Source organism: Lonchura striata, chromosome 9 (assembly GCF_046129695.1).
Source record: "Lonchura striata isolate bLonStr1 chromosome 9, bLonStr1.mat, whole genome shotgun sequence".
Lineage (NCBI taxonomy): Eukaryota > Metazoa > Chordata > Aves > Passeriformes > Estrildidae > Lonchura > Lonchura striata.
In genome coordinates this window covers 28,642,078-28,786,256 of record NC_134611.1, presented here as the reverse complement: position 1 = coordinate 28,786,256, position 144,179 = coordinate 28,642,078, and the positions used below count along the sequence as shown (strand labels likewise).

General features: G+C 44.0%; 1 protein-coding gene and 1 long non-coding RNA gene across 2 annotated transcripts; both read right to left on the bottom strand.

Annotated features, from left to right (window-relative positions):
• Positions 1-10,700: 10,700 nt before the first annotated feature.
• On the bottom strand, positions 10,701-22,822 carry LOC144246744 (uncharacterized). The gene is made up of 3 exons (XR_013340413.1): positions 22,575-22,822; positions 13,394-13,477; positions 10,701-10,756 (listed from the first exon to the last, which is right to left on the bottom strand). It is a non-coding gene; the product is annotated as an uncharacterized LOC144246744 (long non-coding RNA).
• A 31,931-nt stretch (positions 22,823-54,753) lies between these two features.
• On the bottom strand, positions 54,754-124,895 carry PLA2G4A (phospholipase A2 group IVA). Its single transcript, XM_077785514.1, has 19 exons — positions 124,843-124,895; positions 108,974-109,076; positions 108,676-108,814; positions 102,297-102,378; positions 88,700-88,848; positions 85,824-85,937; positions 83,344-83,381; positions 81,409-81,547; positions 76,445-76,581; positions 72,872-73,094; positions 72,006-72,120; positions 69,515-69,652; positions 69,038-69,130; positions 67,614-67,685; positions 65,648-65,923; positions 60,393-60,577; positions 57,365-57,560; positions 57,005-57,162; positions 54,754-56,208 (listed from the first exon to the last, which is right to left on the bottom strand). Exons 3-19 carry the CDS (start codon positions 108,706-108,708, stop codon positions 56,077-56,079), a joined length of 2,280 nt encoding a protein of 759 aa, XP_077641640.1. The 5' UTR covers positions 108,709-108,814; positions 108,974-109,076; positions 124,843-124,895; the 3' UTR covers positions 54,754-56,076.
• Positions 124,896-144,179: the final 19,284 nt, after the last annotated feature.

The following is a 144,179-nucleotide window of genomic DNA, read 5'->3' as shown; positions in this document are numbered from 1 at the left end:
TTACTGAGGTACCAACTCTCCCTACACCAGGTGCTGGCAGAGCATCCCTGAACATCTGACTCCCTTTGAAATCCAACAGCTGCTTTTCCATTTAATCTCACACTTGTCCTTACTCAGGGAGAAAAAGCAAACTCCAAAACAGCCTGTATTTTGGGTTGTTTGTGATGCATTTTCTAAAGCTTATGAGTGAATTTAAAAATCTATTGAACCAAGGCAAAAATAACTGATCCTGACTGAAGGAAAAAAGCCAGCAGAAATTTCAGGGACGTTTAAGAGCTTTCATACATCAAACTCCTTTCCAAATGTTCTTAGACACCTTGTCCTTTCCATGCAGGGCTGGAGAGCAGGCTCACTGTCTGCAGAAACGCTGTGAAGATTGGGGGAAGAGCGACCTGGGCTGACGTCAGGCAGAGCAGATCCCTTGCTGGCCCAGAGAACATGGATTTGACCTGCCTGGGAAGGAAATGTAATGATGAAGTGTCTGGGCTCAGAGTATTCAGGGTCTGAGCACCCCAGGAGTGCAGGGAAAGCAGCTAAGGCAACATCAAATGTTCAAGGGATCCTGTCCCACACATCAAGGCAAATGTGCTGTTCATCACTGAATAAGCACATTTACAAATAAGGGTAAAAATCCTGAGCAGAGAGCAGCACCAACCTCCTGGACCTGGGACTTGGAAGAAGGGCTGGAGTGACAGGACACAGGGAATGGCTTCCTGGGGTGTTCACATTCTCTGAACAGAGACAGACATGATTCTTTCTCCCAGGATTTTTCCTGGGAAGTTGTGAGGTGCAGTGAGAAAGTTCAGAGAAAGAATAAAACTATTCTTATCTCCATTTGCTGCTCCTGTTGTTTGGCACATGTGGAATGTGTTATGGGAGATTGTTTACTAAAGAGTAAATTTATTAATTGGACACTGGTGATGGTTGTTTGGATTGATTGGCCAATTGGACAAAGCTGTGTTGTGACTGTCTGGAGACAGTCATGGGTTTTTTCCCTGGGTATCTTTTTACTCTGCTATAGTTCTAGTATAGTATAGTATTAATGTAACATAATTTAGCTTAATAAAAGCAATTTATTCAGCCTTCTGCATCATGGAGTCAGAGTGCGTTATTCCCAGTGTGTTATTCCCTGCTTCAATAGCTTCCCACATCCAGAGGCAGCATTAGATGGGATTTTGGGAAGGAATGGTTCCCTGTGAGGGTGGGCAGGCCCTGGCACAGGGTGCCCAGAGAAGCTGTGGCTGCCCCTGGATCCCTGGCAGTGTCTAAGGCCAGGCTGGACAGGGCTTGGAGCACCCTGGGGCAGTGGGAGGTGTCCCTGCCCATGGCAGGGGTGGGATGGGATGAGCTTCAAGCTCCCTTTCACCCAAACAATTCTGTGGTTCTATGACTGCTTAAAAACGTGACAGTTGTCACCTGAAAGTGGCAGGTTTTTTATATTAAAAAAGTGTATGTTCCTTGTAACCCCCTTGTCTACAAAAATCAGGTATTTGGTATGCACTTATCAGGTCCAAAGTACTGATGAAACTTGTATGTGACTTAAAAAGAAATAAGAATGTAATTTTGCATTCTGAATTGTGCTGCTGGTGACAGCAGCCAAATGGCAGATTTTCAAGGGCAGGAGCAGGAATAATCATCTTGGTCAAATTACAGTTTTAATTTAAGAAAAACTTCTTTCCTTACCAAGAATATTACCATGCATATTTTCATTTTATTAGTTTATGTACACAGCCACTAAATTATTTGCATGTTATAGGATTTTATTTTGTACTTAGCAAATGAATGACATCCAAGCAATTTTAGATTTAATTTGATCAATATTTAATGAACTATAATTATCATTACAACTCTGAGTTTTGCACTGCTGTATATTGCTGCATAATGTTTAATCAAGGGGAGAGAGAGACTAAAATATAACTGGAAAACAGCTATAAAGTCTATGTTAAAGAAATGTAGTGGGATTATTAACTAAATTACAGCAGTCTCATTTAATAATTTTCCTAGTTACAGTTTTAAGATTGAATGTCAAGAGCACTTCCCTAATTTATATATTTAGATGCCTGCAATATATATTTTTTAAAAATACATACACAAAGACCAAAATTACTCTGTGATATCAGAGTTTGAAATCTCTGTATGATTGGGAAAAATTCCCAGGTGCAGTAGCTGGGAAAATGGGAATACCAGATAAAAAATATATCAGCTTATATGGACAAAAGTGTCAAAAGATTTGGTTTATACATTGGTAAGGGCCAGGTATGAAAATATTGCAGGAATCAGCAAAACAATTTAATGTATCTGAAAATAATGAAATAGGTCAGGAAAATACATTAAAAAAATGTAATTTTAAAAAAGTTTAAAATTTAACCTCTTTTTCCACAAGATAAATATTTATTTTCCTCAGAAATGCAGGTCAGTGTTTAAATTTAGTCATAGCAATGTGATTCCTCCATTTTGGTAGTTAAGTAAAGCTTGTGGACTCTCTGATACTGCCAGTGAGATAGAAATACATGTGTGGGCAAAACTCATTAGGAAGTTTGGAAAAAGTCAAAAACGTTCTGTTTTATAAAATCTCAGAATTGTTTGGATTAGAAATAACCTTAAAGCCCATCCAGTGCCACCCCTGCCATGGGCAGGGACACCTTCCACTGTCCCAGGTTGCTCCAAGCCCCATCCAGCCTGGCCTTGGACACTGCCAGGGATCCAGGGGCAGCCACAGCTGCTCTGGGCACCCTGTGCCAGGGCCTGTCCACCCTCACAGGGAACAATTCCTTCCCAATATCCCATCTAAACCCTCTTAAATTGGAGTAACCAGCATTATTTCCTCTTGTAATTTCCCAGTTTCAACTGGAGCTATGTGAATGTTTCAGCCATTTTTGAAATTATATTCTAACAGCTGATCTCTGGAGTTTTTCCTTTGGCTCCTGAGACGTGTGAGTGCTCCTGTGGCTTACTCTGCATTATCAAGGGACAAACAATGGCATTCTTGACTGTGGTGGAAGGAAACCCTTTTTCCCAATGAGCCCAGTATTTTCACACCAGAGTTCTTAATCCTAAATTTGGTGTTGCACATGTCGGATGTGTGAGAGCCTGTGCATTTTTCAGTGGCCTTCAACTCTGGTTTTAGAAGGGAATTTTCTGGTGAGCGTGCAATTATCACACTTAATAGACACCAAAATAAAGATACTCTTGGAGTTTTTTGAATATTTTCCACAAGTCTTTATAACTTGTAATTACTTATAAATAAATTTCAGCCAGCAGCAATGCCTTCTACAACTCTACAGCTGTGCATAATGTGAAAACACACTTTTGCAAAGCCATGGCACAAGCACTGCTTTCCTTTGCAGTCATTGATTTGTCAGTGTGAGAAGCTGTGGCAAAGCTCTGTCACTGCACTCCCATGGAACACTGCCAATTCTGTCAGAGGAATTACAAGTCACAAGGGTTTTAGTAGTGTGATAGTGAACTAACACAGTGTGGAAAAGTAGAAATTTGGCACTTTTAGAATGTAGTTTGGGGGTCCAAGATGGAGGAATCTGGGCATGTCCTGGCCTTCTTCTCCTTTGTCTTGGTGTGATGGTGACACTCTTCTATTGGTTCAAGGTACAGATTCACTGTCTAACATGGATTTCAGGAATTGGTAAAGAAATTATAAGCATACACACATAGTTTTGAGTATATAAGGTGGGAGATGCCCGAAGCTCGAGGACAGACTGCCATGGCTTCCTTTCTGGATGGAGCTCGGCAGGTCAGAGAAAGAATGTTATAAATAAGAAGAAATAAACAACCTTGAAAGTGCAATCAGACTCATTCCAGGCTCCTTCTTTGGCTGTGTCAGGCTAGGGGAGCAAAGACTCTTTATGATCTCCAGGTCACCCTGACCTTTTGAACCCCCAGACATCAACGAGTAGGGAGGAAGAGAGCTCCTCATGGTCCTTTGTGTTATTTTCCCAGCTGAGCCATATCTATTAAACTGCTGTCAAGGACTTCATGTAGTGAAAATGAGAGTTCTCCCTTCCTTTTGTCAGAGAACTCTCCAATCTTGCTTCCACTGGATTACAAATCTCTCATCAGCATCCCTGGCACCTGGAATTCTTCTCTGCTTTTATGGAAACTGAAAGTGATCATTACCAAGCGGAACAGGATGGTGTTTTGAAGGAATTGCAGTGGACGCATTTGTTTTGATGGATGAAAAGGAAGTCTCACTTGAGGAGGGAAACAGTAATTTATGCATCACTTTAAAGTAAAAACCAAGAGCTTTGGAGATAAATTTCACAGGAAACTAATCTGGTTGGAAATAGGAGCTAATTCTAATATTATCACAGGACGAAGCTGCAGAAACCTACCTGGAGAGAGAGCAGCAGGGCAGGCTGAGAAGACTGAATTCCTCAGGAAATGCTTTGTGATATGCTAGAATTGCATATGAGACAGCAGCTGAAAGAAAAAACAGAAAAAACAAACAGGTTTTAGTTTTGAAATAACTTTGGGATTTGTGGCTGCAATAAAGAGTAAAGACTTTTCAATTATTTTTTGTTTTAATTGCAGTCTAGGTAAGTCCATCTGAAGCAGTTGAGCCTGGTCAAGCTGTAGATTTTCACTTGGATCCAATTCCAAACTCCAGACCCAAGGCAGGTCCCAAACTGAGTTGAGTTTCACCCATCACAAAGTTAAAGAGAATGTGAAAAAAACCCCACATATCCTAATGAGTCGTGTGAAAACCGCATTATTCCATAGCCTTTGATGAAAATATGGTGAGGCTCAGAGGTGAGATCTCTACAGAGACAGCTGAGAGAGAGATCTATAGAGTTCTGTTAGGATTTCTCTATGAAATTAAATCAGAGGATATAAAGAACAATAAATATGCCTGACACATCTATGTACTGTATGTGAAAATTATCCTGCTCCTGGGGTGGTTGGTTTTGGTTCAATAATTCAGGTTTATTCTTTAGCAGCATGTCCTCAGAAGAAAATCTGTAGTTTAATTTGTGTCTGTGCCTGAGTAATTGGCAGAGAATTTTTGTTGTTACATGGAAAGATTCATTTTTAGGATTTTTTTTCCTTTATTTTCCCCTTATTATTCTCACTCTACTCTCAGGCCTACAAGGTAAGAAGCCACAAACAAACAACACAATTAGGGAAAGAACAGAAATACTCTTTAACATCTGTTCTTGCCCAAACAGGAGAATTTATCTAAGACAAAGGTAAAATAATTATAGTATGTTTCTATTTCCACTTGAGAAAGTGTTTCTGCACTCCCAGTTTCTGCACCTGTTTGGAACTCTCCATATTAGCAAAGAAATCCCTTGCTCTGCATCTCCTTGGAAGTGATTTTTCTATCTCTTACTCTTTGAAACACCCCCCTTACACTAATTTATTTTTAACTCTTATGTTAAAGGCTTTCATGAAATAAGATTTTTCAACTTCATATCATTAATAATTTAAAATACTGGTTGTTACTGAGCTACAACATAACTTGTACATTGATTTTCCTTTCAATACTACTCCAAAATTAAATCCCTGGACTTAGAGATACAAATGTTATTATCAAAGTTCTCAAGCAGAATAATAAGGAGATACCAATAACCATCTAGTCTACAAAGCAGAAAGAATTTTGTTCTGTAGGAATTTCACATATACATAAAACTATTTTGGATTAAATGCTGACTGCTTCACAAGTAAAATTTGCTCACTGGGATTGTGGAAAACAAGGCTGTTCATGGAAACTTATAAGCATGCACACAGAACAAAACACACAAAAAATCAGCTATGGCACTGCTGTAGAAGTCCCCAGTTCAGTGAAAAATCATCCTGCCCACATTTTCCAGTCTGGAAAAAATATATAGGCACTTACTCTGTGCTTTCACATCTTGAAACCCCAGAAGGATTCTAAAATTCTTCAAGATTTTTGCCCTCCCCATCTAAAATAGATTATTTTCAATAAATCGATCATATTAGAACCGGTGCCTTAGAAATTAAAGGGTTTATGGTGCTCTATGAGCTGTCCCTCACTCACAATTGTTCTTCATTATCCCTCAACTCCAGCTGTACTGTGCTTCCCATAAAACCGACTGCGTGCCCACACTGAGAAATGCTCTGGAAATGGCACTCGAGGCTCCCTGAAACGTCTCCCAGAAATGATCTGGAGTCCCTGCAGAAGAGCTTGGGAAGGTTGTTCTCCCCTCAGCTCCTCACATGTCATTATTGGCAAATGCAGCACAAGAATGAATTTTTGGCTCTCAGCCTGCTGTGGGTAAGCTGGCTCCAAGCACGGCAGGTTTGCCACTGCTGCTCCAGGAGGAATGTGGAACACAGCAGCGAGGAAGGAATAAACAGTGGCCAGGAAAGGACAGTGTAATAGATGTGGGGAAATAATGACAGGGCTAAAAATAAGTGTGAATAAGGGTCCTCTGTGATTCTGGAGTTCTGAGGTAAGAAACATTCTGCTTGTGCTTGGAGCAATGCTATACAAGGTGTCAAACACAAATGAGCATTGGGGTGAGTGTAGGGCCTTGACTGATCCTCACTCTGTGACTGTGACACACTACTGAAAATTCTGAGGGGATCAAACTCCCTCCCCACCAAAAAAAAAACCCAGGTCATCTTTTATTGATTTAAAAAGTACAGGAATTTGTTTCACATTCCAACTTTCCATAGAAAACTCTTTCAAAGCCCAGAACAAAAACATGTGGATGGCTGAAGATTGGAAATCATAGAACAACAGAGTGATTTGGGTTAGAAGAGACCTTAAAGCCCATCCAGTCCCACTCCTGCCATGGGCAGGGACACCTTCCACTGTCCCAGGTTGCTCCAACCCTGTCCAACCTGGCCTTGGACACTGCCAGGGATCCAGGGGCAGCCACAGCTTCTCTGGGCACCCTGTGCCAGGGCCTGGTTCCCACCACAGGGAACAATTCTTTCCCAATATCTAACCTAAATTCCCCCTGTTTCAATTTGAACCCATCACTCCTTGTCCTGTCGCTAGAGTTTCTGATGACATTTTGTGGTCAACTAAAAGCTCAGTTCAGACTTCTATACCTACAAAAAGCCTTGCTGAGCTACCAAGATTCCCTGTTCAGGAACCCCAAGAACTGTTTTGTATTCTTTACCCAACTGATGATAAAACAGTAGGGGGTAGGTTGCTATTTGGTAGTTATTTAGATGTTCACTGGCATCATGGAATTATTAAGGTGGGAGAAGACCTTTAAGATCACCAAATCTTCATTCTAGAACCACCCCCATGTTCTCCATTAAACCAATTCCCCAAGTGCCAAACATTGACTCTGTCCCCACCCCTGCAGAATAAGTTCAGTTTTATTTTGGAGGATGTATAAGGAATCAGATCAAGTCATGATCATCCCAGGTTTCCCCTTTGTCAACACCTTTCTACTTGGGGTATTTCCACACCTAAGGACCACAAAAGAAATTAATGTCCCAGTGGCTCCACTGTATAAAAGAGCAAGAATTTGACTTTGTATCATCCTTTTGTTTTAAAAGAAATCTAGCCCAGGAAGCAGTGCAGCACAAAGGACACGCTGTCTTACTTCCCCTAGAATTTACATGGAATATTAACCAATGAAGAATTTTGATAATTTATGTTCTTGACAAAGGTTGTAACAAGAACAAGAAATGAGGGAAACTAATTCTTCATATGGGAAACAGTAAAATTATAATTCACTGTAATCGCTGCCTTGGATTTTAATTTTCTGGTTCCCTTGGGCTCCACAGTAGAAGAAACTGAAGGACCTCACAGAAGAATTAAAAAGGGATTTATATCAGTGAAAAAATTGACTCATAAATAGTTATAGATTATATTGCAAGTTCTCATCAGACCGGTTGAAACCAAAGCAGAGAGCCTAATTTAACTTGTCAGGGGTTTTTAATAATGATCCTTTCAATTAAAAATCCAGTAAATACATAATGGAAAACTTATATTGTTTTCAGTAAAAAAAACTGTGGAGAGAGCTGATGGAAAAACAACATGCCAGATAAAATCTCTCCTTCCCTCCCATCTGCTTTCTCTCAAATTTTACTCAGATTTGAGCTAAAAACCCAAAAAAAAAAAAGCATCAGCACTCCACCATTATCCCAGAGAGTCAGGGAAATGTAGTTCCCTGCCTGCAGACACCACGGACATGGGAATGTGTCCAGCAGCCACAGCACACAAAGCTCAGATATTCTGCCTTTTGTTCCCAAAAGTGTGGGGTTTGGTGCTGGGAAGCTCGTGCAAGGAGATCCTCCTGTCAGGGCAGAACTCCTGTGCTCACACTGCACATCTCACCTGCTCTGCAATCCACTGGCGTGCAAGAAGGGAAGGGGGTGAAAAGAAATCAGTGAGACAACACCCAGAGTGAGACAACAGCGTGGAAATCCTGTATCAAGAAGCCTCAGCTTTGTCAATCTCTTCCCCACAGAAAAAAAAAACCACACAGCTATTACTCAAAAGCTGTTAAGGCTGTTCAAACCCCTTTCTCAAACACAGCCTGCACTTCCCAGTGGAATGAAGCACCACTCCCCTCAAGGAGTGCTCCTGTCACTTGTTCCCTCTTGGAGAGCATCTTGGCAGCATCCCAAGGAAATTCAAAGTAGACACATCTCGCTGTGGGACATTTTCACAAGTGCTCTGCCATGAAATGCTGCTCTGCCCACATTTTAGGGAACTTGGGTTTCACCAGAAAGCAAAAGTAAAAAGTAAGAATACAATAAGGAAGTGATAACTGAGAAAGGACATATTGCTATTTTATTCTTATAAGGAATCCGATTCCTTGGCCTTTTTAGCAAGGAATGAACTTTATTTTAGCAAGTAGCAACTTTATTTTAGTGGAAGTTCATTCCATTTATCTGTTCTTCAGCAAAAGGTGATCAGAGGGATGGAACACCTCTCCTGAGAGAAAAGACTGAGACAACTGGGATTGTTCAGCCTGGAGGAGAGAAGGGTCTGATAAGACTTTATGAGAACTTTGAGTGCCTGAAGAGCTTGAGAGGGACTTGGGACAAGGGCTGGAGGGACAGGACAAGAGGGAATGGCTTTAAGCTGCAGGATGGCAGGGTTAGATGGGATATTGGGAAGGAATTGTTCCCTGTGAAGGTGGGCAGGCCCTGGCACAGGGTGCCCAGAGAAGCTGTGGCTGCGCCTGGATCCCTGGAAGTGTCCAAGGCCAGGCTGGACAGGGCTTGGAACAACCAAGTGGAAGGTGCCCCTGCCCATGGCAGAGGTGGAACAAGAGATTTAAGGTCCCTTCCAGCCCAAACAATTTTGGGATTCTGAAGATAACTTGGCTCTTTCCCTCCACTCAGTTTTGAGCACTCATGGAAACAAAAAAAACCCCAGCTCTTGGGAACACAAGGGCTTCACAGCACAGGCTGGACAAGACCTCTGCCATGTCAGAGCTGGACATTCCCAAAGTCATTAGGAATAGAGCAGCAGGAAAAGCTGGCAGGAAAAATGCATCCTTAAGGATACAGGAAGCTCCTCTGTTCCCTGTTCTTTTCATGACAGTCCATCAGAGTTTGTCCCTGGCTGGGGACAGACACCTCCTGCACCCACGGTGCTGCCTGGTGGAAACAAACCTCTGACATTCACGTTCTCTGGACAGAGAGACATCATTCTGTCTCTCAGAAGAAGCACAAAGAGAAGAAGAGAAAACAATCTTTGTCTCTGCTCCTTTGTTTCCCCATATGGAATGTGGCATGGAGATTGTTCACCTGCAGTGATTGCTGGGTTGGATTCTGGTGAAGGTTGTTTGGGGTCAGTGACCAATGGATCCAGCTGTGTTGGACTCTCAGCAGAGAGTCACGAGTTTGAGTTAGTTAGGTAACTAAGTAAGAAAGAAATAAGTAGGTAGAATAGTATAGTATCTCTTTAAATAGTATATTAATATAATATAGTATAGTTTTAATAAGGCTATCCTTCAGCCCTCTGATCTGGAGCCAGACATCATCATTTCTTCCCTGAGTCAGGGTCACCTTTTTTACTATACAAACCCAGTCAGGAGCACTGGAGAAAATATAGAAAACTCTTATTTCTTGCAAAAAGAGAATGAGGATTTTTGGTGGGAAGGCAGATTTCTGGATAAAAACATGCTTTTCTCTCTCATGCTTGAGCAACATGCGAAAATAGAAAAAAAAGCAAATCACTTAGTTCTGTCTTTACTAAATTTTCTTTTGGTTTTGCCTGAGATTCCCGATGGTGTCTCTGCTTTTCCCGTGTCTTTCTAATAAACCAGCAGAGTTTGCAATTTGTATTTTTGTATGTGGTGGGTAACCCCACGCTTTGTGAGGTTTCACATGGCCTCACACAGGCAAACCCATATTTCTTTTCATTTGTACCTTGTTACACAGCAGTTTAAATGTATAAAAAGCAAGTTTTGCCCAGATTTTTCCCAGGCATAGCCAGGCTAACCCAGAGGGGGTTTGGGCACAGTAGTTCCCTGCAGCCTTCTCTGTTTCCAAGAAAACACAGAGCTCATCTCCCTCTTCCTACCAAAATCTGCAGCAAATCTTAATTTTCAGCCTGAGAACCCAGCTGAAAAATGTGTTTTCTGCAACACTGTTGTTCTTAAATGATACCAAAAATCAATTGTAATTAAAATAGAAAAAAAAGAAAGGCACCAATACAAAGTTAAAAAAGCAAATCTACACATTTTTCAAGAATACTGAGGTGTGTTTACCTCAGTCTAAGCACTGTCCCCAGATGGTCAGTTCTTCACTCAAAGAGTTGTCTACCTCCAGTGCACAGTCAGTGCTGTTACCCGAGGTGCTGTAGGCAATAATATTTAGTATTTTATTTTTTATTCCAGACAGGATGGTTTGCCTTCAGCTGTGGAATTCTACACCCTTCATTCTCAAGGCTAAATATCAACGCCAAAAAAAGAATTAAACTGATACACAAGACTAATAAGAATGAGCCTGATTAGGCCATTATTCTACAGCATTGGAATTATTTTCTGTAATACTTAAAAAAACAGATCTTTTTCATGTTTCAATTTGCACTGCTATAAAACCACATTTTTTTTTTTTTAAGAACGAAAACCTACCTTATAAGTATTTTCCTGTTTCAAACAAATCCTTTTATCTAAGGGTGAGCCCAGGTTGTTACTTGAGATTGTTTGCATAAAATCTCATTAGCCTATTGATTCTCCTTCTAACACCTTAGGTAGTACTTCATTACCATGCAAATAGAGACAGGCTTTTTACATATACCTTAATGCAGCACTGATTATTCTCCTTTCATAGCACCGGCAACAAAGCCCCGTAATGAAAGTCATCAATAATTGTTCAACAGGTGAAAGAGATTAGAATCAAAGAGACACTTTCTTATCAGCAAGAGCTTCCTTTTCCCCTCCAAAACACAAATTTGGCTGATTACCATTCTCAGGGATCTGCAAGGCTCCCAGTTTCATCTTTTCCTCCCACAGACAGACACAGTGCACTGCAGGGTGAGATGTTTTGGAATTCAGAGTGCAGTCCGGGACCCGAAGGAAGCAGTGGTGCTTCCAGTGCTGCCTTCTTCCCCCAGTTCCCAGCCCTGTCCTTCCAGACAGTTCCAGTGACGGCTCTGAAGCACCACCTCAGCTTTTCATTCAAACACTTCTGATGTGGAAGGTCCCTGCTTTAATGTGGCACACGGCTTGTGAGAAAGAACAACGGAATCAGAGAGTCATGGAATGGTTTGTGTTAGCAAGGACCTTGAAGATCAGACACCTTCCACTGTCCCAGGTTGCTCCAGCCCTGTCCAGCCTGGCTCTGGACTCTTGCAGGGATCCAGGGGCAGCCACAGCTGCTCCGGTCTGGGTGATGTTTGAGGTCCCATCCAGCCCAAAGCACTCTGTGATTCTGGGAAGTCATATTGACAGTGGCTACAAATCTATCTTAATCTTAACCCTAGGTGCACTCCAGGATGTCAGCACAGCATCTCTGGGACTGTCCTTGGGACAGAGTTGGAAGTGCAGAAACTCCAGCAGGGAATGTTTGTTGGCAAACAGCCTCTGCTGGGATAGAATCACAGAACCCCAGAACATCCTGAGCTGGAAGGGACCCTCAGGATCATCCAGTCCAGCCCCTGTCCCTGCCCAGACACCCCAACAATCCCACCCTGTGCATCCCTGGGAGCTTGTCCAAACCTTCCTGGAGCTCTGGCAGCCTCGGGGCCCTGCCCATTCCCTGGGGAGCCTGGGCAGTGCCAGCACCTCTGGGGAAGAGCCTTTCCCTGAGCTCCAGCCTGACCCTGCCCTGGCACAGCTCCTGCCACTCCCTGGGTTCTGTCCTTGTCCCAGAGGGCAGAGATTGGAGCTGTCCCTGTGCTGCCCCAAAGGTGGGGATGCCAAAGGTGTCCTTGCAGGAAGTGTAGCCCAAAGGAACCCATGCTCTTCACAAAATGCTCAGCAGAGACTTTGGTAAGGAGCAGAACAGAGAGGAGAGGGGAGAAAAAAAAAATCCAACAAAGCAGATTGGGAAGGCAGCAAAATGCAACTGGCTTCAGTGGTGCAAAAATGTCTTGGGAGGAATCCCAGCATGAAGCAGGTAACCCAGTCCACCTGACTGAACAGTGATTTTATTGCTGCTTCTTTCATGTGATCACACCCAGGAGCTGCCATTTGAGACACCACAAACACTATTGATAGAGGCAGGCACTACCCATGGGGTGACATTTGTGCAGAGCCAAAACAAGGGAAGGGAAGGGAAGGGAAGGGAAGGGAAGGGAAGGGAAGGGAAGGGAAGGGAAGGGAAGGGAAGGGAAGGGAAGGGAAGGGAAGGGAAGGGAAGGGAAGGGAAGGGAAGGGAAGGGAAGGGAAGGGAAGGGAAGGGAAGGGAAGGGAAGGGAAGGGGGCTGGATACAAAACCTACTGGGGTGAGAACGCAAGACCTACATGTGACCAAGGTCCTCTTCTCCCTGTGACTGAGACAGGACCCAGGGAGTGGCAGGAGCTATGCCAGGGCAGGGCCAGGCTGGAGCTCAGGGAAAGGCTCTTCCCCAGAGGTGCTGGCACTGCCCAGGCTCCCCAGGGAATGGGCACGGCCCCAAGGCTGCCAGAGCTCCAGGAGGGTTTGGACAATGCTCCAGGGATGCACAGGCTGGGATTGTTGGGGTGTCCTGAGCCAGGAGTTGGACTCAATGGTGCTTGAGGGTCCCTTCCAGATCTGGAGATCCTGTGACTCCATGAGCCATGAGCAGAAGTGTGCACAGAAGAAACAGAGGGATGCAATAGAAATGTTGGAGGCAGCCTCCAGCAGTTTTTCTTTAACAAGCACAAATGCAGGCACAGAGCAACAGCAGCACTACAAATGTGGCTGTGAGAGGCAGCAAAATACACACCTGTTGGTGCAGAGTGCTAATTGGGGAAAAAAAGTAAAATAAAAAACACTTGGGATTTTAACTGAATAAAACACTTCTTACTTGTTTCTCCCAAAGTTAAGCACAATGGGGTCTCCTGTGTAGGCAGACAGTACTTGTCTGTTAAATTTTCCTGCAGAAAACAACCTGTAAGAAAGAAAACATCAAGTAACCAGCCAAATAAAGGAAAGGGAATTTCACTTTTATGTGCCTATAGTTTATAATGAATTGGGCCAAATTTCTGTAGCAATTGTGAGCTGAAAGCCAGAGCTTTGCTATAATTCAGTTTGATTACTATTGTTGACTTCCTTTTCAATAGTTTTCCTAAGAACCAATAGAAAAAAACAAGAATCTATTATCAAAAAGTCCAGCAAGGAGGGGAGGAGGAGAGAATACACAAAATAATAAAAATGTATGTTTTGAGTAGAACCTCATGGAAAGGATTTACTCCACAGGCAAATTTTACTCCATTGCCAAGAAATAACAAGTGAAGGAGCAAAAAAATAAATATGTCAGAAATTCTATTGTCTCGTCAAAAGCAAAGCATATTAATTGTGTAAATATAAATGTAATAGTAATGATATTATTCAGCTCAACCAAAGCCAGCTAATGAATCCCACTGCCTAAAAGAGCCTGCTTCACTTATCAGCATTCCAGTCACAACTGCCACAATTTCCATTTGCATCGTCAGAACACAGAAGTGGCTTAAAAGAAAAGGCAAAAACCCTAGAAATGCATGTATAATATTTACTAATCACTACTAATTCAGAAAGATTTAGGAATTTGTATGCCTTCAGCTGCCAAATATCATCTGAAATGTTTTAATACTCTCCAAGACCCTTACTGCCCTTTTAGTTGCAAATTTTAGAAAGGATTATGTTTTCTTGCTTGGCTTCTTTGCACAGAAATTGTGCTCTATGCAAGGAATCAGCATTATGTGATTAACACAGACAAGAAACAATCAATACAAATAAAAAGTTTAAAATGGGCTGGAGGGACAGGATAATGAGGAATGGCTTCCCACTGCCAGAGGGCAGAGTTAGATGGGATATTGGACAGGAATTGTTTCCCGTGAGGGTGCTCAGGCCCTGGCACAGGTGCTCAGAGAAGCTGTGGCTGCCCCTGGATCCCTGGAAGTGTCCCAGGCCAGGCTGGACAGGGCTTGGAGCAACCTGGGACAGTGGAAGGTGTTCCTGACCATGGCAGGGGTGGGATTGGATGGGCTTTAAGATCCCCTTCCATCCCAAACCATCCTGTGGTTCTGTGATTCAGTGGATGGCGTTGGTAGCACCCAAACCAATGTAGGATAGGAAAGAAATACCATATTCCTGCCACTATTAGGGAAACAATTTCAATACAATGATACTTATCATCCAAAACATATCAGTCAGAAAACTTCACGTCTTTAATGGAAAAGATAAAATTGTTTTGATCATGAACAGGTCCTGGCCCAGGATCATCCAAATTTGCTGTGCTGCTAATTCAGGGTGCTGCTGCTAATTGGTCCCAGACAGCCTTCTCCATGTTATCTTCTTTGATGAACTTCAGAAAACGGAAAAAATTAAGTTGATAAAAAACACAAACCCAGGGCTTACTCCAAAAATCTGTGGGTCTTTGGGTTTGTTTTTTTTTATTGTTTTCCATTTTCTAAGCACTGCAACCCATAGATCTAAGCATGTGTTGATCAGCCAACCCCAAAACAAGATTTTCTGAATACCACTAGCAAAGGGAAGAGAGGAAGAGAGAGCCCACCAGTTCTGAAAGGATCTTTACAGGACAGGGTCAGTGTTAACAAACAGAAATTCTACCTGGTACATACTGGATACCAAAGAAATACATGAAAATATGCAGCTGGGCCTATGGCTGAGTGAGTTTTTTCTATCAGAATTCACTTTGAAAGTTATTTGATTATATTGAACTGTGACAAATTGTGAGACATTTTGCACTCCTTCTTAAAAATCTACAGTCTGAGTAAATCACCCTCAAAGCTTCATCTCTGTTAAATGAAATATAAGACTCAGTATTAAAGAGCAAAATTTACCTGTTGACAGCAGTGATGGACTGTCTTTGCTCTAAAGACATTGCTTAATTAAAAACAAATGGGGTTAATGTGAGTTAAAGCTACAAGCTCAAGTGCAATCAACAGTCAAGTCAATCTGAGAGTGGGGTGACCTTGAAAGGAGAATGTTTTCACTCCTTAAACACATTGCTGACTTTGGGGAAAGAAATATAAAGTTTAAAAAGAAAAAAAGATATGAGGTTGTTAATAGGCTGTGAGGAAAGGATCTAAAAGAAAACAGTGTTGCATCTTGCTCTTCTGTGGCCAGTGAGACAAGGACCTATATTTTTAATTAATATTTTTCATGCACCTTCATTTATCTCCACCATATTGTTCTCCCTAAGTGTCTACAGTTAAATCAAAAGAGACACTCACTAGGGAAAAATAACCCAGTCGAGCCTAACAACAACAAAAGTGCTGTTATCCACAGGAATACCACAGCTTCTAAGGAAGAGAGAAAATCAGGGAGCCATTAATTAGAAAATTAGTTCCAACCAAGCTGGCAAGGTTTATTTTCATGTCGAAAATGGGAATGTTGCTGTTTACATCTCTCAGAGGCCTTTAGAGATGCCAACTGTGAAGAAATTTAGAAATGCTCAAAAATAAAGGAATTTTTTCTACACTTCAAGGCACAATGGCAGAAAAATCAACTTAATTATATCTCATCTCCTCCACCAGCACATGAACAACTGGATGTGTTGAGGAGTGAGAGAGCAGCCAGCCAGGACCACCCCAACCCACTTTTTATCCATAAAGATTCTGGAAAGCTTGGGAAAAGTTTTTTATGAAACTTCAGAGAACAAGAGTCTTTAGAGGATGCAATTCTGCCAACAGAGCCCCAGCCCTCCCAATGGGGAATTTCCACTTGGACAGGGGAATTTCCACAGGCCCATGAGGAAGTTCCCAGGGAATGAATAAGATTATAATTTTAAAGCACAGTTACCTGCACAAAACTTATTTCATCTTCACAACTCGCTTGATTGCTTTTCCCATTATTATTGGAAAGTCATTCCAGAACCTCATTTCCTCTATCTGTGAGCAAACTTCTGGAGTCCAGCCGGAATTTATGAGCAGACTATTTGAAACCACTCATTCCTATGCTAACATTTCCCTAGAACTTTCTTCATTGATTACTTTTCTCTCTAAAGTGCCTCTCCAGAAAAAAGGCTATCGCCTGTCAACTTTAATTTCACAACGTATCATCATATAAAATAGGTCTCTATTTCTTTAGTCAATCTAATCATTTCAGAAAAATATGGGACATTTTGCAAGATAAATGTTGGAGAGCCAGGATTTAACATGAGTGATGGGAGCTGGAGTAAGGGAGTGCCTGGAGGCAGGAGGCCTTGCTGTGCTCCATCCCTCTGCTCCCTTCTCAGAAGTGACACCTCCAAAAGGTGCTTTGATGGGTCTGAAACAGGCAATAAACCTTTACAAAAATGTATCACCTACACACAAAATAAACCAGGAGCTGTCCTCTGTTATAAGCAATTTCCAAGGATTAAAGCACTCAATCCTTTCCTTTCTTTCCAAAACAAGGGTATATTCCCCTCTTTTTCTCACTTAAAATACAATTTAAGTCTTGCTACCAAGGAATAGAAAAGGTTACAGAGACTAATTGTGTCACAATTCATTTTCTCAGGAAAGTTCCCAAAATCCCAGACTGAGGATTAAAAGATCTAGCTCGGGTTGGTCGTGCACAGTTCCCAAAGCCAGGAGGAGAACTAGCAGGAGGAATGCTCTGTCTGCAGGAAGTAGTCCTCAATTTGCTTCAGAAAAATAATATGCAAAAAGAAGAGTCTCCCATTATACAAAGGATTCTGAAAACACCTGCAGGGTCCAGAGCTGTTGGTTTTGGGCAAGTCACAGATTTTTTTTTTATGTCTTCTCTCTGTGTCTTTTCTAAGTGTGGTTTCCATGGTCCACATTTAGAAAAAAAAAGAAACCATTTTTTCTAGGTGTTTGCAAGATCCTGCCTGTGCTGTCCCTACAGATGGGATGAGTAGGTGGGAATAGTAAGAAAGGCAATGACACCCAATCTGACCACAAACAGCTCAGTTAAAGCTAAACCAGGCAAAAAAACACATTTAGTGGGTGGTTTGGGGCTGCTATAAAAGAGGGGAAGACAAAAGATTGGGCTCATGTGGTGCTTCATGAAAGGTCACAGGAGAATTGTGACAAACCAGAACAAAATCCATTTCTTCCCTAGCACCAACACAAGGCCATGCTCTCCTCCAGACCAAGGTTATTTGTCTATCCATGTCCTAATTTGCTGATAGGCATCACACACTTCCATTCCTTTTCATTCAAAATTAGATAAAAGTTAGGAAATTGGGCAGCACACCGTGCCCCTGCAGAGAGACACTCATATATTCAATGTCATCCAAAGTCTCCCTGATGTGAGGAGCCCAGACTAATTTACTGCCTCTCCTAGTCTCAACAAAATATAAACAACATCATTTACTCTGACCTGTGGTGTGCTGCTTTCCCTTCTATTTTTCAGATATGTTTAATAAGTTTCAGAGAAGCACATATGCAGAATTCAGAGACCAAGTGACAGGAATAATTTACTGAAACCTGGAGATCCACATCCCTCTTGTTTTTAACACAAATGGCAGCCTTCACTGTCTTTAAAAAGGAGACTGAGGAGCTGGGCACTGTGCATTAGCCAGGTTTAAAACTCTCTCCAGGAACTTTCATTTCCTCTGAAATAGCAATATGAGAAGAAAACTCGAGTCAGGATCTCCCTCCAGGATGGGATGATTTAACACCACCCACCCAAAAGGATAAATGAGCCCCCAAAACCAGCTCTGTCTGGAGCCAGAGGTGAAAGAAGGAATTTAACAGATGCCATGGGAGCCACAGTCCTGGCAGGGCAGCTGCTCTGTGCTTGGAATCAGGGACAATTCAGGGAGCCAAGAAAGCCCAAGCCTTTAAAGGCAAGGTGTCCATCTCCACCCCAAAGCCTTCATCCTTCAGGTGCTGGGAGAGCATCTACTTCCAAGAGCCCTTCTCATGGCTCTGAGAGGTTTGGAGAGTTTCTGTGCCTCGTTAAACTCGGGTCTGGCAAGGCTGGAGAGGATGTCCCACCCTCACACAGGGAGGGAGATCAGCCTTTGGATCCCCGGCAGGGATGTTGCCCAAGGCATTCACGTTCCCAGCCTCCCTGGAACACCCCAGAGCAGAGGAAATGTTCTGTGATTTACTGCCAGCAGTGCTTCTGCCCAGAGCACTGATTAAAATTTGGCTTGGGCAAAGGAGCAATAAATGAAACATAAAAGAAATAAAATTTTGCGGGGTTATTATCATTGCTGCTCTCATTTCAAAGGAAAGCCAGAAGGGGGGATTTCCCAAGAAACTCTGTTTTTCTTAAAAACCTCCTAAGAGCAGATTGAAACTACAGCCAGCCATCCCCACGGTGGGACTAAAAAGAAAGCAAAGGCTACAAGGAAATTGCAGCAGTTAGAGACACTTGGGGTTTATCCCGGGACAGGAGGGAAATGCCTGAATTCCTGTGGCTGCTCTCTCTGTGATCCCAGTGCACCCTGCTCAGCATCCCTTCTCATTCACCCCTTCCAGCCATTAGCACATCCTCAGGCAGGGTCGATTTCTGGCTAATGCCACTGGCAACACTCAGATGCAAAGAAAAATCCTGAGCACTGATGTCCAAGATATTATTTGGACCAAACAATGCATTAGAGCACGTGCCTTGTCTACCCCGTGGCATCACTTTATCCTTTAGCAACTATAAATCCAGGAACTTGCTCTGATCCTGGAAGAACACGAATCTGGAATCTCAAATCTGTGTATTTTGCTGGCTTAATTTATCAATACTACAAATGAATATAATTTATTGAATAATAGCAGTGAATCTAAAAAAAATTAAATGCACAAATGCTCCTTCTATCCTGCTACTCAGTAATAGAGTGAATAAAATCCAGTAAAGGGGTAGAGTGGACAACTAAACACTCAAATATTTCTCTCATGCACCAAGATATTCTGAATCCTTGCCTAACAAACCTCTTCCAAAACAGAGAAAAATACAATAGAATATTAAATAAGAGAGAACACAGAGTTTAAAGCACATCCTGCATTGGTAACAGGGTTTTGTGGGGTAGCCATAGCAAAATAATGCTCTGGGGGTTGTAAAAAACCATGAAATCCCATACAGGCCTGGATAAAATTTATCACTTTTTTACAAAAGTGGGCTGCCAAGGGGCTCTGGATTCACCCACTGAGGATTTCCCCCCTGGAAAGCCCAAACACACAGACACATGTCTACTCAAATGCATCTTTTATTTCCAAGTTAAAATTCTCAAATAATATTTTGGTCTGATGGTTGCAGCCACGCAGATATTAATTTAATGCCTGTAAATTTAAATTAAGCTTGGCAGCCTGTGCATGGAGCAAAGCATTACCTGTCCCACATATGAGGCAAAGAGTTGACAAGCTGCTTCCTTTCTGCCAGACAAAATGTTAATCAGGGTGCTCCCCAAATTAATGCTGGGGAGCTGCAGCAAATTTAGGGGCCTCTGACACTTATGAATTATGAATTTAGCACTCAGTGTTTAACTAGAGCCCAGATATAATTAATATTAGCTTGCCTGGAATGCAGGAATAAGCAAACTAAAGTGCCTGTGGGTACATAATTTTTGGAGCACCATGATGACACAGCCAGGCACTGTGGAAGTGTGGAATGAATGTGACTCCCAAGAGGGTGGAGATAGATGTGTGCAGCTGCTCACAGGAGGCACCCAGCAAAACTATTGATTAAAATGTCATACTCAGGAAACTTGAGTTCTGTTTTGAAGCTGAGCTTTCCAGAGTTTTCCCTCTCCATCCAGTCCTGCAACACAGGGAATGAAGAAACCCCAATTTCCCTCTTCCTCAGCCACTGGACTTAAACCATCCTTTACAAGCTGCTCAGGTCACCCTTTGTATCCCAAAACATGCACATGAACAGGGTAGATGACATTTTTCCAAGGAATGTGATGGAGCCACAGAGCTCCTGCTCCCATCTCCCAACACACTGCTCCTGTGCACCCACAGTGCTCTCCCAACTGGATATTGAAAAGCCTCAGAGCAGAAGAGCAGCCCAGGTTAATTTTGGATGGAGTTTGATAATTAGAGTTATCAGACAGTAGGAGCCTTCCTCGAGCATGTTTGAAACTCCCTCAAAGGAAAAACAATGTGATACTGTGAATATATTATTTCTTTGCAAAGATAAAAACTAGACTCGTGCTGTGGTCATCATAAAGCTTCTCTCAGTTTTGGTTTCTGATGTTTTTCTGCACTTTCTGTAGATCCTGATCTGTTTCTTCCAGATGTATCTGCTTTAGACAAAATAATCTGAAAATCTGTAGTTGTGTGACACCAGCTTACTACAGCAAACTAGATCTAAAAACATTCACAGCCCACAAGTCCATCCATTAAATGGATGGCTATTTGCATAATGCAATATATAAATTCTAAAACCTGCAGAAAATAGCTGAGATATTTCAAGGTTATAATGTCTTGCACCAAGACTCTGAAATTTAATCAGTTTTGAGAATAAATTTGTTCTGGCTCCAGTGTCCCAGTGCCCAATTCTCCCTGCATTGCCTGGTGGGAAACATCCTTCTAGTGCAAGCCAGGGAAAACTCAAATTAACTCCTGTGTAGAAAGTTGTGCTTAGAATCACCTTTTTTTGAGGAGGTGGAAGTTTGGGGAGCAGATTGTGGTCAACAATGAACCTGCTTGACAAGGTCAGGTGGTTTGTGAAGAGAAAATTGCTGCCTGTGTAAAAGTAATTAGGTTGCACTGAAGAGAAGCTGCCAAAGTCCCAGAAGCCTCCATGGGGTAAAGCAGAGTAATTAAAGCAGTTTTAATGCCTATTTCCAGCAGCAAAGTCTGGCTCTAACACTGGCTGTCAAAAAAAAAAAAAGCACACAGAGGTGATGAAATTGCATCATTTCATAAAATGCTACTACTAAATAGCAAGGTGCTGGTGCTGAAATACCCAATTATCTATCCACTGGAATATTAACTTCTGTGCCCACACTGTCCAAGCAGGAAGCAGAAGTGGGAATTTGGTGCAGTCACATATTCCCTGAGCCTTTACCAGCACCTAAAGCCTTGCCAGCAGAGCAGCCCATGACTTAATTTCCTGTGCAGCTCCAGCTCATGTTCTGCTCTGCAAAACCCCCCAGAAGGGTCAGCCAAAGCTTTCTGCAGCAAAAAAAAAAAACAAAACACATTGACAGAAAGTCTTTGGAGCAAGGGAAAAGCAGAAGGAGCTTTAAGAGCTTGAGCAGAAGCTGGATAATCCAAAACTCAAGTTTTCCAGGCTGCTCAGGTGAGGGTGCCTGACCTCAGCTCAGCTCTCCAATACCCAGACTATAACAGTCTTGGATTTAAGCACCACTTCTCCTCCCACATTTCCTGGGAACAAATTTGCCATTAAGACCAAAATTCCATCCACCAAAGACAGGACCCAAAGATAGCCTCAACTGGTAAAGAGATAAGACTTAATCATTTCCTGCCATTAGTGATGTTTCTATAGATCCCATAAATTGTTGAGATTTGAGGGGTGGGTGTTGTTTTTGCCTTTTGTTTTGTTTTTAATTAAGCAAAGCAGACAATTTGTACTAACTCTGTAATCTTCCCCTCACCCACAGAAGAGCTTTGAACAACAACTTCTTCCAGTTCTTTCCATTTTACCTGCGAGCTCAAAGTCGACTTTCCTCTGCTGCTGACAAAGTGAACCTGAGCAGTGGGAAGCCAGTAAATCTCAAGCAGCAGTGATGCTTTATGTACCTTAAGTACTGCAAGATTAAAAATGTGGTTTTATCACAGTGTGATACCGACGTTAATAACTCGTCTGGAGCAGGAATTCAAAGCTTTCACTATTCTATAATTGAAAGTAGCCCAGTTGCACACGGATTCAGGTAGCAACAGAGGAGCTCAGATCATCTTAGTCAGTGTTTCACTCCAACAGGAGCCTGAGAAGGGCAGTGGAGCATCACTCAGTCAGGCATTACCAACACTGGGGTTTGCATTAGCAAATGAAGCTACATGCAAGTCACAATCCCACGCCAGCCGACTACAAAGCAGGTCAGGCATGCAGAAAAATTCATTCGTGGCACTTGCTGAAAGCAGAGGGAACATTTACATTTCAGATTTTCAACCCATCAGCAACAGCCTTACCTGCTGCTACATTCTCAGTTGTCCCAGCAACGAGCAATTCCTTTTCTTTCAGCCTTTTCATTATCGCTTCTCCTTTTCAGTAGGCTTTTGTGAGACAATTATTTCATAGATCTTAATTACTGTTTCATTTTGTTTTGACTGGGCTCAGCATAACAACTGCAGGCTGTCACAGACAGCAGCTGTCCCTCCAGCACGGCCACGGCCACCGCAGAGCTGGCGCTCGCTGCCAAAGGAGCCAGAGCAGCAGGAGCAGCACGCTGGAGGGGTTTCAGGGCAGGACAGAGGGACAGCCAGGTGGACACAGCCTGGGAAGGCTCAGGAGGAGCTGCCCTGGGCTGGCTGTGGCATCTCCACAGTAGCAGGGACAGGGTGGGTGGCCCAGGTGACAGGAGGGAGCACGGGGAGGGAAGCTGGACTCACTGCAGGGAGTGCTGGGCATGTCACAGCTCTGACAAGGGTGGGGGGAGACAAAGGCACAAGAGAGGCCAGTAAGGAGAACTCTGGTGGAGCAAGGAAAGGAAAGAAACCTTCCTCAAATAGTTTGAAGAAGCCTTTGTCCTGCCTGGGAGCTCCTGAACTCACTTTGCAGAAAGTTCTGCTCATAGGGTGGGCAGGACAAGCTTTCCAGCTTGCTAAGCAAAAGGAACATTTAAACTCTTGTAACTCCTTTAAAATCACCGCTCACAGTTCACTTTAGCACAAGAAGCCAAACAGCCACCACCAGCAAGAGCAATTTGAAACATTCATCTGGATGGCAGTGCTATTTCACATCTCCTCTTCAGCCATTGCTGGCATCCAACTTAGCACAAAACCCAGAATCTGAAATAAAAGCAGCACTTCCATAGCTGCCCTGGAGCACCATTAAACTTGGGCAACCTTCAGTGGTGGAGCTGCAAGTTAATTTTTTAATTTTCCTTAACTGATTGCAGCTAGCCATGTTGTTCCTAAACCCTATCTCACCTCCACACTTGGTTCATCCACAGACTTTTCAGGGAGCTGTTGCACATTTGGTGCTCCCTTATTCTCTAGTCCTTAGACTGAATCAGGAGAAGTGCATCTCCTTTCACTGTGAAGGATTAACTGCAGCATAAAACAGCCTGAGATGGGAACACTGCTGTTTTATTCTGAAATGCAAGGAACTCTCAGACCTTTGTGCCTGTAAGCCAAAGCCTAGAATTAAACACAGGATTCGGTCTGAGACCTTAGGAAAGGCAAACTTAGGTGCAAGAAACAAGAATGTGGATTTATAGTTTAAAGCACAGACACATTAAGAAGAAGATTTAGAGTTTTGGAGTTTAGGATATAGAAAAAATAAAAGTTACAGAGGTAAACAAGGAGTTTAGAATGCAGCAATGCATGTTTGTGTGTCATAACATGATCGGCTAAGAAAGCTTACACTGTAACATGAGTCCATAAGACAAAATATTTAAGGACTGAGTCAAAAACATAAATACTCTTATTAGCAGTGTTTTATTAATCAATAAATCCTTTAAAAGTCTTGGAACTAGGAATTTTGTGACCTTCTGAACCATGCTGTAAAGATGTGAGCCAAACTCACCCTTCCTGCCGATGCAGAAAATAAGAAAATAAACCTCATCATTCAAAACAACTCAGAAGTGCCGTCTCTAACTCATTCAAAATTCTGTCAAAAATCCCCATACAATGCTCTTGTGCAGCTGCATCCATCTGGGAGTTGTGGGGTTTGTCCACAAAGGGACACAGAGCAGCTCACTGCCTCTCAGAAGCCACCACAGATCCCAACAGCAGTGAGCTGGGAGCAAGATGAGGTTATAGACAAGGTGCTAATGCTCAGGAAATTCTGAATCACACAATATCCTGAGCTGGAAGGGACCCATAGGAACCACCCACTCCATCCCTGTCCCTGCCCAGACACCCCAACCATCCCACCCTCTGCATCCCTGAGAGCATTGTCCAAACACTGCTGGAGCTCTGGCAGCCTTGACCACTGTCCTGATTTACCTCTGTCCAATAGAAGAGTCAGAATGTCATTTTGACAGCTTTTGGTTATAATTTCACCCCCTCCTCTCCCAGGGCACACATTGCACCTGGTTTTAAAATATGATAAAAATGTCAAGGATGCAAAAATGCTCTGTGTGTGTCCACAGCTTAGGACCTGAATCTGCAGTTACAGTCATCTCTGAAATCCAGCAAAAGTCTCTGGGTACAAACTGTCACCATTTGTAGTTCCTAAATCAGCTCAAACCAGCCCAAAACACAGGGCTCAGTTCTGCCTGTAAGCCTGTGAAAATGGTTCTCAGTGCACACACATTGCTCATTTCCCACCTGGATTTCCTGCTATTCCATCTCATTTGTGCAAATCAGGCCCAGCTCATGTTCCTGTTCCAGGTCAGGCTGCAGAGGAGCAGGAGCTGCAGCACACAGGGAAAGAAAAAACAATTCACTCCACCCTTGTAAATCAGAAAGAAATGATGTAGGCAGAACACAACTCGGGCAAATCCCTGCATTTCTGATTAAAGAAATCTAAAGGCAGCAACCAGAAACTTGCAAACACCCTACAGGAATTTAAAAAAAATCAATTTGTGCAGACATTTATACATTTTTCAAAAGTAAGAATATTTAAATGAAGTGGGTGAATGTCCCAAGGCGGAATTGAAAGAGTTTTAGTCAGCCATAATTTCATTTGAAAAGCCTAATAAAACCCCTGGATTTAAATTCCATATATCATTCTGCTTTTGTTTTGCAGTTGTTGAAAATGCCATCACAAGGAAACAATGTACACCATTTCTAGTACTGCATATTTATAGTTTATGGCTTCTTTATCCCAAGAAATTGCCACATACATAAAGAAAATCAATCTTTTCCATTTCCAAACTGTTTTAGAATTTAGGTTCATTTTCATTTATAAGAATTTGATCTGGTCTATGAGAAGTCAGATGGAAAAGTTTCTACCCTTTACAGTCAGGAGAAATATGTTCATGAGAATTTTTAGTCTCTGCAATGTACAAAACCTGAGATATCCCTTTACATTTTATTTCCTGATGCTCAATTTCTTTTCTGTTGCCCGTTGGTGATAACAATTCCTTTGGGACATAATGAGTAAAACCCAAAGTTTGTTCCACACAAATTCTTCCTTCCATTAATAACACTGACACGGGTAGAGATGCTGAGGCACTTTCTGTGCACTCAACAAAAAAAAAAAAAAAAAAAAAAAAAAAAAAAAAAAAAAAAGAAGCTGTAGAAGCATTTTTGGTTATATTTATCATCAGATGCTGCAATTAAAGACTGACAAGTTTGCAAAGCAAACAAAACAGAAATAACAATTGAGGCCACACCTCTGGGGGGAATGGGAAAGCCAGGGTGTAAAATTATCATCTCCTGAACCTGGTCAGCATGGCCTAACACAGATCTGGAGGAAAACACAGGTGTATGACATAGATATATAGGAATTTAGCTCAAATTTAGCAATTAGCCCTTTTGCTAAATGCATAGAACTTCTGCTCTGAGGCCAGAAATCATAAAAAGTTGTGAGTCACTGCCACAACTCAGTCTATGTGACCACTTTTCATCCTTAAAGGCTCAGACAATTCAAAACTGTTTGTCTGCCCTTCTTCCCTGTCAAAAATGCAACAATTATTTAAAACTCTGAGTGGAAGCAATAACCAAGAGAAAAACAGACTGGTGCTGCCAAATTTTTGGAAAATGGCTCATCATTTCTTATTCCATGTGGCTGGTGACCAGCTCTGGGGTTTATGTTCCTGCTGAGGAGAAGGAACCAGGAAATCTTTGAAGTGTTGGGTTTTCCCTCTTTTCAAATAAAAAAAATATGTCTGAGAAAATGCTGACACCACTTAGCAACCAAAGTGATGGGAAAATAACCTGGTTGGGAAGTCACCTGCTAGAGTTTAAACCATTACCTTGAAAAGCAAAGGTGAAACTCAACAATGCAAGGCACAACTCCTGAATGATCTGCTGGGGAACGCCCACACAGGCAGGAAGGATTCCCCACAAAATGGCCCCAGAATTGATAAAAACATATGGAGAAACTGTTTTCCAGAAATGATTTCCCTGTTTTTGCTGTCAGTCTGCACCAGCTCCTGGTCATCATAAATAAGAACAGGCAGAAAAATCTGGAACCTCAGTGCAAGGTATGAGAGGGGAGGAATTATAGGATTATATTCTTTTTATTTTGACTCAGGGTTATATTTTGCTTAAATTTTAGTATGCTGTGGTGAAATCTAAAAATCAAAAAGTAAAATGTGCACATGGAGTGGCATTGGGAGAGGCTGGAGGACCTTCTGTGTGACAGGAATAACTCAGGGAGGGGACAGGGAGAAGTGGCACAGAGAACCCCTCGTGCCAACACTTCCTCCTCTAGGATTTGACAGCAAAACTCTTGTAGGACACAGGAAAAATTCAAATCCACAGTGAAACTGAGAGGCTGAAGCTCTCTGCCAACAAGTAACAGTGTTCCTCTCCAGCATTATGGGGGAATTTTGTCTTTTGGAAATGTGGAGCTTAGCAGGAGTTCCAAAACACTGTTGCATCTCAGGGATGAAGTGAGTCAAATCTAAACTAATATAAATCAAGGTAAACATGCAAATCTGCTCAGGCAGAAAGTACAGTTTGTCTCTATCCTACATGTACATTTCTGGCACTTCCTGAGCAGTTTCAATCACTTTTATTTTTTTTAATGAGAAGAGACGCCAGTCTCAGGAATTGCAATATAATTGTGAAATTTAAATGTTGCCATCCAAGTATATTTTCATTAATCCTTTTTAGCTCTGAAATATCCCACCAAGCTGCTAATATCTAATAATCCATTTAAAGAAGCTGAATGTTATCTGTAAAAATTAAATTGTTTACATTCACTATGGCTTACTGTAAATAAAAATGCTCATTTATTATTTAAAATGCAGCAGAGCTTGGTGAATTTTGTATTTCTCTTGCTTGGTTTTGGCTCTAACCAACTCCATAAATACATTAGCACCATCTTTTGGCTAAACTGGGTCCTGACCTATGTTTGTATCTTTTCCTTACAAGTGGGGTTATTGCAGTTTCCTAGAATTTCCAACCTTTTGAACATGAAGAAGGGCCAAACAGGGAAGTGAAGCTCAGGCTGTGGCCGACAAACCAACCCAGACAACATTTTCATATCTACACTGAGGTGCCATTAAATTGTTGCAGCCCTAAAACTGAAATTTATAATTATTTTCCTTCCCCTAGAATTGTGTAAAGGTGATTTTATTTTTGTACAAATACAAATCACCTCCACTAATTATTAATCAGATGCTTGTTTGCATCGTATCTTTTTCATAAAACATGGAATGTGGGCCTGCTCTAGGGATTTGCTGCTACTTTGCCATTCACTTTTACTTTATGTTACTAGATATAAAAGGCTCTAAATTCAGAGTTAAGGTGGTTTGTAAAAGTATTTTCCCCTTTTTATTTTACCTTAGGTTTTAAATGTGTTTCCAGAAATTATTTGAAAGGTGGGATGAAAATGCAGCTTCTGTTTAGGCAAAAATCCCCCTTCCCTCGTGTATTCCCTTTATCCTTCTGACATCCCATCAGGAAAACCATCTTACATCCTTGCTCTGCTAATGGTGCCTCAACAGGATCACACCAGAGCAAGGATGGAGGGAATACATGGCAAATAGGACAAATTCTGTACTTCAGGACACTGTACAAAATGGACTGCTGAAGTTTCAAAAGTAACAGGTTGGGGTTTTTTTGGGGGGGTATGTTTGGTTTCTTTTTGGTTGGTTTGGTGTTGGTTTTTTTGTTTCTTTTGGGGGGTTTGTTTGTTTTGTTTTTAGTTGGTTTTGTTTTGGTTGGTTTTTTGGGTTTTTTGTGGTTGTTTTTGTTTGGTTGGTTGGTCTGGTCTGGTCTTGTTTGGTTTGGTTTGGGTTGGGTTGGTTGGTTTGGGTTGGGTTGGTTTGGTTTTGGTTGGGTTGGGTCGGTTGGTTTGGTTTGGTTTGGTTTGGTTTGGTTTGGTTTGGTTTTTTTGCTTCTCTGGATCTGAAAGGATTCTGGATAGACATTTCAAAAATGAGCACCTGTGGAGCACAAAGGACCTTGAAAAAGTGGAATTGTCTTGCTGAGGATCCTCTCAGTCCAGTTGCAGCCTCACTCCAGCAAAGTGTCCCAACCTGCTCCCACGGAGCTCTCCGGAGTTTGGCCAAACTCCTGTGGGATCACCTGGACCTGCAAGGGAAGGGTGATGAGGATCCTAAACCCCTTAGTCTGACCTGGAGAGAACAAACACACCTGCAGGTCACTCAGGGGATTTCCACCCCATGAAATCAGCACACACACCGTGGGCTGCAGAGGAAAGGGCACTTCAGAGCAGGACAACAGCCAGCTGCAAGGATGGGTGGTTTCAGACAGAAAGGACACGCTTTGGCACAACCTTCTGTTGAGTTTACATCATCCGCAGACATATTCATCCCACCAGAATCCCCTCTGCCCCATTTGCAAAAAAAAAACCAAACAAAAAAACAAAAAAAAAAAAAAAAAAAAAAAAAAAAAAACACATCTTCCCAGGGCAAACCAGCACGAATTATTGTGTATTTTTAGTGATATTATCTATATTCCAGCAGGAATGGGATCATTTGGACACTGTGTCTGCAAAGATCTCACCATTCATCACCACCCTGGTCCAGGAGTGCAGATACATCAGGATTTGCCCCTAGATCAAAAAAATAATTTATTGCATGAGAGCAGCAGATACCAGAGCAGAACCTCAGGTGAGAGGGAGGCAATAAGAAATACGTGCCATGTATATTTATATATTTAATATGGGCATTTAGAAACGCATCTTTGCCAGTAACAGCTACTGGAGTAGGGTCACTGAAAGAAAGTCAAAGAAACTTGGCTAATATTGGCTGAACCTGCCCAAATAGAAGGCACTTCTTCCTTCCTGTTCATCCTTTGGACTTGTTTAGCTGCAATGAGAAAAACTAGTAATTAGTGGCTACCTTATGACTTATGGCTAAAGCCATGCAGTTCAAAAGCCTCCTGTGTAATATAATATTTATCTATATAATTTTTACCTCTATAACACACACATCCACACCAACTACAGGTGTAATTTCAGGACTGAGAAGTCTGGAAAGATTGCTTGGAGTGATGATCTGAGAGGCTTCTCACCTTCATGATTTTGTACTACCCCAAATTGTTGCAATTAGTTTAAATCAATTCAGAAAGTCTTTGAAACACACCAAAAATAGTTTCTAAATAGAAATATGCTGAATATGAGGAAGGGAAGGGTTTGAAGGATTTGCAGGAAGGGTTTTGCAGGAAGGGTTTTGCAGGAAGGCTTTTTCTCCTTGTTGCACTGGATTTGCTGGTAATTTCTTAAAACATCTCCAAGGATTTTAAATCTATAGAAGTTAATTTTTCTTTCTAGCATCTGTTAATTTTTCTGTTAATTAATCTGTTAATTAATCTTATTTCTATAATCTGTTAATTTTTTAAGTGTGAAAGCTTTGAAATTTCAACCAACAAAGCATACCCTTGGTTTTTTTCACCTTCCCAGTTACTATTTAATAATGTGCTATGAAACCACTTGTTTGAGGAGAGCCCAGCCAGTCCCAATGGCTTTGGGCACCTCCATTAAAAGCAGCAATGTTCTGCTCCTTAAAATGGCAATTTTCCCAAGCTAACCACACATTATCGGGAGTCCTTTGGCACAGTGTTTGCTGTATGATTGTCACAGGAAGTGTTTTGTTTATTGAAAACCCACTTTCTGTGATCTACTCAGCCAAAGAAAATTCTGTATTTAACAGCTCTCTGCACGTTGGGCCCTGAGAAAGGACTGCTGCAGTCACTTTATTGCAAACAGCAGAAAATCAGCTCCTGCCAGACACTGAAATATTCTCTTTTTAAATCTCCTGAGAACATCTGATGGAGACTGGCTTGTTTAGAGATTGGTGTCACTGTTAGAGCCTTTCTCACTTCTGCACAAAGATCATTTGGGATGATGTGGGAGAGACTAACCAGGTTTTTCTTGTGGATTGAGGGAGTGCTGGGAAAAACAGGACAGCTGGTTTTATCTCTCTACTATATTGTCCTCCCTAAAAAATAATTTAAAAAATAATAACTAAAGAAAAAACCCAACAGGAACTACAGTGGAGCACCTTAAAAAAAAATCCCAAACAACAATCCACACATCAACTTGGATGGTCCATTCACTTCCATAAAGATAAACCTGAGCACTGCTTCCCTTTTGGCAGGAAATGATCCTTTTAAAAAACCCTAACAGGCACGTGTCACTGCTCAACAATTGGATTTTCTTACCATATTAAACCATCCTACCAAATACCAAGCAGGCCAAGTCTTCCCCGGCTCTTAAAAATCAGCCTCAACATGAGAAAAGATATCAAACTTCTCACCAACACTAAATCAGTACTCCCCAGGCTAAACCATAAATGTATTCAACCAAGTCAGTCTTAGAAACTTTTCATTTAGCTCTACAAAGATAACACTAGATCAGCATTTTCATTAAAAAGAAATGTCATGGCTCATTCCTTTCTGTGATTGAAGAGGAAGCAGCAACATCTCCCAAAACTCAGGAGAGAAACATATGCTGCAATAAAAAATAAATACAACTGTGATTGTTGTTCCATTTAATATTTCAGTCTGTGATTATAATTACTTCCTGATTGGGAGGAAGTCTCATGTTAAAAGCCCCATGCAATGGCAGCTCAAATAGATCAAAAAAAGCAATGGCAGAACTCACGGGATGAGCCAGGTACAAGGTGCAGGGACAGAAACTTGACTGGTTTTCATTTGCTCTGGGGGGACATTAATGGGATGGAGCCAAGCCCCAGGCACACTCAGCCTGCCCCCAGGAGTGCAACACCTCCGTGCCATTTCCACTGCTCCCCTGGCAGCAAACACCTCTGCTAAAGGCTGATGCTGGCCAGGATGGGAGTTGTACTTGAATCCCAGAAAGGTTTGGGTTGGAAGGGACCTTAAATCTCTTGTTACACCCACTGCCATGGGCAGGGACACCTTCCACCAGCCCAGGTGCTCCAAACCCCTTCCAACCTGTCCTTGGACACTTCCAGGGGCAGCCACAGCTTCTCTGGGCACCCTGTGCCAGTGAGCTGCTGGGTATTTGGTGGAAGCAAAGCTTCCAAATTCCTCTGTTTGAGAGTCAGTAAAATAGATTCTAATTACTGGAGAGAAGTGATGAGCAGTCTCAAGCCAAAAGCCAGTTTCTAAAATTCACGTTTTCCCTTTTACTAAAGGCTTGATGTTCAACCAGTGTGTAAACTCCATCAGAAAACAGCACTAATCTTTCTGCAGGAGCCCAAACCCAAATTTGCAAACCAAAGTGAAGACCTGAAAGAGTCTTCTTGTTGTTTACACAGCTCTGTCCTCCAGCTCTTTAGTACCAAAATGTAGAGCACTAGTAATTCAACATAAATACATAACTGTACATAGGGAGTGTACAGAGTCTCTCCAGTACAAACAGCATCCCCAAAACCCACAGACAAGGAGCTGGGAACCTTTGCTGTTGATCATGACTACTTTCTTTGTGTTAACTTTAAAATAGTAATGATCTTCTTTTATCTTAAATACATGAACAATGAAGTAAAACAATGTCAAGTCAGATGAGAGAACCCGAAGTCACTTCAAACAATCGAGATGCGACGCTTCCTGTTAAGTACAGTTCTGCTTTCCACAGATTAAAGTACTCTCAGATCTATTTTTTGTTCTAGTCAAAGGCAGACACGTTGCATAAAACATTAGGGGGCTTTCTTTGATCAGATTCATAACTTTACATTTCTTGTTAAACAGTTATAAAAATAAAAAGGCCTTATAAAAGGTAAGCTCAGAGGCTATTTATACTTTTCCGATGACAGCTCAATCGAGGTCCTGAGTTTAGCACCACTTTCAAGATGTAAAAATAATTATTTGTAGAGTAAGTTTTCAAGTTACCTCTCTAGAGGAGTTAAAGGAATGATCCACAGCTCTGTGCAAAACAAGTCCCACTTGGAGAGGGTTGTTACCTTCATTGAAATAAACCTCTGCTTAATATCACTGGATTAAAATAGAGAGACTTCCTGAGCATTAATAGGGCCTTTTTGTGCCACTCTGCAAGTTCACAGGAATGATAAAACTGTCTTAATTAAGTCTAAAGATTTTCTCAGCATAAGAGATTATCCCTGGGAGAGGCTGCCAGAGCAGTTCTTTGTCTTTGACAATTAGATCAGATCTGAGGCACAAATGGCAAAGCCCAGAGCAGGAGCTACTAAGAATAAAGCATGGCAAGGACAGGCTGGTGGTCATCCTCAAACTATAGCATCATTTACTGAGGGTTTTAAGCCTTTTCCAAAAACAAAAATGAATTTGAGCTATCAAGTTTTTATACTGATTTTCCTCTCTCTCATTAAAAAAAAAAAAAAAAAAAAAAAAAAAGGAAGGTTAATCAGCTGGTGAGGAATTGGAAGGAGATTAACCATAGGAAAGAAGTTGTAATACAAAGGAAAATGGGGCTCTTAAGACCCTCATATGTAGGGTGAGATAAAAACCATGCTGGACTAAAGGTTGATTTCTCCAAGTTTTTTTTATCTTGCAGGTCTGCAGATTTTAACACACAGCAAAATAAATCCAACCACACAGCAAATGGCTGCTTTTCCTGGGAGAACATTTTTTGTTGGATCACCAAGTGAGCACCAGGGATGCATGGAACAGTTTTGGTTTGTGTGTTTCCCAGGCAACTTAGTTTTAGCAGTCAGAGCAAAGAGAGAAGGAATTCTTAAAACATCAAAAAATCAAATAACCTGCTGGCAGATTAAAGGAGTTTTATCCTCGTTTATCTAAACTCCTCGTCAACATCCTTAAACTCAAAGGGATGTAGGTCAGCTCTGCTGTCCTTTCCTGAATCACATCTGAAACTGTGACAGCGTTCAGCCACTTTGAACAGCATCAGCTCTGTGTGTGCTGCCAATCCCACCCCAGCCCTCAGGAATGTGAACTTTCATCCTCTGAGACACTGGGTTTTAAAATGTGGGTTTTTTTTCTCGCCACAGTGATATGGTAGCATTTCTAAAGTCTCGCTCTCTCCATAAAAAATGCTTGTTGGTTATGCAAATAAAGGCCAGCTCAGTGCTTTGGGTTGGGTTAATTGACACAGTTAGGAATTCATGCACACAACTTTTCCAGACTGTAGAAAACAATTTCACTCTGATTTGCAAGACCAGCCCAGAATCATCAAAGTTGGAAAAGGCCTCCAAGATCACACAGCTGCATTCCTTTAGTGACCCGCTCTGCACAATCCCTCACTTGTTTCACAGTAGGTGCAGAGGTGTGCTGGAAAAACAGCACTTAAATTGCAGCTCCACACTCATTAAAATCACAAACAGGTACCTGTGTTATGTACCTGCCAATGTATTATTTATTCTCCTTCCCAAAACTGGGATGGATTGTGCAGTTCTCCTTGAAGAGGAAGCCAGGAGCAGAGCTCAGACAGCTGCCCCACAGCTGGCCAGGGGGATATTCCATCCCATGGGATGCCATGCCCAGTGCATAAACTGGGGGAGCTGACTGGGAGGGAAAAATCACTGCTGGGGCATTCAGATATTGGGCATCACTCATCTTCCCTGTTGTTTTCCTCTGTCTCCCTCCCTTTCACTACAATTATTATTATATTTTATTTTGTTTCAATTATGAAACCGCTGCTTTCTTCCCAATCTTCCTCCCCACCATGGGAGGAGAGGTTAAACCTCAACAGACAGAAGGAGATTTTTGTCTGCAGCTTTGTTATTGTCAGACAAGTCCTTTGGCCAGTCCCTGTGCCATCCCTGGAAGGATTTTTTTCACTTCAACCAAGAGAGGAACCAAGAAATCCACTGAGGTTTTCAGTTCATCTTTCAGCTGTACATCAAGCATTAAAGGTTAAATATCCACCTGGTGAACAAGGAGCTTTGGGAAGACATCATGGCAAACAGAGCTCTATTCCATCTTCCAATATCAGATACTGTCAACTGTTCACCTTTGTGCAAAATAATTTGCAAACAGCAGATACCAGGGGATGGGGCAAGTGCTGATGAAAACTTCTTTCTTCCTTCAAAGGTTTGAGGATCTTCTTTTCTATCAGTTCAGCTGGATCTGTGCTAAAATGCCAATTAATCCATTTGTAAAATCTTCTCTGAATAATAAATAACAAGAATAATAAAAAACTAGCAAGAATAACAGAGTGAATTCTGTGTCTACACCAACAGGAGCTGGTGTCAACCTCACACTCTCCTTTGTTGCTTTCAGGGCATTTTTGTTTCGCTTTCCTGTGAGACCTAAAGCAATATTCTGCTTTTAGTTCAAAGTTTACATTCCTATTATTGATCCTTCTTTGTACTGAGCACCCCTGTGGGTGCTGCTCCACTCAGAGCTCAGAAAACATCTCTCCACCCTCCATGATCTGGTTTTCAGGGTGGTTTAGACAGCTCCAAGCCAGGTTGGATGGGGCTTGGAGCAACCTGGGACAGTGGGAGGTTCCCTACTGAGAAGAACCACTCACCTGCCCATGGCAGGGGTGGAACAAGATAATCTTCAATGTCCTTCCAACCCAAAGCAGTCAATGATTCTGTGATATCTGCAATAAAATCCCAGTTTCCAGGTTGCAGTTACTGTCCAAAGAAAACATTCTCTCTGTATGGCAAGTGATGACTGGAAAGCTGAGAGAAGGAATTCCCTGTGCCTCACAGGACTGCAGCCATGCAGAGGTGACAAATGGGGGACAGGCAGTCTGGCAGGACAGAGAACAACCAGAATTCATGAGCATGTTCCAGGTAACACACTCATGTTCGAGGATTATCCCTCAAAGGGACACAGGTTGTGGTCTGGCGAGGAAGAACCTCCCAGCTGTAGCCAGGCAGCACAAGCCAGAAACAATTAAATCAAACTAATTTCAGCTAATGAAGCAGCTCAGACGGAAACCCCTCAGACAACTGTGACACACAAACAGCCTCCTCCAGTGAAGCTTTGGGAAAAGGCTGAAACCTGGCCATAAAGCCAAAGCACACACATCACTTGTGAGCAGCCCAGTTCTGAATCCTGGAGTTCTGCATCAATATGAGGAATGTGGCACTGGACTATTCAATTTTAGCCCCAAAACATACAGGAAGGTTCCAAGATACAAGAACAGTCATCAAATAAACCAAGGTAGAAGATGAGATTCATGTCTTTTAACAGTTTTTTTACTGGCCCTTTCAAATGGTCCCAGAAATTTTTATACCTAAATAGTTTCTAAACCCCCTTTCCCCTTTTCTTTAACAGATATGTTCTACCTTGTTTTTTTTTTTTTAAGTTAAACTAAAGGGTAAGAATATTTCCTCATACACTTTTTATGTTTAAATTAAGCATGTCATGTTATACACCAGGTTGGTAAGAATTGTTGGCATATAATGACTTTTAAAAAAACCACAAGGTTCAGAAACTTTCCATTATTATCCCATTATGGTCAACTTTGAGTAAATATTTTCTTCCATGGGGTGAACCTTGCTCTAAGAAATTCTATTCTTCCAAGTCAAAAATGTAGCATAGCTAAAACCTGATGTTTGCAAATGTACAACCATCACCATCCAAAATAAACTTCAGCAAGGAACAAAGATTGAAGTTTCCTTTGCTTTGGAAATTTTACCATGGTACAACACTAGAAAAACATAAGACTAATCATTATCCTCAAACTTCTCCTTTAATTCTAGAGGAGGAAAAATCAAGCTGACCAAGACATTAAAAATACTCCATGTCTCTAAATACCAGAGCCAAGGGCTGCTGAAGTTTCCAGTCAGGGCTTTCAAATTCGAATTATCCTAGGTAGAGGCACCAGGAAAGCTCAGCATGCCCATTTCAGGTGCAAAGCGAGCTGTTCCCAAAGGATGGGGAAAAAAAAAAAGTTAACAAAGCCTTGGCTGGCACTCAGCTTGAACCCTGGTTGAATCACATGTACAGACATTGTGTTTCAGGGAAAATAAAAGGTATTGCTGACATCAATACATCAGAGCCAAAGCTGCACAAGTCCCAGAACTGAAGGGCTGCTTGATGTAGCCCAAATGGGGGAGCAGGAATTACAAATGTCCAGCACCTGCTGCATTACTGATCTGGATTCTCTTCTTCTGAGCCTGTGGGCATAATTTGAAATTTCTGTTCCATTTGTACTAGACCAAAGATTTCTATCAAGGCACCATCTGTAGCAATGAAATCCCCATCCAATTCCAGTTCCTGACACAAACCAAACAGAACCAAATAGAAATTAAACCTGCAAAACACCTACATGCAAGCACACCCTTCCAAGCTATTAAAGTCCTCACCCATCAGATTGTATTTACACCCTGTGTAAAATCCCTTCTGGGATCATTTGAACAGCCATAGCCAGGAAAAGCCTCAGTGGAAGCAAAAGCACAACAATTTGAAAAAGGCTGACAGCCTGCATCCCCAAGGCACTCTCCAAAATTGTTCATTTTATTCCTCTGGGGACAATTGGGGTGTCTGGGACACTCCAGCAGCTGCATGTGCTGGTCCCAGGGTGTGCAGAGACCACGTGCATGGTGCAATCAGTGCTTTGGTGCAGAAAATGGAATTGTTTCTAATATAAATTGTTCTGAACTGCTCTGTTTTCTTTCTTTCATGATCTGCTGAAGGAAGTAAATGACTGGGGATGGGATGAGATCCAGTACTTTTGCGTAGTTTTTTTTCCCCCAGAGCATTCAGAAAAGAACTAGATTCTCAGCCAGGTAGAAAAGTAGAAATTAGTATCTTACAAGGAGAGAAAAATGAAGGGTTTTCAACACTGCACATTTTAAGCTGGGACAGGGCACACAGCCAAGTGTTGTGCAAACACAAGATGTAAGAAGAGAAATTTATGCACACTGCTGTTGTGCTGAGCTGTGAGAAAGGAAGGGAAGGTCTTGGAACACACTACTACAGGGTGGGACCAGGAGGAGCTCTGTGCAGTGGGGTCATGCTCAGCACCTCCCTCACCCAGCAAATATTAATTATCCAGGGCTGGTGACCCAGCAGAATTGATTGAAATTAGAACTTCTCTTTGAAAGGAATTTAAGAACATCCTTTTGCAAGGAATTAAAGAAATGGAATGCCTTTGACACACGTGGGGATCATCACCTAATATCCATACTAGGATATAACTCATACTAGGAGGCTACTAGGAGGCTACCCCCAAGAGAAGCTGAGCTTCCAGGCAGCAAGAAAGAACCAACCTGCTGGGGAACCTCGTGTTCTTGGAGAAGTTAAAACCTTTCAGGGAGAAGAGATAGTTGTAACATGGGTCACCACAGAATGCCAGAGTGGTTTGGGTTGGGAGGGACCTTAAAGCCCATCCAGTTCCACCATGGACAGGGACACCTCCCACTGGACCAGGAAGGTCCAAGCCTTGATGTCCATGAGCCCTGGATGACTTTCCTAGGAAAGATATCCCACATTTTAACACCAGTTCATGATGATCCTGCTGTCCCCTTCTCTGCCAGCCTCAGGCAGATCCAGCACAGCCTGGGCTGGGGCAGGACAAGCACTCCCAGGCTGCTCCCTTTGCTTGTCCACAGCCAACCATGAATCTGCCAAATCCCACCTGCCTGGGGCTCCTTACAGACATTAAATACTTTCTACAAGAGACACAGTTGGCTGGGTCAAGAAAATTTATTGAGCTGTTGCCACAGACATTTAAAATTTATGAAGGGCTTCATATTAACTAGATTGTATATAAACATGTTAAAATGCTTCATGCAGAAGTAACTGGAATAACTCAGAGCTGAAGCCACAGGGATTTGCTTTGAAAATGTTGCATTCTTCCTCTAAAAACATTTACATGTGGCCAGAGGTTTTACACCACACCTATGTAGTTGTGGCTTTTGTCCAAAGTCACTTTGAAACAGCTTCCCCTCTGAGAGGATGGGTGAAGGGTTTGCTGCTCATGTCTTTTCTGACCTTTGAAAAGAACGCCCAAAACTGCACAGAAGCAGCTCTTCCATGGCACAAGTGGTCTATTATTAATTAACACTCAGCTGAGCCCTTTTCCCTGGTCCCTGCAGGCATGGACAAGGAAGGGAAGTTAAAAGTCAGACAGGGGAGGCAAGGAGAGGCTGAGTGCCCAGCAAAGCCCTGGCACAGGAATGCAACCTGGGATTTAAACACCTTAACTCTGTGAAGGCCAGGATCTCTCTGTAAAGTCCCAGAAGCTGTTGCTGCTCCCTCATGCTTCAGTTCTAGCTTGCCATTGATTTGTGATTTATGGTTTACCCATGCACCATCACCTTGCTGAACCTGCAGGCAGCCCGAGGCTATTTTGGGGGCATTCGGCAGGATATATGGATGGTTTTACCTTCCCTAGACCCCTCAGTGTGATAGCAGATTGAAACCTCCTCCTGACTTTCTGCACTGGGATGTTTTGCTGAAGGTCTCCCAGTGAAGTGGAAGGAAAAAGAGCAGACGTCAAGCCTGTGAGATAAAACTCAGTTTTACAATTAATCTGAGCATGGGAACGGCTGGAGCTGTGTCAGAGGAGGGTTAGGCTGAATATCAGAAAAAAGTTCTTCCCCAGGGAGTGGTCAGGCAAAAACACAACAAGAAGGGACACAAAGACACACACATTCTCGTTAAAAAGACATTTTCCTAAGTGCTAATGTAACAGAACAACAACAGGTGAAAACACGAGAAACTAGAATTAAAATTAATGGCACACTTCACAACACATTCCTTTAATCCCTGATCGAATAACAAAGAGAGCAAAGCTCATTAGAAATTCCTCGCAGGACCGAACTCAGACTCAGGGAAGAGTTAAAATGGGCAGCATCACTATTTGCTGTTCTGCTCTCCAAAGTGTTGCCTTGCACTGGATGCATTTAATGTGCTAAGGAAAAGGGCGAGAGAGGTCCCTGCAACCAGAAGATTTCGAGGGAAATTGTCACTTTCTCCTCTTAAGTGACAATTTTGTAAATTCTCGCTGTGACAGGAACAATCGAGAAAGCGAATTAGGGGAGGGGAGGGAGATGCTGATGCTGGCTTTGGCACAGAAGGAGCTGCACACCTCGCTCAGGAATTCTGGCTCCTGCAGAGCACGAGTAGCATCTAGAGGATGTGGGAGAACTTGCAGAGCAAGGAAAGCTCATCCTCGGGAATGGGAACGGATTAAGGGAGAAAACAAGGACGTGCCCTTATCCCCTCCCCATTGCTCTTGGAGCTGCTTAAACGGCTCCAGGCAAATCCCACTTGGCCAAATTTAAATGGGATATTGTCAGAATCCATGGTATTGATGATTCTGGGATTGTAGAAAGTCTCTGTCTGTCAGCCCCGCTGCCAAAGCAGAAGCCATAATTGGTCTGTGCTGGTTTCAAGGTTGTTTATTCTGTTTATCTCTAACATGTTCTGCTGCCCTGCACATGCTCCTAGTGCCCACAGAAAAATAGAAATTGTGTGCTAAGCAAGCAAATCACAAGTAAATCTGCTCCTGTGGAGCTCCTCCAGCACTCCATCTCCTGGGAAAGCAGGGAAGCTCTATCAGCACCTCGGGTAGCTCATGCAGGTGGGGATAACACAGCCTCGAGAGCCAAATTCCCCAGCGCTTCATTTCAGGGCCCTCTGACTTCATTTCCAGGGCTCTCCACTGAAATGCTGGCAGCCCCGAGGGACAGCAGTGTCACATTTTATTCCTCTGCCTTCAGAGACAGATATGATCTCGAGAAGAGGCAAAATTCTCTTCAGCTACAAGACCGATTAAGCGCCATAAATGCGCAGTGAGAGACAGCCTCTCTGTCCTGGCATTCGGGGAAGCCTTGCTGGACCACAAGCGACTCATCAGCATCATTCCCACCTCCATCTCCCCGACTCCCTCCCCTCAAAGAAACAAAAACGTGAACAAGGCGTTAAGAGCCGACACTACCCACAAAAGACAGATTTATTCCGTTTGTTCCTTACTGCTCTCATGGATTATTTCAATGCTAATCCATCTTCTCTCATTTAGTGTCTGTATTAAACAGTAGCAGGGGTCAAGGCTGAGGGTGAGATTGCAAAGGGGAGTTCATTGCATTTGCAGAGGATGCACAAGCACATACTGACCCCTTGGGGTATTCCCTTCAAAATCCAGCTGTGCAAGGTCGGATCAAAGCACGGATCACTGCAATTGTCCTTTGAGCCATTTGCAGATTTCCTGACCTCTCATAGGAATAAAGGAGAAAAAGACTTCAGTCTTTTTCAGCCCTGAAAATGCACCCACACTTCCCAATATCCTACATTACCAAAATGATTTCCTCAATCTGTGCCTTGACTTCCATTTGCTTGACAGACATCACACGGAATCCCAGAATGGTTTGGGTTGGAAGGGACCTCAGAGCTCATCCAGTGACAACTTCTACTGTCCCAGGTGGCCCCAGGACCTGTCCAACCTGGCCTTTGACACTTCCATATCCCATATTTGTCAAATTGACCTGAAATTCCTATTTCAAATGCAATATTATTCATTCATTCATATATCTCTAGATAAAACCGTTATAATTAGAGATTTCTCTCCAGCTTGTTTCCATGCTCCTACCAAACAGGAGAGATAATAGGAACCACTTCTTTTATTTTTAGTAAACTCATTTTCTACCTGTTTTCCTTTTCTTTCCCTTGTCTTTTGCTCCAGACACAGGAAAACCTGGCCATATTCTAGGCAAAGAAAAAACCAAGGAGATTTGATGGAATAATTCCAGTTTTACTGCTTGGCACATAGGACCTGGAGGAGGATAAACTCAAATACTCAGAAATATAGTGCAGTGGTAGAAGCCTTATGAGTATCTGGCTGGCCTGATTGATGTCCCTGAGCCTCTCAGCTTTGCCTGGACCAGCCAGCCAAGGAGAACACCAGTCCCTGGGATGCCATATGGAAAATGGGCAATGACACACATCCTAAGGGTGGCCTGTAGAGTAAACAAGGTGAGTAGCGATCCCTCTGAGTTCCTTTCCAGTGCTGGAAATGAGTCTGCAATTCCCATCTCGGTATTCAACTCCAAACATAACCCATTCACAACAATTTCAGATTCATAGAACAAAGCTGGGCACTTGAATTATGGCTGAGACAGCAGAAAGTAATAAAAGAAAATTTTATAGAGCTGATAGTCATCATTATGCACTTGTAATCGTAGAATCATTAAGGTTGGGAAGGACCTGTAAGAGCATTGAGTCAAAATCCTGTGTTTGACTGGGGAAGAAATGGAGGGAATACAGATCACCACACTTTCATCTAAGAAAAAAAAAATTAAAAAAATAAAATAAAATAAACCGTCACTTTTATCTTCAGTGTTTTGCTCCTGCCTTACTGAGATTTCTGTCCTGTTTAATCCAATAATGACAGAAAACAACTGACCACTCAGACTTGTACCCATTTCCAGTTCCTTTCCTTTCTAATGATCCCTTTGTCTCCAGGTGCAAAATTATCTTCTGAAAGAGGGAAAATGGAGAGCCACAAAAAGCAACCTGTGCCAGGGCCACACCACCCTCCCAGTAAAAATCTTCCTTCTTGTGTCGGAGGGGGGAATATTTACACCAGATTTTCAATGGTGCCGCTTGATCTTGTTACTCTCTACTTTGCCTTCACCACCTGCACTTTCCAGCCTGCTCTTTAAATACTCATGGACCTCCCTCCATTCCTATAAAACTTTTTATTGCTTCTTGCTAACAATTCCTTAATACCTAAGATGGGTTAAAAGGAAGGAATATCCTCATGCTTTTCCAAGCCATCCCACAGACCCAGGCTGTAGCATTGTTCTCTCTCCACCTCCTGGCAATTAATGTTGGCTCCCCCAGGTAGAGCCAAACTGCAAATAAAGAGGAACATAAAAATGTCCAGGCCCCATCTATTGCAAAAGGCAGAGGTTGGCACCCCTTGTTGCTGGAATTTACGGATTACCTTTTAGTTTTATCATTTTATCCCCCTTGAACACTAAAATAAGTTAATCCTGGGTAGCAGCATAAAACTTGTGACCAGAGACAGACCATAAATCATCCAAAGATGTTGTGGCACAAATCCCTGTTGGAAAAAAAGCAGCAGCACTTAACTCCTTCCCTTCCTGTTCCTCTCCAGGGCTCCAGGCAGGCTGCAAGGTGGGTATTTATTCATTGGCACCTCTCAGGGTGCTGCAGTAGGTGTGAAGGGCCCAGAGGCAGAGGTCTCTGATTAACCAGTGAAGTCCATCAAGGGTGAGAGCAGGGAAGGCTCAGAGCCAGAGGAGGTGCTCAGAGGTGATGCTCAGATGCTGCAGGCACAGAGCACGAGGATTCATTTTAATCTCCAGCCCTCACCTTCCATCCCACTGTGAAAAACACGTTCACTCTGCTGAGAAAATTTAAAAAGTTTAATACAGGACAATAGGAGACAAGGACCACAGAGCAAAGGTTATTATGGCTGGGTGCACCTTGGCACTGAACCATGAGCACACTTATCTTCGGGGATATCCCTTAAATACCTCTTAATCACATCAGCCTGTTGCATATTCATAGACCCTTATGCATAGTAAACTTTTTCCTCAAACTAGTTTACAGGTTCCAAGAATTGTTTAGCATATCTCCTCTTTGGGTCTGTCTTTTTAGAGCATGTGTATTCTTTGATTGTGCTTTTAGTCCTTTTTTATCAGCAGCTTCACTTGATGATGAGTGAGTGCTGATAGTTATCTGTAGCAGGTGTTCTCCTCATATGTTTATTGGATATTTTCCCATCTAAGCAGGTATTTTAACACAAGCATACTTATATCAGCTATGTCACTACTATGTCCAAGCTTAATTAGCAACAGAAATAAAAACTATATCTCTGTAACAAAGTTACTTTAACATTACACATATAAAATCAATTTTAATATTTGTGAAAAGCCAATATTATATCTATAGCACCACTCCTTCAACTGCAGCTTTGGGCTCAGGTTCTCCGGGAGCCACTCAAGCACTCAACAAGAAGGAGGAGTTCAGGAATGAGCTCTCATCCAAACGCTCAGGTGGGATCCCGAGGAAAGCCATCCCCATCTGCTCAGGCTGCTCCCCACATGCCTCCAGGAACTGGCAGCCCACCCCCTAAACCCCCCCAGCAGGCACCATCCCGGGAAATCTGCCTTCCTGAGAACAGCAAGGGATCCCAAATGCATGTCTTAATCAGTTAGTGAAACTTTAATCTGTTGTGCAAGAGGATGGATGGATGGAATCCATGGATGGATGGAATCCATGGATGGATGGATGGATGGATGGATGGATGGATGGATGGATGATGGATGGATGGAATCCATGGATGGATGGATGATGGATAGATGGATGATGGATGGATGGATGGATGGATGGATGGATGGATGGATGGATGGAAAGGCAGTGGAGAAATGCACCTGTGAGTTAATGAACAGGATGCTGAACCTCATTCTGTGATGTTTCCACTTCATACCACAGTCTCCCTATGGGATACAGTATGTTTCTCTGGAAGATCTGGAATGGGTTACTCATGGGGACTAAAAACCCCACAGAAACAATAATAAGGAGTGAAACAGCAACTAAACCAAACCAGACAAACCTCATCTGACCCAAAACATTAAATTAATCCATGTATCAATTTGTTTCAGCTCACAGCTGTGTTGCTCACAAGGGCAGGTCTGGAATGGGTTTCAGAGATACAGGTATTTCTCATTTCTCTGGGTGGTGGTACTAAGCTTCCAGCTGCTGCTGCAGGGAAATTTCAGATGAGCTGCTGCCCTTCACATCCATGGCTTTCCTCGCTGGAGAACAGAAGTCTGGGCAGAGTCCCTCAGTCCCATGTCCAGCACAAAGGGAGGAGCTGTCCCAGCACCAAGAGGTGGCGCCCAGAAACCAGGAGATGCTGCCCGTGGGACCGGGGTGTGCTGGGGCAGCGCCCGGCGCGGCGAGGCAGCATCAGGGCAAGAGGGCAGGTGGAAAACAGCATCAGGACGGATATAAAAACTGTACAAAATGAGGATCAGCTCTTCCCAGCCTCCATTCCCAGCCTTCAGGGCTCCTCATGCTCCCAGCACCAAGCTCAGGTTGCTGCAGGTGTGGACACACCAAATCAGCAATTTGTTCTTTCTCCATAGCTTTGCTATCCATTTATTCCAGACCAACCCTGGACTCCTTCTCCTGGCCTCAGCTTCAGTTTTATGCACCCTTTACAGGAACACTGGAACAGAGTAAATTGCAAAATTCCATTGTAAAAATCCCTATCGTGTTTTCCAGTTTCCTTAAGCTAAAATTTCTTGGATTTAAAGTGAGAAGTGAATAATCAATTTCCATGTTTTGAGCACAAACTACTGAACGAAGAAAAACAAACCTTTTACTGTGCAAATTAATCGAATTAGGAAAAAAACTCCAAGTACAAGTCTAATCATGATCTTTCATGTTGCAAACACAAGTTGATCAGCAACACATTGAAAGAGAAAAAGGAGAAGGGGAGAAAATCTGGTTAAAGTTTGTCACTTAAATTCACTGCAAAGGGATTTCATTGAGGCAAGACATTTTAAGCATTTTAAAAATAGGGTTTAAAAAAAAAAAAAGGAGGAAAATATTTACACTTTTGAGAAATTGATAAGCCAATACTTCAGAGTACCCAGTCACTGACTGCTATAACTTATGAGCTGAGATTTCTATGGCTGATGTATTCAAGCCTTTCTGAACACTGATGAAGGACATAACAATTAGCAGCAAGGAATATATCCTCTAAACCCAAGGGAAAGAAACCAAAGTTAAGCAACCTCCTACCCATTTTAGTAAAATAGTCTGGATTTGTACCCTGAGTATCCTGGTCCAGTGGAAGGTGTCCCTGCCCATGGCAGGGGCATGGAATGGGGGAGCTTTGAGGTCCCTTCCCATCCAAAGCAGTCAGGGATTCCATAATTTCTCACAGGTCTCTCCTCAAAAACAGAAACAAAAACACCAAAAAAAAAAAAAAAAAAACATTAAAAAACCCAAAAAAAACCCCAAAAAACCACCAAGTTTAAAAATGTGGAGGGCACTACAATATTTTAAGGCACTTTTGAGAAAACTCTGAAGTTCTGCTTTGCACTGAACCCTGTGGAACCTCTTCTGCCTCTTGCATACTCTGTATTTGTTTTTACCATTTCTTGTCAGAGCAACATCAAATTTCTTCAAAGTACTCCCTGAAAAATGACATTTGAATTTAAATACTTCACCTGCTAGAACTACAAGTCTGTACAATGCCTAGAATTAAATATTTTCCCCATTGTGCTTCTGCATCTGACTAATAATTATTGTCATTCTGATTTAGAGACAGCATACAGGGGACAGCTGAACACTTTTGGGAGGGTAAACTGGACAGAGCTTCAAGTAAACTGCTTTTTTTAGGAGACAAGGAACAAAATAGGAGCTTTGCTGCAAACACAGGATCTAACTGAACTTACAAGGGGGAAACACAGAAAAAAAAGTTGGACTTCTGGGCCACTCCATCAATTTTGCTCCCACTGTGCCACTAACCAGGGTTGGCTTAGCGCTGGAAGGAACTGTCATTGAAAATTTCCTTTCATGTCCATTTCAGAGTAGCAACAAAACGTTCTCCAGGATCTTTTTTTTTAATTCTCATATCAAAGAAACATATCCTGTATTAATTCTAAACCAAGGAAGTGTTAAATTAATTTTTAACATTTCTCCCTGTTACAAATTCATGACTTTTGGAGAGATTTCTTGTAGTTTTTACACAATTCTGAAAGTTTCCTTGATTTCCAAAGATATATTTCTTGTAGATTTTACACAATTCTGAAAAGTTGCTTGGGTTCCTAAAAACAATTATCATTGTGGAGTTATTTGCTGAATTCCAAAACAAATTTTGCCACTAATTGGAGAGAGGTTGCTCTGGATAAAAATACAGATAAAAATAACTGCACAACTGTCCTTAATCAGAATCTTGATGGATCTGAGCCACTTTGATAGGGTATTTGAGGTCTTCCAGCCTCAGGATTCTGTGATTCGTTGTCAGGAAGGCAAAATAAAGCAGGTAACGATTACAAACTAAACTGGGAAATAATCCAGCCTCATTTGTGCAGGTAAATATTAACTGAGAAGGAACGAAGGGTTTGTTTAGTTCAGGTTTGGAGATTTACAACAATGCTGAGCATGCCTGGGAAAAACCTGACGGCTCATTAGTGCTCCTGTTGGGCTGAAGGGTCAGGGAGCTTGGAAGTGCTGCCAGCCAGAGGCTGGATGACTTCCAGCGGTGCTTTGATGGAAGTCAGGCTTTTAGGGATGTCCATGGCAATGTGGGAAAGAGGTGCTGAAATCTCTTTTCTTAGTGCCTCCATTCCTCCTGTTCTTCATAGAATCCCAGACTGGTTTGGGTTGGAAGGGATCCTAGAACTCACCCCATTCCACCCGCCTGCCACGGGCAGGGACACCTTCCACTAGCCCAGGGTGCTCCAAGCCCTGTCCATCCTGGCCTTGGACATTGCCAGGGGCAGCCACAGCTTCTCTGGGCACCCTGTGCCAGTGACCTTCCCCCAGCTCTGCCCCTGGGTGAGTCCCCTCACTAAGGAATTCTGTCACAGAAAATGTTTAACCTGAGATTTCCCCTTGCTGCTAACAAAATGCAAAAAAGTGCCAGAGACCACTGTGTGGTGGGACTTTCACATCCATAAAAATAGGAGAGAAGAGTAAACAAGTTGAGGAAATAGTGGCAGGAATTTTTGCTCCTGGGAAAATAAAGGGGTTGAGATGAAACCTCCCATCACACTATCAGCACAGGTAAATGATCTACACTACATGTGAGTCGTCCTGATCTGAGCCAACAGATCTTATCCACTGGAAGGTGTCCCTGCCCCTGGCAGAGGGTTAGAAAAAGATGAGCCTAAATGTCCCTCCCACCCAAACCATTTTGGGATTTTTATGGATGACTGTATGGAATGTCAGCCACAGCAGATGAAGTACTGCAGTAGAGCACATAGAGCACATCCAGAAAACATTACCCAAGACACAACCCAAAGCTCACAAAAAGACAGGGACTCTTCCAAAATTTGCTGTTAAATCTGACACATCTTGAGTGTTATGTTGGCTCTGTCATTTCTAAAGAACAACTGCTATAAAGAATTGTGTGTGCTTATCTGCATCTAAAGGTCTTACAGTTTAAAATTAAGCCCAAGTAAAGAGTCTCATTTTCTTTCTTGCTTTCTCAGAGTGATACATAATAATTTATGAGCTACTTATCTGTTAGGTCTTTACAGCTGAAAATACCTAAAGGCAAGAAAACCAATAAGGCACAGAGCAAAATATGAGAGATGTGAGGATCCCTGTCTGCCACTCCCAGCCACAGTGCCAAGGTCTCTCCTGGACACTCACTGACTCCTGCAACTCCTGATGGATAAGAGAAAGGGCCAGCAGCTCTCCCCTGGTTTGTCAGCACCCCAAAATCATCAGAAATCTCGATTTTCCTGCTTTTAGATGCAGAGGTTTATTTTCTTTTTATTTTTACAGACAGTTGTCCTTGTTCATAATGTGAGCTGTGGGCTGGCAAAGGTTTTAACAGCCACAGCCCCTACAAAGTGAACGGATTGATGTGTAAAACACTTGGCAATTAACTGTGCATTAACTAACTAAACTTAGAGCCTTGAACAGAACTCACAGGTGGAGGGGGCTGGGTTAAACTCAGGGGCTCAGTGCACAGAGGCACTGAGAGTGCCTTCTCCATGTTTTTCTTACCTAGAGAATCCTGAAAAGATAAAGCTGCTCAACTATTCAGTCATGAATGTCTTGTATCCATGTACAGAATTCTGAGGCAAAAAGCAAAGAGAAGACTTCCAATTATTTTTCCTGCATTGCCACTGAGAAGTAGAGAAAGGGGAAAGCAAGTTTTGGGGTAAGATTGCTGAGGAAAATCTGATGAAAAATGGGCAGCTAAGCCTTCCTGTAAGGGACGATTGAAACCTGTCCAGTTTTCCACTGAAATGATTTCTGTTCCAAGGTTAATCACCTTTTTTTGCAGCTTGAAGAACTGTGATGTCCCTGAGCCACACATTTGGTTACAGAGGTTGCCTGAGGGACAGCCAGGTTGCTCAGAGGCACCTGGTGTTAATGTCCTGCAGAAAGCTGTTTGTGCATCCAGGAGGAATGTCAAGAATCATTAAATCCCCATTTACTGGCCTTGTAAATGACAGCATTTATCACTTGGTGCTGGCCTGGCAAAGGCTTTCTCATCTCTGCGGGCTGAGGGAGGCTGGAACTGCCCAGGTTTGCAGGGAGCAGCCCCTGGCTGTCCTTCCCTCTCCAGGTGACATCTCTCTGCCAAAGGCCTTCAGCCCACAGTGAGGTGGGCTGGGGACAAGGGGACGCCAAGAAAACCATCTGGGAGCCACTCGAGCCCTGTGTCCTCCTCCTGCTGGGAAGCAAAGGCTGGAGCTTCACATTAATTTTATTTTTCCTAAACGCCCTGTGTTTACTTGGATGGTGAAATATCGTTGCTTGGCTATTACCTGAGGACTCATAACACCAAGTTCTCTGTTTTGTAAGAGCTTTCCTCAGTGTCCCACCACACAGGGAACTGGGAAAATATGAGCAAGGGCTGTTTTCCACTGCAAGAATTTGCCATCAGAGAAGAGTGATTCAGTGGCATCCTTTAAGCCAACAAATATTTATAAAGTGCATCTTACAACACCACGGGCAATTATAAAAAACTATTTCAAAGAAGTTGAATTTGTCAACCTGACATTTATTACATTACACAACAGAGCAGGAGAGTTGGCTTTGGTCACCCTGCAGAACACAAATGTTGGAATTTTACATCAGAGTGAAACGTTCAAACTTCACCAAACAGCTCCACAGGAGGAGTTCTGGCCTCACCCTTCCAGCCACATGCACAGAAGGGGATGCTGGGTTTGGACCTTGCCCTTTTGGGCATCCCCTTCTTCCTGTTAACATCTGTTTAAGGAATCAAACAGGGTCTGGGGGCTTTATTTCATTTCAATCAACACTAGATTAGATATTGGGAAGGAATCATTCCCTGTGAGGGTGGGCAGGCCCTGGCACAGGGTGCCCAGAGAAGCTGTGGCTGCCCCTGGATCCCTGGAAGTGTCCAAGGCCAGGGGTTTGGAGCAACCTGGGCTTGTGGAAGATGTCCCTGCCTATGGAGCTGGATGAAATCTAAGCTCCCTTCCAACCCAAACCCATCTGTGATTCTGTAACATTTGCTGACCTGTTTTCTACTCTGTGTCTCAGCCATGCCATTGGAACAGTCCAGATCTCTCCTGCTAAATCCTTTTAAATCAGTGCACCAATAACGAGCTCTAAAACAAAACATTAAATAAAAAGGGAAAACGATAAGACACTGACTAAAGACCACTCAGGTCCCAGGTTACAAGAGTTCAAAACTGCCTTGGGCAGAGGGAGAACTCACAGCAGAAGGATGGTCTAAAATTCAGCATTAGACTAAATTCTGTACCTTTAAATTTTCACTCAGATTGACAGGAATTTGGCTGATATTGTGGGCAGTTATCACTGCCTGGAAGAAAAACATCTACATTAAAGTGTGTGCTGTACAAAACACCTGAGGCTGCAGCCTTCAGGACAGAGAGAGGCTTTCTGACTCTGGGAGTGCATAAAGCCCACAGTAGGCAACCCAGTGTCCCTCAGTGTTCACCTACTTTTCACATCCTCACTGTTTTTAGTCATTTTATTAAATTTAAGTCACTCTCATCACATTTTGCTGCTTGCACAGCTCAGCTTCCTTGCCACTGGTACTAAATAATTTACAAGCACAAGGACCAATCCCAACCCTGTGGCAGGAACATTCTTCTCTCTTTCAAGATTTTTCATAGAGGAGCACAGAGGAAAGAAAGAGAGAACAATTTCTATTTCTGCTCCTTGTTTTTCTCATGTGGAATGTGTTTGGAGAATTGTTTACCTGGGGTGATTGCTTGATTGGGTTCTGGTGAGGATTGTTTGAGCCTGATGGCCAATCCAACCCACCTGGGGCTGGGCTCTCGGGAACAGGGTGACGAGTTGTGAGTTAGATATGGTAGTTAGAAAAAGTAGGTATGTAGTTTTAGTATCTCCTTTAAATAGTATATTAATGTATTATAACATAGCTATGATAAAGAAATCATTCAGCCTTCTGGAGTCAGACATCACCATTTCTTCCCTCTGGGTTCACCTGCATTTACAATACAACCCTGCTGCCCTTTCCTCACACAGCAGGCCAATGATCTTTGGGACTTCAAATACTTCCTTTAGCTGGAAATGTGCACTGGCCCCAGGGGTGAGAAGAAAAGTGGGGTGGGTTTGATCTTGAGCAATGACAGATCATAAGTTGAACATAAATTTTAAAAACATATATTTAGCTGCATAAATACCTGCATTCTTCATCTAGAAGATTGTGTTTCCTGTATTTCAAATAATTTACACTGAAACACTGCTCCCTCACACCACCCCACACCTGCTGCTGGATCTTCCAGCTGTCCCAGCTCATGTCATGGACCATTGTGGAGTCCCCATCCCTGGAGCTGTTCAGAAATTATGCGGATGTGGGCCCTGAGGACCAAGTCTAGTGCTGAACCTGGTGGTGGTGCTGGACTGATGGTTGGACTTGATGATCTGTTAGGTATTTCCCAATCTTAATGAATTCCATGATCCCAAGATTCCAATATAAAAGAAAAGGAAGTGAGCAATAAAGACACAGTGGATTTCAGATGTCAAATTATTCTCTAATTTGTTTTCTGGCAGCTCTTGAAAAAAGAGACAGAAAAGACACAGAGGCAACACCAGCAAAAGGCTTGTGGTCTGGTGGGTTATTGAAACCTGCTCTGTATCACCTTGGAATAAATTTCTTTACCTAAAAATAGGTTTAAGACAAGGTATTAAAAGAGGATTGAAGCGGAGGAAGGAACAGCAAATAAGAGTTAAGGAGCATTACTAACTTCTGGAGTTCTGCAAGGTCAAAAAAGCATCAGTTCAAAAGAGCTTCCTCCCAGGGTTATAAAGGGACAGAGCAGATATAAAGGAGGAGCAGAGGGACCTTCCCATCACAGACCCGACCCCAGCTCTCCAGGCTGTCTCTCTGTGCTGGCAGCATCCTGGGGTTATTCATTCATGCCAGAAGCAGGGGCTGACCCGTCACACAAAAAACCCTCAAGGCAAATCCTTGGGTTTTGGTGAAACCGGACCAGGAGGATTTGCATTGAACCCACAGCTGCAAAGCATCAGTGTCTCTGCTTCCCAAACACGCTGGCAAAACATTTCCCTCAATCTCTTTTAAAGCCCTTTTAATTCCCGTTTGTGTTTTCCAGCACACGCCCTAAACGAGCTGTGAGAAGACGACTGGAAGGCGTTAAGCACCAGCGGGATGCAGAGGGTGTCTCCTACGTTCTCCTCCTCATCCCAGAATTTACAGACTGCCTGGCACAAGTCCTGTGTCCCCTGCTGTCAGTGCCGGCCCAGCATCCATCCTCCCAGCCCATCCAAAAAGTCGGGTGAGGAGCAGAAATGCGGCTAAATTGCAAAACAGCGCCAAACAAATGATACAGAATCATAAAATCATGGAATGGTTTGGGCTGGGAGAAACCTTAAAGCCCATCCAGTGCCATCCCCTGCCATGGGTACGGACACTTTTCTCTATCCCAGGTCGCTCCAAGCCCTGTCCAAGCTGGCCTTGGGCACTGCCAGGGATGGGAGGTGTAGTTTTACCACTCTAATTTATTCTTCAATGGGACAAGCTACATTTTCACACTCAGATAAACCCAGCGCTGGCTATTTTTCCCTGCTCAGTTTTGACTTGCCTAAAAAAATATTCCTGGGTGAGAATTTGAGAGAGCCACAAAGGCCAAAACCGCCTCAAGGTTGCCAGGTTTCAGTGGCCAGTTTGGCCACAGCCTTTGAGGAGGACACACTGGAAGAGCACTGTACTGAAGACAAAATATTTAAGTATAAAGGTGGTTTGATGTTAAATTCCCTGAGGTTTTTCTGACAGGTCTTGGGATGGCCTCACCTGCTGGTTTCAGGTGAAGATGGAGTGGCAGGGAAGCCTCAGGTGCTGCAGAACAGTTCCCTCTGCAGACATCAGACCCAGCCCAGCTCCACTGATCCCATCAAAACTGGGGTTCCCCTTTCAGTGCTCCATTTCTCCACATCTTTCTCAGACCTGGCTGTGGTCCTGGTCCATCCAGGTCCATCCTTCCACATGGGTCTCTCCAAGTTCATGGCTGCCTGCTCAGGGAGTTCTGTTCCCAAACATCTCCTGACAAAACCTAACAAAACCAGGAGTTTTTGGCTTGGCCTTTGCTCTCCGATTTCAGGTTTGTGATGCCCAGCGCTCATGGATTACACAGGCACAGAAGAATTCCTGTTCCTGTGGAGTTTGGTTTGTCTAAAGGTTAAGGAGTTGCCGTGTCCTGGCTGTGTCCCAGTGCCTGCTCCTCGCGTGCACAGCAGCGCTGTGTTTGCGTTGCCATGGGGAATTCCTGGGAACCCTCACAGCCCCTGCCTCCCACCCCACCCGAGAAGGGCCCCGTGTAACCTCCTGGTGAGTCACAGCCCCACACAAACCTGTCCATCCCAGTGCCAGCAGGCAGCGAGGGGTGAATTTACAGCTCCAGGAAACGTCTGCTCGGCTTCTCTTCCAGCGAGCACCAGAGCAAGATGTGTTATGTCAACACGAGGGGTTGCACAATCCGGTGTTTGGTCCCACATCCACTCCCGAGCACACTCAGCTCTCCTGGAAAACCAGCCCCGTGTGCTCTGTAGGAACAGCTCTGCAGGTCATCATTCAGTGCTCAGGCAAAAAACAAAACATGCCCAGGGCAATGGGAAAGGGCACTGGCTGCAGCCCCATGCCCTGCCAAAATGGATTTTCTTCTCACCAACACAAACACACCGAGGCCACCACTCCAGAGCTCCGGTGCTCCCCAGGTCAGTGGGATTTATTCTGAACATTCTCTTCTGCTGGTAAGGAAAAAGGCAGGCAGAGATTTCCTGTGCCCATCCCAGCACTGCAGCCTGCCCCAAGGTCCCAAGGAAGAGATGGAAGAGATGCTATGGCCACCCTCAGTGCTGGGTGTCCCAGAGCCCACCAGAGCTGCTCTCCAGAGCCCATCAGAAGTGTTTTCCAGCCCACCAGAGCTGCTCTCCAGAGCCCATCAGAAGTGTTTTCCAGAGCCCACCAGAGCCGCTCTCCAGAGCCCATCAGAAGTGTTTTCAGGAGCCCACCAGAGCTGCTCTCCAGAGCCCATCAGAAGTGTTTTCAAGGGCCCACCAGAGCTGCTCTCCAGAGCCCATCAGAAGTGTTTTCCAGAGCCCACCAGAGCCGCTCTCCAGAGCCCATCAGAAGTGTTTTCAGGAGCCCACCAGAGCCGCTCTCCAGAGCCCATCAGAAGTGTTTTCCAGCCCACCGGAGCTGCTCTCCAGAGCCCATCAGAAGTGTTTTCCAGAGCCCACCAGAGCCGCTCTCCAGAGCCCATCAGAAGTGTTTTCAGGAGCCCACCAGAGCCGCTCTCCAGAGCCCATCAGAAGTGTTTTCCAGCCCACCGGAGCTGCTCTCCAGAGCCCATCAGAAGTGTTTTCCAGCCCACCAGAGCTGTTTTCCAGAGCCCATCAGAAGTGTTTTCCAGCCCACCAGAGCTGTTTTCCAGAGCTGTTTTCCAAGGCCCACCAAGCTGCTCTCCAGATCCTACAATAGCCGTTTTCCAGGGCCCACCAGAGCTCGTTTCCAGGAATTGAGCTCACCCCAGAGGCTTCACCCCCTTCACCAGTGCAGGGTGGCACTTCCATGTCCTTCAGGCATGAAGGATCTTCCATGTGCTGCCCCTACAGTAATGTTTGAAGCCTGAAATAATTAATTCTCTAAATCCATATTTTTCTGCCTCCTAAGGGATCACATGCTGGGTTGGGAAAAAATACTGTACACACAAAGCAGAAGAACCTGGATTAAAGGGAGGGAAAATGAGAAACAAAGGATTACATTTCTAGGTATGGGAAAACTCTGTGTGGTTGGTGTCACATTGTGTGTCAGAAGAGGGTTTTTCCTGCATTATTTATCTCCTTCCACATTATTTTTAATAATGTCTAAGGAACTTCCCTGCTTTATAAGGAATCCAAGATTAAAGGCAGCAAAGACTCATCCCATGCACTGTCTCTCTTGTGAGCTGCCCCACACCATCGAGCCACATCTCTTCACAAAAAAACTTAAAATAGCCCACAAATTATCAAAATAAAAGTGTCTGAAAACAGCAGGTGACAAATATAGTTTTATTTTTTATCATCTAGTAACACTGTGATAGTATAAACTGTATAAAGCTGATAAAACTCTTCTATGAAACAGAGTAGGTACATATATAAAATAAAAAATACAAATGTTACATTACCAAAAGGAAAGACGACATTTAAAAGAAAATATTACAATAATATAATGGTACCAGTTCCTTTCCAGAATTTATGGAAAATGTTTAAATTACGCAGCACTAAGATAAGTTACTTTTATTTTCTCCCTTGATTTTAAACATGCACTAACTCAAACAGAAATAAAACCTATTGATCAATACAGGAAATGTTATTTAACCATAGAACTTTGCATGTAGACTTGGACCAACCTAGGCTAATGGGAGGTGCCCCTGCCCATGGCACGGGGTGGAATGAGATCAACTTTAAGGTCCCTTCCAGCCCCAACCATTCCATGATTCTTTGGTGCAGTGGCTGTTAAAAGAAATGCACTGTAATTATTTCCCTTCTCAGGGATTTACTGATTTTAGCAATTAAAGTTTTCAGAGGTGCAGCTGAGTTTTCTGTGTATCTGCAGAGTTACAGCAATACTGGTTGAGATGGTACTGAAATAATCTCTCTCTATGCACAGTCTTTTATTATTCAAAGTACTATGAATATATTTTTAAAATAGCCCTTAAGGCTTCACATTCTTACCTGGGCACGTTCTACCAATCCCCAGTGAACATCGCCACTGTCCCTTTGCAGAAATGTGTTATTTTAATCATGCTCAAATGCAAAATCACTGTCAATTTATGAAGAAACATTCAGGTCAGAAATACACAAACTGACAATAATTTAACACTGGTTGCCAGTAGCTCAAGAGTTCAAAAAAAAGTAATTTTGAGGATTAAATAAGAAAAAGAAAGTATCAGAGGTTCTGTTTTTTGCTGAGTGGTACAGACATTCTCATATAGCAGTTAAGTGGATTTCAATTTTTTTTTTCTAATTCCATCTTACCCTTCAAGCTATGCCCAGTTTATATCAATTAAAAATCAATTACCCTCCCAAAAGAAACCAGTGTTGACAATTTTATAAGAAAACAAAAAGACACTGAACCCAATGATCTCCAACTAATTCCACAGTTCTAAAAACGAGGATCTCAACCTCCTGAAATGTTTTTTATCTCTCAGAAAACCAGTACAAAATGCTATTGGAACGTGAGCATTCCCAAGAAGACGCGCTCACGAGTGTTGCACAGCCCTGTGAGGAGCAGGGATGCTGCACTCAGGTCCTTTTGCCTGCAGTTCCAAAGGCAGGAGCAGCTTCTGGGCAGGTGGGGCAGGGCTGGGCACAGCCTCTACGTGTGGTTGTTGTTGAGGTTGCTCTTGTTGAAGAACCTCCTGGCCTCCACACTGCTGAGGGACACGGAGCAGCGCGAGGGGTTCTGCTTCCTGTACTCGATGCTCTCCATCATCGCCTCCTTGATCACCTGCAGCCAGCAGTAAAACCCACACTGAACACTTGCAAGTGGACAGAAACAGCCCCTTCCCCCCTTAACAGCTGCTGCTCCCACTTTCAGCTCCCCTCCATCACTGAGCAGAGAGATCAATGAGTTTTAGTACAAACAGTATTTTTTGAGTGTATGAAACACTGATTTTAACGTAGTTAGTAAAAACATGAGGGAGGCCACTAACACCAAAGAAGTCACACAGTATTTAAAAATCCCCAGTGAAATTCAGAAAGGTGAATCCAAACATTGAGAAAAATACATATTTCAAGGATATAGAAAGTAATTATTATGCTGAGAAAGATTAAATCTTCGTTTTTTTTCCTTTGTGCTGATGTAACAAGGTTTCTTCCCTATATTGATTAAAACCCCTGTATCTTTATCTGGGATGATCATTATACTTGTCACTCCACAGATGTTGGGATCATGATGTCATGTTTCACAAACCACCAATTACAAATAATTATTACTGAGTTAGCTGATAAAGAAATTTCCTTCAGAGAAAATTTCCAGTGTCCTTTCTGTCCAATTACACAAAAAAACACCCTGAGTATAAAAGTTCTGCATATCATGTTTACATCTCTAACAGTGCCCTTTGCTCAGCTATCCTGAATGGCTTGGGATGGTAAAATGGCAAAACCAAGGCAAGAACCAAACGAGAAAATCAGGCAAACACTGAGGCAAAGCCCTGTACCTTCTGTAGGGCAGATTTAGGGCTTTCCTCACATCACCCACTTCCCCCTGTAACAATCCAGCTCCTTTAGCCCTCCATACTTACATCCATGTTGTTGAGGGTGTTGAACTCCATGAGGTCATGGAGCCTCTTGAAAGCCTCATTGGGATACTGGAAGTTGAAGGTAGAGAAAGGTGTGTCTGGATCATCAAAAATATCAAAGTCTGCAAAATCCTTCTCTTCTTGTGTTTCTCTGGGAATGCCTGCACAGGACAAATACAAAAATTCCATCCAAATGCTAGGGCTGAGGATTTATTACCTTATTTTTAACAGCTCCTTTGAATTAATTCCCTAAGCTCTGCAGACAAAGATGGAGTTGTTTCAGAGGCAAAACATTCCTAGTACATAACCACCAAGTGATTCCAGAGGAACAGGTGGATTCAGCATCAGGAACTGTGAGCTCACCTGGAGCTTTGTACTTCCTGAAGTCGATGTTGGCCAGCACGAAGTGGATGATGGTTGGACAGTCCTTCTCCGAGGAGGTGTCCTTTGGTTTGAAAACATAGCACTCCTTCAAGCCCTCCCTGTCAAACACGTTGGGGTCTATCTTGGGAAAAGGAAGCTTGTTCATTTTGGCCCATTTCTCAGCCAGCAGGATTTCCTGGAAAGAGGAGAAAGATTCAGGTGCACAAAAGCTTCCACTGCAAAGTCAGGTGTGCAGAGACAGGGATCGTGTTGGGTGGTTAATGTAACTCATAAATTAAATTAGTAAGTCTCAGCACAGGAAGGACATGGAGGGAGTCCAGAGGAGACACCAGGATGGTCAGAGGGATGGAGCAGCTCTGCTGGGAGGAAAGGCTGGGAGAGTTGGGATGGTGCAACCTGGAGAATAGAAGCTTCAGGGTGACCTCACTGTGACCTACCTTCCAGCACCGGAAGGGGCTGACAGGAAACATGGAGAGAGAAAACCTCCAAGGGATGGAGGGACAGGACACAGGGAATGGCTTCCTAATGCTAGAGAGTAGGTTTAGATGGGATATTGGGAAGGAATCCTTCCCTGTGAGGGTGGGCAGGCCCTGGCACAGGGTGCCCAGAGAAGCTGTGGCTGCCCCTGGATCCCTGGGAGCATTCCAGACCAGGCTGGATGGGGCTTGGAGTACGCTGGGACAGTGGAAGGTGTTCCTGCCATGGCAGGGGTGGGATGAGGTTAATGTCCCTTCCAGCCAAGGCACCCTTTGGTTCTCAGGACTAATCAAGTCCATCTCAGCACAGATGACCCAGCAGGACCAACTGAGCACCTCACTCACCCTGCCCAGGCTCCACCATCTGCCACATGAGTCACAGGAAGGAATGTGGTCTGCCCCACACCTGGGGGTGAATTTACAGAGCTGACAGTGAGGGAAAAGCCATCCATAATTTTACTTCGCAAAGCAGTACCAGTGCTGTGGCAACCACTGAGAGATCCTAAACACCAGGCAACACATTGTTGTACTCAGAATTAATTCCCAGTCAGGGGCTTCTCAAAGCACACCGAGTGAAGAGCACGGGAAAACAGGCTTCATTTTCCTCATGACAACTCAGTAAACAAGATAATTTGTAAATAATGACTCAGAAGCATGTAATGAGGGTGTGTGAGAGGGAGGAGAGGGAAGGTCAAATATCTTTAATCTTGGTTTTCAATGAAATAGGACCCTTCTTTGGACTACTGTTTTGGATACACAGGAGGTAAGAGATAGTGGGTGTAAAATGGTAAACCAAGGCTCGAGTCATTGAGTAAAATATTAGAGTGCTACCATAGATACAGGCCCACTTCTGAAGTGGCATTTGCTCTTTGCAATGCACCAATGGAACAGAACTGGCTCCTGTTCCTGTCCTCTGCCTCAGGAATATACCTGTGTCTGCCCCAGCAAACACCCACTTGTGCTCCAGAAACAATTCCCTTCAACAGAAGCTTCTGGAAAACCTGAGGCACCATCTAGCTTTCCCACCATTTTTTATCATATAAAGGAATTTTTTGCATTTTGAAAATGATGGTTTAGAGAAAAATCTTCATGCCACTTGGGTGCTCAAGAATCTCTCAATTTTCCCCAAGACAATCCAGAAAATTGCAGCTGACAAAGACAAAATGCTAAGGGTAGCAGGGGTGACCATATACAGCCTTCTGCATGGACTCCACCTATGGAATGTTAAAAAAGGGAGGAAAAAGATATTTCAGAAGCAATGACAATGCTGTGTCAGCAAAATGTAGCTGCGGGGCAAACACTCTTGACAAAAAAGGACATACGTTCTTATACAAATAGAATATTAAAGGAGAAAAACAGACTCTGGGATTCAGTCATTTAAGAAAAAACAAAGGATCTCAAGCACTAGGAAGTCTCAAGTGCTCTATTCTCTCCAGTAGCCCCAAGAGATCTATAGATTACAGGAATTTCTCCTTTTTGTTCTCCTGTAATTTGGCTTTGCAGTTGGCAGCACTGATCTCAAGCTCATTTTGCTACTGCTGTTCTTTTCTAGTGTTGTTTTGGGGGTTTTGTCACTCCATAGCAGCTGAAGGAAAAGAATTATCCATTTATTCTAACTGTAATTTGTCTGTAAAGTAACAGGAATGCCAGTTGTTTCTCAAACAGGAATGTTTTCTGAGTTCCCTTAAAAATTTTAAAAATCCATTTGGGTTTGAACTAAATAACGACTCTTTTTTGAGGATGGTAGAATCACTGCTGTTGGAAAAGACCTCCATGATCAGACACAATAAATCCCACCACGCCCACTAAACCACAGCACAAAGTGAGACCCTCACAGCAGCCTCTGAAGTGCTGGTTTTTTCTGTAGCAGTTACCAAAGTGATCCATGTGAAGGCTCTGGGATCAGCTGGAGCTGTGTGGATGTGCAGGTTGTACAGGCTGACAGCTGTGCTTTCCACACCTGCTGCAGAAAGCAGCCGTGGCACTTACTCCCTGTTCTCCTGTTGCTGTTTTGCTCTGGGCTGGATGGATTTAAGAGCTCCACTTAAACTAGTGCTGGGATTATCCTGGTGAGATGTAAATGAACAGTTAGCCCTGATTCCAAAAGGTTATTTATTTAGCAATCCTGAGATGATGCATTTCTACAAGATGATGACACGAAACCATCCATTTACATCACAGCTCACAGAGGAGAGCAGCTGGGCGGAGGGAGAGTACAGCAGGGAAAATGACTTAATTGTTTAATTCTGACAGAAAATAAAACTCTGCAATCAGTGCCAAAGCAAAACTTCCATAATAACAACCGAGCTCCTGCTTCAAAGCAAGCTCATTAATCCCTCTTTGTGCCAGTTGCCTCATGGAAGGCATGTAAACAGGAACTGAGGCACAGGGCAATATTCTGCCTTGACGTGGAAAGAAATATTCCAAAGCTGTAGATGCAACAGGACCAAGACCTTTCTGGGACCATGAGGAATAGAACTGAGTCACCTTGAACTCCTGAAGGCAGGAAAGGAAGGGCCTGTGTCACTTACTTTGAAAGGAGGGCTGGAATCACTTGGCCTGGCTGAGAAATCAAAGGAGATGATGAGATCCACGCCTCTCTGGGGCCTTAGGATGAGCGGGTAGGGCAGGTTGAAGGTCAGCCCACTGTCCACGATGTGGATCTTCTTGCTCTTCACATCCAGGGGCTCATAGATCCTCTCAAACTCGTCAGGATCTGCGTGGAACACGGGAAAACCAAACCAAGCAGGGACACCTGAGTTAAGAACTGAGGTTCTGATGAGCTTTCCAGTCTCTCCCTAGGTTCTGGGGAGAGCATGGAATTTGAACTGCACAGTGTATCCCAGGTAAACACACCATGAATTCAAGTGTAACCAGAACTCTTAAAAACTGGAGAATGAGGTGAAAAGCCAGAACTGGAAGGGCTCTCAAGAGGCTCACAAGGCAGACCCAGAGGAGGTAAACCAAAGGGGACAAACGTCCAGGTTTGAACACAGCCATTCCACCTTCACTCCATCATCCCAAACAATCAATACACAAAGGAAAATATTTATGGGATGTCAAAAGACATATTGGGGTGTCAGAGGATGGTCCCAGACTCTGTTCTGTGGTGCCAGTGACAGGACAAGGAGAAATGGCCATAAACTAAAACACAACAAGCTCCACCTCAACACGAGGAAGAACTTCTTCCCTTGGAGGCTGCAGAGCCCTGGAGCAGCTGCCTGGGGAGTGGAGTCTCCCTGTCTGGAGACATCCCAAACCTCCCTGGACCTGTCCCTGTGCCACCTGCTCTGGTGACCCTGCCTGGGCAGGGGTTGGGCTGGGTGATCTCCAGAGGTCTTCCAACCCTAATATTCTGTGAACCTCTCAGTGTCCTACAACCCCTGCCCAAACCTACTCCCCCAGGCTTCTTCCCAATCCCACATTCTTCCTAGCTCTCCCAAATTTACCCCAAAATCCTCAATGTGGCTCTGCCCTCCTGTGACACCTGTCAGTGTCTGTTTCTGCTCATTAAATTGGGACTATCAGATCTTGTTTTCCAACTTGCATCAGACCTGATGACCTCACACTCACCACTCCAGCAGGAACAAAGAGAAATAGTGACCCATATCCCTAATTCAGGCACGGGACAGAATTCCCTGTCAGCCACTTGCTGCTGGTGCTGTCCCAGTGTGGTATCCACCACATTCTTTTCTCTAAGCTCAACCTAATGATGTTTCCCTCTAACCCCAACATTCCCTCAGGTGCAGCTCAGGAAAAACCAATCCATTTTCCCTGGGTGTCTTCACACTTGCCCAGGTCTCTGGACACTAGATAATGAAAGTGTCTGGACACTACTAAACTATCCCCGCTGTAATTAAAAACTTTTCCCCAACAGTCTTTTCTTGTTCCACACCTTACAAACATTTCAAAGGCATGATTTTGCTTTTCACCAAAAAATCTAATGCTCGTATCTGTAGAGGGCAGTGTAATGTAAGGAATGCTGGATAGAAAAATATAATTATTTCCACTATGATTGAATTTTCTGGCACCTACTTATTGACAATGATAGTAATCTGGGAAAAAAAATGGTTATTTTTGAAGCAAAGAAAATATATAAAAAATAACTCTAAGTCTTGTCCCTGTCATTTCAGGAGCAGCATGTTGTGATGACCAAACAAAATCTTAAAATAGATTATTTATTTTTTTTATTTTTGTTGTTATTTATAAGAGGACTCTTTTCTAAATAATAAGGCATCAATTTCCCACTGTTTGCTTTTATTTCTAAAGGAAAGAACAGTTTAAATCACTGCATATTGTTAAAGGGCTAAGTGTGTTTATAAACCTATTTTAGAACCAGATATATTTCATAATCATAAATCTGCATAAGTGAAAGAAAATGTATCAGTATTTATTATAGTCATCAAAATTTTAAAAAACAGTAAAAAAACCCACACTGACTATAGTTCAGTTTAGCACAAGTAGACCAGTTTGGTTTTCCTCTTCTTGCTTAAAGACAACATGTCAAGCATAATTTAACCCTTGTTTTCACTAGAACTTCTAAGGAATTGCAAAAATATTTTTGCTCAAGTTTCATCTTTTCTTATGTTACAAAAATTGAATTTGAAGGATCCTTTAATCAAGAACGGCATCAGCTGTAACAGTGCTTGTGATGGGAGTGTTATTACTGCCACACAAACTTCCTCCCAACACTGAAGAATGAGATGGATCCTATTGCTTACAGCCCTCATGACCCTAAAATCAAATTTATCAAAATAATCTTATCATATTTTAAAGGAGAAAATGTCTTCATGCCATCAATAAATTTATAACAGCCATACAAATGGGTTTTAGTAATCACAGTCTTCATAGAATCCCAGAGCCTGGGACATGACTTTTCAGCCTTTTAGGAAAGATGCATTCCTATTACCAGCACCCTCCAGTCCATCAAACAGCAAACTGGGAAAAAATGGGAGGATGTGGCACTTGGGGACAGGGTTTAGTGGCAGTGCTGGGTTGATTGTTGGACTTGATGATCTTAAAGGCTTTTTCCAGCCTTAACAACTCTGTGGGTCCGTGTTTACCAGCCCAGCTCCATGTTTAGCCAGCTCAGCCCTGTCAGCTTCCCAGCAATGGGATACACAGACAGATTATTTGTTAGGAAATCATAGAGGGCACAGACCAAATCTGCCACAGATGGCAGCTCCAGTGGGAGGAGGGCAGATCAGAAGGGCACTTGCTACTGACGTCCATCTTCTACAACTGCTTCCATAAATACTGAAGTAAGGAAGCAGGGATTAGGGGCTATTTTCCTCCATTGTTATGCACTTGGCATTTTCTCAAATCGTTCTGGTGTGTTGTAACATCAAGAAAAGAAACAGAACAACTCTGAGTTCACAATGAAATCCTGATGAAATAAAAATGTTTAGCATTATCTCCACAAATAGAATCTGTGGAAAAGCAAAGCCAAGTGTTTTACTTCCAGACCAAGCAGCTGGGATCTCTGCTGCAGGCACTGCAGACTCTAAATTTAATCCTCAGCAATGACTGTAAGATTGCCCTAGGTCAGCCACAGCTCATCCTCTGCAGAGGGTTTGGGACAACTGGAGATGGAAAGTATTATTGATATCCTTTTTGATTCACTTATTTCTCCTTTGGAGTGTATGGCAATAAAGGAGAGAGTAAGTCTTAAAGCAATACAGACTTCCCTCTGCACTCAAGCTGACAGGTAAACTGTCAGTGCTAGGAATAAATATGCAGAGCTTAAATGCATCCAGTGCCACAGTAATCTAAGGATTTAAATTTTACACCAAAGACTCCTTTCTAGCTGCGCCTCTGGGCTTCTCAGCTCTTCCATATATTAGGAAAATTCATAGCATTAAAGTGTGGATACACTCATCACACTACTGAATGATTACATTTTATATTAACTACTGACATTTCAAGGGGTTTTTAACTGTTCTTGACAATAATATTGCAACCACTCACAGCTGTCAGATCTGAGTTGTAACTGCAGGTTTATGAATGTGGGCTTTGGCTAACAGCAAAAAACTGCAGTCATGTCAAACTTTTCCCATTTTAGCCCACAGAAGTTTTAGGCACTCCAAAGTAATTGTGTCAGAGGTGCAGAGTTCTGTCAAACCAGCATTTTATTTCCATCTAAATCAAATCCCAGGAAGCTGACAGTTGATTCTGAAGACTATCCACGTGTCTTAATTATGCAAAATTCTCATCAACTGTCATCTTTTCCAACCATAAATTTCCTATCCACTTTCCTGCCTCTTTTCCAAGTACTATAAATATTAAGACTACCCAGTTGTAAACACCTCTGAGATGACAGAAATATTTAGAAAGTGGAGTCCAGATGGAAATTATTCTTCAAGCCCTGCAAGGGATTTGTTACATTAACAAATACACATTAGAGCACGGCCGCTACTTAAGCTTTTAAATGACATCAGGTATTTACTGTTGCTTAATGAACAGTTGGGACAATGTCCTTCCTCTGAATAGGAAATGAGGGCAGAGGAGAATGGTGCTGTCACCAGGGATAGTTGGGAGGGCTGTGCTGGGAGGAGCAGCCTAGAGGGAACATCCCCTTCAGAGAGGTGTAGTGGTTCTTTGCTTGATGGATCACAGAATCATGGGATGGGTTGGAAAGGACCTTGAAGATAGCTCAGGGCCATCCCCTGCCATGGCAGGGATGCCTTCTACTATCCCAGGTTGCTCCAAGCCCTGTCTAGCCTGGGCTTGGACACTGCCAGTGCAGAAGAACACCAAGAAATTAACTGCCTTTCACTGAGCAGACTGCAGTGAACACTAAGGCAAAGGCTCCAAAATCCTAACCAAACACAATTATTCTTCACAGCTACTGTTCCACACACCATATCCCTCACAGAGTGAGGGAAGACTTTGAACTTCTTTTGCAAATTCATATTCTTCTGAAATTCTTATCCTCTATCAGCATTCTTGTTTAAGCCAACATGAAATATGGATGCACCTGCACATCAGGGACCTTGGAATGGAAGTGTTTGTCAGGTGGATTCACATTGGCAAGAAGATGGTGTCAGCAAAGTAAGAATCTACCAGCTGTGCCAGGGCAGGGCCAGGCTGGAGCTCAGGGAAAGGCTCTTCCCCAGAGGTGCTGGCACTGCCCAGGCTCCCCAGGGAATGGGCTCAGCCCCAGGGCTGCCAGAGCTCCAGGAGGGTTTGGACACCAATCCCAGGGATGCACAGAGTGGGATTGTTGGGGTGTCTGGACAGGGATAGGGGTTGGACTACATGATCCTGTGGGTTCCTTCCAAAATTCACTGATTCTGTGATCCTACAAGTGAAGACGTTTGTTGCCTCCAGGGGTTTTTCAAAAGACAAAGACAGCAGATAAGCTACAAAGGTTTTGCCACAGGAAAGCCCTGCAGGAGAACAAGGAAAGGTTTCATTTCCACCAGCAGGCTTAGCATCAATAAGAGCTAAGGAACAACCTGGCTGCCCTTTGGAGAAGGCCAAGACAGTGAGAAAGCAGATGTAACAAAGGGCACCATACACAAAAGCAGTTTGGTCCCCTTCTGCCAAAGCAAGAGCCACTGTCCCTCCAGTGGCTGCTCCACACGCCGTGCCAGGGACAGGGCAGGGAGCAGGCAGGAGTCACTGTGTGGTGCCCTTGGAGCCTCCCAGTCCCCTCACAAGCTCCACTGCTGGACAATGCCCATGCTGCTGTGGTGGCCCTCCTGGCGTGATGTCACCGTGCTGGGAACCCGCTGCCTCTGCCTTCATCAATAACCACAGCCAGCAGCAGCGTGTGGGAACTGACCTGCCACTGCTGCCGCCTCCTCCTCCTCCAGGGACTCCTGGGTGAGCAGCTCTGCCAGAGGGGACAGGGGGTAGCAGCTGTTGAGGTTCAGCCCCAGCATGAAGTTGTGCACCTTGCCGGCGCGGCCCTCGCGCGTGTTGAACAGGGCGCTGTCCCCCACCAGGGCCATCAGCATGCGCTGCACCCAGCTCTCCTGGCTGCTCTCCTGGCTGCTCTCCTGGCTGCTCTCCTGCTGCCTCTCCTGCTGCTCCCGCTTTGCCTCAGCGCCCTCCGTGCCTGCACAAAAAAGGAGAACACCCAGCAGTGGTAGTTAACACAGCAAGTGCAACCCCAGCATTGCAGGGGCTATAAAACAAAGGATTGACGAAAATCAAAAAGTTCTTTCAACGAGCCAGGGGCTGGATGATGGAGCTTTGAAACAATGATTTTAGAGAAGTGCAGAGAATTCATCCTTTCAACTTCACAGCCCAGTGAAACCTTTCATCTACACCACAATAGTGTGCACGTGTCCATCAGGAAAACAGACTGGCAATGTTAGATGACCTGAGCAGGGCTTTCTCTGTAAGCTCTGCTGGGCTCAGGGATAGACCTGAGCTGATAAGATCCATACTTGACGTAGACCTGAATTCATCTGGATGTGCACTGACAGCCTTCTCCACCTTTCCTGCCTGTTAGAAATCCAGGAAAGCAGAGTTACTCTACATAAAAGATAATGCTATAGCATGGAATTCTAAAATACCTGAAATTATCATCACAGTAAACTATAAACTACAATTAATATCTGGCTTTAATAAACTAAAGAATGCAATGAAAGATTCAGACTTAGATGTCTGCAGTTGGAGCTTGCAGTAAAAATGACCTGGATTGGCACCACCCTGCATTCATTTACCTGTCAAAACTTGACTTTTTGGGGGTGTTTTGGATAAGAAAATCATTCAGGCTCAAGTTTGATACTTTAAATTCAGCTTTTAACCCACACTTTAAAGTAGCTGAGTTTTACATAAGCAGAGAGAAAACAAGCATCAGAGAAGTCCAACATCTGTCCAATAATATTCTATGGAAGTGAGAAGGATTTCCAAGTGTTTACAATCCCAGATTTGTTGGTTGTTCACTATGGCTACAAACTAGGAGAGAAATGTGTTTGGTGCTGGCTGTAGTGTTTAAACAGGAAATCCACAAATAAACACAAAACCTGGTACCACCTACAGTTTTACACATAAGGGGAGTTGAAGAAGCAATCACTGAGCTGAGCTAATGACATAATTCCCTGTCTCATCATCCAGGATTTTCTTTTCTTCTGTAGATCCTGAATTCACAAACAGCTGCATTCTCATCTTTGCTCCACTTGTTAAAAATAAAACTCGATTTTTGCAGGTGAAAATCACTCTAAAGATATAATCAAATAAAGAAAGCTGACTAAGACACCAGAAATCTCCAGGTGCTTTAGGTTCTTAGAGGTAATTGTCAATAGAATCTTTTCTTCCCACTGCCCAGCATTCCCTTTGTGGCTGTGCCTCTTCTGGGCACCTGGATTTGGGCACTGTTACAAACACTGTGCCATGCATGAGGAATTTCCTGTATCAGATGTCATTTGTAAAAGTGCTAGAAGACACTTGTGAATGCTGGAAACACATTAAACAATTCTTAAGTAAATATTTGATCACAAAACCCTTGAAAACAATGGATAATGTTGGTTTAGGAGGCTGGCAGCAATTCCAAGGTGCCTCTCAGCTCAGCAGTTTGCTGGAAACAGACTTCCAGAGAACTCTGGCCCAGCAGACCACATTTTTTGGGATGTATGTGGAATTCCAGACATGTGTGAGAGAATCACCTGATGATCAGCTTGAGCAGGAGACATGAAGTGAAGCCCAGAACCTCCTGGGGTCTCTTGTTCTCTATTTTGCTGAGCCACACAAAAGCTGATGGAAAAAGGAAATGATGAAATGAAATCTGAACATTTCCTTACCTTTTGGATGCTGTGACTCATCTTCACTGTCTGAGCTGTCATTGCTCACAAGGTGCTTTAGCCTAATATTTTCTGTTGAAAGAAATATAAATTCCTTTAAACTGCAGGGGTTTAACTGGCAGAACAGTTAAGAATTTCAAAACAATCTGAGTCATAAAATTGCTATAGTCTTTGTAACAGAAAATACATCTGAAGAGACTGGTTCTGCTGTGGACATTAGAATGTGAGCAGCAGGTATTGTATTCAGCCTGCAATTTTTGGGCTGGAAAAGAAAATGTAATCCTAAAGCAGTACCTCCCACTCCCCTCTGCACCACATACCTGACACACTTTATTCACCTTCATTAAAATGTAGATGTTTAGCTTCTGTCCTCTCAGCAGCTCCTACTGAACTAGGAAAACGTTTCTGTGGTGCCAAAGTGGCACTGGGACATCTCCAGCTCTGGTTCAGACTGTGGTTCAAGTCACATGAATATTTTCATATCTGATCTCACTTCAGAGAGTATTTTTTAAATGATATGTGAAATGAGTCACAGATGACAGATAACATTCTGTGTCTCATTACCTTTCAAAAGCAAACTTTTCCATGATCACATTTATTGACAGGGATCCTCCATGAGGAGCTGTTAACACTCAGGAGTTGTATCAGAAATAGGAACCTGGAGGTCTCATTCTCATCCATAAAGAAGAGATTATCAAACAGCTGAATTCCATCCATTAGGAGGCAGACAGAGATTATTTAAAAACTATCTCAATCTACATTTGCTCTTCCCACTCTTCAGAAAGATCTGGCTGTCTAGGACAATTTATTTATTTGTCAGATCTTCCCCTGTAATGCTGTTTTCTCAACAGGAAACAGAAGTGTAAAAAGCCTTCTATAGTTAACTACATTCTCAGATAAAACTCGATAAAGCCCATCCAAACCAAGCCAACTCTTTCTCTACAGTCATGTTGCTCATTTCTGTACCAAGAGTGAAACCAAAACCACTCATTTTGCAAGCAAAGGACCAGATAACCAACAGGCTGTGGTTAGAATGGAGCAATTTAACAACCCAGAGATGAGAAAATTTAGGTGCATTTTGCTAAACCCTTTAATAACACAGCCCAGTGTCAAGAGACTACAAGAGTAACTATGAAATACTTGAAAGCTTCTGCTCTCCAAAAATAGAGGATTCTATTAACTACCAGAAAAGAGCTAGCTAGATGAATGTGACTTCAACAGCTCTAAGTGACCAGAAACAAAAATGAAAGAAAGGAAAGAACTTCCCTAGTGCTCTTTCCCCACCTCAGCAGCATCCAGGAGTGCCAGCAACTAAAAGTAATTAATTCCACATTCCTAAATTACTACAAGCAGTGCCATCCTTCCACAGAGGGAGAATCTTGCTAGTAATTGCTCTGAATAGTGGAATTATTTACTAATAGTACCTAATTCTTCTTCCATGGTAGGCCCTTTATTGTGAGAATTGGAGACACCAAGGACTCTGTTAAATAATATTGAAAATGCACTGCCCCAGACACCTGAAAGAGAAAAAAAGAAAAAAAAAAAAAAAAAAAAAAAACAACAAAAAAAACCAACAATGAATGGTGCTTGGCAGAAGGAAAATAAACTCCACATATCTTAATAATAATAACTACTTAAGTACTTAAGCAGTTGGTTGCTCTCTGAACACACCTGTGAGTTTGAAGTCGGCCAAGTCATAATCTCCAAATGAGAACAAAAACCCATGGAAATTAGAAACAAATCAACAATGCCAATCCATATCTGTGAAATCTTTCCAATTAATGTCTTCCAGCAAACTGAGAGCTCCACTTCCTGTCTCACACTTTGTGTGACTGCATTTAAAAGTCTATGAACTACTGAAATTGCATTTATTTTTAAGCCCCTTTCTGTCACATACTCACCCATCAGGAAATGCAAGGGATTTTCAGTATATTTCTTCACCACTGTCCCCATAAAAAACTTGCTTCCAAACAGATCAGGAGACATGAAAGTACCATACTTGGCCATTCCAATTTCATATGGACTGAATTCCACCCAGTCTGCAAAGTCAGAAAAAAAACTGCTCAGTCAGAAATCTCAGGATGGAGGAAAACACAGAAATGAACCAAGCAAAGAAATTTTAGTGAAATGGGAAGCCAAATAACCATTAGGAATATCAAATCAAGGTCAGTGATGTCTCAGCAGGGAAAGAATCCTCATTTTCCCTTATCACAATAAACTTTGGTGAAAAGAATGAGGTTGGAAAACCAGAGGTATAAAAGGAGAGATGACAAATGAAGAACACAGTGACATCTGTTTTTCATCCCCTGCTTCAGCATGGTACCCTGCCACACGTGGCTCTCAGCTCCAAGCTGCTTTTCCTTCACTGCAATTCCACCAAAAACATGGAGAGCAGTGACAGAGGTGGCACAAAACCAATTACTGAATATCCCAAGGGTTGTGAAGTATTCTAGCAGAGGCATTTGGATTCTACCCAAACCAAAAGTTTTGTGGGAAATCCAATATCAAAAGGCAAAGCTGAGAGGCAGCTGATAAACTTAACAGTTCAAACATTGCCAAAGATCTCCTTAAAAGTCCATTTTATTGAAGAGGGAGCTCAAGAAAAATATGGAATAAAATGTTCAATTGCATTTTCTGATCTTTGCAGAAAATATCAGAAATTATTTGCATTCTATTGATGTAGGCCTTTGAAAATGGATCTTAGCTGACTTGGAAACACTTTTTTTGATACCAGTGGAGTTGCTTCCATCAGAGAATTCAGTTCAAAAAGGGAGAAAATAACAAACAAAACATATCTTCTCCTTTTAGCATTTCCCTCATTCATCTATTTCATCGTCCCTATTTTTAGCAGGGATTATTTGACTGGAAATAAATCAAAAGTAATTCTGAAAAAGAAAGGCAAAAGAGACAGGCTTTGAGATATCCCCACATGTCATGGAATGCCATCTACCCTCTGGATATTCCTGCTGACGTGTGGAGCAGAAGGTGAACACTTGTCCTGAAAAGGAAAGATTTAATCATGACTGCTGGGAGTTTCATTTCACAGGGTAATGCTTATCTAAGTCAAATACAACATCCTCTTTTCCAAATAAATCACCCACAAATCTTCACATTCACTGGAACAGAAGGAAATTCCACTGAAGACCCAGTCCAGAAATTTCGTATTTCCTTTAAGCAGTATAAAAATGAATTGGCAGCTGCATATGCAGAACCTGGGTAACAGCAAAGCTGAACTAAGAATTAGAATTAATTTGTGTTAGCCCACCTCCAGCTTGCATTTGCACTGAGGATTTCTCAAATCACAAAGCCTGCTCAGGGAAATAAAATTTCTGCCTTAGAATCAATGTAAATTAGGAAGTAAATATTTCTGTTCAAAATTTACTATAGCTCTTACATCAGGAAAAGCTAAAAGGAGGAATGGAGCTTAAAATAAGAAGCAATCAAAATCTAGCATCCTCTGAAATGACAGATATGTCAGCCTCAAAAGCCAAGATCCACTGGCACAGGGAATATCTTTTTATAGAGCAAAGTAAAGCCTCCAGGTGCTTCTGATCTTGCTTAGAGAAAGACATTATTAACAAAATATCATTTTGGTTTTAAAACAGTAATTCAATTAAAATTTATTTAAAACAGAAGTTCATCTAAACCCCAAATACTCCTATTTTCAAACAAAAAGGTATCAGTTTCCTAAGTAGCAAAGTTAAAGACACATTTTCCCATGAAATATTTAGCCTAATTTACAATTCCTCATTTTCATTTCCAGCCAAAGCTTTGACAGCAACTTCTTCAAATAACTATTTTAGGAAATACAATGATGTATAAACCTGAGGCAAAGCACCTGGCACTTCCCTTTCCAGTCTTGTGTGTAACTACATACAGATGCACACATCCTTGACTTAGTGTAGCATCTTCCACAACTGGACCCACTATGAACTGAGGTTACCAGAGGTGATTAAAACCTAGGGAATAAATACAAGTAAAAGGGGTTTTTTGTGTTACCAACAGCACTTCACAATGGGCAAGAAGTGAAAAAGAGGCATTATATCTAATTTGTTTATCAGTTTTAATCACAGAATCATTAGAGTTGGTGAAGACCTCGAAGATCATCATCTGTTGATGTCACCCTTCTCTGAAAGAAGAAGGATGTTTTCTTGCTGTTTGATACCCTAATTTAAACATCTTTTCCATGTTGAGGTCACCAGATTTCTCTTTGGCTTGGCACTCCTACCTAAATATGTCATCACTTATCCCTGAGTAACTACTTATCACTCTGTCACATTCCCAGAAGTCAGATGCAATTAGTCTCAGGTGCATTAAAAAAATGGATTTTTTTAACCAGCCACACACCTCCCCTCCTTGCCACAAGTGACTCAACACAGATTGGGAACACACCTGCAAACATCAGCTCTGAGACATCTGGTTTGACATGCAGACAGGTGAAGAGTGGCAGAGCACACTGGGCATTATTGATCTTCTCTTTCATATTGCTCAGAGTGGTGTCCATCCTCTGCAGGGAAAGAAAGACATTGGTCCCAAACACATCTCGTAAAGGCCTGAATATATATATATATATATATATATATATATATATATATATATACACACATATATATTATATACAATATAAAAAGAAATATCACATATTTTTATTTTATATAAAGATCTGAGTGACTCCTCTTGTCAATTTGATTTTGATAAGAAAAGTTTTTCACTGATGTGTCAGGTTCTGATTTAAATTAAACATCAGTGCATTTTTTTCATCCCTTGGTACACAGGGACTTGTCATCAACCTCACACAATCATTAACAGCCTTCAGCATTAGAATTCTATATATCTGCCACTAAATTCTGTCTTGCCTCTTTTTCAGTGTTTTAAATTGTTTAAAACCCACTATCAGTGTAACTCGAGGGATAGAAATGCATAAAACACATTTGCAAATCTACTGACACATTTCCATTTTGCCATAAGATCAAATCCAGCTGCTGCTCACCTGACTCATTTGAACTGGAAGTCTTTGTGCCTGATTCAGCCAATTAGGAATTTTCAATTATAGAATACAACAGCACGAAGCTCTCCTGTTGTCTTATTTTCAAAGAAAGCAAGGGGATCTTTCATGTTGAGATTAGTACTTTTTGAAGCAAATGTTGTTTCTTATAGCAAAACGTGCACTCTTTATTAAATGTCACTAAGGCAATTTTAAAAAAATACAGTAACAGTGGGGATTATATGAGAGTTTGACAGCTTTAACAAGCACTCACATCATGGATCAGTGTTTCCCCTATGAGCATCCCAAAGATGTCTGTGAAGGTGACAGGCTGCCCTGAGCTCTTCTTGTTCCACAGAGCCTCGATGTAGCGCTTGACCTTCTGGGGGGTGAGCAGCAGCAGGGGGTTGTGGCTCACCGAGTTCATCAGCTCCTCATTGATCTCCTTTGGGCCCTTGGCTGGGAAATCAGGGTGGGAATACAGAGTTGACATATACCTGCAAAGGCAAACAGGCTCTGTGAGCATCAAACCTGCTGCAGTGTCAGCTGCCTGGAAGCTACACGAAGCTCATAAATGAGTTGGTGCAGTTACTGATTAAATCAGGTTAGTTAATTCTCCATTTATATAAGAAATTGTAATTTTCTTTTTCTCAAAGCATAGAAAGCTGAGCAATTTGTTCTAAATATAAGCACAGGATCAAACACTCAACGTGCATTTTCCATAATGTGCATGAAGCAAATGATTAAAGAGTCCTCATTTTTCTGTTTAAGGGATAACAGACAGAACATCCTAAGCTGAAAAGAGCTCCTCCAGTTCTCATAGCTGTGTGGCAGACTGGAGATCCTAGAGGGATACATGAAGTTCTCTCCCTCTAAGAGGAACCTCTCTGCCCTCCAGTTCATTATCAATACTGAAACATTCCTAAAATATCACAGAATACCAAAATGGTTTGGGTTGGAAGGGATCTTAAAGCTCATCCAGTGCCACCTCTGCCATGACAGGGACACCTTCCACTATCCCAGCTTGCTCCAAGCCCCATCCAACCTGGCCTTGGACACTTCCAGGGATCCAGGGGCAGCCACAGCTTCTCTGGGCACCCTGTGCCAGGGCCTGCCCACCCTCACAGGGAAGGATTTCTTCCCAATATCCCATCTAAACCCACTCTCAGCCAGTGGGAAGTCATTCCCTGTGTCCTGTCACTCCATCCCTTGGGGATTGTCTCTCTCCATGTTTATTGTCAGCTCCTTCAGGCACTGCAAGGCCACAATGAGATCACCTCAAGGCTCCTCCTCTCCTGGTGAACAATCCCAGCTCTCCCATCCTTTCCTACCAGCAGAGTTGCTCCATCCCTGTGACCATGCTGTGCCTCCCCTGGGCTCTCTCCAGCAGCTCCAGCTCCTCCTGTGCTGGGGCAGCTCTGCAGGTGGGGTCTCAGCTGAGCACAGGGGTGGAATCCCAATCCCTGTCCTGCTGTCCCTGCTGGGGACTCAGCCCTGGGCACAGGGGGTTCTGGCCTGGATATGGCCCCACTTCCCAGGATATGATGCTTCCATACTAAACTGAAGCACAGTAACTACAGCCTGTGCAGAGTTAACTGACTGAGGATGAGGTCAGTCTTGAGTTTGTCACTGAGAAACAAGCTTAGTTTTACTGCAAACAAAGCTCAGACACACGTGCAGGCAGCCCTGGCTTCTACTTGGTTGGGTTGGGCCACACCAAGACAGGCCCTTCTAATCTGTGAGAGGCTCATTTACTGCTATTTACTCTTATTTACCCAGTGACCCGGCCCAGGTGCACAACCCTTACTCCAGGCACAGCTCTGAGACACACACGGGGCCAGCCTGGCCCTGAGGTCATGCCCAGCCATTCCTGGGACAGCACAACCAGCCCTGTCCCATGTGGGCTGCCAGGACTCCATCCACGGCTCCACCTCGGCTCCTGGGCGCAGGGAAAGGGGAAGGCAGCTGGAGAAGTCAGCACAAGGTTGAAGCAAGATGGCAGAGAAGCATTGCTCCAAGGTTAGGCATGCAGCTGAGGGGACAAGCAAAAACCTGCCTGTCCCACCAGGAAAGGAGTTCTCCACCCTTCAGGAAAAAAAAATAAAAGAGAATTATTCCCAAAAGACAGACTGCATAGAAAAGAAAGAAAAGGAAGGGAGTGCCAAAGTGTCAATTTATTTATTCATCAAGCAAGGAAAGACTGAAGGATGACATCAGAGAGCAAAGGCAAATTTGTTCAAACACAACTGTCTCCAATCTGTTTCTGACTGGAGCAGTTCAGATAACCGAATATAAATAATAATCTCGGAATTTTAACTCAGATTTTATAGGTTTACATTAGATCAACTATGTATTCACCCCTGGGTTTTCCCCAAAAAGGACCTCATAGCCAGCAAAGTGACGTCTGTCCTGAGCAGGGATTGCAAACCCTTCCCTAGAAACACAGGTAATGTTTTAACACCACACTGCACTATTCCACTGCTCTTCATCCACCTTCTGCTATTCACAGCTGTGACAGAAGTACATCCACCTCCCTCAATGGACAGGGATAATCTGCCCCCACCACCAGTGAGAGAAAACATGGGTTCCCACCTCTTATAGTCCAATCTAAAGGACAAAATTACTCCAGTTCACAGACACTTCTGGCATTTCAAAACCTCCTGGCATTCTGAAAACTTCCCTCTAGTCTGGGAGAGGGGAAACAAGATTCACACAATGAAAAATAATTGACAAAAAAACCCCATACAAAGAACAGCCCTAATCATTATCTCCTTCAAGAGTCAACTCTGGGGTTAGAGAGTAGAATTAAAATTCATGTGCTTCCTTAGAGCTAGACCAGGTGATAAAACATCCCAGGCAGTTTACCTGCTTGCTCATATTACAACAAGTCTTTTTCTCTCAAAGAATTGAGACATTTGTATAATCTCATGCCTGAGTCTGAAAGGACCCTGGAGCCAGCTTAAGTCAGGTGAGGCTGCTCAGGGCTGTGCTCAGCCAAGTTCAGCTTCCACATGAGCACTGCCTGAGTCAGACTGAGGATGACACCGTCCCCAGCCTGCTCAGGTGAGCATGGCTCAACACATTCCAGTTCTTGGCCTGTCTCCCTGCAACATAGTTTCCCAAAGAGTTAATCTAATTACTCCTTGTCCTTTCCCCGGGCATCTCCAAAAAGAATTTGTGTTCTTCACAGCTACTCATCAGGAACCAAAGATAACAGTAAGATCTCCTCCATCAATGCCTGTGCCTGTTCCTCAAGGTTAAATGAACTATTTTAAAACCTGATGTATGGTCTAAATTAAACAGTGCCAGTGGGACTGAGACAGTGGATAATCCACAGAGGGATGCCCTGCAGGGTTGAAGCCAGGCCCCAGACATCCCCAGTAAATCCACCAGGATTTTACAGTGGGTGTAAAATAGAGTAGAAGATCTTTCAATGATTTTTGAGGAGCTCTAAAAGCCCTCCCGAAGCATACAACACATTTTGGGTTGATTGAGTCATCAGCTTCAAATCACAAGGGATTTTTTTTGGTTTTTCACTTTTAATCAGGAAAATAAAAGAACACACTATAGGTGTTGATACAGAAATATGAGTGCATATGTGTGGCACCTCCATTCATCCATTCCTGGAAAAGCACCTGGAGCCTGAGCTGTCCTTGCCCTTTGGGGCACCCAAAACACCTCCCCCAGCAGATTTGGATGTGTACAATAGGCTGTGAAATTTTTTTCACAGCAGAGACATTATATATTATTATATATTATTATAACCAGAGACGTAAGTCAGCTCTGGTGACAATTCCTTCAGGACTTGCTGCAGGGAAGCTGAGGATAAGCAGGAGGAAGGCCTTACCAGGTGGATCCAGAGAGCCCAGCAATGTAGGTGGCACAGTCCAGGACTCCAGACTCATAAAGTGCTTTCATGACTCCAGCAAAGCCCACCATGGCTCGGAACCCCCCTCCTGAGCCCAGCACGGCGATCACAGGCACCTGCAGGGATGAGACAACACAAGCACCACATCAGGGACAAGGGACATGACCTGGGAGCACCCTGTCCAGCCTCTGGACATTCCAAGAATTGGAATTTGTTTGAAGAAGTCACCACTTGTAGCAAGATTTCTTTAAAAAAATCATACTTGTAATTTCTTTAGAATGTCTGTCCTTCTTATCTATGATGCAAAATAGAGGAGATATTAAATTTAGCTATTAAATGAACTATTTAGTTATAAAACCACAGGGATTTTTAAATCAAAAAAAAAAACCACCAGCTTTAATCCAATTCATATCATTGTGACAGAGCCAAAGGCAGTAAAATTTACTAATGAGAAACAGAACAGAGACAAATAATATTTTGACTGGGAGTTTAAAAACAAGTTTTATAACAAAAACATCCACTATTACTACAAAGCATGAAGATAATCTCAATTTTACCACCACTTTGCAAAAACTACCAGAGAGCTAATGGGAATTCACAGGGATCTGGACAACTACTCAGCCACCAAGAGAGGATTGAGCAAAACCATGTTTATTATAGCACCAGGTTAAAATCATGTCCACAGGTGTTCATTTTACACTTTTCTCCTTCTTATTGCCCAGCCCTGACATCCAGGCTGCTCCCCTCAACTACACAGCTTCCCCAGGTATCTAAAAAGAAGACAAAATAAAGTAAAAATTCATTTGCTCCCACCATCTTATGTTTTGGCCTAAGTAAAGGGCTCATCTGGTTCCCAGTTTCCAAAATCCAGGAGGATTTTCCAATGTTCAGGGGTGACAAAGGATTGTTACTGAGCATAAAAAGAATGGCACAGCTTTGCAGAAAACCCCTATCTGATCAAACTGCTAATCTATCAAAAATCTCCCTGAAAGGCAATTCCAGGTGCCAACAGACAGGATTAGTGACAGGGGAAGGATCCATGTGATGACAGAGTCCTGTTCTTTCTGCAGACTCCATGTGCCAAGCCATGAAACTCCCCTGAGGACTGACTGTCCCAAGGAAATGCCCGTGAACAATGACCAAGGCACTCAAGATGTTTCTTGAGGTTTCCACTCCCCAAAACTGCTTATTCCTGATGCAGTGAGATTATTTTGTTACCTTCTTCATAAGGTGTTCAGCTTTAGTAATAGAAACCACAGGTATTAATCGTGCAGCTCCAGAGATAGGGATCTATCCCAAAAATGACACAGCCCAGGGAAGGATTTGGGATATGTTTTGTTAAGCCAACACCCCAATAACGGAGCAGCTGCTTTGAAGGAAGAGCCATGTCAGTAATCACTCCTTTAATAAGGTGGGGAGGCTTTGAAAGCTCCCCAGGAGCACTGCCCGCTCAGCCTGAGCAGACACATCCCAGCAGGGTGGAGATGTCACCTGCAGGTGCAAGCCTGGAGAAGCTATGTGAGAACACTCCCAGAGCACCACTGCTCCACCCATCAGTGCACTGGCACTGGGAAAATGGGAGAGTCCCTCCGGAGGCAGAGGAATCCACTATGGAGACAGGCTGGGAATGCCCAGAGAGTCACCAACATCCTGACTGCAAATGCGTCCTGACCCACAGGCACTCTGGGCACCCCAGGTTCCTGCACTGGGAAGGGTGGATACAGCAAGGGGAAAGAGGATTATGGAATTACAAAATCATTCAGGTTGGAAAAGACCTCCAAGATCAAGTCCTGCCATCAGCCCAGCACCGACACCGCATTCACCACTAAACCTTGTCCCCAAGTGCCACAGCCACACACTTTTTGAACACTTCCAGGGATGATGATTCCACCACTGCCCTGGGCAGCCCCTTCCAATGCTTTACAGCCCTTTCCATGAAGAAATTTTCCCTTATATCCAACCTGACCCTCTTCTAGCACAGCTTGAGGCCATTCCCTCTCATCCTGTCCCTGCTCCCTAGGAGCAGGGCCTGAACCCCCCTGGCTGTCCCCTCCTCTCAGGTTTGTTAAACCAGCTTTTTTAACCCCAGTTCAGTTTCTGACATGTTTAAGGGCACAAAACAGTAAAAACTGAAATGAAATACACCCACCCTGCAAGCTGCTCTATGGGATAAATAGGGCAGAAGCAGGGAGGGGGGGAATGAGCTGGAGCCAGAGCACCCAAAGCCAAGAACCAAGAAACCACATCCTGATGAAGAACAGAGGGAAGAGGATACCAAGGGCTGCACATTCCTTTACCGAACCCCAAATCCTTTGTACAGAACCACCAGCACATGAGTTCACTCAAACCAAAAGGTTCTTAATCCTATCTTCCAGTAATCAGGCAAGAAAAAGCTAAACCATCTAAATCTTGTTTTTGGAATGAGTTTTTATCCAAATGCCCTGGAAACACAGTGTGTAAAACCTGAATACCTGTGGTGGAAAAAGAATGCCATAGGGCACACAAATTATTATTAAAAAATTGTTCTGCAAATCCAATCATAGAGAACTATACACTTTCTTTGGAAGATTATGGTATTTTTAGAAAATTGCTTGAAGCAGCAAAAATTAAAAAATAAACAAGCAATAACAGAAGTATGAGAAATCTCTACCTCTGGGTTTCCAGAATGTGCCTCAGGATTAAGTTAAGAAATTTGGAACTAGCACTTCCCCATCCAGACATGTATAATGAATTCAGAGGTATTAAAGTCTCTCAGCATCCCTGCAAAGCACAAGCTACTCACAGATGAAGCAACCCGGGTGAATTTTGAGTATGGGACTTGCCCAAGATTAAACAAGACCCACAGACAGCTAAGACTACTCAGTGTCTCCCAGTTTCATGTTAAGTCTTCCAACATCCCATAAATCCTCCTGCTATCTTCCATCTGTAGCAATAAAAGTAAAGCTACGGTTTAATTTTACAAAAAGGGTTTTTTTTCATCGCTAGAAACAGATAAAAAAATCTGTAAGCTTAGAAATACATATTTGGCATATGAAAAATGGGAGGATATCTACAGTTACTGTGTGGGAAGATGCAATTTAACTGATAAAATTTCAGTATTGGAGTCAGTGAGGGATACCAAGGGAAGATGATGACACAAAGAATAAGAGATCTTAGCTTTCCTTTGTAATAATTCATGCACGGAACTGAGACCTGAGGCACTGAGTTCCAAGCGGAGCTTGGCAGAATATCCACATCCTTTCTGAGGAAGATCCTCTTCTGCTCTAGGTCACACCAATGTCACACTGAGAGATTCCTACTCTGAGAAGATCTGCATGTGTTAAGATTAAAACAACTGAATTGAAAATTAAGAAACTTTGAAAATGTTCCTTCTCAATACACACCATTTATCCCAGTCCAACTAAAATGTGTACAATACTTGTTAAATTCTCTCATGCTCCTCAGAAAGTTCACAGCAGAACATTCACGAAGCAAGACAGAGTTCAAAAGTACACAAGAATAAAACATTTACCACCTGCTCAAAACTTCACAGAAATGTAAGAGATATTCTTCAGTTCTGATTGCAAAAGATTGTCACATTCTCCTTATACGAAAAATGCACAAAAGGAATCAATGTCAATGAAGGGATCAACCCAAATTAATTAATGGACTCTGTTCATTGCTTGACACTCCCACAGGCACAAAGTGTTCCTGTCACAATTCTGGAAGCAGCACAGGGAGAGGGAATGGGCAAGGAAGGAAGAGGATGGGAAAGCTACAACAAAGTAAGTAGATCTGTACCAAGTGGATTCTTAATTAACTCTAATAATGCTCTAATAATGCAGTGTTTTATGAAACCACTGAAGAGCTCAGTAGGATCTGGGCACCTCCTCACTGTGGTATGAGGCCCTGGCACAGGGTGCCCAGAGAAGCTGTGGCTGCCCCTGGATCCCTGGCAGTGTCCAAGGCCAGGTTGGATGGGGCTTGGAGCCACCTGGGATAGTGGAAGGGAGTGGAATTGGATGATCCTTACAGTCCCTTCCCACCCAAACCATCTCCTGACTCTGTGAGATGTCCCAAGCCACCATCAGCCCACTGAGATCTGCTGCTTCCCTTCCTCTTGGCTTGGTCCACAGCACCAGCAAGTAAAGGAAAGCTGCATTTCCTCATGTTTCGAAGAAATAAAACTTCATGACCCTAATCCAGTCAAACTGGCTCAAAGAAAAGAAGGAAGGGAAGAAATAAACTAATTTCCAAGCTGACTCTAAATTTAAACAAGCTCATTTCCTGTCTAGTCTTTCAGAGATAAAGGTCACAGAGCAGGGGATGGGTACTGGGCATGCAGGGGCATATTCTGTGCTGGGTGAGTCCCAGAGGCACTGCAGGATTCAGCAGGTATTTCACACACCCTGAGGTACTTTGCAGATGGCAATCTCCCCTCAGAGCCAACACCTTAACAAAGCCTGGGATTCAAACGGGAAAAATTGGAGCAGTTTGTTTAAAGAGGCAATGAATCACAGAACCCCAGAATGATGTGGGTTGGAGGGACCTTAAAGCTTATCCATTGCCACCCCAGGGACAACTTCCACTATCCCAGGCTGCTCCAAGCCCCATCCATCCTGGCCTTGGACACTGCCAGGGATCCAGGGGCAGCCACAGCTGCTCTGGGCACCCTGTGCCAGGGCCTGCCCACCCTCACAGGTAAGGATTTCTTCCTAATATCTAATCTAAATCTCTCCTTTTATAGTTTCCCCCGGTCATAAACTTTAAATTATAAATTTAGAGCCAAGAAAAATTACTCTCCAGGCTAAATATTATATGTTCATAGAGGAAAAGAATTTTTATCATCTATACTTTTTCTACATCAAACCCTTCCGCCTCGCACGCCTCATTCCTTCCTCTCACAGGCAAATGAAGGATTCCAAAACGGGATGCTAATCCTGGTGGGAAGTCTCCACACTTACATCACGGGAGGTGGTCAGGTTGTGGCTGTTCTCCCCCAGGAATGATTTGATGCTGTGCATGATGTTGTCTCTGCGCTGCTGCCGGAACCTCTTCTCCTCATCGCACAGGGCCATGCTGAACCGCAGGTCCGTGGAGGAGCTGTTTGGGAAAGGGACAGCCTGTCACAGGGGGCTCAGCATCACAAACATCCCCCTGGGAAACAGCAGAAAACCCTCACCCGCTTACATAAGGTGACATGAAATGGTATTTTTCATGTGGCACCATCCATCAGCTCTGAAGTGATGGAGGCAAAGTGCAATGTGTCTTTAAGACATGCATTTTTTATAGAACTCATTAAATACAGCAAGTGAGTTCTGCACTCACATAAAATTACAAGCACAGATCATGCTGGCACACCACAGGAAAAACTAAGCCCTTTTCTCTGTATTTTTCTCTACCTTGTGGGACAAAAAATATACACAAGGTTGCATAAGGATCTCAGTGCTGTACTTAAGGTACAACTTCAGCTGCAACTTCTCACAGACAGCAAAAGAGCAAAATCCACCCTGGAACCCACTGAAAAGCATACAATAGTGAAATGGATCCATTTAGACTAGATGCTACCAGATCGGTAGAATGGATCCATTTAGATTCAGATAATAATTCCCAGATTGGTAGAATGGATCCATTTAAGCTCAGATAATAATTCCCCAGATTGGTGGAATTGATCCATTTAGGCTCAGATAATAATTCTCAGATTTTTAAAACAACCTATTATGTAATAAAATAACAGGATTAAGAAAAGGGGTAAAAAGAAGCAATGTTCCACGAAGATATCCACAATCTGCAGGAATGTAAGGGAACAGCAGCAGAATTTGATAAAATCCTTTACATTTCAAAGCCTAAGAAGAAGACACAGCCAAGGATCTTGTGTTTATTTAATGTCAGAGATATTAAATGCTTGTAATGTACAAAGCCTGGCCGGTTCAAGGTGGTCTCAAGGACCACCCACAAATACATTTTCCTAGTACAACATGATGAGCAGAAATTATCCCTGGGAGATGTTTGTCATCTGGAGTAATCAGGAAATAACTTGACTATTACAGTGCTCAGTGCTCCTATTTATAGCTACAGACAAAAAATGACTCCTTAAATTCTTTGCTCTCAGAAAATCATTTTTAGACTTGAAATGCATTGTTCTGATTATGCCTCAATATGATTTATGGTCTTTCACCAGGACAGGTGAAGAATGAGGGAGAAAGACAGCTAGAGAGGGAAAAAAGTGGCAATAAAGGTAGGAAATAAAGGTAGGCATTTGCTTAGCTTTTACATGGAGAACTCCTGGCCCTAAATCTTCACCTAAACCTTCACTGTGTGGGGTATTTATATTTAAATACATTTTAGGGACAGTTTTGTAACAGCAGCTGAAATTTCATGTGAGGGGCCAAGTTGCCAGAGAAGGTAAAACAGTGAGGATGAAGCTGCACCTGAGTGAGGTGTGTGGGTTTTTTAGAAACAAAGCCCTTGAGAAGAAAAGGCCTTCACATAAACCAGGCTGGGAGATTTACGTGGGATGGCCTCACTCCTGCAAACATTTGGAAGGGTCATACCTCTTAGTCCCAGTAAGAGTGTTTGGTCAATAACAGAATTACAACATGATAATTAACCAAAGTTGTAAAATCTCCTCACTTTTACAGTACCTAGTATTTCTATTCTACAACAAGGATTTTTTGCACTCTACATCACATGTTTTTAAGAAAATCCCAACAGGTGGGACTCTTGGGGTTTCCTGTGCAGGGCCAGGAGCTGGACTTTGATAATCCCTGTGGGTGCCTTCCAATTCAGGATATTCTGTGATTCCATGAAAATTTGAATGAACACTTCAAAATAAAAAAAAATCCTTTGCTGCTGGTATATTTTCACCCTTAAAAAAAAAAAAAAAAAGAGATACTCACCATACTTCCAGAGACAATTCCAAAGTCATTTCTGTGACCTAAACAAGAAATATTTAAATATGGTTACAGCACTTAGAGAGGGAAAACTCACAAACACACCTGGAACATCAACTACTACTGTTGGAACTTTTCTTTCTTTCCTCTTTACTTTTTTTAAAAGGAGGATATTTTTGGCACATACAAATGAGATTCTTTTCTATGGATAATTTTTTTTTAAAGCACATGGTGTGATTCCAAAATACACCACTAGAATTGAATACAGTGGAAAAAGTTGGTAAGGGCTGGCTTTCATTCCTCAGATCCTACTGTCTTGCCTTTCTTGCACTGCTGATCCCTTTCTGACAGTGCAACTCCTCTCTGTCCTAGGGGGATCTGATGCTTTTCACCCACTCATGGCTGGCAGGAGAACCAGGGGATCACATCTAAGTGCCACCTGTGTGAGGGAATCGCTGCTCTGTGTTCCACAGGAGCCACCAAGTGTCTCCCCACAGCTAAACATGCCTTAATTAGCAATCAGGAAGGGTGATGGCTTACAACTTGCTGGAAAATGCAATAAATGTCACTGCACAATGGCTTCACTTGCCAACCACATTGAACTGCCTGGCCACGGGCTATGGGTTGGCCTCCTCTGCCTTTCACAGAGCACTGAAAGGGTTGACTGCAGGCAAGAGGTTATAAAATGATGATTAAAGCACCAATTCCCCATCAGGCACAATCCAGAAGTACTGGCTGTGGAACTAAGAATGGAGAGGTGTTTTCACCCTCTCTGTGCAATGGCCTTGCTGGTACAGCCCTGGAGGAGTGACAGACTCAGAGTGTCCTCTACAAAAAAACAGATTTTCCTCCTCACTTGGGGCATGTGAGCACCATGGATGGAGGCACAACACTCCAGACTGAAGGTGTGCCTGAGCCTCAGAGAGCAGTGAAGGATCTGGGATGCATTCTGACTCCCCCAGGCAGACCCAATTCCTGACACGGGAATTGCAAATGAGGCCGGACATGAGCAAGGTGGGGGGAAAAAGAAACAACAGGCAGAGAAACAACAAAGGGAAGACATGAAGAAACGGAGTGAAGAGTCACTGAGGAAGCACTTCAAAGGCAGGGAAGCAATTACATTACATTCCTCACCTGGCATTACTTATTTAGAAAGCACTCCTGAAACCATGCAGTGATCCAATGCTTATAACAACGTATGCACATGAAAGAAACACTTGGAGGGAAGCATTCCAACAGGGAGATATCATGGCATTTTCTATACCTTATACAGACTGCCACAGACATTTCAGGAATATTATTTCATTCTCAATTTCAGGAATTCTATGTATACATTGTCTACATCAGGCTCAACCTGACTTCACCTCCCCTTAACTATTTGCTTATAAATTTCAGAGTGCATTTGCCTTTTTTGCACTGTTTCTTTCCCCTATGACTCCCTACAAAGCTTTACTGAGCACTGATGATAAATTCATGCAAGGCAATACCTTACATTAATGGCATGAGCTTTGTTAACTGTGTTTGCAAAATGTATTCATCAGTTCCTTCTCACTGCCCCACCTCATGCCTGGCAGAACCAGGACCTGCTCTCAGCCCAAGCTCTGGAAGACCAAGAGTTACTGAAACACTTAGTGAAATAAATTTGCAGAAACTTCAAAAAATGTTGTTATTTTAAAAAGGAAAAATAATGGAAGGTATCAAAATTCCAACTGCCCTAAGGCTATGCCAAATGAAATGTTAAACTTCACATATTAAGCTCTCTGGTTTCCAAGAAGTAGGCCTTTAACCAGTTATTTGCTGTTAACTATGCTTTGGAAGTTGCACCACATGGAAAACAGCAGAGTGGTGACAAATCAAGATCTCTGATGATACAATAAACCATAGCCCAAACCAGAAATGCAGATGGTATTTATAGATTTCAATATGTGCAGAACAAGATCAATTCCACCCAGATTTAACAAGTTTCCAGGAGTTACAGTGCGGGCAGACAAGCCCTGTTCAAGAGACCCTATCTGATTTGCAGACATGTTTAAAGGGAATAATCCAATTACTGCATCACCTGCATCACTGCATGTTAACCAGGTCTGTGTTACAACAAGCCACTTCCAGAAAGTGAAACATGTAATAATAAAAGAATTCCTGCAGCTTTCTGGAAGCCACAGGCAGCAGCAGGAGGGGCAATGCACTGACCAGCAAACTCTGAGTAACCTCACACTAACTGCGGGCATGAAATTAAATTGCATTGAGTGTGGAAGAAACTGCTTTAGGCAGAGAAAGTCCCAAACTAGACTTTCAAAGATGACTCTTCCAGCAGGAACACCAAGGTATTTAGTGTCACTGCTTTGCTTAATTCTCCTCTCAGCAGGTCTGTAAGAAGATAAATAATTAAGGCTTAAAAGTGTCTTTAGGCTCTGTGTTTCTCCATGGGCAACAGTGAATGCTCAGAAAACTTCTGACCAGGGCAAAGTCATGAATGCCCAACTTACATTATTGAAAGTTAACTGGACCTCCTTCTTCTCTCCCAGTTTCAGAGAAGAGATGGGAAATGTAGATGTGCCAAGAGTCTCATCCATAACATAGTTGGCATCCATGAGAGTAACCTGAAAGAGATATCTGGATATTCAATTCCACTGCAAGAAATCCGTTTTTAATTGCATCCAGCCTATGCCTGAAGTAAAAAAAAAAAAAGAAAAAAAAAAAAAAAAGAAAAAAGAAAAAAGAAAAAAGAATGGGCCTGTGTCGCTGTCGAGGCATTGATGGGAATGAGAAGACTGACTCAGAAGACTGTGAGAGTAAAAACTCCTATTTATTCAAAACACACCGCTCTTTCATACAGAGCTTTGTGAGGACCAACTCCATTGGTTCTGAAATGAAAACAACTCAAAGCATTGGTGCAGAGTGCTTGATGCACAGTGATAGAACTTAACTATAAACAATGTGAAAAACAAGAGAGATAAAGAATTATTTACATTCTTCTCCAGCTCTTTCACAGGCTTTTGCCTGGCTAGAAATTCTCAGTTTCTTTCTTTGACTGAATCTGAGACCCACAGGCCTGACCCAACCTAGTCAACCTAGCTCAGTGCCAGCTGACATTTATTTTAAACCAGGATAAATGGAGGTGGCACTTCAAGGAACTGAACTGCAGGAGTATACCAGGATTACTCACGATGGGATTTTCATCTCGGCACCTTTCTGGCAGCAAATCTCACCATTTTTCTAATCCCTTCTACATATAGTAGAAGCAAAGCACAGTACCTTCATATTTCCAGTCAGTAAAATTTCCCTACGGAGAAACTTGTATAGTTCTGTGATACACCAAAAAAACATCCAGCAACTTTTCAGAGAAGGTGGAATCCACATACCCCAACCTTGACTCTACAGACCAAAATTGTTACAGCAGCAATTTGGCAAAGGGTGCAGCATTCCAATTTACACAAAGCTGCTCTCTGTATCCAGCCAGACCTTCAAGTCTCTTCTCATACCCTCCGTGTTGGAGCAGAGACCTTTCCAAAATGCGATAATATGCAAAGAAGGATGTGGATATGGCAGAACACCACTCCAAGATTTTGCTCTAATCCATGTGGATCTATCTTTAGCAGACTTTTGCCCCCAGTGGCTGCTTTCCAAGCCCTCAAGTAAGATATACAGAGAGAATTTCAAATTCTCATTTACACGGTTTTTATTAAATGAGATCTCCAGACTAATTTGATTTACGGGTTCTTTTTCCACTTTGTGGCATTATATCTTCTAAAATATCACGTTCGTGGCTTGGGCTGTATCTTTTGCAGAAAACAAAAGGAATCAAGATTCAATCACTTGAATAATTAGTTGCTACATCTGGGATCAGCATCTTCTCAGCTATAAAGAATCTTCTTCATCCTGTGCCACAAGCAACTCTTTGAAATTATGAATTTTCTTTGTTTTAGGACAGAGCTAATTACTTTAATGGTATTTACATTGCTCTGTTTCCTTTCAGAACTTTATGCCCATTCCTGCAATCTCTGAGCACTGTCTCTTAAAACCAAAAGCCAAAACTTAGTGGGATTTTGAAGAGCTGCTAATACTTCAGAGGGCAAACTGCACTTGGGATAGAGTTAAAAATGCAGATTGAAACAATCCAAGGAGTCACAAGGACTCTGGAGTCTGCACTTCCGACTTCACAGAGGGTTTGGGTGGAGAGGTGACTTTACATATTTTTGACACTGCACTCCACTGCAGAATCCAAAGGCTCTTGCCTACACTACCACGTCCACAATTAAACATTATTGAATGTTATAATTTATTCTTTGCAGGCAATTATCAGGGAATTTTATTGCACTATCTCAGAACCAGCAACAGCCTTTAGTTATTGTAAAGACACATTTCTACCTATAATCTATCTTTCTTGTTTGTGACTGTAGTAATTTTATCCTTTTCAATACCCTTAAACCAAATTTTGTCCTCAACAAATTCCTAGGGAAGCTGCAAAGTGTAAGGGAGCTCAGAGCAGAGCCCAGGCTCTGTTCCAGGAGGCCCAGCAAGGGCACCAGAGGAATAGGCAGGAACTGATGCCCAGGAAATCACTGTGAATTCCCTACTATCCTCTGCCTCTAGTGCAGGATGCACGGGACAGTTCTTCATATCCAGCAAGCAGACCATGGGTGTAATGCTCGAGCTGTAGAGCCTTCCCCAGGAACACAGGGAACTTGTAGGAAGCACAATTCCCTTTCAGACCCAAGGTCTGATGGTCACAGGCTGCAGTCTCTGTCCCAGATGGCAAATTTAGACTGAACACTGGGTCAGAAGAGAGCAGGTGGCAGGGCCATCCTCTGTGAAGAACAGAGCTCACAAAGGACCAGAGCTAACCTTAAATCCTTGCCATGGCCATTCAGAAAACACACCCAACATTCAGCTCTTGTGTGCAGCCTGTATAGTGCAACACACTGAGACTGAACAGTGGCTTGGCCAACAAGGCTGCACATGGAGTGTGCAGAAGAGCCCTGGGTGGGCTCCAGGAAAGGAAGACACAGCAGAACCAGCCTTTTGCTTTGTCTCCATGGGCAGGAAATTGACTTAAGCCTCACCTATTCCCTATCTGTAGGAGCTGAATCAGGGTAGGAAGCAGGTAGTACTCTGCTGCTGATGTGAGGAATAACAAGTTACTATCCCTCAGGAGCTGTCCCAGAGATGACTCACAGGCATATCTTGTAATGACTCTTCAGGCTACTCCTTGAATAACTCAATTCATCCAACACCTCTTGCTTAGCACCAGCTAAACCTAGGTTTAACTTTTAAAACAAAGGGGCAGTCTTGAGACTTCAGATGCTACACATAAGCCACTGTTGTTTTACCCTTCATCTCCCCAGCCCAGCCATGGATTTACCTCCAGAACATTCTCCAGATTGGGGTCCAGAATGAACTCGAAGGTCTCGTTCCACACGGGGTTGATGTCATTGTTGAAGTGCTTGGTTCTCTTCCTGCAGTCGGGGGCAGTGGGGATGAACAGCTCCACGTAGGGATCTGGAGTGTCAACTGTGGAGCAGAACACAGGTCAGGCAAGGGAAAACTCCAGCCTGGGCTGGAAAAACTGATACAATTCTGTGAAATCACAGATTCCCTCATGGTAAGGGACAGAAAGAGATGCAATTCTTTAAGTTACATAAATGTAATGACAAAAATGATACACCTATACCAACAATCTCCTCAAAAGAAATATTAGGCTTTTAGGAGGGGAGGGGAAAAGCCTTGAGCAAACAGAATGGCACAGGGACTAAGTTTATTTGGAATACGCAAACATCTGCCAAGGAGTGGTGTTTTTAAAAGCTTTTACTTTCTCCCTCTCTTTCTAGCCTTTAATGGCTTTGGCTCGTGTCACAGCAGCAAGTATCCCACCAAACAATGAGAACAAGCAGTTTGCTGTGGGGTTTGGATCCTCTTTCACCTTGGCTGATTTGGGAGTGATGGAGGAAATCAGTCACGGCATAAGTAGCACTCAGTTCTGAAACACTGCCACCACAGTTCTGGGGAATCACCACAGGATGAGGACACCTCATTTACACAGCAGAACCCCGGCTGGAAACACAGATATGGGAACTGCAGCTGATGGCAATTACCAGGGGAGAAAAGGAAACCGGCAAATCCCATCAGATGTGTCTAAAAATAGCCATTCCTAAGAGCCCCGAATGCAACCCTAAAAATGCACTTTCTAACAAGTTAAAGCATGCAGGGGTTTTTGTACAATGAAGGGGGTTTTTTTTGTGTCAAATGGAGCCAGGGCTCAGATGCTTCCCAGGAAAGCAGGGGAAATTATTTCTGTGGTTGCGGTGGATCAAGAAAAGCCTCCTGCTCTGCTGTGGTAAAACACCCATGTCTTTCCAACACAAACGGAATCACAGAATATCCTCAGCTGGAAGGGACCCACAAGGATCATCAGTGCAACTCCAGACCCTGCCCAGACACCCCAACAATCCCAGCCTGTGCATCCCTTGGAGTGTTGTCCAAACCCTCCTGGAGCTCTGGCAGCCTTGGGGCCAAGCACATTCCCTGGGCAGTGCCCAGATTAAATCCTATCACAAGGAAAAGCAAATTCAAACATTCCTCCTTGTATACATTTTAAGTCTAAAAATACCTATTTTCAATAAAGGCAAATTTTAGAACATTGCGAGTTCAATAAGACCTTATCCATGAGATTCCTGAGGTCCAGAATTACTTCTCCCTCCTACTGGGAGAAGAAGGAAAAGAGGAAAATGAAGAAGTCAGATAGTTTCAAATCAAATCAAATCAAATCAAATCAAATCAAATCAAATCAAATCAAATGTCTTTTGGGGAAAAAACCCTGACCAAACAACCAAAAGAAAAGGCTTTTGGAAACCACTCGGGAAGTTCTGAATGTGTCCCCAGGCAAATCCTATTCAGCATTATCTTAATCCAACTCATCAAGGAGTTTTCCACTGCACTCCATACCTGTGGGGCTCAGCTAATTGCTACATTGAGGTGGTCTCAGTGCTCTTTGAGTAATGAACAAGCAGCTATTTAAAGTTGGGGATCAGTGTGGAAAGGCTTTAAATAGCAACCTTTATTAGCTCCTGAGGAATTATGTCTGATCTTGTCCCTTCATTATGGGCAGGGGAACTGGGGGATCAAGCCCCAAGTCTTTCCTCACGGGCAGATGTTCCAACTTGCCAACTTTTCCATTCCTTTCAACTACTACACAAAGCTCTGCCACAAAGAAAAGAACCAAGAGAAACAAGGCTCTTTGAAACTAAAAATCCATTAAGTGACAAGGTCTTGCTAAGTCTTGATATCCAGCATGACTTGGCAATAAACACCCAGGGTTGCCCCGCTAAGAGACTGAAGTTGACTACAAAAAACTGGATTTTAGACAAAATCCCAATGGCTGAGCAGAGTTCTGGGCAAAAGATCAATGCCTACCTCCATTCAGATTATGCTGTGATCAGCCCCAACTCTTAAAAAAATCTTATCAACACAAATAGCAAATGGTTTCCTACCCATATTTAAAATCCCAAAGCATGTAGAAATCCCAGACCCCTGTCATGCAGATCCATTACTAACTTTCTATCAGGCAAACCCTGGTAAGTGTTGAAACAGAAACTAAACCCAAGGCATGGATCAACTGAACTTGGAAAAATCAGTCTTGGTAGTTCAGTACTGCCAAGTCACCTCACTCCATCTCTTTATTAGCTTTTTAACCCAAGGCAAAGATTTAATCACCTGCCCTTTCATGTTTGAAAGTTTATTTGGAGCTTTTTCAGTTAAGAAAATGAAAATTTATTCTAACTTCCTTCTTTAGATGAAGAGAAAATAAACAGGAAGACTGCTTGCTCTGATTAAGATATTGCTATAAGCAATACTAAAGACTTCTTTAAGATATATTATACTAATAAAAATCTCACTCCTTGGATGGGGACCAAAAGCTACCAGCAAGCTGGCAAATAACACAGAAGTATTCACTTAATGTATTTCAAAACACTGAAGTTATCAAATGTACATTAAACAGCCAGCTTACACTCTTAGCATTGGTGTTTTTATTCCTGCCTGGGCTTCTGCTAATTGATTTGCTAGGTAGTGTTAAAAAAACCTAAGCTGAAAATGTAACTAAAAATACCTTGACTAGCACTGTTATCACAGAACCCCAGAATGGTTTGGGTTGGAATGGACCTTAAAGACCATCCAGTACCACCCCTGCCATGGAAAGGAACAATTCCCACTGTCCCAGGTGGCTCCAAGCCCCATCCAGCCTGGCCTTGGACACTGCCAGGGACCCAGGGGAAGCCACAGCTGCTCTGGGCACCCTGTGCCAGGGCCTGCCCACCCTCACATGGAAGGATTTCTCCCCAATATCCCATCTAACCCTCCCTTCTGGTAATGGGAAGCCATTCCCAGTGCCCTGTCCCTCCATCCTTTGTCCAAGGTCCCTCTCCAGCTCTCCTGGAGCCCCTTTAGGCACTGGAAGTTGCCATCTATACTTTGATTTTAAAAGGAAGAATCATTATGGTGTACGGTCAAAAGCTGATGTTCAGCCATGACAAGAGAATTATCTATGTCTGAGAATGATCTCTAGCTGGACCTGATGACCCTAAAGGTCTTTTCCAGCCTTAAGGATTTTGGGTAGGGGCAGCACTGTTGGGGAACTGGTCTTTTGTTGCAGCAGCTGCCTCAGCAGCAGCCACCTGGGGGAATTGCACTCGTTCCCAGGACATTTCTGAGGAAAGCAGAGTTTCTGTGCAGCTCAGCCCTAAGGCTGTTCTTTATGCAAGTGCTGCTGCTCCATCACCATTTCTCAGAAACCAGGCAGGCTGAACCAATAATTAAGCACAAGAATCTCAAACCCCACCTGCACTCTAAAAAGCACAATTAAGGCTTTCAGCACTGATGCCAAGGAGGGTCCTGCAATTAGCAGCTTGGAGGTAGATGAAGTCTTGGGTAATTAACAAAACGCTGATGATAATTCAGATTTACAGCCCCCCTCCCCAAAGCTCCAGGAGCTGAAGACTCATCCAAAAGCAAGAGCAGAGTCAGCATCCCCTCTGCTGGCTTTAAACTGCTGCCTTGGGAAGGGCTGAGAGGTGGAAAGTAGGGATTCACTGACTCTTCCTCATCTGGTTTATCTCCTGATTAAGTCATGGCTATAGTGGCTATAGGATTCTCCCTTTAAATTACATTATGAATCACCAAGTGAAACACACAGTGGACAATAATTAGGGTCAAACATTTTCACAGGGAAAAATGAGTAATGCTTTAAGCAATCTGGCTATTAGGGCAACCTGTAAAATTTTCTGCAATGACTGGAAACCATTTGATCTTATGTTATTAGTCTGGTGAGATGGCAGCCATCAGGCCTCCATATTAATATGATTAATATTTCAGATCTATTCTTTATATTTCAGTCATTTTAATTACTTCAACAGCATCATTACCATAAAGAAACTATAGAAAGCCTGTTCAAATATAATACTGAGATAGATACGTATCTATCTCAAAATAAAAAGTGGTAATAACCCTTATTTTATCCACCATTAAGTGTAATCCCATTGATAAAAACTTAATAGGTTCCAAATGACCATCTTTGTGTATATCCCACCATTTTTTTTGGCTTGCTGCACCACAGTACAACTTGTTTAGCACAGGCAGCTGAGCAGCCCGGCTGAGGTCAAGCCAGTAATGGGAATTGCTGGATGACCTCTCTCTCCCCAAAGGCGAAGGAAGCTAAATAACAACAGAATTTCTATTCAAATCATGTGATTTTTGATTTTTCAGTTTTGAAAAAGGGAATTCTTAAAAACTGTACTTAACAATAGCTGTCTCTCCAACCATGAAACAGATACTTGAGATGCTCCAGACAAATCCATAGTCTAGCAGATGCCAGGGGACCTGCCAGAAGGCCACAGCAGCCTAAAAGCCCCAGGAGCACTCACTGCTGCTTGTGTTTAAGGCACCACAGGGAATGCCAGGGCCGGTGGCTTTGGGGATTTTGCAAAGGGGTGATGCAGTGCCAGATTTCGTGAGCAGAAGGTGACTCCAAGGGAAGTAAGGCAGCTCTGAAGCAGCAGCTATGCTATGAGAAATCCTGGGATTAGGTAACACCTTCATTAAGAATTATTTGTGTCTTTTATGACACTGCTTTTCATCTCTGGTGTTACTTCAGTGGAGGAAAGAACCAGCTCCCAGCACAGGCACTGCACTATCACCCAGTTCACTGGTGCAGGACACCACTGCTTTCACTGATCCAGCCTTGAAAACTCCCAAACAAGTCAGCTTTTGGTCAAACCACATCTGTAGAAGTGCAAAGAGGAAAGAAAGAAATACTGCCTTCTCTAGGTTATCTGCACAGGCCCCTTTGCAGACCCACACTGAGAAGTGACTGAAGCATTAAGCAAAATAACATTTTTCTAGTAGTCTGCCATAGTGTAAGGGGTTTAGGGTTTTTAAATGGATTTAAATGCCTAGTTCTCACTGCCAAACCAGTGAAATATCTCACTGCATGCATTGGGTTTGCACAGTTTGGTTTTTGGTAGTGGGGGGGCCACAGGGGTGGCTTCTGTGAGAAGCTGCTGGAAGCTTCCACCATGTCCAGCAGAGCCAGTCCCTGATGGCTCTGAAGCTGGGACATGCTGCTGGCCAAAACAGAGCCAACAAGAGAGATGCCTCTGGGATAACAGATTTAAAAAGAAAATCAAAACAATGTGGACAGGTTTTTCTTCGAGTCAGAGAAGAGGAGGAGGTGAGAACATGTGAGGGAGACACCAAGGTCAGTGGAGAAGGAGGGGCAGGAGGTGCTCCAGGGGCCAGAGCCGAGATTCCTCTGCAGCCATGGTGAGACCAGGGTGAAGCAGCTGTGCCCCTTGATGGGGATCCATGGGGGATGCAGAGATCCACCCCCAGCCCATGGGGATCCACGGGGGATGCAGAGATCCACCCCCAGCCCATGGGGATCCACGGGGGATGCAGAGATCCACCCCAGCCCATGGGGATCCACGGGAGATGCAGAGATCCACCCACAGCCCCTGGGGATCCATGGGGGATGCAGAGATCCACCCCCAGTCCATGGGGATCCACGGGGGATGCAGAGATCCACCCCCAGCCCATGGGGATCCACGGGGGATGCAGAGATCCACCCCCAGCCCATGGGGATCCACGGGGGATGCAGAGATCCACCCCAGCCCATGGGGATCCATGGGGGATGCAGAGATCCACCCCCAGCCCATGGGGATCCACGGGGGATGCAGAGATCCACCCCCAGCCCATGGGGATCCACAGGGGATGCAGAGATCCACCTACAGCCCCTGGGTGAGGTGCCCATGCTGGAGCAGGTGGATCCCTGGAGCAGGCTGTGTTCAGGAGAAGATCCCTGGAGCAGGCTGTGTTCAGGGAAGATCCCTGGAGCAGGCTGTGTTCAGGGAAGATCCCTGGGGGAGACTGTGTTCAGGGAAGATCCCTGGGGGAGGCTGTGTTCAGGGGAGGATCCCTGGGGGAGGCTGTGACTCAGGGAAGATCCCTGGGGGAGGCTGTGTTCAGGGAAGATCCCTGGGGGAGGCTGTGTTCAGGGAAGATCCCTGGAGGAGGCTGTGACTCAGGGAAGATCCCTGGAGGAAGCTGTGACTCAGGGAAGATCCCTGGGGGAGGCTGTGTTCAGGGAAGATCCCTGGAGGAGGCTGTGACTCAGGGAAGATCCCTGGAGCAGGCTGTGTTCAGGGAAGATCCCTGCTCCCAGGCTGTGTTCAGTGCAGCCCCAGTGCAGAGAGGCCCCTGCTCCCAGGCTGGAGCAGCCTGTCCTTGCAGGACTGCAGCCCATGGACAGAGAGCCCAGAGCAGCAGTTTTGGGAGGGCTCTGTGCCCGTGGCAGGGACTCACCTTGTGGCAGGTGAGGTTTGGCTGCTGCTCGTGGGAGTGGCCCCACGCTGGAGAAGTTCACAGGGAACTGTCTCCTGTGGAGGGACCCCAGGGTCTCACAGGGAAAGGACTCCTCTCCTGAGCAGGATGAAAATCTGGGAGATGAACTGACCGAAACCCCCACGCCCTGTCTCCCTGTGCTGTCGGTGGGAAGGAGGCAGGGGCTGGGGGGGGAAAGATGTTTTAAGGGCTAATTTTACTTCTCATGATCCTCCTCTCTGTTAATAGAAATAATAAATAAACAATGTACTTCGTACTTCTAAGCTGACTCTGTGAAATGTATAAATGAACATTCTTGAGTTGTAAGAGCTTTTCTTTGGTACAGATGGACCTGTAGAGCAGTTGGAATCCTACAAAATACAAGGCAGTACCCAGATGATGAATCACAGAATGGATGAGGTTGGAAAAGATCTCCCAAGACCACTGAGCTCAACCATCATCACTGTGTTCACCACTAAACCTCCTCCCCAATGTGCCACATGCACATGGTTTTTGAACACCTCCAAGGATGGAGACTCCACCACTGTCCTGAGCAGCCCCTGCCAAGGCCTGAGCACCCTTTCCATGGAGAAATTCCTGCTGCTGTCCACCCTGAGCCTCCCCTGGCCCAGTCTGAGGCCTCCTGTCCCTGTTCCTGGAGCAGAGCCCGACCCCCCGGCTGTCCCCTCCTGTCAGGAGCTGTGCAGAGCCACAAGGTCCCCCTGAGCCTCATTTTCTCCAGGCTGAGCCCCTGCCCAGCTCCCTCAGCCCCTCCTGGTGCTCCAGACCTTGCCCCAGTTCCCTTCCTTAGCTCCAGCCTCTCAGTATCTTTCTTGTCGTTAAGTTCCCCAAACTGACCCAGTTCAGATTCTTCAGCTCATGCTTTTAAAATAACATTTTCAAAACGAATTAGAAGTCTCCTTCAGCCAGCAACCTGCAAAACTTCTTACCCAAAGAGCTGTGGATGAAAAGGCCTATGTGGATCGAAGGAAAAATTTTTAAGTGAATTTTCTGCAAGAAAATCTCTGTGACAGCTGATTATCTCAAAGGCACATCCAGCTCAGGGAGTCTCACCAAAGGCAGCCAAGGAGAGGATAGGATCAGTGGGAAGTGCCATATTCTTACCCTGCTCATATTTTCCCTTTACATCTCACTGTGACTGATGTTCTTCCCAATTCTCCCTTGGATCAGGCATTAGCCCAACCCTAACACAACTAATGCCCAACTCTAACACAACTTCAGAGCACTTCTGGGACAGGGGATGAGAGGGAAAAGAATCAAAAGCAAGAAAAAGTCAAATTATCACAGGGACAAATGGGAGCTTCCTCCTAACCGGAAGGAGTGAAAGGCCCGAACTGGAGGAGCAGTGATGTCCATGAGGTCCACAGGTTCCAGAGGGAGCCCCAGCAGGAAGCTCTGCCTGGAGACAGGACAGCACATGGAACAACATCACAGCTGAGATGGACATGATACCCAGAGTAACACCACACCAGTTCAGAAGGCTGCAAGCATCCACCCTTCCTGTCCTTTAGCCCAACCTTTTATCCCCTCATGTTCACAGATTGCACTGTGTGCCTCTGCTTCCTTTGGTGGCTGCTCAGTGCCCCTGGGCACTCCATGGCTCATTGCTGTCAGTGCTGCTCACCTGCTCCTCACAGCTGAGCCCACTGGGGATGAGGCTCCCACAGCCCCATCCCAATCACCACACACTGAGTGCCTACAGGACAGGGGCAGCTCCCAGCCACCACCAAGCTCTGGGGCTGGTCACAGCCTGGCAGGGCTGGAGCAGGGACAGGGGCTTCTCCAGCCACACCAGATGGATCCCAGGCCTGAGTCCCTTGAGTGTTCCATGTCACCATCACAGCACAACAGAGTCACGGGAGAGCTGCCTCAAGGATGGGAACGAGCTTTCAGCAACCTCTCACAGAAACAGGTCCCCCCTCAGTAACTCCATGGCAAGCACTCTCAGACAGAATTTCTCATCAAAATTATATTTTTGTAGCTGGGAAGAGCAGCAGCATCTGGATCAGTTTCACTGTGGAACACATGAGCCTGTTTCCAACGTGGCTTCTACCTCCCAGCACTGGATACCCCTACAAAAGGGATACTGGGTGTGCCAAGGAAACTGAAATCTAGCAGTTGGTTGCCTCAGTGTTAGACTGAGATCTGCAGTAGGCATCTTGAGCAGTTGTTAGCAGCACTGTTCATTTAAGATTTTTTCTTTTAGGGATCCATATTTCAGCCACATGAAGACTTGCACACGCAGCTTGTAGGATGTGGAGGATTGGCCAACTCTTGACCTACTTTTCCCAGGTTGTCAGGCTGGAAAAGGGGAGCAGTTTAGCTTGTTTTCCCCTTGCAAAAATCAGGAGCTGCTCCAGGGCCTTGCAGGAAGAGCCTTATCTGATGGCACTCCACCAGGCAAGTGCACTGTAGCTAAATCCAGAGAAAAGCTGGATGAGTCCTCAATGAGCTGCTGTAACACAAACCATAGTACAAGGAGGCAAATCTCCAATTCCTTCCTTTCAGCTAGGCCAGGTTTAAAACCCTGCCTGGACTGCCATGACATGGGTTTAACCAAGCCAGCTTCAACCCCAGGAGCTCTGGCTCTTGGGGAGCAGCCCCAGGGGACAGGGGTGTGAGGGATGAACAGTGCATGCTGGACATCCCTTCCTCGTTCCCAGCTCCCACGGCCAGACAGGCAAAGGTGTGCTCCCATCCCAGTTTCCTCTGGAGATGCAGGAAGGGCATCTCCTGAACTTGGGGGGATGTCCACAGCTGGCTGCAGTGGCATGGGCTGACCACGCCAAGAGCCACCCAGGAGCTGCTTCCCAGCTCTATCTGGGCAAGTTTTGCAACCAGAGCTGAGCTCTGGGGACTGCACTGCAACCAGAACTTGTTTATCTGAGCAGCTTAGCTGCAGTGGAGATGCATCCTTGATTCCAACGGCATGGGCAGCAACTGGGAGAGAAGCTGAGCACCAGTGCTGTGAACTATCAAGCTTTAAACGTTTTTAAGAAGGGAATTTTTTCCTATAAACACCCAGAATGACATTGTTCATTACCATGGCGTCAAAAGAAGATGAAGCAAGGAAAAGCTGCAAATCCCAAACAGGATTAAGCAAGATCAGTGATTGTTAAGAGCAGAGTCACACAACTGGTTTCCTCTGTAGATACTACTGTTTGTTGTGAAAGCCAGGACACTTAAATACATGTTTAAAGATAGAAGATAAATTTTACAATGCTTTTTCTAACCCAATTTTCCACCAAGAACCTTGAAAGTCCAGAAGGGGAGAGATGCCATGGAAAGGAGATCCAGTTTGCAAGAATTTCTCTTCCACAATGCTGCAGTTTGGGACTCTGTTGTTTTGTTTGGTTTTTTGTTTTCTTCCCTACAAGTTCTTGTACTGTCATGGAAGTAAGGAAAAGCTCTACAGTTTGGGTGGCATCTGAGTAGACTCAAAACTACACATCTGCTATATAGGAGCTCACTGGGCCAGAGATCCAGTCAGATAAGTGATTTTACAATCAGCAGCAAGCTAAGCAATTAAGATAATTAAATCTTCACCAAAACCATGTAGATTTTCTGATTTTTGGCCTTGTAATAGCTTTATGTAGCAGGTTTTGGGCAGCAGGGGCATAGAATCCTAGAATGGTTTGGGTTGAAAGGCGCTGTAAAGCTCTGCCTGCCATGGGCAAGGACACCTTCCACTATCCCAGATTACTCCAAGTTCTGTCCAACCTGGCCATGGACACTTCCAGGGATCCAGGGGCAGCCACAGCTGCTCTGGGCACCCTGTGCCAGGGCCTCCCCACTCTCACAGGGGACAATTTCTTCCTAATATATATTTTTTTTTTTGTCCTCTTTTTCACTGAACTGTGTTTCTGCCAATTGTCTGACCCCAATCCCAATGACATCTGGCAGAGGGATACAGCAGAAAAGAAGGGAAGGTGTACAGCACAAGGTGGGTATAGCTTTATTCCTGACTGTCCTACTCTGCTACAATTAACTGGCAATAAACTACAGTAATTTTCTCCAACTGAGCCCATTTGCCTATAGGGGTGAGAGGTGAGAGCTGTCCATGTCCTCATGTGACCCTTTCATCATGTTCTGTCCCCATCCTGTTGACAGAGGGAGTGACAGCAGCCAGCCAAGGTCACCCAGCACCCATCTGCTGCACTTACTCAGCTCACAAACCTCCCAGGCTGGACAGGAGCTGAGCACACCTACCAGAGCAGCAGCCTCTAAATCAGGATTTAAACCTTTGTAAAGCTGCAGCTGCATCACCTGCATGTTGACAGGAGGGAATCCAGGGTGTGGGAGTCACCCAGACAAGGACACTAAAACTGAAACAAGTGACACCAGTAAAGGAAGGACTTCTAGAGAAGCAACAGTAAACCTGAAATAAGAAGGGACTTAAATGAACTGCTGCGAAAGAAAGGATCTGCCCTCAAACCTCTTTTGCCCCCTTCCCACCATCCTGGGTGGTGAGTTCTACAGGAAATCTCATTTATCACTCCCACACAGATTCACAGAATGACAAAATGGCCATTCATGAAGAGCTCAAGAAATCTCAGAAAACTTTCTAGAAATACTGGCTATCTGCCCAGCCAGGGCTTGAGGAGACAGAGGTGTGGATGGCCATGCCAGAGGAGCCAGTGCCTCCATGCCACCCGTTGTGAGGGGCACCACACACACCAGACCTGCCAGCCAAAACCCAGCACAGGGAGAGTTCAGAGCCCCCAGATGAAAAATATCATACAAAGCACTTCAGCGTATTTCATAAACTTAGATTTGCTCAGATCTCTAAGAGCTGTTCCAGAAAGTCTTGGAAAGCCTGATATGGAAAAAAAAGAAGAGCAAAACAAAATCCCTCATGTTGCCCCAGGCTCCAGCACGCCACAATGTAAAGTTAACTCTCTTGTTACCAGAGCACCTCTAGTTCATAACCTGGAGCAAAAACAACAGAAAAAAATTAAGGGCAGCCCTCCAGAAGAGTTAACAGTTTGGGAGTGTCTGTGAGGGAAGTGAAATTCAGGCACCCACCCCAAACAGGGCTCACACATGTCACAGCCATCTTCCTGTCCTTGAGAAAAAAACCTGATGGAAAAGTTCAGCAATTCCCTCAACAAGTTTCATTCTTGGCAAATCAAATAGAACAAATATATATATAAGTGTATCTATATCTATATATATATAGATAGATATGTATGTATATAAATATATAAAATATATCTATATCTACATATCTATCTATGTATAGGTTGGCACAATCAAGTGTAAAGCCCTTCCCCACTCATAGCTTCAAACACCTCCCCACAGTAATTAACACAATCATTCACTTCATCAAGTAGCTGCCAGGCTCCCATGACAGGAAATAAAAACACTTCTAATTTTCAAAAAAAAAGAAAAAAAAAAAGAAGAAAGAAGAAACAATCTGTTTTTTTCTCACTTTGGGGGATTTGCCAGGACCCCAAGGACTAGCCCTGGGTCCTTGAAGCTCACCCAGAGATGCCCCAGCCTGGGGATGCCTCAGGCTACTGAGCTCTGGCAGTTGTCCCAGACAAGAAGCCAAGCAGGTTTCAATGGCCTTCTACAGCATCACTCTGGCAGGTTTTATCAAAATAAAAAGTTCTTCCTGAGCAGCTTCTTGATTTTGATGACTTGCTAAGATAAAAGGATTTTTTTTTCTAGAAAAAAAGATACAATTATATTGAAGGATAATATTTGAAATTTATACTATAGGGCCATATTTGCTCTGATACACAAAGTTGCCACGATCTTCTGGATTTCATCACCCTTTCCATACTCCCTTTAATGTCATATCATGGGGTCCCCACTTCAACCTCCCCTTTTTCCCCTGCCCATGCTGCCCACACTGCCTCATGACAGACTCCTGTATCCAAGAACCTGTGTAGAACCTGTGTCTTTCCATTTAACTCATCCTCTTACTCACACCAACTCATGGGCTCCTTGTTCCACTCTTCCAGCACCTTTCCCAAGGCCTTCTTATCTAAAGACCACCGTATGTATGAAATTATACTTATCTATATGCACACATACACACACCACTGCATCTTCCCTGCGTGCTCCTTCCCCTTATCCCACAGGGGATGACAGACTCCTAATTCCCTCTTTTCCCCTTTGCCAGGGCTCCCTTCTCTTCCCTTGTACTTGTGGCTGTTGAACATCCCCCTCCTCAAGTAACCCTCCTGCAATTTTAGCTTCAACAGTAACTTCAATTATGAAAACCCCCTGAAGGAAAGCTGTGGGTCAGAGCAGTTGCTGTACTTCTATCCAAAAGTACTTTCCAGGAGTTGGGAAACACTTTTATGTGTTTCATAAACACATAAAAGTCCAATCAGGTTGATGGGAGAGCAGGAGCCAAACGCCACACTAATCCTCCCTGCCCCCAGCCTGCAAGCACTGGGAAAAGGGAGAGAAATGCTGACAGACCTAAGGAAGAAGGAATACTCTTTTTGCAGATTCAGCCAATATTCTCTCCTTCTTCCCTCCTTAAGAGCAGAGCAGAGATATTCTTCCTAGTGGTTTCCTGTTCATCTCTGAAGTCCAGAGGCTCAGCAGCCTCCCAGAAAGAGGAAGAAGTGCTGGTGTCATCCATCTCCCCACCACAAGATCTGCTGGCCCATTTGGGTGTTTGGTTTTTTTTTTTATTGCCTTACATTTTTTCTGCTTTTTTGCACTGACTCAGCAGAGAGAGAGCTCTGGGCTCTTTCTTTCCCCCAGCAAACCACAGCCCTGTGAGGTGGCAGCAATTTCCAGTTTCACTGCACTCACACAGCACTTCTGACTGAGCCAAAAAGCTAATTGTAGGTGTTGCTGGCTTGTAGGTAAATCATTTACCTCGCTCAGCCCTTCTGGATCAATGGAAAGAAGGACCGGCAGGTCTGCTCTCTGAGTGAGAGTGAGCAGTGACACGGGGACACTGCCCTGGCTTTAACAAGACAGACAGAAAGCCACCACCAGCCCACTGACAACCACTTCAACCACTTCATGCACACTGAATCACCATCTCCCTCTCCCTGCCCAGGCTCAAAGAAGAAAAGCAAAACAGAGAGAGAGATACTCACGCATGTCACCAATGGCTCCTTTGGTGACATTTGTGGCTTTCCTTACTGTCACAGTGAATATGTGTGAGTACTGGTGTTCCACCTGAAAGTCAGATAGTGAGAGGTGATTAAGCTCCAGAACCAAAAAACACCCCCTCTATCAAAATAAGGTTTCATTTTGTCCAAAAACACAGAGAGAGAAATCACCCAGTCAAAACGTAAGGGAAACTCATACTGGATAGAGCATCCTAAAGCTGAACTGCACCCTGGAGCTTTACCAAGAGGTACCTGCACTGGGGCTGCTGGATTTTCCTGCAGCCACACCTACTAATCTCAACCAACAACACTCCTCCTCACCACAGAACCTGCTCCAAGGCGTTTAGTCAGGCAGGAACCATCTGAATATGGCAAGGGAAAAATAAAAATGGGCTATTTTACAGTTTGTCTTGGTAATTGCCTTCCCCTGCGAAAAAGAATGACAGGAATTACTTCAAAGTCTGTGTTCTGGAGCAGATAAATGCACAGTGAACACACAAGGGGTAGAGTTGGTGCTGCACCTTCTAGTACACATCGATATTCAGTGTGAAAGCAGCCTCAAGACAATGTAAGGAAGGTACAAAGCAAGCTGTTAAAACAGTCACCAGCACCTTTCATGCACTTTCTGGAGGTGCCCGCTTCCTGCAAAGCCCAAACACACAGCAGGAGCTGCCTTCCGAGGAGCACGTGTGTCCTCGACAAACCAGGGAAGTAGGAAAAGATGGGAAATTAAGAAACAAAAAGCAAAAGCCTTAATAAAAGAGCTCATTAACTCGGCTGCACTGTGGCTTTATCTACATAGCCCTGAGTTTGACCAACCTGTTGGATACCACTGAGAATCACCAGTGCAGACTGCAGGGCAGCCAATACTGCCTTTACAGGGACACAGAGATTGGAAGGAAATGTGAGGTATTAAAGCCATGATCAGGTCTCACACAATTGTATATTTTCTATCTTTTCCTAACCACCCACTGACCTTGTGAAGGACATTCAAATAAACTCAGTCACTGGGACCAAAACAACCAGGGAGAAGGCCACCATCAGGAAATTCACTGAAATTCATTCAAAATCATAGATAATACCCTTGCTATGGGACATGCTTATTCAGGCTCTGCCTGCTGCTTTTCTGCTCTTTTTTCATCTGGATCCTTCCCCTTTTTTTTCAGAACTGGTTGTTTCAGCTAAGCCTCCTTATTTTGTGTCTACAGCTCACACCCAGAGACCTGAGCCAAACTGGATCCCTCACATATGAATAAAGAAAGAAGTTAAGATCTTATAGGTTACACACCATTTTCTCAAAAAAGAAAGAAAAAGAAAAAAAAAAAAAAAAAAAAAAAAAAGGAAAGCCAAAACTAATCTTCTAAAGACAGCAAAGTGACTTGTGAGCGCTTCAGTGGCATTTGAGTCAGGAGTCATTAAAAAGCACCTCCAGTGACACCAACACAACTCCTGCAGCAGCCTGAGGTGTGCCAAGGCACAGCCACATCCCTGTGGCAACGCCTCCAGGAGAAAACACCCACAGCCACCCAGGGGTGACTTCACTGCAGCCATGCCTGACCCAGACACTGAGTTTATCTGCTTTATCTGGCTGGAATCACCCCCACGCCGTGCCAGCTGCTGCAGGATCCAGCCAGGACTGTCTGCCTGGTTCCTGAATTTTCCCCTGGCACCCACAGGAGTTATCTGGAACCAAGACCAAATGAGCAGGCGGGGGGAAACTGTGGCAATGCCAGCTGTGGGGCACTGAAAGCATCCTGGCACAGCAAGGGTTCAGCACCCACAGGGAAAGGGGAATTCAGGCTCTTCCCAATAGTCCCAGTGGGATGTTGCTCACCTCATCAGCCCCAGCAGAGAGGGTTCAGCTGTGGGAAGCCAGAGTTCCTAAGGAGTAACACCTATTTCACAGCCTTCCATGGGCTGACATGAAGACATCCCAATGACTGAGTGACATCCATCACCTTCTGCACTGCAGCTTCCATGATGGATGAAGGATGTGACTTCAGCCTGAACAAATTTCTGCCTCTGCTACAGGCCAAAAAGAAGCCCAAAGTTTTCCTCCACAGTGGGGTAAATGGGGATTTTCATGGCTATCTGAGAAGGGCTGGGAACACAACTATGTAAAGCCATCCCACTCTGTCTGATTGTTTCATTTACCCTGCCCCAAGAACTTTTACAAGCTGTGACTCTCCATAAACCACGGGCTCTTGCTGCCCCCTATTTCCAGTTTGCTGTCTGAGAAGGTTCAAAGCTGCTTTATTATCTCCCTATTTTATTATCTCCCATGTATGTCAGATTGATGAAGTTCGTTTCACAACTGGCCTCAGTTTCTTCACACAGACTGAAGCATTTCCTTTGTCATACCCAACCTTGTAATTAAAAGATACAGCTCAAAGTACAAACCCACCATCCTCCTCCTTTTTCTCAGCTGTCAAGAAAGACACTCCTCACTGGAGACCTCAAATCAGAGATCACTGAGCATTTAAGAGTGGAGTTATAATTAAGTGACAAGGATGGGACATGGGCATGCTGGGTTTAGTTCTCAGCTGATAGGTGAAGTTCATGTGCAATTCTGATGTCCCACACCTCTGGCAGGAAAAGGGGGATACTACACAATATTCCCTGATAACAAGCACTCTGTAAAGTAATTTGCTTGCATCTCCCATATGCCTAAACTGATATTCCTAAATTCTTATGCCTACCATCAAAGCAAGGCTAAGCCACCACTTCCCAGTTTGCTCTTCACAGCAGCACAGAGATCACCTATTTCTATTACAAGTTCATAACTGTTTTACTAATGACTTCACAAAAAATTGCTTTTTATTGACTTAAGCAGCAACCTCCATCATTCCAGCTGTTGTACTGCCAGGACAATTAAGTCTGGTTTAAGACTGGGATCCTCTGAAAGGCATGTGAAAACACAGAGGCCTGGCAAAACAGAAAAGCAGTATCTTCTTTCCCTGAGCCTCACCCAAAACAACACACTGAGGATTAGAATTATACACAGTTATTAAAATTTGGCCATAGTTATACACTTGGAAGAAATTTGCCACTACTGAAATAAACAATCTCCCTCTTAGTAAAGAAAAAATAAATATACAGATACGCACAGGAAGCTCGAAAGTCTAGATCTCTTCTTACACCAAAATAAATGTTTTTCGTGCAAATTAAGTGCAAAGGGAAATTAGGGCAATTTTCCACTCAGGGTCCAGTTTCTAAGGAGATCAAAAGGCCTAAATGTCCATATTTCAGAAGCCTTTTCTTAGTTAGTTTTTTCAGTAGGAGTTCTGATGAAGGCCCCTGAAAACACAATGAGAAATGTATTGACTCTGAAGGCCTTTACAAATCCAGCCCTTGCTAGTTTAGATGACTAAGATGAATTTTCTCAAGTGACTTATGTTCACCTTCACCTTAAGTCTTGATAAAAATCTGTACAAATACCTCAAGTACTTCTGAAAAACAGATGATGGTAAATAAATCACTTAAACGTTGCAACACTGAGAGGGGCAACATCTACATTCCTTTAAAAATCTAGGATAGGTTACAAATTTCAAAAGCTCACAATCAACTCCAGTGCAAGGTGTCCCTGCCCATGGCAGTGAGGTGGGGATGAGCTTTAAGGTCCCATCTAACTCAATCCATTCTGGGATTCTATGGATTTAAAAAACTAAAATACACCATGCAAAGTGACCTGCTTTACACATGTGTTTCATTTCACTTCCTCTTCCTCCATAAATTTAGAGAGGAAACGAGAAAAACCAAAAACTTTTCACCATGCCCTGTCTGAATATGGGTTTTCTGAGTTATGGAAACTCGGGTGGACAGTGTTCACTGTTCAATCCACAGCATTTTCCATGACTGCGCGGCCATGGTTCAGCATCTCCTGTTTTCACACCTCAGCTCTCCTTTGTTCCTCTCTCACCTTTGAGTGCTTTCCTTCCCCTCAGTAAAATTTCCCTAATTATCTGCTTTGCCCTCTTTTAGGGAAAAACACCACCCCCTTCCCACCAGGGGCTGGGACACGGCCCCAGGATCTCCGGGAACATGGGCGGGTTTTGCCCTTCCGGACGTGCCCAGCGAGGCAGGGATTTGCATGTGCTCAAAATCACATTTGTCATATTCCAGAATGCTGAGTCACAGAGCAGAGCTCCACCAGGACCCTGGCATTCCGTGTGCCAGGCAGTCAGGCAGACTGCACAGGTATTAAATGGGTTTACTTCCTTCGTGTTAAGGACACTTGAGCTAACAATGGAGCTGGACAAACGAAAATATTTGCCTGTTTACTTAAGTCATTGATTTTCATGGAATTCCATGCTCTTCTTTCACAGGGTATTACAGTTAAGATGAACTTTTGTGCCCACACACAAATTTTATCTTGAAGTGTTTATTCCATTGTTATAATATTTATCCTCCATATCAAAGTAAATGAAGAGAGGTATTACACACTTTAATTCTCTGCATTCTTTGAATACTCAGTTCTGTCTGCATCTGCAGCAGCTTTCTGAAAATCTTAATTTATACCTCAGAGTCTTTCATAAAATGAACATCTTAATTTATACCTCAGAGTCTTTCAAAAAACACACAACAGTCAGCACAAGGACTTCTGGAAAATGCAGAATCCTTTTGAGCAATTTAATGCCAAATATGATTTAAATCCAGTAATTTTGCATTGATGTGAGCCTGCTGCCCATGACTGCTCAAAATTGCAATAAAACTTTCCACGGGATTTCAGTTTTCAAATTAAAAAAACTTCAAAGATTTCCGTTCACTTTCCAAGCAATTAAAGGATCAGCTCTTGCATGAACAGTGTTGATTCTGGAATTAGCAACATTCCCACAGCAACAGTTCAGCATTCCCAGGGAGCTATAACTACATTTACTACACACACTTTTTATTTACTATATTATATATGTAGGACAGCTAGATTTTGTTTATTATTGGTATAAAAAAGTCCTTTTATGTAAGTGATTTAATAAAATATATAACCGAGTGCCTCAGAAACCACTCCCATAAAGGTACAGATCATTCCAAGCAATCCATCCAGGAGAGGGCACTGATGCTGAAAGGAATTAAGTCAGTATTGTCTTAACACAGACATCACCCTGAGGTTTGTCCTCCCTCCCAGCAGTTCACAGGACTGGGCAGGGAGTAGAAGCCAGTTTGACATCTGCTGGCTGCACACTGGTGTGGAGGATGTGAGTGCATGGGGCACAAACCACAGGGCTGATAAGAGATCACTTGTAGGAAGCACAGGGAGTATTTTTAGCCATGCAAAAGTAAACCACTGTGACAAGTGCGTGGCAGCTATCTCTGGGGACACCTCACTGTTGCTGCTGTCAGCCCGGGACTGTGACGAGCAGCCCCTGTATAGGAACACACCCAGTGTGGCTCTGGATTCTGGCTTGGGCAGGAATTGCCATTCCAGTGTTTGCTTTGGAAACTCACTTCCAGCACAGCTGCATTCAGAGGCTGCTGAGCCACTGAGGGCAGCTCTGCTCCCATTTCCCTCCTCCTTCCCTTGCTCCTACTTCTACACGTCCACAGGATGAGCTCACCTTCCCCTGAGCTCAACAGCATAGAATGGATTTTCTACCCCTTCCATGGAATCCCAGAGAGGTTTGTGCTAGGAGGGACCCTAAAGCCCACCCAGTGCCACTCCAGACCATGGGCAGGGACACCTTCCACTGTCCCAGGCTGTTCCAAGCCCTGGCCAGCCTGGCCTTGGACACATTCAGGGATGCAGGGGTAGCCACAGCTTCTCTGGGCACCCTGTGCCAGGGCCTGCCCACCCTCACAGGGAAGGATTTTTCCCTAAGAAATTTTTGTCTAATTTTGTATTGGACAGGTTTTTTGCTCATTCAGCAGGATCCATTGGCTCACTGCCAGCCCAAGGGGGTGACAGCTGGGACAAGGATGCAGCAGGAACACTGGAATAAAGCAGGAGGAAGGGAGCAGGGGCACAGTGTGACAGTGTGCTGCTGAGAGGCACAGATCATCTCACTCTGAGTTTGCACGATATATTCTGAGGATTCTTTTTGAACCAACATTAGTGACATACACCAGTTTAAGATCTAAATATCCCAAATTATTAACCTATTTCTCCATTTATAGTAATGGAAAGGGAAAGAGTGAAAAGGGAAAGAGTACAACCTCCTGCCCCCTCCAAAACTGCACTGTAAGGAAGAAAGCTGACACACCGACCATTTCTTGAAGGAAATAATAACAACTCCAATGATACGTGCTTATTTAGAGTAACTTCCAGCAGGGAAGGCATTATACAAGACAGGGTATATATATATATATCAGAGAAGATGGTGTGTATATATAAATATATATATATATATATATAAGATTCACTGCTACTTACCACAATGTGTTGATAAGGATCTATGATAGACATTTTTGACGTAGTTTATTCAAGGCAACTGCCAAGTATCTATTTCAATCCCACACAGGAGAGGCTTCCACTTTTTTCAGAGTAGAGTTCAGTATGAAAGGTCCTTCAACTGATAAATAAAAAAGAAGATATAATTAAGATTAATTTGTTCCTTTTAAACTGTATTTTGCAAAGCAAATCAGTTCCTACTCATTAAGAAGGTTTCCAAAATTCACATGTTTACCAATAATTTAATTTCACTATAAGCTATATAGATATAGGTATTTACCTGCCTGAGCTGGAGAAATTTCTCGTGCTTATTTCCTCTACCTCAGGGTAAGAGCAGGAATCAAGTATCTTAAATTCCAGTCATGCCAGTGTTTCTAGCAGCTCTACAGATAAACAAAAGAATAGAGGAATTTTATTTGTCCCATAAATGCTTCCAGGCATTACAATCCTAGTTACAACTGTGAGCTCTGCAGGAGCAGCAACACTGCCCTCTGTAAATCCAGGACAGCAATTCCAGCTGGGGCTGTATGCAACTTCCCGGCTATCCCGGCTGTCTGGAGATGTTCCAGAGGCTTGGAAGGGCACACTGCAAAACCAGGACTTCATGGCTCTTCCACAGGCTCTCCATAGGCCACTGCTTTCTGAGCCCTCGGTGAAGATCAGGGCCCACCAGAGGCCTTCAAAGTCAGAACTGTTTTCAACCATCAAAGTACCAGAGGTTATTTCTTTCCGCATCTTTAAAAAACTCTGTGAACTGCTGGGCAGGATCAGCTCTCAGATCCAGCTGGACCATCATCAGACTTGAACCATCAGCAGAAATTTTAAAGTGAAAAGAAGTGAAGCACCATTTGGGGTTTTGTCTCAAGGCAATGATTCCTAACGCTTAAATCTGAAAAAGCAGGATAAGCCCTAAATGATTGTATATATCACTTCCAAACCTTTGCTCTTGAGCAACTACATGAAGGCATAACAACAATTTCGTTTCATTATGATCATTAGAACATTACAATGTCCTTTCTTTAATCACTGAATCATTAAGGCTGGATAAGCCCTCCAGAATCACCAAGTCCAACCATTAATCCAGCACTGCCAGGTCCATCAGTAAACCACATCCCAAAGCGCATATTCCACACGTTTTCTGAGCGCTTCCAGCAACAGTGATTCCCTCACTTCCCTGGTCATGCCTGACCACCCTTTCCTTGTCAGCCCTAACAATAGTTTGAGGCTAGGAATCACCCTGGGTTTATTTATTCATTTTTATCTGAGGAAGTATGAATAAGAAAGATATCAGCATTGGAAAATCATGGTAAACGTGCCCAGCTATATCATTTCTGGAGGAACTGCTGACATCTTGGAAGACAATCCAGGAAAGGGAACAGCAGGAGCTACCCAATCACCATAATGGAGAGGAAATTTGTAAAACCAGAAAATACTCATTTCCCCTAAGTGCACAGCCAGCTACCACACTCACTTTGAGAGGATACACAAAACCAAGCCTAGGATACTGCTCTGTCTGGTGAAGTAAGAGAACAGGTTAGACCCAGGACGAAAAGCCTGGTTCAATTTAGCGTCCTGCATCCTAAAGGCAGAGTTCCAGTTCCCCAGATGATCCCTCGACTGGCTCAGACATGAGATCATGCTCTCTCCCTACAAGCCCCCGCCTCATTTGTTCCAACATCTGCAGGAAGCGTGCTGGTGATGCTGCAGACACAGCCTCTGCGGCTGCGGGGCCAGGGCGAGTCCCCAGGCGCCATCTGCCCTCCATGCTGGATGAGGCGCGGCTCGAGCAGATGGACAAAAACACAACCACGTCATCATCTGCATCGCAACGCCCCCGCAGAGCGCGGCCCGCGGGCAGGGCCGTCGAGAAGGAGGACCACCACATGGTGCAGGCAGCTTCAGAAGGGGAAGAGTTAAGGGGGCAGAGCTGAGGGCAGGAGGAACTGGTCTGTAGGGGAGGGTGGGGTGATACCAAGCCAGTGAGAGGACAGGGAAAGGGGAAACTGGGGGAAATGAGACAGAAGTCCATGTGGGAGTCTCTTTCCCCCCCAGGAGGACCAACTCTATGGTAGTTCATCACTGCCCTCACCAGGGCAGAGGACTTGAGAACTGACTGAGAGCACAGAGCTCATGGGATGCTGCACAGGGCTGGCAGAGGGACAGCTATCCATGCTCTTCCCAGAGCCAGCGGGACATCTCAAGAGCAAGCAGTCGTTTATGTGACTTGAACACTTAATCCCTTACAGTGGATTTAATTCAAATCAGTTAATTACACCACACCCTCTGGAAGCTCACACTGCATTACCCACGGAGTTTGGGTAAAGCACACAAAGAGGTTTCTAGATCTAAAAATTGTAGTGTGGCAGAGGAGCCAAATACAGCACAATCAGGAAATTCTGATTACACTCATCAAGAGCCGTGAAGAAAGTCTTGAAGCATGTTTACTGCAAACATCTGCAGCAAATAGAGCTGTAATCCCAAAATTATCTTGTTAAACACTTCCCCTACATGCTGTCCATCCCACACAGCCTAAAGGGAAAGTCCTCATGGAATCACAGAATGTCCTGAGTGGGAAGGAACCCCCGAGGATCATCCAGTCTAACTCCTGGCCCTGCACAGACACCCCAGCAATCCATGGGAGCGTTGTTAACACTCTCCTGGAGCTCTGGCAGCCTTGGGGCTGTGCTCATTCCTTGGGGAGCCTGGGCAGTGCCCACCACCTTCTGGGGAAGAACCTTTCCTGGTATCCAGGAAAACCCTCCTCCTCCAGCTCCAGCCCTTTCCTGGCTCCTGTCCGTGTCCCAGGGAGCAGAGACTGGAGCTGTCCCTCGGGAGGAGCTGCAGCCCCTGCTGGGCTCTGCCCTCAGCCTCCTGTGCCCCAGGCTGACCATAACCAGTTCAGGGCTGTACCACAAGCACACACAAAGTCCTGCCCTTGAGCTGGAGTTGGTGAGCCCCACCCTTGGCAGATGCAGGGGAAGCAGTGCCTCTGAACACATCTTCAAGGACACTCTGATATTACCAGCACAGGTTGTTTTGCTTCCCTGATAGCTGGTGGTGTCACACCATCTGTGACTGTGCTGCTGCTGGGGCTGACAGCATTCCTTCCCAAAGAAAGAGCACCTCAAGGCAGCACCACCAACATTAACTAAGCCTGCCATACTGTTTGACTGTACATTATAGGTAATCAAAGAAGAGATTAAGTTACCTGGAGAACAGAAGGCTGTGTGGAAACCTTCCAGCAGCCTTTCAGGATGTGAAGGAACTACAAGGAAGCCAGAGGGGGACTCTGCATCAGGAATTGTGACACAACAAGGGGGAACGACTTCAAACTGACCGAGGGGAAATTTAGATTCAACATACAGGAGATATTCTTCCTTCTAAGGGTGGTGAGCCCTAGCACAGGGTGCCCACGAAGCTGTGGCTGCCTCTGGATCCCTGGAAGTGCCCAAGGCCAGGCTGGATGGGGCTTGGAGGAACCTGGGAAAGTATCCCTGCCCATGGCAGGGGGTGGCACTGGATGGGCATTAAGGTCCCTTACAACCCCAATCATTCCATGACCCTCTGATTCTCACTGTTTTATTGGTCACTGTCCAAATTGACACAAATTTACTAATTACACAGCAAACAAGCCACAGTTTAGCCTGGCCCTGTCATGGAGAGCTAGCCTTTCCCTTTCTCCCAGTGCCATAAATCCCAGCCCTGTCATGGAGAGCCAGCCTTTCCCTAAGTGCCTAAATCTTACTTTCACCCAAAGTAAACTCTACCTCTAGCCCTGTTTCATTGCCAGGCACAGTTTCAGACACCATCAGTACCAAGCTATCAGTGGATAGCTGGATCACTCCTTGAGTCAATAGCCTTCTGTGATCTCAGCTTATATTCACCTGAGGCGACAGACTGAAGTGCAGAAGGGATTGTTGTCTTGGAAGACCAACTATAACACAGTTACTCACAAGAAGAAGCTACACAAGCACATTGACAGAGATTATTACTGGAACATTTTCATTCTCAGTACATTCCTGGATAATTCATTTGTACAGGATATGTCAAAAGATAAGGAGAATAATGAGATTTTTCCCATGCTGAGCACAAGCTTACTCTGGAGTTAGTCTCACCAAGTGGAAAAGCCCTGAAAATGAGTAAACACAGCACAATATAAATATCATTGCCAGAATACGTCTCTCAAGTGTAAGAAAAATCATTAGAGGAAGGTTGTTTATATCAAGTTGTCCAATTCTCCTTAAAAAATCAAAGACACGAACAAATTTAAATATAACGTGTGACTCACCAACATAGTCATTAACTTTCAATCTACTAGGAGAAGAGTAAGGGGTAGAGAATACGCTAAGTAATGACTCAGACTTTTTGTATGAATGTCACCCTCCATTTGTATCAAATCAGATTACAGCATTTTATTTGGTTAGATTGATCCTGTGATTGTATAACAGAAATAACAAATACTCTGTTTCTACATGACTTTGTCTAGCATCCTGGAAAATCACTGTAATGTTATTTCTTAACTTAGGGCTTCCCACACAAGGAGGAAGGATTACCTCTGACTCCATGTAGGGCACCCATCACTCCACTTCCACCACAAACGGAAAAGGGAATTCTCTGCTGATGTGCCAAGCAGACCCATGGGCCAAGGCCAAAGGGATGAGGGACAACAAGGACAAGTGCTGGGTCCAGGCCTTGTCCCACCCCAACCCCTGCAGCTCCGGGCTGAGGGGGAGAGTGGCTGGAAAGCTGGAAGAGGCCCTGGGGGTGCTGGGGACAGAACTTAAAAATGAGCCCAGGTGTGCCCAGGCGGGCAGAGGCCAATGGCCCCTGGGGCAGTGCCAGCCCTGGTGTGGCACAGCCCCAGGGCAGTGGCTGTGCCCTGTGCTGGCCCTGCTGAGGGACCTCGAGTGCTGCTCCAGCTCTGGGCTCTCACAGCCAGAGAGACCTGGAGGGGCTGGAGCGTGTCCAGGGCAGGGAACGGGGCTGGAGAAGGGGCTGGAGCACCAGGAGAGGCTGAGGGAGCTGGGAAGGGGCTCAGCCTGGAGAAAAGAAGGCTCAGGGGGACCTTGTGGCTCTGCACAGCTCCTGACAGGAGGGGACAGCCGGGGGGTCGGGCTCTGCTCCCAGGAACAGGGACAGGAGGAGAGGGAACGGCCTCAGGCTGTGGGATTGGACATCAGGAGAACTTCTTCATGGAGAAGGTTGTCAGACATTGGAATGGACTGCCCTTAGTGGAGTCCCCTCCCCTAGAGGTGTCCAAGGAAGTGCTCTGGGCTGGTGACAAGGTGGGGATCAGTCACAGGCTTTTTCCAATCCCAGTGATTCTGCAGTTCTATGACTGCTCTCCCCATGCCTTGCTAAGGAACTATGGGGTGGGAGGAAGGGTTCTGAGCAGAAAGGCAAAAAGTCCAACCTTTGTGCCACATTTTTGGAGGACACTGTGAGGTGAAGCTTGTCAAGGAAGTTGACACAGCATAGCTAGACAGGAGATTTTAAGATCTGACTTCCTGCTATAGGGGAGGTAATAGATAAAAAGATAGTGAATCTTTTTTTAAAGATTACTTGTTGGCCTGTAAGCAATTACGGAAAGTATCGGTGACACAGCAACAGTGGAAGGAGGGCTGTAAACACTCTAGCAGGGCTGAAAGTCTGCAAAAGTCCCAACAATCACCACCAGTGTAAAGTTTCTCCTTTTCTAGTGCTAAAAGCTACTTGGGAGGCCAAAAGTGAGGAAGACTAAAGTTGCAAAATTATCAAGCCACAGATACACTCCATGATACAGGAGGCGAGGCTTGGTGAGTCAATGGCATCAGAAATGGTCCTTTAATAAACTTGAATTAGGCTGGATTCAAAACACCCTCCCTATCTTATATTCTGCAAGGAATGGCCTCCCCAGCAGGAATATTCAAGAGGCTGAAAGCATCTCTGCCTGAATACCCACACCTGTGTCACACTGCCCATGGGAGCTCCCTGGGCTGGAACCCAGCCAAGTGCTGCAGTTTCCCCAAAGACAACATCTGCAAGTCTGAGGAAGAGGCAACTGATTCAGGGCACAATGGTTTATGTTACAATTATCCTGCTTACGCAAAGGGGACTTAACAAGAACCACTCGCTGCAACAGCCTGTGAGGTTATGAGAAAAACCCATGTGTGAACCCGCTGTATGGCCAACTCACAGGAGGATTTCAAAGTGGAACTGAGTAAATTCAAAGTAAGGAGTTAATTTTTTCAACAAATGAAACAGCTCATTGAGTTGATACATGTAAATAACTGTTCTTCAACATCATATTTTCCTTCAACTGAAATTTCACTGGAAATAAAAAACAGCCTTGAGAAAGAACAACAAACTCAGCTGAGAGATGCCAAGAATACTCTTTAAAAATGGCAACAATCACTGTCCTTTGCTACAGAAATCAAAGCCACGAGGCAGAGTTTAGATGGCAGAGTCTCAAAATTGGTCAAAAAACCTCAGGCAGCTGACCAGTAATCCCCGCTGCATAGGTCAGGCTTATGTGGGAAGCAGCACACTTGTTTTCCAGCAAGAAAGCCAAGAAACAAAGAGGAACATGAAAAATCTGATGGAAGTTCAATGAAAAACAATTATTAGGATATGGACCTGAACCAATTAGAATGCATTGCTCAAGCCCACCTCTGCAGGTCATTTACTATGAGCACAGTGCAATTAGGAGAAGCAGATGGAAAAATGCCCAACATTTCTATACAGTAGGAATTTGGGACCTAGTTATTCCACAAATAAACTTTCCATCATATAATCCTGGAATGATGTGGGTTGGAAGGAACCTTAAAGCCCATCCAGTGCCTCCCCTTGTCACAGGCAGGGATACTTCCCACTGTCCCAGAGTGCTCCAAGCCCTGCCCAACCTCGCCTTGGACACTTCCAGGAATGTTTGACAGTTATTTTTTAAGGGTATTTTCACTTTTGGAAGCCAAGCTTAAGGCTCACTTTTCAATTTCAAGATATTGGGTGTCCCAAGTACCCAGAGTCAGACTCTCTGAAATGAAAAAACTCAATGCCAGTGGCAGCTTCCAAAGTCTTGCCAGGAATGCAAACACTTATGCAAGAACTCCTAAAATAAAATGATAGACATCTCAACTGCAACACCTGACTGGGCAGAGCTTTTTGTTGACTATATTCCTTTAAAGCTCATGCGAAGGGGGGAAAGGAAGGGAAAAAACCTCCCTGCCTTTCTTTCTTACCTGGAGCATTGGCAAAACTTTCCACTTGCTCTGCTGTGCTGTGGTCAAGAGCTGCTGCCTGCCAAAACCTCAGGGTCCCCCTTCCAGAAGCCTCACTGGTACCGTGGCAAGAACTGTTGCTGCGTGATTTAGAGCTCTAGAATCAGCTTCCAAAATTCTCATTCCAAATCCAACTCTGTTCCCTGGGGACAGCACCAAGCTCAGCCAACTTCTAAGTATCTCTGAGCCAATGCCTTTTAAAGATTCTACTAAAATCATGAGGGCTTGGTTCTTACAGATGTGTAACTTATCCACGCCTTCATTCCCCTTCTTTTGCTTCCCTGCTGCAAAGTAGGAACGGTTTAGGAAAAAAAAAACAACAAACCCTAGGGAAAACATTAGAATAACCTTTTATTTAAGTATTTATGGGGTTTTGGGGAGACAATCCAACATGTGAAGGTGCCTGATGCACTCACTTCAACTGAGGCAGCTGACAGTCCTTCTGCACTACAGTTAGGCAGTGGTGTCACACAAAACCCCAAAAAATCAGCTAAAAATGGAATGGGCTGGTAAAATTTAACAGCCAGCTTCCCATCAGTAACGCATGTAAAACAAATTTAGCTGACCGTAAGGTCAATATTTCCTTTCAATATCTTTTTCAGTTCAATTGGTATCAAGTTTGGGGATTTCCTGGCCTCTTGGCACAGGCTGTAGCCCCGGCCAGGCTGCTGGCACTGCCAGGCTGGAGGAAGGGTTGCATGCACAAAGTATGTTTTGTCATCTCCCACTCGTCATGTCTGCACAATGTGACTCAACTTTCTGGTTTTGGGCTCCTCACTCCAAACACGAGCTCTGGTCACCGTCTGCAGCCAAGGGGACAATTGTGCAGCACTTCCTTTGGTCTCTATGGTCACAGCATTTAAAGCATGACAAAGTCAGAGTCACTCAAGGAAATCTGTCTGGACTTTCTAGTAAAAGTAAGCATGAACAAACTTCTGACGCTGACATTTTTCAGCCTCTTTAAATGCTGAGAGTAAAATTTATATGGAAATATTTCATGGCTATTGACAAGCTGGAGTCTGAGTAAGTAACATAAATATATGTTTTACACACAGACACAAAGACAAACATAGACATGCCCAACACATATATTACATTTTTGAGAGGAGAAATGAAGTACTTCCATGACAGTGATCTTTGTCTTGTATCCAAGCATCTTGTATCTTTGCTGCTGAGCAAAGACAGACCTGGAGCAAATCCCACCTGGCTCCACAGAGCCAAGCCTCTGGCCAAGCAGACCTTCAGCCCTGGATCTCAGCTGTTACACAAAATCCCAGACTGGTCTGGGTTGGAATGGGCCTTAAAGACCATCTCATCTCATTCCACCCCCAGGGATGCCACTCACCATCCCCGGTTGCTGGCCTTGGGTATTTCCAAGGATGGAGCAGCCACAACCTCTCAGGAGCAAGCAGCTCCTGAGTTTCCAGCTTGTGTTTGAAGGCAACCTCATCTTGGCAAAGCACTTGCACAGGGGTTTGATTTTCTGCACCAGACTTGGCTGGGCTCTCCTTCACCCTCCTGTCCTGCTGGGGAGGGCACAGTGGCACCTCCCTGCTCCGGGACCACACTGGGAGCGGTGCCTCACTGCCCCTGCCCGGCTCCTTCCTCTTCCTGTGCCGTGGCTCTCACAACTTCCCCACGTTCTCTGGGCAGCATCCTGGGCAGCTCTGCCAGCCCTGCCCTGCCAGCCAGGCCCTGCTCCTGCTTTGTTCCAAATGCATTCAATTGCATTTGGAATTTTGGCTTTTCTGCCCCACCATTCCGGATGGATTCAGGGATTCCAACAGAGAAAACGCCGAGCTGTGGCACGAGCTACAGTGCCACCCCTGCTGATTTAGGAGGAAAGCTTTGAATCAGGTGCCACTTCATTTTTAGATAACTCTTATCTTAACTCTTATCTTATCTTAACTCTTATCACAGACACACAGTCAAGCCCTGAGAGATGAAGGGAAGGACTGAAGCCACTACAAACAAATGCCCAACATTCCCAACTCAGGTTTTGGAGATGGATTAAGACTGATGTATTAAAGAATATCTTTATAGAATTATTGGAAAAATAATAATAAAAAAAAAGGTAAATTTCTCTTTACTGTAATATGACTCTACCAGTACCAGCAGTTACACAAAGCAGAAAAAACCCACAGAAGTAACAAAACCCATAAAAACACAGCAACTTAAACATGGATTTCAGAAGTGTGATACAGTAACTCTCAGTCACTAAGGAGCCACAAAAAAATTACTTCAAAGGCAAAAGGACAGCAATCGAAGGGAGGAAGAAACCCCAAATTTGCATATCCCTTTGTTAAAAGAGCTTTGCAAAATCCGGGACACAAGGGGGACTTTCATGCTCCTCTCAGAGGCACAGAAGATTGGTTCAGGAAACTTAAATGAACTATGACTACTCTCTTACCAAACTACCTAAGCTTCTAATTTAACTATTTCTTAAGACACTGAGGGCTTACTCCCTCCCTTGCCAACTCAAACTCTCTCTCAGCATATGAAACACCCATGGATGTGTTGGCTCTGTGGTGAAAGGGAAATGACTGACACATTACAGGGCAGAGAGTACACAGCACAGGTGTTTGACCACTTTTCAAGAAGACTTTCTATAAAGAAAATAAGCACAAAGAAAAGAAAATAAATAAAGAAAATAATAATAAATAAAGAAAATTTGGAATTCTTGGAAAAAGGAATTTAAATATAAAAATCAAAGTAACACTTGGAAGCATGCCCCAGCTGAATGCAATCACTCAAAAACCTGTGTGGACATGTGATATTCCAAGTGGAAAATGCCAGAGAAATGCAAGATGTTGGCAGGCTTTGTCATTAAAAGAGCTGGTTCTCATTACCAGCAGCACAGGCTTCAGAGCAGCTTCCTCAGGGAACCTTACAGTGCCTGGGAAAGCAGGGAGCCTGAGAGCATCATCACTGCAACAAACACACCCATAAAAACACTCTGGATTTAGGGAAAGCCAGGACCTGCTTCCCAGCACCCTCCTCTCAGATGCTGTACAAGCTTTGTTCCCTTTTTGTTAAGTTTTTCACCAGCACTGTCCTTAAGTCACAGCTGTGGGGCTTTGGTTACACGGAGAAAATTACTTGTTCTTCACAATACAACAGTCCAAAAACACCAGGTTTGTGAAAATTGCAGAGTCCTGCCTTTATCAGGAGAGAAAGGGGTGTTAGACTCAGTGCTATGGTTGGAAACTCATGACCCATTCTGCTTGGATTAAGGAGGAAAAGGATTCAAACAGAACAGCAGCACATGAATAGTTAGTTCTGTATTTTGTAGAAATTGTCTAGGATGAGAGATGGTCACTATTGCAATGTTCACTTCAAAACACATCCATACTGATTAAATTAAAGATGCACTTCAAAAGTATTTCAAAATTCTCCATTATAGGCTAGTTTTGAAAAACAGAACACAAGAGGATCAACCAGAAAATTTCCATATACTCACATTCCACAACCACCTTCTCCTCAAAATGTTGTTTTATGTTGTTTCTTCCAGTACTGCCAGATCAGGCAGCAGCTGCTGGCTTTGCATAGAGCTCCAGTTTTGCATGTGAGGTCCAAAGGCAGAGTATTTGGGATGGGGCATGCAAAGTGATGGTGCATGCCACAGCCAGAGCTGCTCCCTGTTCAGTGCAATCATCTACAGGTGCTGTTTGCTTTCCCCTGAGATGGGACAGAATGGAACCTCTGCTTGGGGACATTTGTTTTTAGCATCCATGTGACAGTGCAGTAAGTTAAATGCATGAGAAACACAGTTTTAGTAATTAAATCCTATTTATAATCTCTACCCTTAAAAAACAGACATGGTAGTGGGAGGGACAGGGAAACAACACAAAAAGTAGCTTCACATTGAACCTGTAAGGCTAAATCTTTCTATTTCATGGTCTGGCCAAGGCCATGGAGCAGATGGGATGAGACAGCCTGGACATGTGCACCCAATTCTTACTCCATCAGCTCCATCTATCCCAACATTGCACTTATCAGTCCTGTCCTTCATGCATGTTTCATAAAATGCAATCCCTTGGGGGCTGGGACTGCCGCTTACAGCAAGAAATACAAATTTGTATAGACCTTATAATAAGATCTCTGTGTGTGCATAAATAAGGACCTTTATAATCCCAGTAAATAGAAAAGGATAATTTATTACAGAAGTGCATATTCCTATTCATCTTTGCAAAAGATATAAGCACTGATAATACTAGTAGGAAAAGAAATTACGAGTCTTACTGATTTATGCTGAAATCATTCTAAGGAAAATACCAGATGAATATCAAAAATTAGTCAGCTCAGCAGCTTTACTATCAGATAACTACAAAAAAACCACAGATGCGACTGATATATCTCAAATAGTTTACAACTTATGTATGTGGAAGCTTTTGACCCTGTATTTTGTGTCTCCTTCTTAAAGTTGCACATTTAGGGAAGCTGGAAATAAAAATATTTTTGTTTGCAGGCTTAGCTGTATTTTTAAAAGTACACCTTCAGCATCCTAAGCTGAAGTAATGTCGTTACCAGGAGAAAAAGCAGCCCTGTATCTTTCTCTCCAAGTTACCAGTGCTACCACTCATCTGGAAGGAGATTAAACATCACAATTAAAGAGGGCTTGCCAGCAGAGCTGTGCAGCCTGGACAGCAGCCCAGGGCTCAGAGACACCACAGGCTCCACTCACCCAGCTCTGACACCAAGCCCAGAGACTGCAGCCCTTGCACAGAGCAAAGGGCACTCCCAGAGCATCACCTCTGTGCTCTGAGAGATCTGTTTGGAATCACGTGGATTCCACGGAAGCACCTGATTTTCCTCTAGGAATCACTTAAAGAGTCTGGGACACTCAAACACTGACTCCTACTCCGGCTGTTTGTCAGTCCAGATCCCAAAAACATCCTTGCCAGCCCCCCAGCCAGGGGATAATTAGCATTGACTCCATGATTGCAGAAGGCCAATCAACTGCTTTATTATATCATCTTATACTATATTATACTATCCTTATTAAGAAACTCAGTGACCCTTTTAGCCAGTCCGATGCAGTTTTGACCTAACTGGTCAAATCCATCCAAACACCATCCAGTGTCCAATGAAGAAATCACCCTTTGGTAAACAGATCTCCATGGTACATTCCATATGTGCACAACAGCAGGTGCAACAAGTGGAGATAAGAATTGTTTCTCATTCTTTCCTCTGATCTTCTCACAGCCTTCCCCAGGAAAATACCTGGGAGAGTGGTGCCTGCTCTCTGTGGGCAGAGAGCTGCTGCCACACTTCCCCACACGTGCTGAGAGTCTTGGAATTACCAGCACGCAGCAAAAGTGTGAGCTGAGATGGAAGTGTCATCCCCACAACCCACTCTCTGGGAAAGGCAAACACCCTGGGGAAAAGCTGCAGTGTCCCCTGGCACAGCTGCCAGCTGAGACAGGACCAGCACAGGCTGAGGAAGCACCACTGCTGACAGCCCTAATGTACTCGTGAGAAAATCAGTCAAATCTGTACATCTGTCAATATATGGCTGATATTTTCTCCTCATCAACACCATTGGTTTATTTTTTACAGAAACTGCATCATTCTGTTTAATACCACAGAAGGGACCTCAAAGCCCATCCAGTTCCACGCCTGCCACGGGCAGGGGCACCTTCCACCAGCCCAGGCTACTCCAAGCCCCATCCAGCCTGGCTGTGGACACCTCCACAATGTGTTCAAACTGGAGAACTAATTGATATTTCTAAAATAAGTCCATGAATTCTCACTTGCAGTATCGCCACAATATTTTTCATTAAAAAAAAAAAAAAAGTTTAAATGTTTACTAGGCCCTTTTGCTTTCCCCATGATTTGTTTAAAAAGAAAATATTGGAAGTTTTTTGTGCTCAGTTTGGTCCTGCTTTGGAGACCACTTTCCCCTGTCCTAGAGCCCACCTTCCATCCCTGCCTCATGGGCTGAGTAACTCTGCTCCAGACGTTGACACACAGGCTACTGGAAATTGGTACAGTCAGGAAATTTGGGTCATCTCTCTGAGGTAAACAGTAAATGAAAATTCTCAGGAAAGTCTGAATACCAAGGTGATGAGGGGCTGGTTTTTTTCTTCTTTTTAAAAAAGGAAGAATTCTTTTGAAAGTATTCTGTTACTACATCACATTATAACCTAGGGCATTGATGAGGTAATTTCCATTACTAAGGCAGGTTCTGGGATTTGTTTTTCAGACTACTGAAAAAGACACAGTTATATCAGTGCCACAGCAAACCCAGACAAGAGTTCATCACCTCACAGCAAGATCCTGCTGCCTCTGCCCACCAAATCAAAGACAAATTCTTCCACAAATTATATAGAGCTTCTGTTTTTAGAAAGAGACAAATGAAATAAAACCAGACCAGTGGCAAACTCAGTTTAAAAGTGTTTCCCATGAGTTCCCCCCAGGCTTTAACTGGAAGCTGAATCCCTAGCTGAACCAGAGCTGTAGGGAAGGACCTGCTTTTATAGCTTGAATCATGTCCAGACTGTAAGGCACCAATATTTTTGACATGTACTTGCCCATCAATGTCAACTAAACAATTAGTTAAGAATTCTGTTTTGCTCCCTCAAGGCCACTCCCCCAGATACAGCGGATAAGTGCCCTGAAGGATAGGGAGACTGCTCCACAGTACTGTTATGTGTCAGGTAAAAAGTAAATTGGAATTTAATCTCTCAGCTCCACATTCACCACCACAAGGCCATACTATACTTTGAGCTTTTACCTCTTGAGCTAGAAATTTTCCATGGGGGAAAAAAAGGATTTTCTCATATTTTGTAGTCAGTTTTCATATACTTGAACTTCTGGGTACAAGGGGGAGACACTTCCTTCTCTGGATGCTACTTGCTGCTACCCCTGGTATTTTCCATCCCAAGCCATTCAATTAACTTTATGTGATTTGAATTCACAGCTCCCTAGTCTCCAGTCCTACTGCCAAGGCTGTCCTGTTCCAACCCACATGGAAGTCACCGAGGTTGCCACATCCCTGGATACTGCACATCAATTCAAACACTCCAGCAGAGCCATTCCCATTATTCCTGCAGCAATGTGCACCCAGAAGGTCATTTCTGTATTGCACTGGGTTCAGCCCTTGGCACTGCCAGGAAGAACTGAGGTTATCCAAAGTGTCAGTGAAGTCTGCTCAATGGCTTTGCAGGAGGGAAATAGTGCTCACCCCATGATCATGTTTTTTCCCCTTTGTGGTATGAAAATTCAAGAACTGAAGGGAAAAACTATGGCAAAACCTGAAATATTTCCTATTCTAGCTGTTTTAGGCAAGCTGGCAAAAGTAACCTATTCAAAGTGCCATGAAAATTATACTTGTGATAACAGTGTTCAATGGAATATATTCAAATTAAGATGAAATCAAATATGCAACTCTAGTGATACAGCAGCAATGGATAGCTTTTTCTCTTTTTTTTTTTTTTTTTTTTTTGGGGGGGGGGTTGGCTTTTTTTCTAATTTTTTTTAAGAAAAACATGTCATAAACACCACTTGGTGCCAAGAGTCAAACGCGTGTTTTTCCAGTGTAGATTGACTGGGCATGTATGAAGAGATTAATTTATGTGATTCAAGCATAAATCAATATTTGCATTTCTCTTTTGTTATGGATCCCTGCCATAGGGGAACAAGAGAGTGCAGGAAGGTGGACAGGGCCAACATGAAGATTTGGAGAGACAATAGTGCTAAAAAGAGCATTTATCGCCACTATATACTGAAAACTTCTCACTAAAAAAAAAAAAAAAAAAAATAAGCACATCAGTTTTAGATTCATGCTTTCTGTCTGGAATCCTTAGCAGGCTGAACAACTCTTGGTAACCACAAAGCAGCTGATCTTATGCATGAATAGCTTCACGTGCATCTCACCCTACTGAGGTGCAGAACAGCATCTCCTGCCAGGAACATCCACTGCAATTACAAGTCCTAGCCACACCACTGCTCCTCCCTTGGGGCTGGAGCTTCAGTCTGCATCCCATCATCCACGTGGGAAATTCCGCACTCAGCACTTCAGGCGGCCGAAGGGATTTTTCCCAAAGGGAAGGCACAAGGTCAAGCTGTGGGCAGGGGTCACCAGCAGCTCCAGCTCCCCAGGGAAGGGACAAACCCCAGCGCAAAGCCCTGGGCTGCTGGGGGAGCAGGACCGGGGCAGCAGCTTCTGCACAGGTGCGGCAGGGCTGGCAGAGCAGCTCACCCCGCACCTGTGAGCGTGCGGGTCCCTGAGGACACAGGGAGCCCCCATGGAAACCAGGCTGCTCCAGGCCAGGCTGCCCCGGGCTTGGAGCAGCCTGGCACAGTGGAAGGTGTCCCTGCGCACGGCAGCGGGTGGCACTGGACGGGCTTTAGGGTCTTCCCAACCCAAACCATTCCGTCATTTTTGGTCCGTGACCGCACCAATGTAAGTGAACAGAAACCTGCTAAAGGCCATGACCAGATCCCTTACAGGCATTTCTCTCACATCAGACCCAAGAGAAACGCTGCTCTCGCAGGCATTTTGCAAAACCTTCCCTGTGCAGCCGCCCTGCCGCATTTCCCCACAGCTCGCACGGCCGGAGCTTCCCCGCCGGTGCCCGTGCCGTGCCAGCCGCGGGACAGCGGCCGGGCACGGCGGGGGAAGCTGAATCCCTGCTGAGCCGGCAGGATGGGGATGGAGCTGCGGCAGCCGCGCAGGGACCCGCCACCGCCCGCTCCCCCCGCGCTGCCTCCCGCGTACCTCTCGGAGCCCCGCGGAGCGAGCGCAGGGCCGGGCGCGGCCGGGGCTGTCCGCGCAGGGACTGCGCCCCGCGGGGCTCCCCGGCCCGGCCCGGCACGGCCCGGCACGGCCCCTTCCCGGCGCCGCTCCTCGCCCGCCCCGCGGCCCCGCTGGCTCCCACCCCGCGCTTACGGCTCCGGGCTCCGCCGGCGCGGCCGCTCCGCTCCCGCCGCGGCCGCTCCGCGCTCGGGCGGGGAGGGGCCCGCGCCGCCACCGCCTCTTAAGGAGGATCCAGGCGCCGGCCGGGGCTGCGGGGACAGCTGAGAGGGGACAGCGGCTGAGAGGGGACAGGGGCTGAGAGGGGACAGGGGCTGAGAGGGGACAGCGGCTGAGAGGGGACAGCGGCGGCTCCGTCACTCCGGGCGCTGCGGTCACCGGAGGAGCCCCGAGCGCTGCCGTGGGGAGCGCTTGGCCGGAGCCGGAGCGAGCGACTGATGTGGCAGACAAGAGTAACCAAATAAACGGAATTTGCATTAAAATATCCCCTGCGTTAAAAAGGCCTTGCTGTCGAGGCGGCGGTAGATGTTGCTGTGGGAATATGCCTTCCTCAAGGTGTTTGATTCAGCAGGTGTGACCACAAAACGCTTTCATTCTGTTCAAGTACCTCGTGAACATTTGCACGTCTAACACTTTCACTTACAGACTCTTGGTTTTGAAAGGATGGGTGTTGAAACAGCGGTGACTGTGCCCTGTGGACCTTGGCCAGGTCCACCAAGGTGTTGCTGGATCACTCAGTCCCCTTTGGTCCACTTTACACTTCCATCTGAAAAGTGGAATTTTAAGTCATTATTTATTCTACCACCTTTGTCCTCAGTAATGATTAAAGAAGACCTTAGAATTCCCTTCCATTCACTCACAATTTTTCTTTTTTGCTTTAATAGATTTGAAATTGAAGTGTTTTGAAATATACTGAAATTGGAAATTTTTTTTCTAAATTGTATTGTATTATTTGCTGCATTGTTTCCTGCTAAACAAGGAGTGGCCTTAAGTTGAAGGAGGGCAGGTTAGATTAAGAAATAATTGTTCCCTGTGTGGGTTGGCAGGCCCTGGCACAGGGTGCCCACAGCAGCTGTGGCTGTCCCTGGATCCCTGGCAATGTCCAATGCCAGGCTGGACAGGGCTTGGAGCAACCTGGGACAGTGGAAAGTGCCCCTGCTCACAGAAGTCCATGGGACTGGATGGGCTTTTGGGTTCCTTCCAACCCAAACTATTCCATGAGTCTATGATCCTTTGTTGAACACCCAAAAAAGTATTTCCTACCTGGGCTTTTGGAGCTCACAGTAAGTCAGTGGGAGAGTCTGACAGGCTCAAACCTCAGCTGCTGCTCACCCAGAACCTGCACTCTTAACATGACACCTCTCAAAGATGCCAGTTCTTCTCCAGACATGCCAGAAGACGAGACTGAGTTTCACTTCAATGTTGACGTCAAGCTCTTTCTGAAGACCCATTTTTACGCTGGGGCTTTGCACAAACTCAGTGCCTAAATTGGAACTCACTTCTTTGAAAAATGTGGTCTTAAATAAGCAAAGATAAAGCGGGGGAAGAAAAGGCTTTTAAATTACTCAACCGAGACGTCAAAGTGCAGCAAACCAAAGGATACTATTCTACAAGTGAGGGGCACGTAGGTGGCATTCACATTGTATTAACAAAGTTAAGTGTCTGGCAAAACAGTAGCCACAATTAGAGGATAGCAAACCATTCCTCAGCACAAAGCAAGCCAGAAGCCTCATTTTCTCCATTATCTTACTAGTCCCCTGCTGTGATACACTGAGGGGCTGAGCCACTCTGGCCACCACTGATGATCTAGTGGTCTGTCTCATTTGTGAGGGTAGGGAAGCAGAGTAGGGAAAAGATGCCCTGTAAGTGCTGTCACAAAGAAGGTAAATGTATGTTTAGAAAGCCAGCCTAGGACTGCCAGCTCAGAAAATGCCTGTTTGATGTGGTAGGCTCCTCCTCCACATCCTCAGTGTGCCATTTGAGGGAACATTGACCAGAAAAATGCAGCGAATCCATGATGGTGCCATTATTTGGGTCCTTTTGTCTTCCACGTCAACCACTGTCTGCAGACCACCTCACCTCGTCTCTTGGTAGGAAAGGACTCTGAAATGTGTCACACAAGCTCAGTATTGGTCTGGAGACATGTAGAGATGACAAAAACATGAATGAAATTGTTCTCATCGAGTTAGTTACCCTCTCCCCTTTGACTGGGGGTTGACCAGTGAGGCTGAGGGTCTGACCCCCTCATCTGTGCTCTAAATTCTCCAAATGCACTTTGTTTGACGTGCCCAGGAGATGCCCTGCTGAGCACAAGAGAAGCGGAGCTCCCAGCGCTCTGAGGTGACCATGAGTGCCCAGGGCAGGTGTGAGCCACGTTCCTGGGGGTCCTCCTGCTTCATCTTCTCCCTGGCACAGCCCTGCTCCAGCACAGACCTGTGCAGAGCCACGTGCTGCTCGCAGGCCTGATCAGCTGCCCCTGAACTCTGCCAAGGAGGGGGCATCTGCACACCCAGAGTTTATCTCTGACTCTCCTTCTCGGCATTTTAAATCTCTCCAAAGCGCGATTCCCAGGGGACGGCTCTCGTTCTCGTTTTTGTGGGTTTACAGATAGCAAATGCTGGAATAAACACAACCCCCAGCAAACAGGGGATCTCCAGTATTTCCATTAGAACTCCCAGAGTCAGTTCTGATTATCAAAACTCCGATTTCTCCCTGGTCAAGGAAACAGCTCAGACTTCTGATAAGGAGCTGAGTAACTAAAACTCAGAAATTCCTCTTTCCTTCTTGTTGACGCAAGGAGAAATAAAAAGCTTTTTTTATACATTGTGACTGTTCTTGTTACTTCATATAATTATTTTTGATCTTAATCCTGTTTCTCCAAGAAAATTATGGGTAGGGTTTCATGGTTTATTTTTTTCCCCTGTGACAAAGGAAGTTTAGCAGCTGCCTTCCCCCATCCCTCATTCTCTCCCACACACTGCAAGTCCTGTGCCGTGGGGTGCCTAACCTTGGAATGGGTTAAGAAACCTCCTTTTTTTGTCTTTTTTGTGAAGTTTGTTGTTCTAATTTCAGGCTGTTTCAGCCCACTAAGAGCTGCCTGCTGCAGTGTCCCTGACCCCCCCTGCCCTGTGTGTCTGGAGGTGCCAGAGCCCCCAGACCCTGCGCTGCTCCCCTCCCTTCCTGCGGCATTGGGAAGGAGCCCTGGGCTGTGGTGAGGCAATGACAGCCTGTGGAAAAGAGCCTTGAGAGGCACCAAAGAGATCTCTCCTGAAGCAGAACTTTAAGGGAAACCATGCCAAATTACAGGGGCCCTCTGAGTGTGTCCTCAAGGGCATAGCTTCAGGCAAACCATGGAAAAGGGAGAGTGGGAATAGCAGGACAAACACGCAATTAAGTAAACAAGAAGGGGGTATTTTGTCGGATGCTTCACACAAACTGACTACTTTCTTCCAGACGTTTCACCATGTATCAGAGAAAAATCACTCTTTGATCAGGCTCACAAACATGAGGTGTTCCATGTTGCTCTTGTCAAAATATCTCTCCTCCTGTGGTGAAAATCATTATCTATAGCACCATGAGGTGAGGGGGAGACTGTAAATGTGCTATTAAGATTTCTCCAAGTGAAAATTAGCCATTTGCTTATCTATTGCATATCCTGACATGTTTTAGCTGGGGTTCTGCCTAAAGCAGGATTTTCAAGCTGGTGCTTCCTATCATTGACATCTGGCATCTGGCAGAGTAAATGCATTCCTTTTTACCACTTTACTCCTTAAGACCATTTATCAGATATATCAGGACTGCAGAAAACTGGCTTTTCCTCCAAGCCAATTTGCCTTTGCCCTTACTTCCCCACTCCCACATGGAAATATTTCCCCTATGACATAAAAAAATAAGTTATAATTCTGGAGGACTTTTAACTGTGTATGAAAAACCTTTGCACCAGAAGGGACTTCTGGAGGAAGCTCTCAGTCAGGTGTCTGATTCCTTGATATTCCTCTCCTTCTTTCTCTCCCTGCTTCTGCCTACAAGGTGGTTTTCTGCGGCTGTGGCCGAGTCACCCATGGCCCTTATGGAAACGAATATAAAGGGCTAAAATAACAGCAGGTTTCAGCCACAATCCTGTGATCCTGAAATATCCCCCGAGTGCTTGAAGTGCAGCATGTCAGGGGAAACCTTCATATTAAGGGAGAAGTCAGTCCCTGTAATTGCCTGCTATTGGATCTGTGGTGTCTGCCCTCATAAAATGATGGGATCACAGGAGAACCGTCTGGAAGGGACCCCAGGAGGCTCCTGTCCAACCTCCAGCTCGAAGCAGAGGCAGCTCTGGGCTCAGACCAGGGCTTGATATTCCCAGCTTTCCTTGAGAGGAAACTAGCTTTTCATAAGACTTTGACTTTTCAACAAATTAGAATAATTTTATACTGAGACTGATCCTATTTATACTAGGATCTTTTAAATGAGATGAGTACAGGACCAAATATTTTATTAAATTATATCCAGGAGTACCACTTATATTATTGATGTAAATAAAGTTGTCTCAGTCTAAACAAAAATCAGTCACTAAAAGAGACAATAGACAATAAACCCCAAACATTTTAAGAACATGAATGCCAAGAAGCTCATTATTCTAAAGATCTTTTTTCCTCACTGTCATTTCCAACCTGCCTTCTTGCCCAGCACCTTGTTGACAGCTATGCCCAGAAGTTTCCCCTTGAAAAAATCATGTGGTTATCACATATTTTTGGATATAATTTAATGTTCTTTGGGAAGAAGTGAGGACTCACAGGTCCAGAAGTCTCAGCTCTGTCCTGTATCCATTATTAGAGAAAAAGTCGGTGCAAACAAAAAGCTACAAGAAATGAAATTCAGTTTGAAATTCAAACTAAAAATCAGTAACTAATGAAGACCTTGTAATGAATACATAAATCAATAGAAATTAAGTCAATCCCACTCCTAAGAAGCGCAAAGAACTCCCCCAGGTATCACAAGAAAACAGAGAGGAACCCAGAGACTATATTTGGGATATGCTTTTGAAGAGATATGTTTTCATTAAATAGCTGAAGGTGTTTGGACAACCTTGTTTGCCCTTTTGAGAGTAATGGCACCATCAACATTCACTTCACACTCTGTTATTAACATCATGGGTCGCTGGTTTTATGGTTCATTCAGGCTCTTCAAAGACAACACTCCATTTAAAGGGTAACTTGCACATTTCCTCTCTCAAATGAGGCCATTTCTGTTCTAATGCCTTCCTTTTCTTTCCATGAAGCCATTACTCTTTGGCTTCTCTGTCGTCTGAAATCAATCTGAGCTCTGCTGTGACCACAAGAGACTCGGTTCCACATCAGAAATTATAATGGAAATCCAGGAGCAGTGCAAAACTCCAGGTGTGACAGACCAACAAGACGCTCTGAAGAAATGTGTTTGCTGAGGTTTGCATCTTCTTTGACAAGCACTGCCTTCATCTCCTTGGGTTATTTTATCCTCATTCTCCTGACTGTTACTTTGTTTGTGTCACATCCATTAACTAAATTAGACATCAAAGACTGATATGAGACACTACACCAGGCAGAGGGCTGGGTTTATTTTAAATATGTCCTAACATTCAGGAAAGTTCCTAGATACCATCAAAGTTTTTGGCTATTAGGAAACTTTATTCCCTAATGCCCTATATCTATTATATTGTTATGATGAAGGCAAAGTACATAAAAATATTTTCTAAACACAAAGAAACACTCTTCTTTAAAACAAGTTAAAATCAAATAAGACAATTTTTTAACCAGTAGGAGTTGTGGACCCTCAGTTCTTTTCTATCACAGGAAAATGGATATTTTTGTGTGCTGAGGCTGAATTTGAATTTTCAGAATATTGCTAGAGCAGCAGAACCTCAACATACTGATTCAGTCTGGTACCAAGCATAGTAATTAAAAATAATAAAAAATAATAATCAATAATAAAAATAATTTTTAAAAATCAAAAATAAGTCTTATATGGAACAGTCTCCCAGACTGCTGTTTTGGGAAAAATTGAGTCAAAATTTTCAGAATTCACAGAAAAGTGAACAATTTTTACATCTGCAGAATGAGGAATTTTTTAAATTTTTTTTCTAGCTTGGTCTTTTGTTTGACACTGAGGAATAGATCAGCTGGAAGTTAAACATGTTTGCCTTAAAATACAAATAAAACCAAGGAAATCAGGATCCAGCTGCTTCTCAGGTACTGTACAGACTTGCAGATCTCTCCCTGAGAAACTACACAATCTTTTCTCTATCTTATAAATGGTGAAAGGCACTCTGGAGTAAGAACAAACCTAAAGATTTCTCACTGACAGCTGAATTTTGGAGTCGCTGTTCCTTAGCAGATTGATCCTTGGCAGTCACTTTACACAGCAATGAATATTTCCATTATTTATTTCTGAAGTGGAGGATCCTTGTGATTAAAGACATCTGCTCCCAGAAATAGCTGGAAAACATCAGGATGAGGCAAACATCACCCACACCACCCTGCCTGGCAGCAAGCCATCACTCTCCCCAGAATAACAAATAGACAGATCATTGTGAAAGTAGAAGTTAAGAAACAGAAGTAAAACCTGGAAATGTTCAAAGTCACTATCACACAGAGATCAACATAGAACAATAGATAAATACATGGTGCATGCAGAAGAATTTTTTTACAACTCAACAGACATACCTGGGCATTCCAATAGAGCAAGAAAAAAGTGCATTTAGTGTCTCAGGAGTATCCCAATTAGTCTTTTTGTACAATGTTGAGTTACAGAAATACTCTGGGTAATTGTCTTATATTTTACCTCATTCTCTTAAACTTTGGGGTCTGCTGGCCCCAGTCTGGCATCCCTGGTGCTGCTGCTCAAGGCAGTGTGAGGCAAGGAAAGGTTTCCAGCCCTGTGATCCCTGTTCTGTAGCTCCATGGACTCATGTTCTGCGCTGGACAGAGGGGTTTGGGGGGTGGGGGGAGTCTAAGACAGCTAAATTCCTAAAGAATTAAAATCTCTGTGGTGGATGATTCCTAAACATGAGATGTGCTGTGGGATTTTTACTTGCTCTCACAGTAATGAACAGGACCCTCCCAGAATAAGGTAGTTCTTTGTTACATAAGGAAATTGAGGAGGTCCCTATGATTCTGTGAAAAAGGGAGCACCTTCCCCACAAACCATGGCTCTTCTGGGAGGGCTTCTCTCCACAGTCCTGCATTTAAACTCCATCTCTGTCTCACTTACCCCTGCCTTGGGAGAGAAGCAAAGATCAGAGTGCAGAACAGCAGAACAGGAGGGTCAGGCTGGAGCTCAGGGAAAGGCTCTTCCCCAGAGAGTGCTGGCACTGCCCAGGCTCCTCAGGGAATGGGCACGGCCCCGAGGCTGCCAGAGCTCCAGGAGGGTTTGGACAACACTCCCAGGGATGCACAGGGTGGGATTGTTGGGGTGTCTCTGCAGGGCCAGGGGTTGGACTCTGTGATCCCTGCGGGCCCACTCAGGATATTTTCTGACCCGATGATTCACGCCTTATCTACTCACCCATTACAAGTATCACTATCTACTGGAAAAGAATACACAGTAATTTGCCAAAGAAAACAAACTTTATACAGGAATTAGTAGAGGATGTTATTATTTGAAGGAGCATAATCCTTTTTATTAATGACTAAATGGGCGCATTGAGCTTAGTCCTCAATGATTATGCTTCTTTACATTCCTGGATATTCCCAAAAAAAATTATGTGAAGGGACATAACTCTGTACTTACAGTGAGCCCAACAGGGCTTACTCCTGTGGAGGTGCCAACTAAAACATCTGAAGAAAAAATACCTGCAGATTGAAGCATAAACTATATTTTTGTCAGTATGTGATGTGGAAATGTTTCAGCCTGCTAGTGGCAGAAGGACACAGTCCTGTGCCACTTGCAGGAGCAGGCAAGTGAATGAAGCACATGAGGAAAACTCACTGATAATATGGATAATTTCATAAAGACCCTGGTGAAGAATCATCATGGCAACAGGGTACTCAGGTATGCAATTGTTAGAAATAGTCATGATGCAGAAAATAAGGAGAACAAACCAGTCATTGTGCTTGACACATTTGCAGAATTTCTCTTTTTCAATTTTCCACTGTTTGTGGGAATTCAACCCAGCTGCCCTGGTGAAACAGTGCTGACTGCAGAGCAGGGCACTCACCTGCAGCTACACCCTCCACTCCTGGGCCTGCAGACCCAAACCTTCCTCTTTTTGCTCTGCTTGTTTTGTTGTTTTTTTTTTTTTTTTTTTTTTTTTTTTTTAACACAGAAGTAGCATAAACCACAATTGTTGTCAAAACCCAGAGCTCAGCAAGCAGGTTCAGCACAGCTGATATCAGCATGCCCTTTCATTTGATGCCAAGCACCCAGAGCTTATTCCAGCACTTTGCTTATCAGAACAAACCCTTGTTTCCTTGCTGGTTACCTCTTCCCTTTCCTCATGGAAGGATAGCATCTTATTCAAGGAATGTAAAACTATTCCCTGCTGTCTTTTCCCTAATGAGATCTCTCCCAAACAAAGTTTCCTGTGGAGACAAATTTTGACAAAGCTGTATAAAATCTTGCCTTCAATCCTGCAGCCAGCTCTGGTTCTGAATATGACTTGGCACTACATTTTTATTCTGTTGTGGACACATTTGCCAGTGGGATTGAACATCACATAAAAATGCAAGGAGGCTTTAAGGACATCTCTTTTAATCCAGGTTTAAACCAGCAGAACTATAAGGTGATGGAAGCTTCTCTAGTCAGGACATCACTTAAGCCCCATAGAAGTCCCACTGACGTCAAAGAAATATAAACATACACTTAATTTTAATTGCATGCTTAAAGGCTGGTCTGAAATGGGTCACAAATTGCCACGTTCTCTATTTGTTCTGAATTCTATGGGATCATTTCCATCAGGGGAATTAATTCTCATTAACAGTTTCATTTTTCCAAGACCAAATCCTTTCTGCATTCTCTATGTATAAGCCACCCGAAGCTTAACCAGGAGAAAATCCTAAAGCATAAGTACCTGACAATAAAAACTACATTTCTTACAATAAAGTGCTGAAAACAAACCATTACTGTGCTTAATGATTAATTTGCTACGTCTTTAGTTTTCAGCTTTGCCTAAGGCTGCAGTCTGTTCTTCCAGGCCATTACTTGCTACAAACATCCAATTTCCTATGTGTTTCCTTGGGATTTATTATAACACTACTGAGGGGTAAAGGTCACCAGAAGCCTTTTCCACCCATGCTCCACCTCTCCAGTGTGGTTCTCAAGGCCTCTGATTTCTGATGTCCCGTTGGGAATATCACACATTGTCTTGGTTTGAAAGGCAGGTGTCTGCTAAGGAAGGCAGGAGCCTCCCTTGGCATGGAGAAATATAACCTACAAATTGCTACAATTTTGAAATTAAGGGGTTTTCAGGCAAAGGTATGAAGACAGGGCCTTCGCTCCTGGCTCCTTCCCTGCGCTGCAGTGCCAGGGAAAGGATGGAGGAGAGGCTTTGCTCCACAAACCCTGGGCAGCTGATCCCGTGCAGGTGGGGACAGGTCCCTTGTTTTAGTGAGGGAAGTGTAAATAAGGTCCCAGTTCAGTGTCTGCTCTCACAAGCAGAGGCTCACCCCATGGCAGAAGCAGCAGAAGTGAATTCCCTTCCTTGAGCAGCTGCTCCGACCGTGCTCCGAAACAGAGAGAGAAAGAGAGCCAGCACGTGACCCAGCCCCATCTTCTACCTGCCCAAATCTCTACCAGCCCAAATCTCATGGTATCTCTGCCCCTTGAAGAGAAATTTCCAGATAAGAGAAGTGCAACCAGATGCCCTCCTCCCCTGAGCTTGGCCACTACTTTTGTTTTTCTTAAGTACCCAGTTGTTCGTGTTTCCTAGTACTTTTTTGGAAAAAATTCCATAACCAAAAGAAACAAAAGGAAAAAAACTACAAGACTCATCAGTAAAGAATAGACATGGAATGTTATCAGTGATGGAATATACAGAATCACAGAATGGTTTCGGTTGGAAGGGACATTAAAACCCATCCAGTCCCATCCCCTGCCATGGGCAGGGACACCTTCCATTGTCTCAGGTTGCTCCAAGCCCTGTCCAGCCTGGCCTTGGACACTGCCAGGGATCCAGGGGCAGCCACAGCTTCTCTGGGCATCCTGTGCCAGAGCCTCCCCACCCTCACAGGGAAGGATTTCTCCCCAATATTCCATCTAACCTTGCCCTCTGGCAATGGGAAGCCTCTTGTCCTGTCCCTCCCTCCCTTGTCCCAGGTCCCTCTCCAGCTCTCCTGGAGCCCCTTTAGGCACTGGAAGGGACTCCAAGGTCTCCCCAGAGCCTTCTCCAGGTGAACACCCCCAGCTCTCCCAGGCTTTCTCCTGTCAGGACTTGACTCCCCAGTTAGTGGGTGTCACTGTAGGCAATGGGCATTCCTTGCTCTGGCTCCTCTGGATGGCACATCCCCCTCTGCTCCTAGGCCAGCCCTGAACTCAAGCTCTCATATCACAGCTCTCTACTACCAACCACATGAGAAAAGGCAATTAAAGCGTGTCCTGCTACCTAAAATCCCATTGTCATTGGGATGGAATGCATGTTCCAGGCAGGGCTGGAGGGATTCTCAGGCGCTGAGATAAAACCCTCAGAGCAGCTGTGCTCAGAGAGGCTCTGGCACACGGAACAGCCCCGGCTCCTCGGCAGGATGCTGTCCTCCAGCAGCCACTCCCAGCACAGCTCTGGGGGGACTGGCCCAGCGTGCCTGAGAGGAGGAGAAAACAGGACAGGGTTTTTGCCATCTCTCCTGCCTCTCACAAAGCACTTTGTGCCTGCTTTGCTTCTTACTACCCCCTCCCCATTCCTTTGTTTCTTACTACCCCCTCCCCATTCTACTTCCCCATGTGCTGCTGAGCACCTCCCAATGTTTCCATCACTTCTCAGAGCGAGAATGGGATGATCTGTAAGATATGATTTTCCCCTGTATCCAGATGAATATTTCCTCCATTACTTCATCTGCTATTTTTAAAGACACCTGAAACTCTTTCCCCAACCAGTGTGTCCATAGAAGGTGAACTGTCATGGAGCCAAGTTATGTATATTTACCTACTTAATTACCCTCTCAGAACTCCAGCCTTCCAGGCATTTACCTGGTTTATTTCTGGGTCTGAACTTCTTCCAGCTCTTCTCTACTCAGAAGAGTATGACAGGATCTAGGTGGAATTGCACTAAAAACCATTACATTCCACTCTGGTACTGGATGGGGTCAGTTTCAAAATCATACTGGGTTAACTTCCTAACAACTAGGAAGTTATTTCTTTAAGTAAACCATAATTATTGAGCATATTTGATTTACTGCTAATCAACCCATTATCAGCCAGCTGGAAATTTCAAGGAGTTTTGCACTTGAGATGGCAGAACTTCATTTTCTCCCTTTTGACAATGCTTCACTCACAGTCTGTTACCAAGCTGTTGTCCCTTCAGCCATTAGTTTTGTAAAACTCTCCTAGGAATGGATGTTGGAATTTTGAAGGGGGACATTACCATTCCTTGGTATAAGAGTAATTTTTAGCCCAAACTTTAACAAAATACCTAAAGTTCTAAAAGTTTGATTCACTTTGGAAGTCCTAAAAACATATCTTGGATTCAGACCTTTTCTTTTCAAAATTTTCATCCTTCAGTATAAAACATCCAGATGCTTTATTGTTTCTAAGAGCTGAGCAGTAATTCTAACATTCTTAAAGGTCCCAGTGCTTGCAGTTCTAACTAACTGAGCTCAGGTCATAAATCCAGGTGAATAGTGCTCAGAAAATCCCAAGTAGTCCAGCAGACACAGAGGGCCATCAGCAAAGAAAGATTAGGTAGAAAAAACTAACTGCTCCTTCTCTGATGGAAATTACTTCCAGTTTCAACTCACCACAGTTAAAAAAAGCTCCACAAATCTGAAAGGATCCCAAGGAGGAGATCCCTGTACTGAAGCTGACTTGGGAACTGTTTGTTCTAGCAAAGGACTCTGCTCCTCCATGCCAACTCTGACAGTGCCAGAACAGCCCTGTGTTGTTACTGCAGTTATGCAATACCTAGGATTGTGCCTGGCACACAAATTGTCTTCAACTCTCTTCCCATATTAGAGAAATATCCCTTTCTTTCCCCCATCCACAGCCTCAAGTGATTGGATGGGAATGCTGGAACAAAGGATGAGAAGGAAGGAGAAGGAGAAGGAAGGCCAGAAATTCCATCTGCCATTGTTAAATTTACCTTCTTTGAGTGCAACAGGCCCCTAGTACAAATGTCGTGCACAAGCATGGTGAAATTCTGAACCCATCAGCACCACACTGTTCTGATTTGAAAGCAAAACCAGTGAGAGACTCCAAGTCAGAAATACAATTTATTAGGAAAAGGGAAAAAGAAAACAAAAACCACTTGCAGAGTCAGAATGCAACCTGACACCCGTTTAGTCAGGGTGTTGGTAGCAGTCCAAATTGGAGTGGCTGCAGTCCTCCTGGAGTGGCAGATGTGGTTCTGTGGGAGCAGTGATCCTGTAGAAGGGTGTAGTCTTCCTCTGAAGGTCCAGTGGAAAATCCCAGCTCTTCCTCTTGGGAATCCAGCAGAAAAGGCTGAGTCTGGTGTCCCAAAAACCCAGATTATATCCATGTAGGAATGCTTGGCTCCTCCCTCTGGGTGGGGCATCTCACAATGGGACACTGTAACTTTTATCAGTCATGCAGCAACATTCAATAGCCCTTTAACAGCATATGTCTCCCCTGAGAGAGGATTGGTTGTGGTACAGATAAAGAAAACTGCCCAATGAATAGAAGATAACTGCCACACCTCTAACAGATGGTAACTGAATACATCCTGCCTTGCAATCTAGGACATACACAAAACCTCTGCATCCATGTCATCGACCTGGGTTGGGGGCTTGAAATAATCTACATCTAAATCAAGTTGACTGCAAGTTCCTATAGCAGTTAGGTAAGATATTTATCTCTAAAAGCACATAGTGTAGATTTCTTAGCCAGATTGGAATTAAGTCTAGAGCTTCAAACACACAAATCAATTGTTCACAGTGGGCTCTCAGAAAACCTTTTAAATAAAGGTTTATGTGGTTGGATGTGTCACATATGCAAGCATACCTCCACACACTCTGTATCTATATAAATGTGTCTGGTCAGGAGGTATGAGCCACAAACAGGCACAAAAAGCAAGGTAAACACAACCTGCATCAAACTGGAGTAATACCCATTACTGGATAGAAAGGCAAAAGAAACCAAAGGAGAAATACTAACCAAGTAAGGTTTCCTCTATACAACTGGATATGCTCAGGTTTAACAAATTCACAGAAGCCTAGAATGATTTGGGTTGGAAGGGACCCTAAAGACCATTCAGTGCCACCCCACACCTTCCACTGTCCCAGGCTGCTCCAAGCTCAGTCCAACCTGGCCTCGGACTTCCAGGGATCCAGGGGCAGCCACAGCTTCTCTGGGCACCCTGTGCCGGGCTCCAGAGCCACCTGTACAGCAAAGATGTCCCTGCATTGTTGTTGATTCCAGATTTAATCCCACCTTGATAATGTTAACCAAAAGCTGCAATTCTTGGGTATTTTCACATGACCTGCCCAACTCTTTCCTCTGTGAAAAAAACAATGACTGAATTATCAGCTCAGCTCTAATTCTCTGCTCTTCTCAGATGATTTATCTGCTGATTTATCTTGACAACTCACAGCTGTGATTCTGCTCAGCCAATCCTGTGTTTCTGCTTGCTAGAAAGATTGGGAAATTTGATTTTCTAAATAGTGACAGGAACAAACCTAAGACACAAATGTCACTGTGTGGTGTTTTTTGCTGAAAGAGGTACAAGATACAGCTAAAACATGTCCTGGGTAGATGGTTAGGGATCAATAAATGGGTTCAGGAGCCTAAAACGTCAGAAACAGGCTGGCTTTGAGAAAATTGGGGTCATAGTCAGCCAACAACATGCCAAGCAACTAAGAGCACGTGGGTAAGAGTCATCCTGGAGGAGGGGGTCATGGATTCATGGCTGGAAACCCAATAAACTGGGGTTGAGCATGGATGGACCTGAACAAACATGAGTAGAGTATTTCCCCAGGTAAAAGACAATTTGCTTGCAGACCCGTCCTCAGCATGCACAGCGTGACCTGGAAATTTCTCTTAATTGAAATGCATAAACAGGTCCAATCCAATGAGCACAGATCACACACCTCGTGACCATGAGTTTGCAGTCACACTCATCAATCTGTCTTGTTGGCAAGATTATTTGCACTTTGTGTCACAGGCTCCCACTCCCCTTGGATCCCAGGTATGATGAATCCGGTAGGAATTCAAAAGTGTACCCCTACGCAGGGGACAAGGCAGAGGTGACAAACCAGTCCTGTTCTTCTGCTCTTACACTTGGGAGTTTGGCACAGGTATCTGAACAATTCTCACCAGGCTGCACATGAAGCTAATGGCAAAAGCCTAATTTTAATCTCCAAGTCACCTCTTCTAGCTCTGGAAGGACTAGTTCACTTGTTTATTTCTCCATGGATATCTTGGATAAAGGTTAAGGTGATAACGCAATGCCTTGCATGAAAGGGTAAACATGGAAATTTGTCATGAACTAGGAACATGCAAAAGAAATGATTATTCACTTCCTAATATTATGCTTTCTTTTAAATAAAACTGTATATTGCCCCATGTTCTGTCAGAAGAAGTGAGAAACTTGGTCACAAATACAGAAACTTTGAGACTGGGATTAGGTGAAGATTTGAGAACATTCATATGATCCATAATGCCATCAATAGCAAAGACAGCAATGGGTTTGCTCTTAACAATGCACATCTCCTTAAGTAATTATCTCTGAGCATAAGGGAGAACATAAATATCTATGGTTGGTGTCTGGAAATATATAGATGGGTCCTTACCCTTCTCTGAATGAGGCAGGTCCACATGTTGGAACAGCAGCAGAAGTATTACAGGAAAATCTTTGATCTGGGGCTTCTGTCAGCAGCTCAAACTTCCCATTCAAATCTCTCCAGGTTCAGCTATTCCTAAAGCTTTTCCAGTAGCTTACCCCTTTTATTAATTCCTGTTTTTTCACCTTACAGAGTTGCATAGTTCTTTAGAGGTGAGTACATCAGAGTCCACTTTTCCTCATCATAATTCTGTGGATTAAAGGATGAGCACAAGGTTGTGCCACTTGCAATGTAGATATTCACCAGACAGGACTAAATCAAAATCTTTCGTAAGCCCAACCTTATTTTGGCTCCATCTTTCCCATTTTAAAGTTGTAAGGAAACAGCCCAAAAAGAGTCACAATTTCACCAAATGTGTGGACAAATTTTGTGTTCTCTCCTCAAAATGTTGATCTGTTTAACATTTTTTTTTCTTATTTACTATTTCCTGTTTAATGAATTTTATTATGCCTTACATATATTTATTTAGTAATGTTCATAAAACTTAAATTCTAGAAACCTGTAGAATGCTGAGGTCAGAGTCAGGGAGAGGAGACAGAACAAGGCACATCAATATTCATGGCTTGCACACTCTCACCATCATCAGGAAGAGATTTTGGACTCCCCATCTGTAGAAGTGTCCAAGGCCACGCTGAATGGGGCTTGGAGTAGCCTGGGATAGTGGAAGGGGCAGGGGGTGGAACTGGATGGGCTTTAGGGTCCTTCCCAACCTAAAACATTCTGGAATTCTGGGGTTCTAAAACTTGACTGAATCATATGAGTGTCCACACCCAGCTGAGAGTAACTTGCTGGGCATTTTCAGTTGGCAAATATTTTGAAAACCAACATTTTTCCTCTTTGATAACAAAGTGGGAAGACAATGGGAGTGAGAAACTAAAGACAGATGATTATTTTTGGTGTTGCTACAGTTTCACCTTTATTCTCTGGTCAAACAAAAGAACAACATGATGCCAAAAACAATCACCTAGCCACCCCCATTATTCCTTAAATCCAGTCTCTGAGCTGAACACATGGTCCCAGTGACACAGGGATAGGCTGGTGTTCCAGAGATTGCAGCTCCTCATAATCCCCAGTAAACTTTTCAGATTTCAGGGGTTTATGGCAACATCAGGGAGCTGAACAGCTCCTGTAACAGGAAGGCAAACAAGGCTCACACAGCTCCCAGCCCATGTTACATCATATGGATAAAAGGAGGAGGTGTGACCTCAAAGAATGACAGCAGTAGCTATCGCTCCTTCAAAATTTGTATGGATTATTTTAAGATGCACGTCAATTCAAATTTGTCATCTCATTTACCTAATGGCACTTTATTCAGTAACTAAGCAAACTATTTATTTCTGTTAGCATTGGTTACCTTCATGTTAATTATTACCTTTCAGTTTTGAGGGTAGCAAAATAAAGGTTTTTTTCCTTGGGTTTGTTTTTTTTTTTTCCCCCAGAGGTTTTTATATGCATCTCCCCTAGCTACAGTACCCAGTTTTGAGTTTACTAATACAAAATTGTGGGTGGGCAGGCACTGGAAGGGGCTGCCTAGTCCCTATCCCTGGAGGTGTTTAAGGAATGACTGGATGTGGCACTCAGGGCTCTGGTCTGGCTGACAAGGCTTGTTGTGCTGAGTGCTCTGGTGGTCACTCACAGGTTGGACTGGATGATCCTGGAGGTCTTTTCCAACCTGAATGATTCTGTGATTCTAAAACCTCTTTAGGAAAGTATACTTCTGACCAGCCCAGGTGCATGGAAAAGGCTGAGGGCTGAGTCCCTTTACCAGGCTGGACTAAAATAATTTCAGCTCTTGTCAAAACAAAGCACTTTGCATATCCTTAGGAAAAAACATTGTATTTTAAACAAAAATTCTGCAAATGTGGAATACATTATTTTCCACAAGCTTCAAATATGCTATTCCACATGATATGGATATGGATATGGATATGGATATGGATATGGATATGGATATGGATATGGATATGCCTGGGGTGACTGTATTTAAAGATATGTTCTCTAGCTGTGGTCCTGTTCATGAATGCCTGAACCCAGGCACAACAGGCGTTAGAGCTCAGGGATGAGCACTCCATCCCAAAATCAGGACTGATTCCAGACACTGGTAATTTAAAAAGGTTAAAAAATGGCTATATCAAATGTGAAATTCAAAGTGAGAGAAAAAGATTCACCTTAAGATTAGGACAGAACTATATCAGGTGGAAAACCCAATTTTTAATGCACAGGAGGTGAAGATTTTGTTAATATTTTGGTTAAGCATCAGAGCAAAATGGAACGGCTGACAAAGAGTAAAATTAAAATCACCTCCCTAATTAAGTTGGAATTAGAACACTTGGAAAGGGGATGTTTTGAAATGTTCACCTGGATGAATACAAACAGCCTTAGGGTATGGAATGAAACATGTTGTCTCAATCAACATAATTTTTGATGACTGCAAGCCTGAAGTCATATAGGGCTTTTTGCATAGGAGGTGGTTCCAAGTTAGGTAAGTGCTATCCAGCAGTGTATGAAACCATTGGATCTGAGGAGTTCTGCAGACAGGTTTGTCGCACTGATGCCCACCATGAACATTTTACCTGTCCAGATTGTGATGCTGCGCATAACTTCTTTATTTCACACTGATCTTGCACTGCCTTGTGCTGAGGAGGACTTCTAGGTAATTGGCAATCACTAAGGTATTCCAGCCCAAGGATAAAGTAGAGCATCCAAATCATTGCATTGTAAATCTCCATGGGGCTGCAGAGACTTGTTTTGGAGCAGCTAACAAATCACCTGATATGAAAATATTCCACGCCCAGTGGGTGCAGCACACAGAAAAGGATGTAAGGTGGTTATCTGGTGATTCCTGCTGTGCTTTGCATTTGTTGGGGGCTTTTTCTCCACTCAGCATTGCTCACAGGCCTCCCTTTATTCATTTATATTCATTAGTGCTGCAGAGCAGGGAGCAAGGAGCCTTGGGCAAGGGACCCAGCATTCCTACTGCTCAAGTATAACAGAAATTATCAACACATAAATATTTCCCCTCTTTCCTACCCTCTGGAAAGTCTATAAACATTTAAAATCCTCAGGAGCTAAGCTGCAACACTTCAGAACTATTTTGTGTGGAACAATCCATATTTGATTGACCTGGGCAGGAACTCCAGCCTTTCACAGGAGTTCAGCCAGTGGAAGTTCACAAGGTCTCTCTGGCCACATCCACACTTCTATTCCCAGCCATCCCACATGGGACCGACCCTGGATAATCCTACTTCATGGAGTCCAGGAGTGAGGGTAGAGGAGTGTGTTTGTGGTGAGAGGAGCCACGGGGAGTGGTTTATGTGGCAGCTCAGGCCCTTCCCACAGAAATCGAATCAAGAGGAAACACAGACATTGCAGAGTCAGGTGTTCTTTCCCCAGAACTGGACCTCTTATGGAGCTGCAGGCACAGAAAAGCTCTCTGGAACAGCAGGGAATTGTGATTCCCACCAGCCCAGCCACTGGCTGCTGGCCTGGGCACCACTGGTGGCCTGCCCAAGGCTGTGACAGCCTTTGTGATGACTGGAACCAGTCACACACAGGAACTGCTGATGCCTCAAAGAAGCACCAGCCCAAAATTAGCTGCCCAGACAGAGCTCTGTGCTAGTGATATAAACCCTGCAACCCTGCTATTTGCACCTAAACCTGGCCTCCAGCCCACTGGCCCTAGGTTGCTGGCAACCCTCTCCAAAACAATCCCCAGAAGAATGCCATCTGAAACAGAACCCCAAAATAACACACACCGCCAGAACGCTGCAAAGCCCTCATTTATTTAATGAACAGAGGGGCAACCTGCACAGAGTTTCCACAGCTGCTGGAAACCACTGAACAGACAGGCTGATTGTTTTCTGTTGGGCTTGTATGATTTATCTCCTCTACACCGGAGGTCAGGATGAGAAATAAATCCCAAAATACAGTCAGGACTGCCTCTGGATAAACAGAAAAATAGTGGAAGAGAGACATGTCAATATTAAACCAAATTTTCAACTGCTCCATGAAGAAACACCACCAAAATTCATGATATGGGATGAGTTGTGTGAAGGACAATAATAAGAACCATAAATTCACACACTTTACTTGTAAAAACAGTAATTCATCTAGCCTTGAGTTAGTCCCTAACCCAGACACCTCAGTTCCTGGAACAAACACTCTTGTGTGAGAACACATCCCCTTGCAAATCATTGTTGGAGTTGACAAACTACAAGGTCTTTTCCAGCCTTAAGGATCCTGTGATCTCCAGTTCTGCTTTTTGCAAAGGGCTGTTTCAGCAGGCACACACCGCACCTGGCTGGCTCAGGTTTCCCAAGACATCCAAATGGCAATAATAAACTGATTATGTTCCTGAAGAGAGATGACTGACACAGCTCCAGCACCCAAAAAAGACATGGGATGTTTTTCCTTGCAGATATAAATTCTCTGGGCTGTGGCTCTGAGCTCTTACAACCACTACAGGGCTTGTAGATACCTAATTATTTTCTATTTCTGTAATTT

Excerpts from the sequence above, each read along its gene's own strand:
- PLA2G4A (XM_077785514.1), bottom strand. The coding sequence starts at position 108,708 with ATGTCTATCATAGATCCTTATCAACACATTGTG. Across the intron at positions 102,379-108,675 it reads ATCCTTATCAACACATTGTG|GTGGAACACCAGTACTCACA; the intron begins GTAAGTAGCAGT and ends TCTGACTTTCAG. Across the intron at positions 69,653-72,005 it reads CTCAGAGCTGATGTTTGCAG|ACTGGGTGGAATTCAGTCCA; the intron begins GTGTGTTCCCAA and ends CTGACTTTGCAG.